This window comes from Mugil cephalus, chromosome 9, assembly GCF_022458985.1.
Source record: "Mugil cephalus isolate CIBA_MC_2020 chromosome 9, CIBA_Mcephalus_1.1, whole genome shotgun sequence".
Classification (NCBI taxonomy): Eukaryota; Metazoa; Chordata; class Actinopteri; order Mugiliformes; family Mugilidae; genus Mugil; species Mugil cephalus.
The window spans coordinates 26137740-26259635 of record NC_061778.1 but is presented as its reverse complement, the minus strand read 5'-3'; the positions used below and the strand labels follow the sequence as shown (position 1 = coordinate 26259635).

At 41.5% G+C, this 121896-nt stretch overlaps 4 protein-coding genes across 6 annotated transcripts; 2 read left to right on the top strand and 2 right to left on the bottom strand.

Annotated features, from left to right (window-relative positions):
- Window positions 1-1241: 1241 nt before the first annotated feature.
- Window positions 1242-46948, bottom strand: hip1 (huntingtin interacting protein 1). 3 transcript variants are annotated; one of them, XM_047593618.1, is made up of 32 exons: window positions 46633-46948; window positions 25679-25742; window positions 24367-24509; window positions 24156-24212; window positions 22215-22295; window positions 20212-20288; window positions 19654-19715; window positions 18402-18542; window positions 17407-17464; window positions 17160-17235; window positions 16586-16729; window positions 16108-16205; window positions 15685-15757; window positions 15387-15570; window positions 14979-15067; window positions 14334-14450; window positions 14009-14110; window positions 12257-12259; window positions 11682-11876; window positions 11387-11534; window positions 11215-11301; window positions 10678-10785; window positions 8935-9071; window positions 7876-7986; window positions 7659-7717; window positions 6589-6682; window positions 6204-6304; window positions 5643-5748; window positions 5356-5479; window positions 4733-4794; window positions 3823-3940; window positions 1242-3729 (listed from the first exon to the last, which is right to left on the bottom strand). In XM_047593618.1, the coding sequence occupies exons 1-32, from the start codon at window positions 46747-46749 to the stop codon at window positions 3719-3721; spliced, it is 3147 nt and encodes a 1048-aa protein (XP_047449574.1). In that variant the 5' UTR covers window positions 46750-46948; the 3' UTR covers window positions 1242-3718. The 3 variants fall into 3 exon arrangements, with proteins under 3 accessions (XP_047449574.1, XP_047449576.1, XP_047449575.1); XM_047593620.1 differs by lacking the exon at window positions 46633-46948 and adding an exon at window positions 38964-39450; XM_047593619.1 differs by lacking the exon at window positions 12257-12259.
- A 2736-nt stretch (window positions 46949-49684) lies between these two features.
- bcl7bb (BAF chromatin remodeling complex subunit BCL7B b) lies at window positions 49685-52221 on the top strand. Its single transcript, XM_047594179.1, has 6 exons — window positions 49685-49852; window positions 50320-50395; window positions 50480-50567; window positions 50672-50830; window positions 51379-51482; window positions 51603-52221. Exons 1-6 carry the CDS (start codon window positions 49740-49742, stop codon window positions 51672-51674), a joined length of 612 nt encoding a protein of 203 aa, XP_047450135.1. The 5' UTR covers window positions 49685-49739; the 3' UTR covers window positions 51675-52221.
- Window positions 52222-52629: 408 nt separating this feature from the next.
- Window positions 52630-68657, top strand: baz1b (bromodomain adjacent to zinc finger domain, 1B). Its single transcript, XM_047594010.1, has 20 exons — window positions 52630-53422; window positions 54990-55106; window positions 55927-56071; window positions 56304-56496; window positions 56624-56745; window positions 56874-57071; window positions 57148-58645; window positions 58857-59018; window positions 59257-59395; window positions 59762-59919; window positions 60104-60218; window positions 60327-60425; window positions 60604-60781; window positions 60986-61171; window positions 61268-61415; window positions 62026-62173; window positions 62382-62497; window positions 64144-64283; window positions 64430-64536; window positions 65838-68657. The coding sequence occupies exons 1-20, from the start codon at window positions 53304-53306 to the stop codon at window positions 66496-66498; spliced, it is 4749 nt and encodes a 1582-aa protein (XP_047449966.1). The 5' UTR covers window positions 52630-53303; the 3' UTR covers window positions 66499-68657.
- Window positions 68658-88195: 19538 nt separating this feature from the next.
- On the bottom strand, window positions 88196-90935 carry fzd9b (frizzled class receptor 9b). The gene has a single exon (XM_047595016.1). It carries the CDS (start codon window positions 90481-90483, stop codon window positions 88726-88728), a length of 1758 nt encoding a protein of 585 aa, XP_047450972.1. The 5' UTR covers window positions 90484-90935; the 3' UTR covers window positions 88196-88725.
- Window positions 90936-121896: the final 30961 nt, after the last annotated feature.

Sequence of the window (121896 nt, the reverse complement as noted above, 5' to 3'; positions counted from 1 at the left end):
AGGGAGAATAATACTTTGCAGTGGAAAAACAGTAAACAAACAGCGGGACGGACAGAGACTTTACTGTGCTTTGGTGCTTTTCAGAATTATGATTTATAATTATTTATTTACTACCTCTACTTGTTACGTTTAACACTGTTGTGCAGAGCAGTTGTGTTTGGCTGGTGCATGGACTTAATTAACAGCCTGTGCTGTTCTTCTGATTGGTCTGCTGACCACCAACCAGGGAGCTCCTACTCTTTGTCAAGTCCCAATGTCCTGTGTTATACAAAAAGAATTAATGTTTAAGGGTTAAGCTATAGTATTTGGGGGAGCTGTGGGATAGTTAGAGAAACAGCTTGGGACCGAAAAGTCACAGACAGAAGTGTCAGTTCACTGATCTAAGTGTACACACTACTGTGTGAACAAATGGAGGGTCAAATTGGAAGACGGATCAATAGATTAAATAGATACATACTTTATCCGTGGGACATCGGGTTTCCAGTAGCTTTATCGCATAGGAACAGATATAAAGATATTTAAGTTACATAATGGAATAAAGGAATATATAAAGAAATATATAATGCTGAATAAAAAATATGAAATGACCACAGTCCCGGTGGCTCCTCAGTTCCTCAGTTAGGCGCCATGAAAAGATGTGGAGAACAGGCCTGTGAGGAGGAAGCCCACCCACATGTTGCCGTCTGCAGGTGTAATCCATTTGAAATAAACCACCTACGTTTTATAACTCTGACATTTAGTTTTGTCTTTCCGTTGTGGCCACCATGCCAGGTTATAATAAACAACGAACACTTCACACAACACACGAAACCTTATTTTAATATAACTAGCTTTTAAAACCAAACATTAGTAGTCATAGTCTTTTCCAGTCAGTTTGGCTTCTGATCTTGAACAAAACAAAACAAACAAAAAAAAAAAAAAACAGTATATAACCCAGTCATGTCATATTTAATAATGCTTCAGTCAGTTCACTTTATTACTTTAACATTTTGCTGTTAATAAACACATGTAGTGTTACATAAATAAGACCTTTACTTGTTATAGAATATTTTTACATCTCTATATTTATACTTTTACTTAAGTAAAAGATCAGCAGGCTTCTGCCATCACTGCTGGCTGAATGATCTGAAAATAACTTTTGCTCATCACAGCCTCCTCACTTCCCTCATCATATTTCATGGTCTCTGGAGTCCTTTTGAATGTCAGGAAAGAATATCAAAAACCACAGTCACGCCTTCGTGTGTATTAATGAGTTGAAATATTTATTTTAAAAACTGAAAAAATAAAATCAAACCCACCAACATAGTTTTAGTATATCATACAAAGACATATTTCAATGTTGCTATGTGAGTATTTGTTTCTCTCCAACTACAACATGAGGCAGTTTGAAAGGCTGGCTGAGCTGGTACAACTACAGACACGAACCCGAAAGAGACAGAGACAGAGAGAAGAGACAAAGGAAGGTTAATAAAGAGGATCTGGGCAAAAACCAAAACCAAGCATCACCCAAGGTGCGTTCAAGTCACCTTTCAAGACACTTGGTATACCCCTCATTTCATCCTTCTTTTATAGTATTTTTTTGTTTGTTTTATATTGAAATTTCTAATGACATCACTTTGCCCAGATTGTGTGTTAAGTGACAGCACACAGCTAAAATCAGCATTAAATAACAAGACCTGAAGACAACAGCACTGCAAATAATACTTGCTGCTTGCTTTAACTGAGATGGGGCAGCAGATAGATGGTGTCAAAAAAAAGTGTATTTAACAACTTCCTTTTTCCCCAAATAACCCTCTGGATATGGAAGAATTATTGGCAAATACTATTTAACTAGCGTCTGTTAAATACCCAGTGTTGCAACTTTTCTTTAGAGATACACAGCTGAAGCGGAGCGCCAAAACCGGGTACGTTAAGACAAAGAGAAAGAAAGCCACGGTTGTTGGGTTGAAAATATCTCATGGTTTCCACAAAGGCATGGTCAGTCCACTGGCAACAAGCTGAATGTCAGTTCATCAGTCTCAGCAGGAAATTCTGTTAAATAATAATCAAAAGTCATCGGGAAAAAAGTAACAATGACTCCCATGAGTCACGTGTGGTGTTTGTGTGCACCATTTTGTATCCTTAATTCAATTAAACTGAATCATTACTTGGAGAGATGCAGAAGCTTTGAGATTAAAGGAACGTGATTATTTAACAACAGACGGCTTGTCGTTTACATATATACACAGCTACTTGGTCTCGAGGAAGCTATTGAAAACACTGTGCGGCTCACACTTCAGAGTCCACAGCAGTTCAGGTAACGCAGGCTGTTGGTTATTGAAAGATTCAGAAAATGACAGTCAACCGTCGGTCCTGTGTGTGTTTGAAGAGGCAGGATCTAAATCACTGAACACTCCCGCTCTGAGTTCTCCTTCAAGTCGGACTTCAAATATTCAGACTTTTATGGATTTTTTGTGACTGAGCGGGCGGCCCTGCACTGCTGCTGGCAGAAACTCTATGAGTCCAGGGACAGGCAGTTTAGTTTGTGAGTGGATTTCAGCCCCACAGGTTTGTAGTTCTGCTCAACCACTGTCATATCAAAACCAATCAGTAAAAGAGTCTTGGATTCAGGACTAACTTTGCCTTTCAGATCCGTGTTGTGGCTTTTTCTGTATATAAAAACTGCTTCCTGTTACCTGCTTCCCCAGTTGAAGAAGAATTAAAAGAGGAAATGACAAATATTAAGACCATTCTGTTAGTGTTTTGAGGAGCACTTCACTACTCATCAAACTTCCCCACGATGCGCCGCTACCTCCGGCCTCCGGTGACGTAGCGTGAGGTAGACGGCAGTCTCAAAGCTCACAGGGAGAAGACTGTTTTGTGTGCTACTTTACTGCTCTGCAACTACTTCACGAGCTCCCGTGAAAGCATCGGTTAAGATAAAGAGAAAAGCAAAAAAGGGGTTCGCACAGGTTAACAGTCAAGGTCGTTACAATGGTGAGGAGGTGAAAGGCAGAAAGTCCAGTGAGCCAGCCAGTAAAGCGGCGTGGACTTAATAAGGTGATAACTCACAGTGAGAAAAGAAGAGGACGAGACTAAGGAAAAGTTGGAGGAAGAGGAGGAGGAGAGCGGCTCCCACAGCTTCATAAGCTCATGAAAACAAAAAACAAAACACGTGCTTTGACAGGAGAGCATGCATGCCATCTAAGTTACACAGAGACATGAACTCTGGGCAGCGACAAGTCACTGGTCTCCACTGTTACTGCTGAGAGCTTGGCCCGTGTGCAGAGCATCCCAGGATGTCTCAGGTAGAACTTCTTGTGCTCTGCTGTGACTCATTGAGGAATTGCCGCAATTAAAAACCATGAAAAGCAAAGACAATAAATACTGCTGTGCTGCACTGACACAATCCTGGAGGAGAAAGCAAGGAGGGGGGGCATGAAGCTCCGATAATTACATTACATCCCTGTGTTCCTCCCTCCGATGGCCACCACCACTGAGCCCTTGGTGATACCCTTTATGGAAGCTTCTGGATAGGGTTGGAGAAGCATGTTTAGAAAAGAAGCACCTTTTCATTTGGCTTAGGTAACATACAAACAAAAAGTGAAAAAAAAGAAAAAAGAAAAGAAAAAAGAAAACAAGGGAGCAATAGACTGAAAAGTGTGTCTATAAATAGAAAGAGGCAGACAGAAGCCAGTCTTCAGGTGGAGGACGAGGGGTTTGACAGCAGTGGCAGGTCTCATCCTGTGCCTGTGGAGGAGGAGGCAGATTTGAGCAACTTTTCCTGAGGTGTACAGTATTTTAGGATGAATTCAATGACATATGGGTTTTGTTCGTCCTCACCCTCCTCTTCCTGGCCCCAGCCCTCTGCCACACCAGCCAGCTCATAGTGCTTCTTCCTCAGCTCGCCGAGACGTTCTCGCTCCTTCTGCAGACGGGTCTCCAGCTCTAGAACAAGGACCTGGGGAAACAGACAGATTCAGAGGACTCACACATACTGATCATATTCCTGCCGCAATTTATTCCCCCTTGGAAATCACAAGAAACTTAAATTATAAACAGACTTCACACTATGTTCTAGCTTGAACAGTATATAGTACTTATGTATGAAGTGCTATACAATATATAATTATAATTAATTTTTGTGGGTGCCAAAAGATGCCACTTTTATATACCACTGATTATCCTTTTCACATAAACAACACATAATGTCTGGCAGGCTTTGAGAGTAAAGGTAAATATACTGTAACTTAATTAATTTCCCTTGTGTTTTTGGATGTGTCCTAAAACCCAGTTAAAAACCATTATTTACACATTTAGGTTTGCTTTTGACTAAAAATACACTGAACGGTCTATAAATAGGAGCCCTCTGAGTAATTACAACAATGAGCCGTGTGTGTGAGAGAAGGTCAAGGCGTTCCTGTGTTTTTCTTCCAGCGTGGTTGAAGCAGAGCGTTCATACGAGTTCATATGAGTTCATATGAGGATGATAAACAATGTACCTTCAGAGGAGTTTAACCCATCAACACATCACCATTCAGTCCTAAAATTAAATCTTGGAAAAAACAAACAACAACAACAAAAAACAAAAACCCACACACATGGGAGAGACTATTTTTTTCAAGTTCAATGAAAGGCCCCCTGTTACAGCCTTAAATATTCATGAATGAATTTTACAGGCTTGACTTAAAAGGCTCATTCACGCGGCTTGTTTTTGAACTCATATTTTTGGTCAGTTCTTTCGGCTGCTTACCTGTGCGTCCATCTCTTGTCGTTTGATCTGGGTGAGAGTCATGCTGGAGAAGTCCATTGTATCTGGAAACACAGCCAAAGGACAAAACAGTTAGGGCCTGAAGGCTTCACTTGAGTGCACAAAAGCAAGTGGCTCTCCACGCCAGCAGTTGGCAGTATTCTGTATTTACCAAGACTTGCTGGGGGGACGGCCCTACACTTCTACCAGCTAACCACTGGCTTGGAGTGTCACAGCCCTTAATGCAATTATATTTTTCATAAGAATTTATATATTTAGAATTATATATAATTTTTTATATTTTTCACCCCTCTTGGGGTAATTCTTCTCTGCTTTTGTCCCATCCATTCGTCCACACAGTAGTGTGTACACTCAGAGCAGTAGGCTGCCATCTGGGGAGCCACTGGGTAGCAGTTTCAGGCTTAGGCGCTTGCTCAAGGTGCCTCAGACATGGACACAGGGCAACGTGAACCTGTGAACCTGTGAACCTTTGGTCCCAAGTTGTTTCTGTAACCACGATGCCGGGGCTAACAGAACATCTAGGAAAGATGCCCTCCAACTCTTTCATTGAGTAAATTTCGAGTATCATTTTTAATAACAATTAGGTGTCGTTGTCGTGCCCTCACCTTTCTCTTCAATCTGTGATTTCCCAGACTTGGTGGAGGCCACAACAGCAGCAGTGGCCTGTGTGACCCCACGGGACGCGTTCTGCAGACGGTGCAGGTTGGCACTGTCTTTGTCTGCTTTTACCTGGATGACACAAAATGTGAGAAATACATATGTTATTCAAACTGTATTATTTGAGGAAACACCAGAGATATCAGTCAGAAGAACCTGACCTTTCTCTTGTATAGAACTCTAGGACACACGTGTCTCTTCTGGTGAGAATTTAAGCAGTGCATTCCTTGCTCACCTTGGAAGCAGCCACTAGCTGTGCAGTGCTGGCAGCTATTTCATGTGAACACACCATCAGCTCCTCAAACTTTCCTTTGCCCTGCACCACCAGGTCTGCAGCATCCCTGGAACAACACAACCAAACGCAAAATACTTTTCAAAAAGTTTTCATCCATGAAAAATAATCCTTTCATGCCTTTAATTCATCTTTACTTAACAATGCTTCCATCTCCACCCCAAGTATAATATACCCCCATGTTATAATAAAAATAAATAAATAAGACAAAACTAAATAAATAAGAACAAATACAAAACTATAACTCTGCTGTTGTTGGGACAATGCAGAGGTTCTCAGCCTTTGTTGTTTTCTTATTTAGCTCATGACATGTCTTCTAGCATATAGAAAAAGATTTGGACATGTTTTTTGTACTTTTTCATTGTTGGGGGATCACTTTGATGGAGATTTACTGTACACCCCTAAGGAGTTATTGTCTTGTTTGTTCTTTCTTTATTTCCTAGTAAATTTACACCTTTTCATGCACAGTTACTTGCACTCCACTTTTATACTCGGGAGACTTACACCATGACTGTGGCGCCCCATCCCACTGCTTTAGAGGCAGAGATCAGGCCCTCAGTCCAGCGGGAGTTCTTGACATAAAATTCCTTCATTGAGGCTGCCCCCTGTTGGACAAAAGGGTATATGTTGAAAATAAATGTGAATAATTATAGTCTTATAGCACAAGGTTTATTTAGGATTCATTACCAAAGAACCTGGCAATTATTAATCTATAATATGTTAAATTATAGTGAAAAACTAATACTACAGTCTGGAAAAGTGTGATGCTGAAATCAGAGAAACCACCCTGATGATCTAATAACTCCTCAGACTGTCAGCATGCCATTAATGTCTCCGATTTCTTCCTCTCTTCCTTGTTAACTTAAACTGCTCAAGTATTAAAACTCACCCTGCCGCTCTCCACAATGTCCCTTTGCAGATTTTTGGAAGACAGGACAAGCTCCTTGATGGCCTGCATCAGCTCTGTGCAGGAGGCCAAGATCCTACAGGGGGCGACAGAGCAGAGGACACCAACACTGACACAGTGGAGCTGATGTAGCCGTAGCATTTCTAATCGATAGGAAGCACAGCATCACATTTATAGCCATGTGCAAAAAAATCTCGGAAGCCGCTTGCTCTAGTCAAGTCTGTTGAACTGTTGTCAACTTCTGAGGTGTGATGTCCCAGTTAACGCATGACTGAAGCAATGACCTAAATCCTCACTGTTTTAGTAGCTGCAGTAGTTGTTGTTGTTTTTTTTTTCATAATTGCCTTCCACAGCAGTGACTGTATTTTTAACATTAATAATTTAATCCCTGGGTGAGGACGTATAATTAGCACACAGCAGATACAGAAACTGCTGCAGAAACTAACTTCAGGTTTGAATTCATGAAAAAAGACCTGTGCAGACTTCACAGACTAATTCTTCACACATCACTCCTCAGTGTGAGACCGTCTAAAAGCTCCTCTTCCTTTTCTAGCTCACGACCTTTGGTTGTTTCACAAATAACTGAAGGTTCAGTTTGCTGCACCTGCTGTGCTTTACGGATGACTTCGTTCCTCAATCTATGCACTTTGGCTTCTCTTTCGTGGAAGAGGTGGTTTTAATATTTCTAAGATTTGGACACAGATACTTCCAGTTACGGTTTCTTCTTCAATGTAATTACAATTTACCGCCAATGAGAAGAGAGAAACCAAGACAAAGCCACAGAAAGTTTGTTTGTGGGTCAGCTGTATTTCTATTTTGGGAAAATGGGCTGTTCTTGTAAGTGTAATGAGGGTGATCTTGCTTTGGGAGATCTGGTTCAAATTTTTCCTTTTTTAAAACCATTTAGATTTTATGTATTCAGTTGTCTGTTGTACTCCGTGTTTAGACTTTCCAACTCAGACTGTCACTGCTGTTTCTGAGCCCATTATCAAAAAAGTGATTCCAGGCTGATTCCTCTGTGGCAAACAAATGTGGCCGTGACATGTTTTTACCTCTCGTTGACCTCCATCTTGATTCCTGTATCAACTGCTCGAGACTTGTTGAGCATTTCCTGTTGGGGTACACAGAGGAACAGAGGAGAAAATAGACACTTTGAAGTTAATACTGCTGTAAAGCGAAACAGAGGGCAATGTTTCACACACACGCACACACACACATAAACAGACGTCTGCTGCTTGAGCCTAAACACACACACAGACGCTTATGGACCTCTATCCTGGCAGCTGCTGATTCCACTGCAGCGGAAGTGGCAGCCATTTCCTGCTCCACAAGATCTCCCAGCTCCCCTTGCTGTAGCTCCAAACCCCGAGGACGCAGTTTCTGAAACAAGGAACGAGCAAGACTGACTCAGTGACAGCATTTACATGGACAGTGGTATTCCACTAAAAAGAGTAAATATAGCCCATGTAATGACCTCAATCAGAAGAGGCTGGGCTAATAAGGAATTTTTAATCGGATTGAGGGGGATTACATATTAAGTTACTATATTACTATATTACTAGACCCTACATGTTTCCTTCTGCTTGATGTATCTATCTATGACAGAAGTTTGTTTATCTTGTTTCTCCTGCTCTTCTTTTCTCTCTATCTCCTCTGTTTCTAACCGGCTGGCCTTCAGCAGATGTTTCCCTCCATATGAGCTGGGTTCTGCTCAAGGTTTCTTCCTGTTAAAAGGGAGTTTTTCCTTGCCACCGTCGCCCTCAGGCTGCTCTGGAGGTTGCAGGCTGGTTTTTGTGAAGCGTCTTGAGACGATTTGTATTGTTATTGGCGCTATATAAATAAAACTGAATTGAATTGAATTGATTGAATATTAGCACCTTATATTTAAAACTATTGCTTCTCTTCAGTTGGAACGAATACAATAATTTTGCACATAAAGGGTAAACATCAAGTGATATGCAGATAAAAAGTACAAAGATAAATGATGACATGATGCAGCCTTTGTCAATAGTGTTGAGTGTGTAAATCTTCAAATCAAAAAAGTTCTATTCCTCTTTATGTTTTGGGAATGTAAACACTTATTGGGACATTTGATTTCCAATTAAATTAGATACTAATCTCAAATCAGAATTATTTCAAGCAGGTTGATCAGGTAAACACAGCCAGAGGCGGACAGAAGTTGAATACTAGCAGAGATGAATCAGCCAGTTCACCGCAACTATTAAGAATTTCCTACATGAACTCCGGTCACAGTGTGTCTCACTTCATCTCTCAGCAGCATGATTCACAGTGTCAGAGTACCACGACGAGTGTGTATAAAGTATGGACCTCTGCAGTAGCCAGGATGGCCTCCAGAGCTGCCTTCAACTTGCTGTTGTCCGCTGCGCTCAGACTGTCCTCCTGCTTCATCTGTCCCAGCAGAGCCAGAGCTTCAGCCCCACAAGCCTTCACACTCTCCGACAGGGCTGGGAGAAACAAGGAGGAGGGATGAAATGGGCTTTAATTTCACAAATAACCCCCCCAAAAAGCCCTGATATACATACTGATACACTGGACGAATGGGTTTTTATTCAGCTCTGCTCCATTATAAGAGTTATCGTCTGTTTTCTATGAAAATATAACATGCAACCCTGATGTGCAACAGTGCCACTTGTGGCTGCAGCTGCAGTTTTAATTAAACCAGCATCCTCTGCAGCAAAGAGTCAACTAGTTAACTGCAGCAGCTGTCGGCCTGTTTCTCAGATGCAGGTCAGTACACAGAGTCTCAAATGCTGTACTCAGATATGTCAGATATGTATAGAAAAAAACAACAACACTGGGCGGGTCTTGCAGCTACGCACTGCAGCTCGACCCACTTTCATTCCTACATGTTTGTTTTTAGTCAGTAAAACAGGACCGCTGGCCAGAGCTCCATTATATTTGGGCATGTTTAGACTTGCCATCCCCAAAGAGAGCTAAAAAACATTACTTATGTATGAAGTCAGCAATTTTGTTCTATCCGTGCATGTTTTGGCTGCTTTCAAAACACGACTAAAGAGCTATTTCTGGGAGTAATGTGAACTCTGTGGCAGAAATCTAAGATATTCAGACGGTACTATAACAGAATCACCAGCTGCAGTGGAAGAAGTAGTGAAAGAACCAATAACGCAATGTACTCCACTTCCTCCTGCATGAGACATGAAAAAATCCAGTCCTGCTATAAAATGTGGTTAAAATATCCCAGTCAATGAAAAATCCTGGTTTGGTTCCTTTGACTTATACTGTTATTATAAGTCATCAGTGATTATTATTACTGGTGCAAACAGCAAGTTACTATCGTAGCTGGTGTAGATGGAGCTAGTTTGCACTACTTTATATATAGTTTTATATTCACTAGAGTTGTGAGAGGTTGTGACATGATTAATGATGAAGAAAGAAGAAAAGTTCTGATGCACAAATCTGTTTCTGTTTTTGGGCTTTTGCTCTCACCTGATAATTGGTGGAATATTGAAATGCGTAAATGTTTATTAAGATTAAACCGTGCAAAGTTCAGAGGGAAGAAATTAATTGTATCTTTTTTTTTTTTAACAAAAAAAACGTAAACCAGATTACTTGCCGTTTTCCGGACGCCAGATGCCAAAGTGCTCACAACTACTGATTTAATCTTGGGGTTGTATTTTAAAAGATTGCTACATTATCCATTGTGTAAATAATTCATTTTCAAATTAAGTAGAGATTTTAGATAAATGAAATGTGTCCAGTGTTTCCTTCACAAATGTTAAGGGTGTTCACACTAGAAAAGTACAAATACCTCAAAGTATTAAATACAGTGTTTGAGTAAATGTACTTACTGTTACTTTCCGTGACTGCTCATCAGATTATTTTATTATACGACAATTCCATTACAGACAGTCATAACAGATTAAATTTTCACCGGCCGACCTCACTGAACACATGAAAAACATCAGGATTCCCAGACATGTCCAAACGTGTCCACATCTGAGCTGACTGACTCAGCCACAGATAAATATCGTGACAGGCGTTGAGACAACACTCTGTTCATCTCTCGCTTTCTCTGGACCACAAACTCACCATCAGCTTGCTCCACAGGCACCATGTGAGAGGTGGCACTACCCTGAACGATGGTGTCTCCCACCAGGTGGCCACACTGGGTCACCACTCGAACCAGCTCAGACACGCCTGCACAAACAGTTTAAATAATCTGAATGAAGCTAAACAAGAAGATGTGTTCAGGAACAGCTGAGCTGATAAAAGCAACATTTCATTCCACATTATGTATAATTATCAGGCTATAAATTAAATGGAGAAAAAACACACCACTTTTAATCACAGATCGCAGAAATATCCACCTATCACAGGGCCTGACCAATTAAAATCTTTAAATACTACGTGAACAAAGGGTGAACAAATGCATATTCAGGATAATGTCAGTTGGAAGCAAAAAAAAAATCTGTGGATAGTGGAAAACTTCCTTCCACACTGAAAAAGAGTGAAATTTAAATGTTTAAGTTAAATGTAATGTTTTATTTTGTTCATATAATTCTGTCTCAACAAAAAGAGAACAGAAGTTTGCCATTTGGATGCAGGTGTTTTGTTTTGCCATCTCACCCGTGCTGTCACTCAAGAAGGCCTCTCTGGCAGAATGTAATCGGTCCATACAGTCTAAAGAGGCTTGGCATCTGGAGGCAAGGTAGTCTGCACGGATGGGTAAATATATAAGAGCGAGCAGAGAAACATTAATGCACTACTGTGTTTCGCGGTATCGAGATCAGTGTCTGACCTGCGGAGCTGGTGCAGCTGATGTGAGCCGGGTCATCAATCTGAGCCAGAGAGTCCTGGATGATCTTCTCTGCCTCCTCCACTGCTCCATGCAAACTGGACCAACGAGCCGCCACCAGCTGGCTCTCCAGTGCCTGCTCCCTGCTCTCCTGTTGACCAAAACACACACACACACACATGCTTAAACTCATCGTACACACCTGTGTTAGAAATATGAATATTCATTGGACACATGCGGTTCACTCCTGTTTGTTTGGTTGATTTCCTGCAGCTCATTAAGAGAGACTGTTGTTCACCTTCTCATTGAGCTGATTCTGCAGGGTTTCTGCCGTCTTCACCCCACTCTCCCGCTCAGTGGCCAGTGAGCTCTGGACTCGCTGCAGCTCCTCCCCCTGGACCACCAGCTCTGCCTCCACCTTCGTCAAAGACTGCACCAGCTCGGCTTTCTCAGACTCCAAGGTAGCCAGCTGGGTGCTGAGCACCTCGCTTGACTACATCAGGGAAATAAAAGAAGGAGGGATTTAAAAAACACAAAACAACAACAACAATAAAAAACGAACGCTGACAATGGAAGGAAATGATTCTGAGGACATGGTTAGGATAATACATAGCTGTCAGGACATGTCATGATGTGGTGTGATTCGAGTGCTCTGACCTCACAATAAAAAACTCTTTATCTTCAGCCGCTGTTTATAACAATATAGACTCAGTTTGTGGAGATCCGCACAGACTCTAAGGGACTGAGGTTACAACCAAGGGAGCATTGGGAAGTAGTGGTTGTGCAACTGGCAATGCTTACAATGAACATTTCTATCGATAATGACGTAGATAATGAGATGTAGGTATAAAAAGAAACAGCTGAAAGACTTACAGCCTGGATGCCAGCAGGTCCCAGAGAGAAGAAGAAATAAACAAGAAGCAGAATTGATTAAGAGAGCAATGGAAACACAGGACAAGAGCGACAGAAAACGGGTAGGTTGTGTCAGAAAATGACTATGGAGGTTATGGAGGAGGACAGAGTGACAGAGCTGAGAAATGCTAGCTACAAAAATAGAAGTTCGGGAGTGGGAGGCCGAGAAACAAGTGAGAGGCAGAGGGAACAGCATATGCACAGAAAAACATTGGACACTGGGAGTCACAGTCTCTCAGTGGAGTCATCAGGGATCGTGAGGGTTAACAGTACAAATGATCTGCTAGTTAGACTGATTCAGTTATCCTTTAAATATTCCTGCACATCAGTTTGTTAGCACTGGCATGAATAAAACTCCTCCTGCAATAAAATGCTGGTGTAAAGAAGGCAGAATGAAAGAGGCCAAACATCAGAACATGGTCAGGTGTTAGGAAGAGAATCCACTGCTTTGCTTATTTAGTTTTAATTTTAGTATTTTCTTTCAAATAAAAGTCTGTTATAAACATCAGCTCCACTTGACTCAGTTGTCCAGCAATAGCAAAACCAAACTGTGAGAGGAGTGAGAAAGCAGTCTTGCTTCGGTTTTAACAACGCTCTTCAAATAAACGCATTAGCCTATAAATGAGCCTCTGAACTGCTCGCTGTCAGAGACTAAAACAGGAGCTGACATCATAATGAAACAGAGAAACATTTTGAACGGGACAAGTATTTTGTGAGAGTTTTTAAGTAGCCTGAAGGTTGCAGAGAGGGACATTTAGTTTGAATATGGTGGAAAATTTGGACTTTTGAGCACGTAGTCATTTACTTGGTACTCCACTAATAATCTGAATAAAAATGCTTCATGTAACCAACCCAGTCTGAGCAGAGCCATCTAAACGAGCTTTAAACCAGACTGAGAGGGATGGTGAAAACCTTTGATAATCCATTCAAATCAAATATTAGCATCTAATATCCACGTAAGCGCTCGATCTAACCATTTCCCTCTGTCTGGAATAAATCCATTCTTTGTGCAGATTTTTACCCCACATGTGACACAAATCAGCTGATGTGACAGGTTTCCAGAAAATGGACGTAGCAAATCAACAAGTTCTTCAGCCTTGAAGTCAGCCATGGTTATGTTTTCTATAGAATGAATTCAGTGTTGTCAATTCACTAGGAAAAACTACTTCTTTCTGGGAGATTCAACGCTCCACAGCAGACAGAACCACTTTGCTTGATGTTCTGGGGCATCTAAATACATACATGTATCCTATCAGATCATTTGATTTAAAATTAAAGACAGGATTCAGTCCTGTTTCAAATACTGACAGCAAGCAGGTAGAGGTTTGTCTGATCCAGGATGTAGATGATTTTTACTTTCTGAATATATTATTATGTAAAAGACTTCAGATTTCTGAACCTTCACCTTTTGGCCTCCTCCTGCTAAAGTCTGGTGTAAGTGAGATTGTTCAATAATTGATGACTGGAATGAGTGTGTGTGACGCTAGCAGCCCATTATTAGCTCATATCTAGACTGTACTCCATTAAGATCACAGGTCTGTTAGTCATGGCCACAAAAATTCATGTCATTAATCTTCTCTGTCTTGTAGCAGCTGGTACTTTTTTTAAAATAGGCATTTTAAATTAGTTCTGAAACTCATCGCAGACACTTAAGTGTCTAGTTGGCAAATTTGAGATAATCTTTGCATGTGAGGAGTGTGAAAGGAGAATGACCTGCTGTGATGATGCCATGGTGATTTTCAGGGAGTCCAGCTCAGTCCGGCTGGACACCAGCTCTCTCTGTAGCTCCTGAAGCTGCTCTAGCTGATCCCTCTCCTAGGAATGACAAGTCAAAATCTTACTTTAGACAGCTCAAAGAAACAAAAAAAATATGCACTTTCTCTAAGCAGTTTGTTTTTGGTTGGTTCACTTTATCGCCAGCGGACTAGGTCACAAAAATGCAATGTTAAACCATTTTTCTTTTCATTTCCAAGAAACTGCTGGACCCCGAGTTTCTGTGCGTGTTCTGCTGTTGTTGGAAGATGTCCCTCATCCTTACCTGTCTGTCTGCGACCTCCTGAGCAGCCTTCACCTTCTCTTGCATCTCTTTCCTCACTGCGTCCACTTCATCCTGCGCGGCCCGAGCTACTGTCATCTGTCGGGTCACTTCTGCATTCTGTAAAAGACATGGGGCACAGAACAGTTGGGACAGAGCTCTGGTCCTCAGCTTGCGGGAAATAAAAGGGACAGTAGGAGGACAGCAGGTGATCTAACTTAAAAGTTCCAGGTTTTGAACACTGATCAGCCAGAACTGACAGGAGAAGTAAATAACATTGATCAACTTGTGACAATTTAATGTTCTGCTGGGAAACTTTTGGACGTGGCATTCATGTGGATGTTACTTAGACGTGTACCTCCCAGCTAGACCAGACCAGACACCCCCACCCCATAGACACAGACATCCCCAGGATGGAGCTTGACACAGGTACACACACAGAAATGTTTTAGAATCAACTCAACAAACATGAGGAACAGCACAATGTGTTGACCTGGCCTCCACATTCACTAGGTCCCAAACTGATCAAGTATCTGTGGGATGTACTGGAACCAGTCTGATCCACAGAGGCCTGTTATGCCTGATCAGTGTAGTTGTAACAAGAACACAGAGCAGAGGATCAGGAACATGAAGAAGAGTCTATCTCACCTTCCTCAGCAGGTCGGCATGACTCTGAACCAGCTCTGTGTACTTCTCCTTCAGTTTGGTGTAGCGCTGCTCATTGGCCTGAGCTTTTTCTGGTTAAAGACACAGAGGTTACATCAAGTTTACAGAACATTACAAAAACATGAGGAAATAGCTCCTACAGTAAAGGCATCACTTGATAAAATATATATATATATATATATATATTTTTTTTTAAGTGACAACTGTTATCTTTTTCCTTCCCTATTACTAATTTTGTGAAAGTAATTTTAAATCTTCAACTTGTTGTTTAACCTTATTTACAAGAATGAAAGATCAAAAAGGTGAGAAAAAGGTCAAAGATGTTCAAATGAAGTGTTTATAAGTGAGACACAGCCTCTATTTTATGTCATCAGCTGAATCAAGTCTCACTCTCAATCTCCGTCAGGCTCCGCTGCTCCTTCTCCGTGTCCTCTCTGACCCTCCTTAGGTCGTCCAGCTCCGCCTTCAGGAACTCGCTCTCGCCTACAGCCTGCAGCCTCAGGTGGCTCTGCTCAGCGAGCTCCGCCTCCAGCTCACTGACACGCCCCCTCAGTGCCTGACACAACCGACCACTCTGATGGTGAACGAAGAAAAAAACAATTTCAATGGGGAAAAAAGCAAGAGAGAGATGCAGATAAAGAGTTCTTATAAGTTTCTCAAACAAAGGGAATATCGGTGGTCTCTCTACCTCTAGCCTGAAAGACTCCAGCTCTTCTTTGAGCGCCTGGATCTCCCTCGTCAGCTGCTCGATCAGACGGTCTCTGATGAATGCAGATAAAATGATCCCTCATTAATCCAATACATAAATACACTGTTATGTAAATATATACATTTTAACTAGTTGTTTTCAGGCCATGGCAGGGGAAATGCATTCATTAAAAAAATGCATAAAAAGAATGTGATGTGACGTGAGCCCCATATGTTCACACAACCACATATCTAAAGCTGTGACGCCAGATCAGACAACCACCTGACAGAAACGATGTGCACTGGGTGGACTGATGCAAACAAGTGGTCGAGTATAGGACGGCTAAATATTCGGAACGTCTGACGCTGTGAGTTGTTAGTAAGAGAAGGAGGAAGTACAGGTTCACTGAGTGAGGACACTTACTTGTCATCTTTGCGCATGCCGTTCTGGCTGTTGAAGTTGAAGGGGTCGATAGCGGCCGAGGTGCCAAACAGGTCATCGAACTTGGTCTCCACGGCAGCCTTAAAGGGAAAAGTCCACATATCAAATGAAAACTTCTATCTGGATTCAATTTTCTTATTAAAGCTTTTAACGCTTTTCTCATTGAATTTTGGGTCCAAAACACCATTTATTAGATCTACCTCTTTAACTCGTGTGTTCAACAGCCAGGTACGTGAAAGAGAATACAATTAACATGATGTACCAGCATAAACATAAACCAGATGTTTAGAGTAGGGTTACTCAAAGAAATATCAGGTTCATTAGTGACGAGGTTACAACATCCTTCTTAAACGTTTGACTGCTGATTAAAGAAACACGAGCCAAGGAGCCAGCTAGCTCCAAAACAGACTGCCTGTGTTTAAGAAGGTACCAGTCAGAGATGTTTGTCTTGTGTAGTTACCGGCAGCGCGGGGATGTCTGTGTCCACCAGATCGTCTGTTTCCACCACGTGCTCTGACTCGGGGGATGACGACTCGGCGGGGATCACGACCACGGGGCTGATGTGCTCTGACAGAGCTGACGCACGCAGGAAGTTTGGAGGGTTCTGCAAGAAGTTAATCAGCAACTCATTTTCAAACTGCCTGGATGGTTATTGTCAATTTTCCTGCATCTGCATGAAGGTGTTTCAGTGATTTGCCTCCAGGATTTTGATGTTGGCAGCAACTTGTCGGAGTAAGGTTTAGAATGTAGGGTATGATGATCTTAACTGTAAAAATGGATTATGAATATTGACATTTGTTCCTTATAATATGATATTATATACTATATACACACGCACATACACACTGCTACTGCCAATCAGCTGAGTAACAGAAAATAAATGAGCAACTATCTGAACATCAGATTTAAATATGATTTAAGCCAAGATATCGTGGCTTAAACACCAAAAACCTGAAAGAAGCGTCACTGGCCATGGTGGGGCTGAGATGTGGTTAAACTGTGTGTAATGTGGAGACAGAGAGGGCCGTCCTCACCTCAGGCAACTGTGGGATCTGAATCAGCCTCTTGAAATACTGCAAGTTACTTGAGCGATAGAAGAGACTCTTTAGCCTGAAACCGAGAAAGAGACATGAAGAACAGACAGAGAATGAGAATGACAGACGGAGAAGAAAGGTTTGAAAATTCATTCAGCACGGTACAGGGAGCTCAGTCCTCTGGGTCACAGCCAGTCAGAGAGAAACTGTGACTGACTGGTTTTCTGCATGTGTGTGAAGCACATACTTTTTAAACTGTTCCTGGAAGCGATCTCTGTGGCCCTGGAGAGTGTCAGCTGGAAGGCCTGCAAACGCACAAAAAGACACATCAGGCCTTGGAAGGTGGTCAGGAATTATGCACATGCAGTGTGTTGTGTATACAAACAGCATTAACACACGTCTGAATGCACACACATTTGAAGGGATTTGATGAATGCATCAAAGCCTGCATGTGACAGCTTCCACATCCTTAAAACATCTGCTCTGAAACATTCTGAAGCTGCAGGGTTGAATGAATTTATTCAACAAAGCTTTGAAAGGTTTCACAAGCCAGAAGAAATCTTTGGACTCTGGGAAGAGCGTGTCATCTTTCAATCTTTGAAGACGATTTCAGCGATTTTAAATAGTATGCGCGTACTGCAGTGCATTAAGAATCAAACATACGGCTAGAAATTCAAAACCTCAATACGACGATGTTTGGGAGACCAAGATAGTATATACACTAATATATACCGTATAATAGTCTTTTCTCCAATTTAATAAGGAATTCCCCAAGTAGTTCAGACGTACGGTCTTTGATTTCTGATTTGAGCCATTGTTATGTTCATGTTTCTGTCACAGCTGTGCTAAAGTAATAAAACAGACAGCTGGAAAAGTTTCAGGTCCTGTAATAGAGTTATTGATCCAATCCACATTTAAATGAACATAGTAATAAACATTTCATCATTAAGTAAAATCCATTAAATCTTTCAGTCATTTTTTAATGTAAAATGCCAAATCTTAGTTTGTTCCAGCTTCTCAAATACAATATTAACTGCTTGTTTCACGTTGAAGCCCAAGCACTCAAATAAGGTTTAAATTCAAGTTGATTTAAATCTGAAAAACCTCAACTGATGACCAGTGATTTAATCAATGAACAGTGTAACTAGTAGCTGCACATGAACATCAAAACATGGGTGGAAGTGAGTCCACATATCATTGATCCCGTATTTGTGCAACTTGATCAGCAGGTGTTTGACTCACAGGAGTGCAGCTTAAACAGCAGCTTGACGGTGTAGTCATACAGATGGCTGCAGTCCAGGATGACTTGGATGAGGGGAGCCAGGCGACACTGACCGGCCGCCGTCACCGACACCGACCGAGACATGTCCAGAGAGCTGAACACTGCGGGGAGACACACACACACACACTTGATCAATTACTGTAGTCCTAATAACGATACGTATACGCACAGAGTTGTGTGATCTCATTGCGTTACGTGTGCACTGGAGATGATTAACGCAAACACAGAGACACAGTCACATACAGAGAGTCTCATCAATCATGAATTTTTCATGAGTCAATCAACTTGCGCTGCCGCACTCACTATTCATTTCACTGCCTCGACCACATTTAACTAATACATGCCTGAAAGCAACATATGGCTCACTCCTGATTAAAAAAAAAAAAAAGCAGGGAAAAGGTTTTAAGTGGAGCGGAGAGGGAGCAGCAACCTGAACACTGACAGGATTGTTTGACTGATTCTCTGACTCCATCATTACACGCCTGGTTCATTTCCCTGCCGCCCTGCTCACACCATCCCTAAAAGTCTGAGTCTCTTTGCAGTGTAGAGGTGTGGTTTCCTGCCCAGCTACAACACACACACACACCCCCACACACACAACTCAGACCTCTTTAGGTCCAGATGACGTGATGCTTTTAAAATACCCCAGACCAGACGAGGAAACTGACAAGAGCTTCGATATTTGGATGTCTCTGACTCTAATCTGAGGTGTGTCATGGAAAGTCTCAAAGTCAAGAGAGGAAAAGTGGAAGAGATTTTTGGTTTGCTTAATATTTCTAGAAAGGGGAGGAGGAGGAGATAATATAATCACCAGGACGTAGGAAGAAAGGCATGATAAATAGATAGGAGAATGTAATTTCCTCCTGATCATTCAGGAATGGAGGTGCACAGCTTTTCCAGCATTTCTCCTCGGCTGCTGGTCACAGCCCAGACGTCTATTTTTAGCCCGAGCTATACTTTAATACATATTAACCCAGGATGACTCACCCAGACAACAACAACAGGGCCAGAGTACAGTATGTAACAGCTAAGAGCGTCATGGCTGGCTGAGTCAAACGAGGAGGAGCTCTGGTGACACGGCTGATAACATCAGTTCACATCTGTGTCTCAAACCACTATGTGTAGAACAGTCAGAATGCGTCTTCCTGTCGGACAAAGTGTGAACTTCGATAAGCACAACTGGTAGCACAGAATCAGAGAGGAATAACTTACCACCCAGGAAAAGGTTCAGCTCACACTCCAGGTAGTCAAACATCTCCACGGTCAGCTGGAAGCTAGAAGACACAGAGAGAGAAAGAGATGACGAAATTACAGTCTTTCACACTCATTTATCTGGCACAGAATGCCAAAAGATTTTTCAGTTCAATCTGGACAATCTCATGTCACACCAGCCTTCCTTCCCTTGTTCTTGATCCATGTCTTTACTTTGAAACACTGCATTAATCTTTGCTTTTTTTTAAATTCTTTTGATTTGCCTCCTGAAGTGTCTCTGTTACTTTATTATATGTGAAATTCTACAAACTTGACTTTGTCATGCTTTAGGAAGCCAAATAAACTCATGTCCATAAAAAGAACGTAGAGCACAAATAAATTTGGATTTAAAACAGACTATGGCTATGAACTGCACAATTTGGCATATTCATGTCCAACTGTCAGGTCACGATGAGGTTTTATTTCACACATTTGTCCACACAGGCAAGAGGTAACGCTGAAACTCATCAATAGGATGATGTTAACAACATTACCAGCAGCCCAAGCATCAGCACTCACAAGTTGTTGACGTCATTCTCTCCTGCCTCGTCCAGCTGTCTGTTTGACATTTGAAGGTTGCCGGGGAAACGAGGGTTCTGAAAGAGACGACAAAGGATTTAGGTTGAAACTACAGTTAACTTTAAACTAAAGTTAAAGCATCCTGAAGTCCATCTGAGACAGAATTGTGACTATTTACTGGCAACTGGCCATTAACCTACTTGTTAATGTCATCTATAAATAGCGATGTAGCATCAAAGCATATTGCACTACTTCATTTACTATTTTTGTGATAATAATAACAGTAATACTAATACTTAGTATGCTCTTGAGCTTTTTATTGACAATGGTTGCACCCACATAACACTGTGAGAACAGAGAGAGAGAAACAAAGCCTTAGCTACAGAGCACCAGACAGGGACTACGGTCTCATATTACATTATCACATCACTGTCATCTAACTGGGGACCAGAATGGTTAATGGATGTGCAGCAGCTACATGCAAATTACCTTCCACACATACGTATATTACTGTAATAATAGCATGTGATGTTTTATGCTCATTTTGAAGCTTTAAGTAAATGCCTAAATTATCTAGGCTTTAATAGTTTTACATTCATTCATTTGTGTTATAAATAATTATTCTGCATATGTTATCTATATCTTTTTTTATTATTATTATTTTCTGGGGCTTTTTGGCCTTTAATGGACAGGAAAGGACTGTAGCCTGAACACATGGGGAGGGTACTCTACCCACTGAGCTAAACACCACCCCAATGTCATCTATATCTATGTACCTTTACCTATTCCTGTATCAGTAAATGTACATGAGCTGGTACTAATTTCATTTTTTGTGCCTGCTAAAGAATCCTGTCTTAAAATGAAAAAAAGCTCATGGATGTAAGGATGTTCTCATTTGTACATTAATCTTCATTCATTTAAGTTGTGTTTAAAAAGTTTTCGCTTAAATGTCCCATTTATAATTAATCTGACAGCTCAGAAGTTAGTTGATTTAATGTGCTGCACTATTAATGTGCACTGTTCCAGAGTGACACTGTGCTTTATACAGTATATAAAGATTATGCAAGGGTCTTGTTCTGTCTCTACCATTCTCCCATTCCACAGCTATGGAGAAAACCGTGACACTCAGGCCCCCAAAACCAAAACAATTCTCTAAAGGTTTGCTACTATAGACTGTATAAAAATGAAACAGCTTTTCAAAAGTGAAGCCAAAGCAAGTAGAGCTCCCCCTGATGTCTGGCTGCAGTATACGTCATAAGCTCCACCTCCTCCATGTTAGTGGATGGGACCTAGGCCAAACTAAAACACTGAAATACACATTTATTTATTTATTTTGTGGAAAGGATAGTCAGTTGAAGCTCTTTTAGTCTGGCCAGCTGCATGCAGTCAAAAGACAACTGTGGTTCTGTATCAAGCAGACAGTGCACTGGATGCCTGTTATGCTAATTTACATAATACTTGAGCAAGGGGTCATACTGAGTTCACAGCAGGAGAAAATGAAAAGGAGAAGACAAAGAATGATCAAATGTAACATCAAATCAAAAGAGGGTTACCTACGCAATAACTCAATAAGTTTGATCTGAAACACATCTTATTGTAGATTAGCCTGCATGCTGCTGTATATTACAATAGATCTAGCAAAAACTGGCAACAGAGAAGGGAAGTCAAATGTCATGTTACTCCTCCTACTCCTTTGGTTCTCAAGCCGTGTCTTGGTCAACTGTCCTCTCAACCTTGGGCAAGATCTACCTTCCGGTCTTCAGCAGAGGAACAACTAACCACATTTTCCTGTGATAACACCAGAGCTGCCTGTTGGTCCCTCCGCTCAGCTGCCTCATAAAAAGGCTACATTACAGATTCTTGAGAGCCCATTAGAGTGAAAGCTGGAATTTTCTATAAAGACCCCCGCAGAGACACGCCAGCACTAAAAAGAGAGTCTGACACGAAGATAATGAGTGATGAGGGAGACTGGAGCTGTGGTTTTATAGGCCAGGCCAACTCACTTTGATGTGAAACTCCATTTTAGTGATGAGCAGTTTGAGGTAGATGCTGCACAGCTTCCCATAGCCTTCACTCAGGTGACCCTGTGGGAGAAACATCAAGAGAAAATAGGAGCAATCAAAGTCGGAACATAATGTCTTTTCTTACTGCAGGACTAGAGAGTCACGGAGGAACCAAATTCTTTCTTATTTTAAGTGAATTATCCATACTAAGTAAATAAGAAGAGGATAGTGGAGGTCTTTGTCACTGTCAGCTCCTGACTTGCTACTAAAAAAAACACCATAAACTTCCCTCACCTAAACCCTGGTGAGGGAAATTTGGCCTGGCATAGCTCTGTTCAGAATTCATCATGCTTGTTTGGCCGTTGACTTGCTTTGTTTACAATAAAATGGCTGCCGTCTGAGAAGTGAGATGTTTAGATTCCACTGGCTGGTTTAAAATTACTTTAAAGGAAATGCTCCGATTGGTCATGGGACTATCTTATGGCATTTCTTTCTTTCTCACATAATGCTCATATTCTGATAATAATTGTGTGTCTATGCCAGGCTACCATGAACCAGTTGAATCTAAAAGTACAGTTCACCTCAGTCTTTTTCCTGGGCTACATAGAGAGAAGAAAATGAAATATTTGCAGCTTTCTGACCAACTGCTTCACACTTCCTCTTTCTTCAAGCCTGGGACACAGTGCTAATGACAGGAAAGAGAGAGCGCAACCTTGGTCACAGCAAACTAAACTTCCCACATTCTACCTAATGACATCAGCAAAAACTGAGTATGACAAGGAATATCAAGGCCTCCTCCCAATTCAGTGTTTCTTCACTGGAGAGTGACTCATCAGAGCTTGTGGCTAAAAGTTTACTACATAAACCTCCTGAATTTCATCAGAAGGCTGAGACCGATGCAAATCTCACCAACAAAAAAACACCTCTCATCTACACACAGCCTCAGCAGGTCACTGTCACTCTACTCTGATGGCAGTAGGCCGATGGCAAACAATCATGTAATCTGTTGCGACAATGACAACAAGGAGGACAGTTGGTGGATGTACACTGAGACTGATGCACAAAATCACAGCTCCTTTAATTACTTTCCTCCTTTATTTGATGGGTCAGATTGTGAGGCTACATTTGGGAATTAAGAATCACTTTACAGGTAGAAAACATTTCATGGAGTTCAGTTTAAAGATTCATTGTTTTCTGTTGACATTACTAGAAAAGCAGTCTATTCAAGCACTGTAGATGAGGTTATTTTTCTTGAAATAACTGAGCAGAACACCAGTAAGTACGGCTTCACAGCTCAGTGTAGTCAGTTCAATTTGAAAATTCCTCGACAAGGCTTACATCTAGCTCTACGCTGCACTTCTGGACACACTTCCATCTTTTTTTTCCCTCGGCTGTCATAACCTACTTGGACGTGATTAAAGGGAGCAGAGTAATAAAATATTTCCTGTCCACTTTGGTAATAAAAGTTGTGATCCCGCGAGCCATTTTAGGCACAGCCCACTCGCAAGTGCTGGATTTGTTACAGACGAAAGTACTGCGCAAGAAAAACATGTGATTATTACCTACCACAACTATCTAACAACCACTTCATAACCGATGAAGATACAAACTATTATACTAAGATTTTTTTTTTAGAACATCAATCTGTATTTATCTTGGTGGCAGATACATATGGCCTCGCTACACATGAAATTGGTTGTGCTACTTAAAGACAGACACGTTCAATACCTTTATCTATACTTTTTCCTTTTTAGAAATGATTCTGTTTAAAATCCTGATGAAAATGATTTTCACTTCTAATTAATTTTTTAACAAAGCAAACAAAAAACTGCCTAGTCATCAGTGGAGGAGATTAAATGAGACATAAATTGCTTAGACGTGTGCCTGCATGCTGGGATATGAGGCATGACATAATGTGATAATCTCTGTGCCCTTCCTTACCCACATCCTGCTCATATCAGTTAAATCAGCCTTGTTTCTCATGGAGTCCTTTATCACCTGCGGAGACAATGCCAGAAACAGAGAAAAGAGATCACGCAGAGGCAAAGCTTTTAGAAAATCATCACGCATAGGAAATTATACGTGCACACAGGTAAACTGAAGAGGAAAAAGAGCGACAAGGCTGCTGCTCTGAGTGGAGACGGTTACGTACGTTTGGGTGTCCGTCTCGCAGTAGCTTGTGGAAGACATGGCAGAACTTCCAGCAGAGCACCGCATTGCTGGAGAGAGGGAGCCGGTTGACCGCTGCCCAGAAGGTGTGGGCGCCTTTCTCATGATGGGTCCCCAAGATGCAAGGTGACAGGGAAAGTCAAGGATCACTGGGTTACAGCACAGGGCATTTCTGTTCTACTGTTTGTCTGGTCGCTGACTGATGGTGCTCCTGTTCTTTTGTCTTTCTCTCCCTTTCTTTTTTACCCTTTGTAGGCTCAGTCTGGTTATATTATTTTTTTTACTAGGGCAGTCAGAGTAAATGATTAGAACGCCACCATTTCGACACATTCTGTTATCAGGACCCCCCGACTGACCTGTAGTTTCGGGAAATCAGGAAGGGATGAATGAAGTTACAGAGGGACTATGTCGAGCCTCAAATACTCCTTGCTGACCCAACATGCAGCTGCTACAGAAAGCCCTCTTTCTCCTTGCCAAAGGCACACCATGCTGGATAGTCCGCCGCACAGATGCAACACATCCTCCGAGATAATAATATCTTTGATAGGGTTAGGGTTCTCTCCAATACATGTGTCACTGTTTTGTGTTGTTTCACTAATAAAACATTCTGACTAATAAATTAGGTAGTACGCATATTTGTCCCTTCCAATGTACTGGAAAATTTAAAAAAAATATATCAGGTATATTTAGACCACACTGGAATAAGACCAGATTAAAAAATATGGTCAGTCATGCAAATTAAATCAGTTTCAAAGAACGCTACAGGAAATCTTTTCTGCCTCAAGCCATTCGCCTGTTTGCCCAATTCCTCATCCGTATGTATTTTTTTTGTTCTCAGATATTTCAATTCACTCATTTTATAATTCTATATATAAATATTGTGTATATAGTATATGGTGTTTTTTCAGTCTTGCATGTCTTTAATTTCCTTGACAGCCCTAAATCTTCACTAATTTTGAAAAAAAATCTGTTTTCAGACTGATCTGTTGCGTGTCTACACATAAATAATTACAGCTTAATTATGTGGAAAAGCCAAACTGCAGATTTTGTTGTTATGTTCTTTTAAGTGTGTTTGGAAGAAAAGTCCTCAAAGCTTTTGTGTTAATTTCACTCATGATTAAGTCAGGTCTGCAGCAGGACCACGTGCAGGAGATGATGAGGGATACACTAAGTTTGCAGTAGTGTGACTCTCCAGTCAAGGAAGAATGATTCTGCACACACATGGAAATTAACACATTTGTCTCTCTCTCTCTCTCTCTCTCTCTCTCTCTCTCTCTGAGACAATATAAGGATATTCCTGGCATGCTTCTCTTTGACAGCGACCTCCTGTGTGTTGATGGCCTTATTGATGCTGACAGCCTGTGAAGAGAAGGAGGGGAAGGGCAAAGGAGGAAACAATGAACTCAAATCAGCCGACAGCTTTTTAGTCACAGCTTACAAAAGTAGAAAAGACATCAAGTGTCAAGCGTTTCATTTTAAAAAGTGGCATCTTTCCACCTTTCCGATTTTTTTTTTATTTTCCAGCCACCTGGGGAATGAGAAACAGCAAAGTTTTTAGAAAAAAGGGTGAATGACCTATTTTCTTCAGAGTTAGTATTCAAGGGAGCAGCTGAGAGGCCTGTGCTGCTCTCTGCTTCTGAGGAGCAACACATCCTCACAGGCAAACGGCTGCCTCATGAAACAACACATCTGCCGTCACATTCACATCTCTCTTTACATGTCTGGACTGCAGACCGAGGTGGCTCTTAAATTACAGAGAAGTGAGGGAGCATTTATGTTCATCTAAGAGGGTGGGGGGGTGAAGTGATTTCTCTTCTAATGATCCCACCATGAAAAAAATCTTGTTTTTGGTCGACAGACATGAGCCGTGTCCAAGCCCGAAGCCAGCATTTACATTTCCAATGAGCTACCCTTGGGTAAACTGAATTAACATTAGGACGATAAGCATATATACTTAATGAGATGGCACTGACAAATGCACACATGTGGATGAGCAGGGGAGTCTGCTGTGAAACGTACTGAGGAATGTTGGCCAGGCTGAAACTGAACCCCCTCCAACTCCAGATCAAATTAAAGCTTCATCCAGCCCGTAGAACCGAAAAAAATGAGAGAAGTGTACTCAAGTTCTACTTGCAAACAGCTTAGTAGGATTCACAATGAAAAACAGTTCGGCATTAATTAAGAGTGTTAGACAGCCACTGCACTCGTATTTGTTGTAAACAGACTGAAATGTAACCACCAGTATGTTAACTGCTACAGATTTGGCAGTTTTGACAATAATTCTTCTCCGTAGGAAATAGTGACAACTGTCAGGTTTCTTACTTGACATGTCTAAAAAAATGTGTATATCATAAAACAAGCAGAGCCTAAAGCCACGCTAACAGCTTGTAGCAACTCATGATCTTGTGTACACAAAAAAAACTTGGGTGTTTATAACTGGTAACATCGACATGATTTGTGTCACTTCTAAGTGACGGTTAGCATCTGGGAGCCACAGAAGCTTACAATTCAGCAAGCTTACGGTAGAGGCTAAAATAAACGAAAAGATGAAGCAGTGGAAATGTGGAAACAGACATAAAATAATAATACATTCTAACAAGCAGATTTCTTTAGATTTATTTACTTACTTAAAATTAGCATGTCAGCATGCTACCATTTGCTAATTAGCACTAAACTCAAGCCGTGGCTAATGGGAATGTCAATAATTTTGCAGGTATTTGGTCATAAACCAGAGTATTCTACACACTGAAAGTAAGAGATAAAGTTAAATGAATATTCCATGACACTCGTATAGCCAAAAACCTTGTACTACTTGTGAGATGCACTTTCCTTATGTCCTCTCGAGTTAATGTTACACAGTCAAACACGGAAAGCTTTAAGACAAAACAAATATGAATACGAGCCCACAAAGTGTTCTAAGTTGAACTGTATGTTTCTGGGTTGCACTGAGAGTTTAAGCCGTTTCAGATGGTTTTAAAAACAAGGTGACCTGGAGCAGCATCTGGCCCACGTATCACATTGCACACAAGAGGAAAATCCAACCGTGAAAATCATACATCTAAACCACAGACTCAAACAGAGCCTAATATAGTCCAACATGTATCCTGTCACAATTGTTTGCATGTTATCATGAACTGCTAGTGTAGCTGCTGGGGTCAGCAGAGGACGGGAGGCCTGTTTCATAATCTCACTTCCCACAGATGTCCTGCTCCTCCTCTTCCAGTATTTGAGCCGTCAGGACTGGAAGTCGACCGTGTGGAATCAGTGGAGGAGGAGCTGGTCAGGAGGAGGAGTGGTGAAGGGAATGAGGGAGAGAGGAGGAACGGTCTGGGATGTGGTTAGTCTCTTTAGAATGAGAAAAGTGAACATACCACACTGCAACCAGGTGACGTAGCTTGTTTTGAACATTAAACGTCCAGAAAATAAATTCAGAATTTTGTTTCTTTCCAACCATGATCTACTAAAATGCACAGTGTACAATGAAAAATGTAAGAGTAAGTAAATGTATAAACTGGAGAAAGAATCTGGTTCATAATTCAGCTCCGGTTTGGCAAAACTAAAGTAGACAATGGACTGCATCCTCATAATCAGGTCCAACAAGTAGGCAAACAAACGTGTTGTGTTCGCAACAATTTAATTAATGAGTGACATTCAAGTTAAGTCACAGGATTCAGAGAGAGTGTGAGGACAAGGAGAATTCAGGACCTGGCTGGCATTTTGCACCAATCAGACACAACACTATGACCACAGACAGGAGAAGTAAATAACATTGACCATTGACATTGTGACAATTCAGTGTTCTGCTGGGAAACTTCTGGACCTGGTATTCATGTGGATGTTACTTACTGTTGTTCCATTTGTACTCGGATGTTGGAATTTCCGAGTTCTGAAATGGAATTTTGAAGTGGAACGCCCCCCTCTTAGCTGGATATCCTGCTTGGAAAGTTAAAGAATCCTCACTATGCCCGAGTTGACATGTATATGTTGAAATGTTATTATTGTGTAATTTAAGTTTTTCATGTGTTATATGGGAACTACAAGCCCACGTCATGCGAACAATGGCTAAAAACAATAGCCTGGTAAAACCCAAACAGTGTGAAATATCATTGTGGCAAACTGTGATTAATAGTGTATTTTTTACTACAATTATGTGGATTTCATCTCTGCAAATAATTATAGTAAAAAACTCATGCGTTCAAGTAATCTGTTCAATTTGCAATTTTCGTAACTTAAAGAGCCTAAATTTAGTTTAACATTATAGTAAAAATATCAGTTTATATCAAGATTTTTTTAAAAACCTTTATTTCTCTTTGCACTCTAAAACTGTAAATATGGAACACACCAAGTTTCCACCAAGTTACATCTGGACAAGCACTTCATGGACACGCCATCTTGTGCTGTTGTTCTGTAACTGGAACGTTTACTACCTGAGTGTGAGGTCATTCCCACTCAGATTTCCAAGGTAAAATGAATGCAGCATTAGACATGTAGCACCCATCTAGACTAGACCAGATACCCCCACCTCATAGCAATGACACTCCTTGATGCAGGATGCAGCCTGACACAGACACGCACACAAAAACGGTTTAACAACAACTCAAAAAACATGACAAACAGCACAAGGTGTTGACCTTGCCTACTGACTTTGATCTGATCAAGTATCTGTGGGATGATCCACAGAGGCCCCTCCCCCAGCACCATCACCCCCATGGGTTTTCGGTCTTCACAAGATGCCCTGTTCCGTGAGTGGAGCCAGCGACCCACCACACCTCACGTTTTCATTTACTTAATACTACCCTCTGTTCTACCTCCACCAGTTAAAATGAAATGTTGGATTAAACACAATACTTGTTGTTTACCATATATCAGAGAGAATCTGGCCAACTAGGGAATGGACCGTCCAAGCTATCCCGCTATGCTGATTGGTTCTGACCTCCTGCTGTGTTTCATTACGCCATGTAACCAATATTCACCCATAGAGAAGTGGCAATAACAGAGAATACAACTGGATTAAAGGTTATGCCACAGTGGTCGGCCTATGGCCCCAGCACAGGATCAGGAAAACAGGATCAGGAAAACATGGAAATCAGGAAAATTTCACCGTGTTTTTCCTGGGAACAAAAATGGAGAAAGTCATGGGAGAAGATTAGAAGGAAGAATTGGATGTCAACTGAGTTCTTCCTAGTCATACCATCATTAATGTGTTCCTTGATCTCAAAAACCCCCAACACCACTTTTCAAATTATTTAAATTTGAAGATAACCAAGCCTTATGCTAGCCTTATGCTAGCTAGTTATCTAGAGTAAAGGCTTAGAAAAATAGCAGGTACCGTCATACATACTGTGAAACCCATGTGTGTATGTAATTTATGTCCATGAAGATAGACAAATTTAATTGACACGTAACTGTCTCTGTTACTACTAAGTTATTTTGGCTAATGTTTAATTATCTACTAGTTTAATCATCGCTATTTATGAGTATTTATCATTTTTTAAAGTTATAAAGTTCAAACTTTTAACAGTGATGGATGAACACAGCAGACTGAGGGGAAGGTAAACACAACTCCACGACTGATGAGGTGATTGGGCTACAAAGCATTTTACAGCTCATTTAAGATATTTAAAGTAAGTAGACACTGGGATAAGTGAGTTAAGTGAAGGCCTTTTACATATCAACAGATGTTGGTAATGACATTTATAGGCCCGTTAATGGTGAATATGAGCGATTTATTTCAACATAGCACATCCGCCCCAGTGTTACACTGTAGAATCTTCCCTCCAATGTATCTAACATGGCGCCCATGATTTAAGTTGGCCAGACTCCCTCTAATATACGACTCTGTTTGACTTCATTTTTGAGGAGCAGTTCCGCCTCCCATATTTATACAGTCTTTAGGTCACAATTGTTTGGGAGTCACAATGGAGACCTATTAAGTCAATATAAGGAAAGTGGTCATAATGTAATGCTTTAACAGTGTACGTATCTGATTCTGTATTTTACAGTCCTGCCAGTGACAAAAAGCTGCTACGTCACCAATATGGATTATGTTCATTAAACTTGAGCAATGCAATTACCAGTCCAACACCTGTTCTGTTGCAGGTGTTGACCTCAAACTGGAGTTGTATGTGTGCAAGTAGTGTAAAGGTCAAGCTGTGTGGTTTATTCAGTTGTGTTCAGGCTCTGCAGAGGAGGACAGCACTAAGACTGTGGTCCTCAGTTTGAGACCACAAGCGAAAGGTCACAGAGTTAAATTTGGGCATATTCTGTTCAGTAGTTACCCTTCTTGTTTAGTAATGGGTTTCTCAACAGATATCACAAACTCAAACATAGTTTCATTACTGAGCATACTTTTTGATATAACTATGGGGATTTCATGCAACTGTTAAACTCAGTTTAAAAATTCCTCAACAGTCACAGTGTCACAGATTCTTATTGTAAATACACTTCTTACAGTACGTAGTGCTAGATTTGGTTGGGCAGCTACTGCTTATCTGAAGTCAGGTCACTATGGCAACAGGTTAAGCTAATAAAAAAAAGAACCTAGGTATTCTACAGTTCCCTTTCCCTTGCTACGTTTTATAAGTTCTCAGGAGGGAAGTGTTCTCGGGCCAGACAACATTTTGACTCTTTTTTTTTTTGGTTGAGTTTCCCCAAGAACAAAAAAATATTTTCTTTTTTAGATCAGCATGTGTTTGTTTTCCCCCATACAAACGCTGCATATTTTAGAGATAGTTCCTGTAATGGTGAGGTTATTTTGTCATTGCTGGTATTGCCGTTGGTGTAGGCAAGATGCAGTTATTTATATAGCACCTGAGTTTAACAAACTAGCACCATTCCCACCACTATTAAATGGTGAAGTTACAAATATCCAATTCAGGGCATAGGTTAGCCAAAATATTTTATTTAAGCTGGGGCCACATCTGGCTTGCATTAGTAAATTAGGGAAGTGACTTTTTTGTCATTTCCTGTCACTATTTCTAGTCGTTAATGTGCAGTGAAGATGACACACAGGCCTTTTAGCTGTAACATCATCTGGTGTCAAATGTTAATGTCACCTTTGGGCCACAAGATCAATGTTGTCATTTAGGTTGCTTCAGTTCACTTTCCTTCCTTTTTTTCTTTCCGTCACTCACACAAACAAAAATCAAGGGATGATTGAGAAAACGCCAGTGCAACTGGTTCCCACATGAGGATGACCCAATTAGCCCACAGTGAGACTTTGTACTTTGTGTTGCGGTTGAATGAGAGTGCCAGCTGCCTAGGACTCCTGGCACTGGCTGAGGTGTCGTGCTGGCATCAGTAAATCAATGGCCTGTTAACAGACCGGTAGATGAAGTCAAACGATGAGAAATTAAATCAGAGGTGAGAAGCGAATGATTATGAGGATAAAGAGCAAAGATTAGCCTAGAGAGAGGACTCCGGTAAAGATTAGTTAAAACAGGCAGGTCTTACATCACTGTGACCACGGGGGGCTAACCTCAACTATCTTATGTCTTAACTATCTATCCTTTGCCCTTGCCCTTTCAATCGCTTTAATAAGGGTTCAATCAATTACTCATCAAAATAAAAAACCCCTTTGCTTCTTGGTATCTACAGAAACATCTTCTTTTCAAAAGCTTTGCTCTCGGACAAAGTGTTATTGATACAGTGTTGAAAGCACGTTAAGTTGGGCCTGGCAAGCCCCAATCAGCCTTTCTGTAGAAAGCACAGCATTGATATGCTGATAGTAGCCTGGCTGTGTCCACTGAAGGGCCAGCGCACACAGAGAAAGAGAGGAAGCATCTTCTGCCTGCTAAATCAAACAGCCTTCACTCATTGACTCACTTCCACATCCTCTGCCTCGCTCCTGGGCAACTTCTCGGACCGATTCATAAGAGCATGTGACTAACACAAGCTTGGAAAATTCAATTTTTCACGTCAGTCCTGGAGACATGTATTATCGTCACTTCGTGATGCTAGGAGAAAAAAGACAGAGCTCTTGGATATTTTTGTCTCTTTAACGTCCAGATTAGTGATGAGACCAGCCGTAGTCAGTAGCATTCAATCATGGGAAAATGACAGTGGTAAACCTCAACAGGGCCAAATGAAAAGGGACAAGAACATTATTAAACACTTGTTCTCCCTGGATTTTAATTCTCATGGCTGAGGAGAAGGTGTCCTCACATAACCCTGATGATGGGGTGGAGTGGAGTGATTAATCTTAGTTACAGTACTATGATTATCTGGCTCCAGTCATTGAGGTGTAGCAAGAGGAGGACAGAGACGAGAGCACCCATACACACTGCTGTGCTTTTAGCTTCACGCATGTATCTACTGTAATTATCTTTTAGTAAGCCTAAACCTTTGGCCTCAAGACCTTCATTGCGACTACGTTGTCCATCTTAGTGCTTGTAATGACATCTAGTGTATACATTAGATACATTAGAGCTCTGTATCTGTTGGGATTATAGGCTTGTGGAGTTACAGATTAATGATTAATTTGTTGCTTTTTTTGTCTTTATGTGACTCTCTGATGATGGCAGACACCACCCAAGGTACTAAAGAATTTGTCTATGAAAGTCAGAAACGTTAATGCTAACATAGGTTAAGATGAAGCTATGTCAGTGAGCCCATGTCCTTAACAAGACCCCTTAAAAAGATGTCCAGTGATTACTGAAACTTTTACTAATCCAGATCTATTAAAGCATAGCAGTCAAGAGACATGCATTAAAAAAACAGATCAAATAACACCCAAATTAATGAGTAATGAAGATACACAAGTGCTGTTAGCTTCATTTGAACAAACAACTACTACTACTAAACTGGGAAAGTCCTTATTTAAATCTATATGGTGTACTTTTTCTATGTGTGTCCTTTCTCATTATAAACCCTGCATTTTTTATCATGACAGAATCTACTCTGACTATACACCAAAGTTTTTGCAAGGTTTTCTAATGTTGTCCCTCAGAATTGCGGTGTGGGTGTGGAGATCTTGCCTTTCTTATCAGAACTCATCAAACTCAACAGGGCTCGGTAACACAGAGCATTTCTCTATTTAACAGTCGTGTCTGACTCCATCTCTCAATAAATAACTCCAATTCCACACTCCCCGAGCGGCGGAGAGGACTTGAAACCACTTTTTACACTTTCTACTTGAGTAAAAAAAGAATGATGGTTCAGATGCATCATAGAGGCGAGTGCTGCTGCTGCTGCTGCTGAGACACGCCGAGCTACTGTAAATAGGTAAACAGTGAAGGGAAGGAGGGACGAATGTGAATGTGTATGACTGTGGCAGCACTGTAACGCTGAGGTACGGCGGGGGAGGAATGGTCATTGTGGCTGGCACTCCGGGGGCGGAGGTGTTGGAGAAATAGGGGGGAACGGGCGCTCAGTCAGGCTTCCTGTCTTGGCACACCCTGTACTGCCCATTTCCTGCCTGCCGAAAAATACCCAGCTCCACCTCCCCCTTCAGCTAAAAACCTTGCTCAGTCAAGCCAGACAGGCAGCGGCCGAGACCAAACACTCTCCCGAGTTTGCTCACTTTCCTGCCAGACTCTTCCAGGTGTCTTTGTGTGAATACACACAGCCCTCTGCACTGAGAAGCGGGAATATTGATAATTAAAGGGATTCTCTGTGACACAAGTGGAAACAGATAAACTAATGAAATAAGTCTGGACCACCCACCAGACTACTTAACATAAAGACAACTTGTGACATGTGCCTATTTACACATCCAGCTCACAGAGTAACATTTATTAGCATTTATGTGTGGTCTCCTGATACATGTTCACAAGGTGCATGTTAACTATCTGTTCTCTGGTACAAGCCTGGAGTCAACCACCTCATACAGTTATAGTAGGACAACTTCAGCCTGGACGCTCAGCTCTGAATTCATTATGCCTGAAGATCTGCCAGTCCAATCAAAGTTTAATTTTACAACAAAGATGGCTACCATCAGAGAAGCCATAGAGACATTTGTCGTTCAGCATAAGTCACCTGACCGCTCTGATTACCGGACTATCCAATGGGGCCCCATAATGAAATCCAAATGTTGTGTTACCAGACAAACATTCAACTATGCCAAAAAAGTTTGGAGTGAGAAAGAAAACATTTGTTTAATAAGAGCTTTCTAACAAACAGAGGAACGTCTGAAATAACTACCTCTAGAAACAATGCTTATAAAGAGGTGAAAGAGAGAACCAAAACAGTGAAGTTGAGAGCTGGAGAATAAAAACTAAAAGAGCTAAAAAAATTAAAGGAAAATTCAAATTGGGTGAAAATTGTCTCTCAGGGGTTTTGCCATTAAATGGGCATTCATACATAGTAATCCAATCCAACTTGTAATATCAAAATATAGATTTAAAGTTAATGTCAGTGTTTCTTGTGTACTTTGTAATTGGGAAAAGGACTAAAAATATGCACCTATTGAAAATAATAACATGTCCCTCATGGTTCAGTGTGCATGACTATAAATTAACATGCTGAAACTGAAAGCTAACTTAACCATGGTACATTTTAAACAAACAAACACACACACACCCTCCCTGGTCACTGATTACAAAAGCTTTAAATGGCACTTTTGACAAATGCATTGAAAAATCTGATAATAAGTGGAAAAGGGTTCTGGGCCCAAACATTTTTCCAAGCGCAGCTCCACCCAATTCAGAAGGTCACTGCTGCGAACAGAGCCTTCTGTGTTGCTTGTTTAAGGACCGTTTTACGTGTTGCATCTGACACGAACATCCGCTCTCATGCAACAGTCACTCCACGTCTTTTAAAAAGCAGCCTGGCTTGTAGCAAGGAGAGGAAAGTGGTGGAAAGATTTTGGTAGAGTGATATTTGTATGTATACGCAGGGAAAATTCAAGAATGTTATACAGGCCTTATAGGAGGCACTCGGAGTTGACATTTTGCCCGCACAATTATCAGACTTGTGTAATGAATATGAATTTCAGTATATAAGTCTATAATTAGTTGACGGTGAAACCACACATTAGCCTAATCACAATGGTCTGAAAGGCCTTCAGTCACGTACAAACCTCTCAGACCGTAACTGGAAGCTTGTTTTCCACAGAATGCACAGAGCATCTTCTGTCCCAATAAGAGAGCGTTTGGTGATGCAGATAAGCCCAGTGGGATGAAGCTGTCTCTTAAGAGCCCATTAAAAAAGCATAAAAACATGGCGCTTCAGGATGTCAGCAGTGTGCGACCTCAGAGCTCTGGGCTTCTGTTACTGAGGGCAGAGGTGGAGGGCAGCAGCTGGCAGAAGACACACACACTGACATATGCTGAAGGCCGGGCTCCAGGATAATTAAACTATCATGTCTACACCCTCATGGCAGGTTTATGAGCCTCTCCTAACAGGATGGCTTTCTGCAGCTTTGTGTGAAGGAGCCCTAGCTCTGAAGCTCAACTTCCTGAACGGCCGGTGATGTCATGAAGACGCGCCATAAAAGAAACATCTGTGTGCAGCTCAGCCCACTTGCTCACAACTCCCCAATTCTGAAAGCACTGGTACATCACAGAGTTTGTCTGTGTGTGAGGGTGTGTTCTCCAAAAGGACTTGATGATGGCTTATGAAGCAATCCAACACCAATTAAACAGTAAATCTCCTGTAGCAAATAGACTGTTGTCAGTGTTGCTTATGCACTAAAGTCTGTTCGACTGGCAACTGCCTGCTCAGTTTGTTAAATTTGTGACAGAAATCGTTTGATGTGTGTCTCCATGGGGACATGGAGTTAAATTTGTGACAGAAATCGTTTGATGTGTGTCTCCATGGGGACATTCCTGTAGTTATGTGACAAAAATGGGAATGTTATTATAGGATGAAACTATTCACACTCAGGCACAGATGGTGGCATCTGAGAAAAAACACATCTGCTCCTTACTCATCCATGTCTAATTTACAATGGGAAAGGTGTACTGTATGAATTTAATTTAAATTTTACAAATAAGTTTGTATTTTAATGTTTGATCACAATCAACCTTTTATATCTTTGTATCATGAATTGAGTGTTTTTATTCCCAAATTGTTTTGTCAGTCATATTTCCTGAAAGGATTTAGGAATGTCGAAGCCTGGAAGCAAGACCTAATTCCACCCCCACAATTTATTAGTAGTGGAAAGTTGGTCTGGAGTCGCTCTCATGAAAACTGATTATGCTCCAGTAAAAATCTGCCAGACAGACAGAAGAGTAACAGCAATGAAGCCATCCAGGTCATTTAAGTGGTGATGAGTTGAATTTGTTTACAACATAATTGCTCTCACTGGTAAGACCTGAAAATTGTGTATAGGAGAATTTTTTCCTTTTCAAATCAGCAGGGCTGTGATGACTACTTGAGTATGTGATATCATGATACAGGGGTTACAATTCAAAATACTGAGATATATTGCAATTGTTCAAATCTAATTTTAGGAAGAAACAGGCATAGCATTAAGATCATACGAGCATATTCATATTTAAAATCGAACAATACTGTAACATCCAAAATCCCTTTTTGTATCATCTTAATGTTTTTGAAAATTCACAAAGTAACATAAAATATATATATTGCAATACTATGTCATATGTTTTTTTGCATATGTTTTTAATAGACCACCATGCAAAAATGGTAACACGTTTTGCCACAACAGAAATATCTAAAACCATCATTCCATCTTCAAAATTGTTGACAAATGATTAATTATTTTAGCTTTGGTCAATTTGCCTATTTAACATTTAAATCCCTATGTGTTTATAAAGCTTGTTTTGGTTAAATGGATTTTGTTGACAAAAGAATTTCAGTTGAAGCAACTGCATGACAAAATGTGATGTAGTGGGTTAAAGGTGCCCTTGGTTTGGTTCTGTATACAGATTGCGGCTGTCTGTCTGAAATACCACTTAGATATCTACATCCGAGTTTAGGTCCCAGCTCCAATAACCATGAATAACTGGAAATTAATCAGGACAGATCATCCCTCAACTTCTTTCACATCTGCATGAATGCCTCCTTCCTGAGGCATTTATAGACACCACAGAGCAAATGAGATGCTTCACGCTACAGTAGCAAAACATAATTATCATGTAAACGTTTCAACATCATGTATTGCTACACAATGATTGCATTCCTTGGTAAGTATACATCTCTACTTGGCATCACTAAATCCACTGCACTGAGGAAAACACAGAGTACAGAGATTGATACCACTGCATGCCAAAGAAGCCAAAACATAGACGGGACAAAAATGCATGTGGAACAGCCTTGATCTGTTACCCACAATATCCAATAGGTTCTCACCAACATCTATGGTTTGTCTGAAAAGTGCAAATGAATGGAGATCTACTAGAAAAGATTTCCACTGCTACACCTACGCCGTGTCTGCTCTATGTGCCCCAACTGACTTCATGTGGGCAGTTTGTTTTTGTTGTTTTTTTTTTCACAGCTAAGAGAGTGCTTTTCCTCTTCCAGTTATAAAAAGACTGTCTGTGGTGCGTCTTTATCAATGTGTACCATTTCATTTATTGATCCCTCAAGTATTTCCTCCACAAATTTCCTCTGGCTGAGGATTACTTAAAGAAAAGAGGACTCTGGGCTTTCATCGAACACCCTCCCCCACACCTATACAAGGCTTGAAAGTACACCCATCCATCCATGCTGGCAGTAAAAGGCTGGTGTTGTTGATCTGGTTTGCGTGCACCTGCTCCAGCACCCATAGCCTGGCTGTTAGCCTCCTCTATGGCATCATTCACAGTAACCCAGAGACACAGGAAGATAAGTGCCCTTAATTAGACAAAATTGTTCAAACGTGGATATCAAATCATCCCTTTTAAAATTCACACCAACACAGGGTTATATGCACAAAGACTAACCAAGCTTAAGGTTTGCCTCCGACAAACTTTAGTGCCTCTGTAATTGACATTAGTGCCTCTGTAATTGACATTCAGGGCACATTTGCCGAACGTTTTCCACTAACCTGTGGCTGTAAATCAACAGACCTTGAAAAGGACCACTTGTGTGATTATACACATTTAATTTTTTTTTAATGAACTTCCTGTATGCAGTGTAGGATGATCTTATTTGGTCGAGTCGATTAGGAAAGCATGGTAACATGGAGAGTGGGACCTCATACTACTGGGCTTCTGTTGCATTCTGCATCTGAAGTTGTAGAATGAATGCAACATCCCCAGTCATATTTAAATTGCAGATTGGTTTACTAGACAATCACGCTGAAGATTAGCAGAAAATAAGTTTGTTCGTTTTGAACACCTCGACCAAATGCGGCAGTTGAAGCACTGGTCGGCCCCCTTCAAGGACCCGTGCCTCATCTCGGAAACCGCTGGAATAACCACTGGAATGACTGGCTGCCTTTAAGACCGTCATGCCTTCTTCTCCACAACAAAACCCAAACTTCCCACGGCCACGTTGAGCTGCATAATCTCCACACAACAAGCCCCTGCTTGCACAGAGCCTAACTTGCAGTATAGTCGACGTGATGTGTGCAGCAGGAGTTCTTGGATACCACCCCCACCTCTATTAAAATAACAACAATGAAAAAAAAAAGAAAAACACGCAGACCCACGGCGATCTTTCCCCTGTTTAGATAAAGAATTTTTCTGAACTTACAATTTTACTCAGATCCATGATCGTCCCCCTAAAAGCGGCGAGCGAGGATCCCTCGGAGCCGAAGAGGAAGACCCGTTGGCTTTATCCTAACGCCGAGTAATTAGTAACGGGGAAGAGATTGAGGCAACAAATGCATTTGGGAGGAGAAGGAGGGGAGGTGGAGCGGGCCCTTAGCTCAACATGTGTCCCGATTTGGTATTAAAACGATCCTCTATCTTTTCTTCCTTCCTTCCGCGTCCCTTCTGCTTTCTGTCCGAGCCCTACGTGCTCCCCGATCGGCGAGGACTTCCAGCATCCGACTCCCCGACAAGCCGGAGCAGTGTGGAGGGAACAACACGGAGACAGCCGCTGGTCTCAGCCGCTCATGTCACGTTAAAAGCAGCCCTGCTGCTAGTGCGGATCAGCCCACCGCTGGTAGTGGGCTACCTTTAGTTTGCAAATAGCCCGCTCTCTTGTTAGACAATGGTAGCATGGAGCCCGCAGAGTGGGATGGCTCAAACCCGGTGGTTCCCAAGCTGGGGTCCGGGGACCTCCGAGGGGTCCCCCAAAAGAGGGGTGGGGGTGATAAACAGCTCCCACTGTTGATCCATTCAATACTTAGTCTGTGTTTATAAAGGATCACCTGACCTTAACAATAAACAAGGCCCCAAATTACCTTCGTCCTCTGAGGATGTGCTGCACAATAACAACTACATGAAACGCAACAAATGTCTCCGGTAGAAAACACACATAACACAATCATGTACAGTGTCTAGTATTTCTATGTGTTTGTATGGCAGTAATGCCAGTTTCAGAATCATTTTTACATTTTATTCTGAATGCAGTGATGTGGGTGCCCTAAAAAGAGAAACTTTCAGAGATGAGAAAAGCTCAGCTTCTACTGTGAGAGCAATTCTGGGTACCTAACGCCCCCATCTGGTTTCTCTGAGACTGTCACATCTGCTGTGTTAGTTATAGACATTGAGTCAGTGATTCTTGATCTATTATGCGTCCAAGTTATGTTGGAATATTGGAAAAATCATCTCCCTACATTATCTATAAACCTTTATGGACACAAGGGACCAATCGCAGCTGGCACTGGATGGGAGGGGGTACACCATGGAAAGGTTGCCAGTCTATCACATTAGTTTGCAACTGGGAAAAGTCATATGAACATACTCTCAGGTCATAAGTACAACTCAGAAAATTGCAAAAAACATGGCAGATGTAAGCAGTCCTAACAAAACATTCCAAATGCTACACTTTCGTCACACTTTTAGCAATTAAGATACAGAGACGGCCTAAAGCCACTGAAGAACAATAAGCCCACAAGATCAATTCACAGGGCATCAGCTGACTGAGTGAGGCCAAGCCAGCCCTGATAATCAATATGCTACTCATCAGACAATCTGGGCTGTGCATTATACCTCCAGGCTGCTCAACAGTCCCTCTCCAAACAATGCCGGCTTTTTTTCACCAATGAGTCTCTTCACTTCCTGGTACGACGTGGGCCCTTCACTGAAGGCAGAGCATTTCTCACATACAGCGGTCCCACTCTGTCTCTGTCTTGCTCTCCACTCTGAAAGTCTCCTCTCATTTTTCATGAAGCCTAACCGCCTGGGATAAAGGATATGTGTGAGCTTAACTTAGGTGTATAAATTAGGGAAAAAGTTCTTTAGTTGTCAGAATAAACAAATATGTGAACTAAAAAGTGACTGCAATATAATACAGGCTGCTGTCAGCATCTATCATGCGCCATTGTCTCTCCAAAGTCCCAAATTAGCTTTCTCACAGTTAAGTAGTAATGGCATAAAGCACCTTCATTGTTTTCATGGAGGACAAGGAGTGGAAATCTGTGACTTATCCTGCACATTTAGTCCAAGGGAGGGTGGCAAAATATACTCTAACTACCTACTGAAAAATGTAATTTCATGGTTCACTCAAAAACAACTGAGGAAGTGTCAAGGCTCTTCTAAAAGTTCAAATGCTATATCTTAAGAAATGGTTTTCTAAAGTCAAAGTATGACGTGACAAAAGTTAGGAGTAGTAAGTATTTATGTGGAGCTGCAAAATCATAACCACAACCTGTGTTGAGTAAATAGGCTAGAAGGGGTCAAAGTCCACTGAAGTGAACGTCTCTTCCTGTCACTGACTCCAGAAGTATGTCCTGTGTGTTTACGACAACAATTTCATGCCTCCCACTCGAAAAATCCCAACAGAGATAGATACAAGGATGTTATTACATTCAGTGACGGAGGGAATTGTCTTCATGTCAACCCACAGGGTAAACCAGTCACAATCATGCTCGGTTGCTTGTAAAAGATCCCCCTCAATCTAATTTATGGTTCCTTCCTTCCTCTGTTCTGACTGAGGAGGTTACATAAGGCATTTTATTCTGACTGAATCTTTCATTCTGATTAGAAGTGGAGAAAATGCAGTAATCTGTAGAGGCAATAGGGGTAAGAATAATACACTTTAAGAGTCTGCTGCCTTATTGTGATTAACATGACTATTTCATCCTTAAGTAAGTTTCACTCCAACATGTTTTTGAATAGAGGGTTGGCATGACTAATTATTCTGCTTTTTCAGCAAATAAAAAACTGAGAAAGATTTAAAGTTTGATTTATTCCTTAAATAAATTGCATTAAGTAATATTAAACAGCAGGAAGCTGATCAGTGCAAATGACTATCAGTTTGATTATTTTAAGACCTCGCACAAGCTATAAACTGATCAGGCATAACATTATGACCACCTTCCTATCCATTGTGATCTCCTAACACAGCTTTGACTCACTCATCAGAGAATGGACATGGGTCTTCTGAGGGTGTCCTGTGGTGTCTGGAAACACAATGTTGTCTGGGTCCTATAAGTTGAGGGGAGGGTCCTCTGTGGATCATCCCACAGACACTGTGATCCAGTGAATTTGGAGGCCAGGTCAACAATTTGCACTGTTCTTCATGTTTTTTTTTTTTTTTAGTTGTACCTAAAGCCTAAAAGGTTTTTGTGTGTGTGTCTGTGTCAGGCTGCATCCTGCTGGGGATGGCTGTCAAGGAGTCAAGGGGTGTCATTGTAATGGGGTGGGGGTGCCTGGTCTGGTCTAGGTGGGTGGTACATGTCTGAGTAACATCCACATGAATGCCACATCCAAATGTTTCCTAGATGAACACTGTATTGTCACAAGATGGTCGATGTTATTATTTCTCCTGTCAGTGATCATAATGTGATGCCTGATCAGTGTATGTAACATACTCATTCTTCAATATTTATTTCATCGGGCTTAGTCGGCACTGAATGTTTTAATCACATAGCTGACACATGTATTGCATTCATTTAAAAGATCAGTCATGATGAAGTGGGATAATTTGCATACCACATGTTTACATAAGTGATGCAGGTTGCAGATTGACTCTTGACCTCTGCGGCGAGTGAAACAAAAAGCGACGCTTCATCTCTGTCTTACTCCCTTTCCGCTTTACTGTGCGATGAAACTCAGAGGAGAACTCCAAATCTGTAAATCAGAACCATTGTTGGTGTCGCCAGGAACTCATCGGTGCACTTTGTTCCACTTACTAACCTGCCACTCATGTCCAGTCCCATTGTTCCACACACAGTCAGTGAAATGAGGCCACAAACCACCACCTGCTGTTTCTGCTGCCTCAGTGCTTTTAATGGTCTCGCTTTCATGCCCACATGCTTGTCTGCGTGCGTACGTCATGTACGCGGATGTCCCTCTGTAACTTCCCTGTATTTTGAAAAGCAGGATGTGAAGGAAGGCAAAGTGGACTCAAGACAATGAGCGACGGAGAGCAGGAGAACCAGGCAAAGAGGAAGACATAAAATGGGGGAGAAGGAAAGGGTGCTTTAAGAAAAAATAATGTTTGTCCACATCCGCCCTGCCGAGTCTTGCTTGTGCCTGGGGGCATGGATCTGCTCCTCCCCTGAATTCCACAGCTGCCACAGAGGGTGAGAGGGCTGGGGGATGACGGGGGTGCCCATTGGTTCAGGATCATACATACTGTTTACCAGTGACTCCCAACCAGGTATACACACACTTCTACAGTTATCATGAGGTAAATGAGAAGATTATAGAGTACAACAGCTGGAGGTTCCAGAAATTGCATTTTCTCAAATGTCCACGTGAGGCTGGCTCCAAAAGCGTGTAAATACCCACAGAGGTCCATGTTAAAATGTCTTAGCTTTACAGCAAAAGTAATCATGTTTACAGCCTGTAACAAAGAGCAACTTTGATCTCAACTGCTAACAACTAATTTAACTGTAGGGCTTGAATTTTAATATAACGCACCCATTTGTAGTATACAGAGGAAGTTGTGTATAATTAAGCTAGCCCATCACAGGTTACTAGCTATCGGCCTCAGCACCACTTATGCTCCACTTCTCTCCCCTTTTTTGTAACAACCACGAGTTAGAATGAGTCAGGCAATGCCAAGATGGTGACAGCCCAAGCCACAACACCGAGCTTCAAAAACACTCTTCAGGAAACCTATGGGTGACATCATGGTTCGTCATTCTTTACATACGCTGATCAGCCACATCATTAAAACCATCGACAGGAGAAGTAAATAACATTGACCATCTTGTGACGCTACAGTGTTATGCTGGGAAACATTTGGGCCTGGCATTCATTCGTGTGGGTGTTTCTTAGACATGTAGCACCCATTTAGACCAGACCAGACACCTCCAGCCCATAGCAATGACACTCCTTGATGGCAACAGCCATCTCCAGCAGGATGTAGCCTGACACAGACACACACACAAAAACGCAACTCAAAAAACATGAAGCACAAGGTGTTGTCCTGGCCTCCAAATTCACTTGATCGCAAACTGATCAAGTCCAATCTCAACCCATAGGACCCAAAGGCCCCCACTAACAGCACTGTGTTGCCAGACGCCACAGGACTTCCTCAGAAGGCCCATGTTGATGAGTTGTGCCTAGACAATATTAGGATGATGGTCTTAATTGTCGATATGTCCAGCTGCTGCTGATACAAATGGTAGTCCCACAAATTTGACCAAAACACAATAATGACAGCACAATTAGACAGAAAAGATCAGGAATCATGGCTGCACACAGCCGAGCCAACATCCAACACACATGTCCCTAAATGCAAACGGGAGTGCCCTCAGTGTGGAGACTAGCAGGCTAATTTTAAGGCCTTAATTACGTAACACACAATGTGGTGTCACTCAGTGGCTCAAACTGCATATCCCAGCTGAGGAACTGGTGCCCCAAAAGTTTTCCACAAGCACCAATTATGGTCCCTATCGGTACAGAGATTACTACCTACACCAGCTTTCAAATGAGAAAGACTTGTGGACTCTGACAGTTCAGAGAACAGGAGCTGACAGAAACGGGCATGGCTGATGGCCTGAAGATAACGACTGTGAAAAGCAGAGCTTTCAGTACTAGCTTGTTATTTACGTCTTATGGCTATTGAGAATATAATTTTACATAAATCCAAAACATGCAATGACGCTTGAGGAGAATACGGCAAAGATTGAAAATCTGCCCCTTTAACTCTAAATTAAAGAGTCAGCTGCTATTATGAGGCTAAACATGTCATTAAAAAGCAAGCGCTGTGCACTATCTGGTCTGCCCTGGTTCAGGCTTTTTATAACCCAACGCAGACGCGATGACAGAGAGGATTTTGAACGAACTGTGGTTGTTTACCCAACTCGGCAGAGAGATAGGCTCAGAATGTGCTTTTTACACAACTCTGGTCTGAAAGTCAACATATTCATAAGCAAACACCAGTGTTTAGTATACCCTGAAGTTACACTAGTGAACTTCTCTATTGTAAATGATTATGGTGAAGTTCTACATCTGATATAATGATCAACAGAAAACCGTGTTTGAGTGAGTACACTATTTTAGAAAACAACCATCAAGTAACCAGTAATGAAAATAATATATAGCTGCCACTGTACAGCCAGACTTTCTTGGCAGTTCATTAGGTACACTTGCATTCTGATACAACAGTGCTGCACTAAAGGTTGTGGCATTCAGCATTTGTATAAAATAAAAGAGAGAACTATTGATTCACCTGTGTTTTCATTTCAGAGGCCGTAGTTCATAGTATTACTAGTGTTGTGTTGTACCGATGCATGTTCCTAGCATTTTTGTCAACTATATTATAGTCAGTGGACTAGGCTAAATAAAAAGCTACAACTATATTTAGCTTGATTACAGGAAATCTAAAATTCTAAGAAAGACAGGTACATATGTGGGTAGGCAACAGGTTTTCCATAGAGGATGTGAAAGCCACCACCCAGCAGATTTAGGCAGCTTTAGAGCACAACAGATCAGATGAGATTATCGCTCGCTGATCCCCTGTAAAGCAGACAGCAGCTTCATTGATTCCTGCACCTCCCACAAGAGCTCTGGATCAAAAATCAACCACATATCATATTCAGCGATTTCATCTTCAAAATAAACACATTTATAGGGGAGAAAGTGCCACAGCTGGCATGACCAACAAAACAGATGAGTGTGTCTTGCTGCAGGCTAATCGCGTTGGAAGTCACTAATAAGAGATCATACATGCTCCATCTTGCCTGAATGTTTTTTTCTTAATGACAGAGGCAAGCTGGTCAACGGCAAAGCTCTTAGCTTAAATGATCTTAAATGATAGCGGAAATCTTTTATAAGGTAGGCACATAACACCAGAGCGAGACAAAAAAAAAATCCACCACTTCTTTTTACTTTCAGCATGTGCTATCTTGACACACTTCCCTAGGGTGTGATCTCAGACGACTGGCAGCGACCTAGTGACCAGGCTTTGCTTGGAACACATAAAGCCATGCATCCGTCTCTCTCCCCCCTCTCTGTCTTCTAATCCATACCATTACTGTCCTGGGTGGAGTGGAGGCATGCAGGGTCAGTAGGGTGGGGGCAAACTGAATGCGACCATCCAGACACAGAGTTGTACACAGTGCATATTCAGGCTATGTTGAGCGTGCCTTCACTATGGATGTGAGAAACGTGTAGCACTACTACCATGGCAGTTTGGTTGCCTGGATTTATCTGACCTACTTTCTCTCCCCTTCCCTCCCCTGTGCCTGGTCTGGGAAGAGAGGAGAGGGGAGGGGAGGGGAGGGGGAAGACCACCAGGCAGGAAGCAGCAGGCTCCACAGCAGCCTACATACATATGCTCACTGGGTTAATGCAAATAAAGACCTAATATTAAAACTGAACAAGCATTCGGTCTCTATCTCCTTAATTTAATGTAGGATTCTTATCAATTCATCATCATCATCACTTGACCGTAGGCCTTGTCCCACATGATGCAGTTCCATGGAGCTGGAGCTCCTGTCTGATTTGTACAGCAGATAGGCTAAACAGCACCATTATCTGGACTCAAAGGCCACTGACCCACAGCTGAACAGCTCTATTGTTGTTCACTGGACTCATTTGTATCTGCTGATCACACGCAGACATCTCTCGGTAAGCCATAATAATGCGCATCCATGTAAAAACTCAGTATGAGCCACATACAAACAACACAGTGTCTGTTACTTAGCTGTAGTTTTATGAGCTGACAGAAGAAAACAGCCTGACATGACTATCAATCCACCCACCAGCACATAAAGCGGCTCTCAGCCAAGGACCTCCACCCCACGCTTCCAGGAGAATAATGTTATTCCATGAATCTGAACCCCTGCACTCCGTACCTGCCCTCTCTCAAAGTTTTCCCTCTCCAGCTCCAGGCTGTTGGCCCCTCCAGTCCTCCGGATCACTTTGGGGATAGCGTTAGGGACTTGCTGCATGGAGCTTTTCACTCGATCCATTGTCGTCTGTGACAGAAAAAAAACACACCAGCGAAAAAAAATATCCCTTTCCGCCGATGAGGCGGCGACAGGCAGTAGAAAAAACTAAGCATAAAAGCTGCACTAACTATGGCGGGCAGCCGTCCATGCTGCGCTGGACTAGTCGCCCCGTTCACTGGAGCGTTCGGCCTCTCTGTGTCCGGGCCAGTCAATGACAGGAGTGAACGGCCTCAGAGCACCAGAGGAAAGCCAGCACACAGCAACAGGACGCTTCCTCTTTCCCCTTCCAAATTAAAACCAACATAACGTGAGGGGAAAACATTAAAAAAAGAAAGAAAGAAAGAAAGAAAGAAAGAAAGAAAGAAAGAAAGAAAGAAAGAAAGAAAGAAAAGGGCGTGTGTAGCCCCTTACTTTGTCCCAGAAACCCTAATAATAAGAATTGAAAAAAACGTTTTTTTTGTTTGTTTGTTTTTTGGTCTGTTTTGTTTTCTAAAAAAAAGGTTTGTCCATCGGTGTTGCCTGCTAAGAGTCTGCAGGGTCTGTTCAGTCCAAAAGGAGAGACAAAGGATAGAATGATGTTGTCTCTTTTCAGCTAAATAGCAGATATCACTATTAACTTTTTGACTCTTCGCCTTTTGTCAAATTTCCCATTACTGTTCATCTATTTTTTTTTATTAAAATCTTAAATAATATTAATAATTTGCTTAGGAATATTTGTGAATGCAATCCACTTCATTTGATAGTTACAACCATGTATTTCTTTAGAATATCTTTTCTTCTGGTTTCTTCTTTGGTAAGGGTAGTATTCTGTTTATATATATATATATATGTATATATATGTTCATTTTGTCAATGTGCATTTTTATTGCTATAAATGTTATCACCATAGCTGATTCCTCATGTGTGAACATGTGTTTCATTATTGTGTTTCTGATTCTATGTGTACAATATATGACGATATACCAATATTATTAGATTTTTTCTCAGTCATAAAAACATGCACTATAAGAGATCTCCCCTAAAATTATGAATCTATGTTTTATTCACAATAACTGTAAAATAATTTTATAATTTTTAAGTTTAAGTTTGAAGTTTTCTGTATTAATTTTTTTTATACAGTATTTTCTATGTTAAGTTCTTAGTCGGCCCTGTGTAACTTCACTGTCAATCCTGTGGACATTTACAGAACTGTGTTTATCCACAAACAATTCTCCACCATTGCTGCACAAAACCCTCCCACCACTGTGTACAGCCTTTACACACAGTGTCCTCACAGGAAGCTGCTGTTGTGTGTAAAATGTCATGACACCTTTCTGCTGCATGCTGATATATGTTGCTGTTATTTGGATATTTTCTCTGGCAACTATCTCTGACTCCTCCCACCGTCATCATCCACTGGCTGAAGCTCTAGCAGAGTCCCCACAGACTTCCCCACAGTAATATGTCGAGATTGTGTCTCTGTAGTGTGGTGCTTTTTTATTATACAATTGTGCAAATATGTCTTAGAAGTCTTATCATATTACTGTCAAACTAGACCTATATGTAGGCCTACATGTACATCTTTACAGGAAATGTCCCTTGAGCTTTGATGGATCATTTTGGGGAACGTTGAGCACAATATTAACCATCAGTCTTACTCAACTGATTAAGAAATGTAAAAGCACCATGTGAAGTAAAATAATAATAATAATAAAAAAAGACTGACCACAGTCAGTGGAATGTCTCACACAGAAACAATCCCAGTTACTTCTTTGTTTCACATCCTTCACTCCAAACACATCTTGACAATAGACTACCATTAATAGAAAACCACATCAATGAACCACACAGTCCACTTGGATCAGATTTAGTTGAATGGCACGTAGGTGTTTAAAGACAGCATTTCCTGCAAGCAAAGAAGTAAAAAAAGGTATTGTTTACCAGCAATGATCCCTATCACATCAATATATCTAAATTGCAACACAGTTCCAACTATTACTCATAGTCTCTGATGCCTGTTTGGGAACCTGTTTGCTCTGATTGGCTCAACGCTGCACTCTGTTGGTCAAACGTGGGAATACGAATATAGATTTAGCCAAGCTTTTGTCAAGAAAATGTTATTTTTTGTTGTTGTTGTTTTAGAAGATTAGCTTGGCGTTTTTATTCTGGCACTTACAAATAATAGAAATGGTCCAAAGGTAAAACCACAATGTAAAAATACAGCATCAAAAGTCATACATTAAAAATTTCCATTAGGTATAGATGCATTAATGAATACATGTACTTAATATGCTCCTTCTTAAAAACTTGCAACTGATTCAGACATTTTCAACAACATAAAGTTAAAATTGAATGTGTCTGTGAAGATTCTTGATGTGGTATACCTAAAATTAAAAAAAAAAATAAAAAAATAAAAATATATATAAAACAGAATAACTGGTCTTTTGAGTTTTCTAATTTGGGAAATTAACAAACTGGTCAAGAAAGTCGCTATTGATTTATTTTCTAGTCTGCTCTTCATTTGTGAAATATTTTAATTCTCTGGTGCATAAACAATAATTTAAGTAAATCCGTTTGAGTGATCATTAATAGGGACACAAACAAAAAATGTTGCAGGATTTGTCGGATTTATTTTTTTGCAAAGCACTACAACCCTGAGCAAAACGTTAATCTGGAAATAACTCCCAGCTACACCTCACAAAGGAAGATTTTGTCTATCTTAAAATACACAATTGTTGATAAGGTGGCATAAAATGTCAAATTATAAGTAAAATTGTGTTTCAGAATTTAATATTTGAATGTAATATTTGAGTAAACGATGCGCTAAATAAAAACTTTAAATCATTCCTGATGAATGAATAAATAAATAAAGATAAATCAGGAGTGTCCACCGTATCAGTGTTGAACATACTGAGGAGGATGAAGCCAAAAAAGGAGAGAGGGAAAAAAAACGGTGACTCTGAAATCTCGCGAGATCGCCACTGTAACGGAGGACTGGGGCTTGGTCTTGAAGTTTTCAGATGCATCTGTAGATGAATCATAACACCATCAAGATGTCGGGACGATCAGGCCGCGCTGAGACCCGAAGTCGGGCTAAAGATGACATTAAAAAGGTGCTGGCCGCCATCGAGAAAGTGCGCAAATGGTATGTAAGCTGTCCGGGACACAATATGGTGGGAAATGTATTAGTCGACCGCAGTCTGATTATCTGCTGCGTCGCTCAACAAACTTCAGTCGGAAAAGTTACATGATTGACAAGGCTGTTGACCAATCGGCGCCCTAGTTTGACAGGAGGGGCGGGGCAAGTCGAGTTTTTCCGCCGAGTGCTGTCAATATGGCTCCAGCCTCACATGCGGATGGCGGGCTGTAATTTACACGATTGTCCTGTTAGTCACATTACAATGAAATGACTAAAACCCTTCGGACGGACTCTCGTGTTTTTTACGTGCTCCTGTAGTGTATGCTATGGCTGTAAAGGGGTATTTGATTAGCTGTCATCTGTGCTATGGAAAGAGAGGACATGCATTTATGTCATGTTACAGATTATTGCGAGATTATGAGACATAGGCTGGGTTTTTCTCCGAAAATAATCTACTAATTTGATCCCCCCAGGGAGAAGAAATGGGTAACAGTTGGAGACACATCCTTACGCATATTCAAGTGGGTGCCAGTAACAGAAACTAAGCAGGTGTGGGCCTTGTTTTTTTCATGTACGTTTGCTGTAATCTCCATCCCACGCTCATGAATTTGACAATCCATTTTGTGTTATTAGATATATCGCACCAAATCCACAGGTGGAGATGTTAGAGGGTTGAAAGATGTGGTCCTGGAAAACACAAACTCTTTATTGGATTTCACCGGTGAGTTTTGTGGTTTTAAAATATACATAAATAAATGTTGATGCCTGTGTGTCAAAAGAGAAGAGAAACAGTGACGTGATTTAACAAACAGTCCTCTGCCTCAGATGAAAACAGCAACCAGAGCTTTCTGTCGGACGTATACCAGCCTAAAATGGACAACAGCAGCAGCACCTCCAGCTCGCAGCAAGTCAGCCCTCCACATACCTCCAGCCTCCGGACTGAAGACTCCCAGCCGCCAATGCTTGGCCAGGAGAGTGTAGATGGTATGAGGATGGCTTTCTGAACTGCACTCACAGATTTATGTGACAGTGTCCTATCTTTATTTAATTATTTGTATTTGATAAGTAATAACAATGATAAATAAGTGTCGTAGCTGCATTGATAAGGACTTTCATTCAGTTGTCAAAACATTAGGTACATTGGTTAAGTGTATTCTAACAGTCCTGTATTAATTCCTCTTTCCTCTTTCAAGTTTATGTTGTTTTGCAGGATGTAGTTTGTGGTGCTGTTAAAATGGACTGAATTAAAGACAAAGGGATTTCTGTTATTTAGCCTAGCTCACTGACAGGGTTGCCAAATAAATAGAAACGTGTCAGTATAACTTACAATACAATACAGTATTACTTACAGTACAATTCCATAGTTCTACAAACCACAGCCTCCACAATAAAAACACAGTTGAATCTACAACTCTCTGTTATTACTAATGCTGAATCCCATAACCTTCATTTAGTGCAGGACTGTTCTGTTAGAATATATTCAATGTCACTAGTGTACCAATGAACTGGGTGTAACTCCATGTCTAATGCAGAGCCAGTTCATTCAGGACAGGAGGCGGCAGATGAGCCACCTACTCTCATCAAGGAGGACCTTCTGTCATCAGGATCTGTTAGGCGGAGCACTCCAGACACACAGGTTTACTTTAAAAATATGGGTTGCGGAAGACTGCACACATTCTCTCTAACAATTTGTTTGGGTCTGTTGCAAGAATATAATGTCAAACATTATCCTAATTTGGTCCTTTTTGTTCTTCAGGAAGAACTGGATGAATCAGGAGCACCTCCTTTAAAGAAGATCTGCACAGGAGAAAATGCTGTTCTGAGATAGCTTATTTAAAATTAATTTGTTAAAATGCACACGATACCTGTCCTCAGCTGTTGTAAAATTAGCTAAGCTTTCAATATTTTTTGGTTCTGATTACATGTGTATGCAGATATTATTCATTACATTTCAGCTAATGACAAAAAAAAAGTATTTACTGCAGTTTTAAAGCTCTTTCAAAACTTTGAGATCCCTGAGAAGAACGGAGAGGATTTCCCTACCGTTGTTATGTGCTGTAAATGGCTATATTTCTGGAATCTGTTTCTGACTTACTCTTTATGCAGTTGGACTTTTGCATGTCTCCATAGGATATTGCTTTGTTTTGCGTTGTTTGAAAGTTTACTCGACATTTTTAACAGGTGTTACATGTGTAGCTTGACGCGGACTGATGTTTAGTTGTGCCAATGTGAATGAAAAACCTTTCTGGAACAAGTTTTCTTTTGGCTCATCACATGCAAGATTTTTTTAAAGCTATATAATATAATTTGCCCTTGTTTATAACTGAAACATATTTGTAAACCATAATAAATGCTACTTTTCATTTCAAATCATTGATACTGTTAGGCGATAATTTATTCATCATTGCCTAAACCTATTGTTTATTCAGGCCTGTCTAAAATGGATCCCAGACAATGGGTTTAAAATTTGATCATTATTAGCATATTATTGTTGTCCTTATTATTAGCATATTGGTTTAAATATATGTAAATATACACACACACACGATACAACAATATAAATCGATTTGTATTTATGAGTTAAATAGCCTGTACATTGTACATTTTTGTTACTAGCTCCTTCGAGCGTCTGGTTGATATTCTAAGCGGGCGTGGTTTCGTTGTTAGTGACGATAGACAAGCGGTTTTAGCCAATGTGAGGCTTTAAATACACATCGGCGAGGCCGCTTCACAGAGCCAGCCAATCATCGTAAAGTAAGGGCGGGACCTTCACGCGACGCGGCTTGCTGCCGGGGAAACGGAGTTCTGAGGGTGTACGGAATTTTGCCGGTGGACTAGAAACTCCCGCCATTTCGACCAGAAATTAACCTCTTGAGTGATACAAGTTACTTTCTCCTAACACACGCTAACGCCGTTACCTGATAACGAGAAGTTTTGACGGCAGTCGCGCACAGCAGATGCAGCTTAAACGGGAACCGGCCTAATTTGCGAAGACTTGGTCGGAACTGTTCAGCGCGCCAGACCTCCTGCTGAATTGAGCTTGTTGCCGCGAGTTTAATTTCGGTGTGGATTGCATCCTTTCGTGCTCATCCAAAGGAGCTAAAAGTTCACCAACTATCCCGGGAGAGAAGTCAGGCAAGCGAGTTTTACACACCGGAGCATCCCTAAAACGGGCATGAAAGCGCTTTTAGAGGAGTGAAGAATGGTGCGATGAGGCCGGCGGAAAGAAGCGCTCTATTATTGTTTTGCAACGAGATAGCGACCCAGCCTGCTAGCTAGTCTGCTCCACGTTGAGTGCCGGGCCTGCCGGCGGTAGCCTAAGACGTGCTATCAATCGGCGTTGATATTTCGCTCACTTGGATAGATGCTAAGGACATACCATTGTGTATTACTGCACTAGTCGGACACTAGAACATCTAATTGTACCTCGGGCACGTGTGCCATCTCCGATTTTGAAATGGCACCGCTTCTGGGCCGGAAACCATACCCACTGGCTAAGCCGCTAGCCGAGCCACCAGGCCCGGGAGAGGAGGTCTACATCATCGAGCACACCAAGGAGGCCTTCAGGAACAAAGAGTATCCTTTAACATGATGGTGATGCTCAGTCTCGACTTATCGAGCCAGCCGGTAGGATTGATACCCGCCTTTGTCTACCTGTCTCGCTAAGCTGAAATTCCTATAGCAGCATGGCCACAGACACGGTGTGAAGCAGCAGGCTGGATCACTGAATTTGACGTTACCTGACATTTCTCCCCCATTAACTGTTTGTACACAGTTTATACTGGATGACAAGCTCGCTAGCTAGCATTCACACAAGCTTTGTTAGGCAACTCGCTGCGGCTATTAATTGGTTGTTTAACGAGACTGGCGAAATCCTAAGCCTTTAAGTGACATATCTGCTTTGTTTAATGTGAAGAAATCCTAAAACGTTTTCACTTTCATCTTTAACGGCCGCGCTGTCAGCTACCAATGCTAACAGTGCTAGCAGCTAGCACATTGCTAACGTTACGGTCCCATTATGTGCCAATGGCTCGCTGCATCTGTGGACTTAGCTAACACGTACCGACTTAGCTGTCGCTAGCTTTGTATTTTGAAGTTTGTCAAGGAAGTGAGTTGACCGATTTAACACAGTAGTTTTTGATAACGGGCATACTTCTTCCGTGAAAGTCAGATAACTTTAACCAACTGGTTTAGAAGGTGTTTATGTGAACTCTTATGCAAGGTCCGTTGCTGTCAACAAGGTTATGAAGCCAGTTGTGTCAGTTCAATGTGACACACGTAACTAGAGATAGAAAAAAGTCTTAAGATGCTGTCATGTCTCTAACGTTACCGTACTTGACATAGATTTTGACTGATAGAGCCACGACACATACTAGTGTTTGTGTCTGTGTATAACACTGGTAACTGCTTAAAGGAAGCTAGAAGTGCCATCTCAAAGTTTAAACATTAGGGTGACCAAGCCTTTTCAGTTGGTGCAACCGGGCTCTGGAATAAGCTCCCACTCTTCAAATCTAAATTTAAAACGTACCTATTTCGAATGGCTTTTAATAGCTGGTAGTGTGGTGACACTGATTTTATTGTTACTCTTTTGTGTATCGTTTTTATATTTTTTCTTTTACTCATGTACTTCTTTACGGGTGTGTTTTTAATTATTTGATCTCTTGTGAAGCACTTTGGTTCACTGGAGGTTGTTGTGAAATGCTATATAATACATTTCCAAAGTACATTTACATTTAAAGGAAGTGTGTATTGTAACACTGAGAATTTTACTGGGAACACATTTTCTTTTTACTGTTTAAACAATCATCAGAGGTTGGGATTTGACAGAGGACGCTCAATTACATCTTTGAGTCTCATTGACTGATCGTACAAGTGTGTTTTCTTTTTAGACTTTGAGGCGATCTATTCCTCATTTCCCTTGCAGTCACTATGCTTATCCAGTCCCCAGACCCTTTTCCAGACGTTGTTATTATCCTGTTACGTTTTGTTTTGAAATGTCTGCGCATGTTCTTTGGCCTCTCATTACACAGTGACACTAATTTATTGACAATGACTGAAGCACTTCTCACTTTTATTATTATTACAGCAAAATGTGACATGTTGACATGTGAACGCTTTAATTTCCTTGACAAAGTTTGTACAGAGAATATGAGGCACGCTTACAGAGGTATAGTGAACGCATCTGGACATGCAAGAGCACTGGAAGCAGCCAGCTTACTCACAAAGAAGCATGGGAGGAGGAACAAGAAGTCACTGAACTGTTAGTATTACATCCAGAGCTTTGTATGTGCATGTTAAAGAAACATTGAAATAAGAACCATTAGTCAGCTCTGATTGTTACAGTCCACGGTGTATGCATTTCTGTAGTTGATTGCATTAATATGTTCAGTAAAACTTTGCTTTGGACACTTTTCTGAAGATATTAATCACTGCTAATTATTTAGATGCACAGAAACATCGGACAGCCACTGTAACAAAAGTTTAGCAGTGTCTTCAATAAGAGCCATACTCTCAGTGAAGGTCACAAGGCTTACTGCTTTGCTATGATTGGATAGATCTGGTGCTCCTCCTCTCATTCTATTTAGAGGGTGTGTGATTGAGTCATCCTTGAAACTGCAATGACCTGATGAGTTCCTTATATCCTGATCTGTTAAAGGAAAAGCAGCTAGTGGAAAAAAATATAAGAGGTTAAATGATTTCGTTCAGTCCACTAACCACAAACCTGTACAAATAGTATGTATCCTTTGTTTGTGTGTGCTTGTAGCGAAATGAAGATAGACAAAATTGTATATGTGGCCCAAGTAGATGTCAGATCAAAGACTGGTGAGAGCGGTGCTCAGCTGCCCAGAGCTCAAGTCACTCAGGATCATGATCTGTATTTAAGTTCTGTCTAAATATATCGGCCAAGAGATTTTACTCCCCCTGCTGGCCACGCATGGCTCTTTGTTGTTCTTTAAGGCTGCATTCCACAACAGAAATCCAAACACTGTGCATTTATTTTCATCAATGTAAATTACAATATACATTACTGTCGTTTGATTAACCTATTTGAACTAGTTGCTGATCTCTTCCGTGTACAGACTTCAGGAGGAGTATCCCCAGTGGTTTGAGAAGCCTGTCCTTGAGATGGTCCACCACAACACAGTGTCCTTAGACAAACTGGTTGAAATGGCCTGGGTCGAAATCCTCACGAAGTATGCTGTGGGCGAAGAATGTGACTTCCTGGTCAGTTTTACCTCATAAATTCATAAGCTTGTCTGTTATCTGCCCTGCCTCAATTATGGCATCTCCAGTATTTTTACTCCACTGGGTTACTCATTACCGCTATAAATATTAAATGGTTTTGTGTTTTCAACAGACAGAATTCTACTGTAAAGTCTGTTTAATGTCAAATCGAAATGATTAGTATCTCAAGTGGTAGTAGTCTATATTGACTCGCATGACTGTTTCACTTCAGGTGCGGAAAGACAAAAGTTTACGAGTGAAGGTGGTAAAGATCCATCCTTTAGAAAACCCAGAAGCCGAGTCAGGGGAGAAGAAGCTTGAAGGTGCTTGTGACTCTCCATCGAGTGACAAGGAGAATGCAAGTCAGGAAAACCAGAGGAAGGAGCCTCCTCCCCGAGAGGAGGAGAACAGGAGGGAGAGTCTGAGTGAGTATCAATCAGTTTACATATCAGGTTTAGCATTGCACTGTATTTTTTGGGGGGGGGGTACTCATGCCACTGTATTATAGTTCAAAACTCTTACGCTCTCAAATAAATTTTTGCTTGCTCTCAGGTGACCGAGCACGACGCTCTCCAAGGAAACTTCCCACTGCCATGAAAGAAGAGAAGAAGAAATGGGTAATGCCCAAATTCCTTCCTCATAAGTACGACGTGAAGCTCATCAATGAAGATAAGGTATGTCATATCCTCACCAGTTCTGTATGTCCAGAACCAATATCTCATAGTTGTATGCGTGCTTCTGTTGAGGTCTACTCAGACATTTATATAAAAATTACCCATATCCTCTATGCCATCTTCTATAGGTGATCAGTGATGTCCCAGTAGACAGCCTATATAGGACAGAGCGTCCTCCAACCAAGGAGATCATGCGCTACTTCATCAGGCACTATGCTCTAAGGTTGGGCATGGGAGAAAGTGCTCCCTGGGTGGTTGAAGATGAACTGGTGAAAAAGTTCAACTTGCCTAGCAAATTCAGCGACTTTCTTCTAGATCCACAAAAGGTAATTCACTTACTGTGTTTTTATTTGTAAATTTACAAATGTTGTTTGTTCTTGGCTCATACTTTTGTGTTTAAAGTTTTTGGCAGAGAATCCCTCCACGAAGCGCAAGAGCTTGACATCTCCAGAAGGTAAACTTAGCAAGAAGCTAAAGACTGCTAACACTCCAGGAGAAGACTCTGGACATGAGAAGGGAGAGAAGAAGAGTAAAAAGAAGAAAGATTCTTTAGGCATGCCCCTTAGTCCCACCATTTGGGGTCACATGCAGAAAATGAACGGGTCTCCACTCAAGGTAAAGAATTTAGGAACTCCCAAGAAAGAAGGAAAAAGCTCTGCTCCCTCTACTCCAAAATCTGGCAAAAAGTCAGGCGACAAGAAAGAGGGAAAGAAAACTGGAAAAGGCGGTGATAAGAAGCTGAATGTTCTCAAAGCCTCTAAAAACAGTAAAGCTGGTGCAAAAACACCAAAGATGAAGCAGATGACTCTGCTGCATCTGGCTAAGAGCACCCCTACAGGAAGCCCAAAGAAGAGAGCCCGTAGTACTGGCATGGGCCCGCCTAAATTGGGGAAGCCACTCCACCCAATGGCTCTCCACCTCCTTCGTTATTACAAAGAAAACAAGGGCAAAGAGGATAAAAAGAACTCCCTTTCCTCCCTCATCTCTAAAGCTGCAAAGACTCTGTCCCACGATGACCGTGGCCGTCTACCGGAGGAGCTCAGGGAGCTAGTACAGAAACGCTGGGAGCTTCTGGAGCAGAAGAAGCGTTGGGCAGCTATGAGTGAAGAGGAAAGGAAGGAAGAAATGAAGAAGAAGCGTGAGGAGCTCAAAGAGAAACTGAGGGAAAAGGCCAAGGAGAGACGCGAGAAGGAGATGCTCGTCCGCCGCGAACAATCTCGCAGATACGAAGACCAAGAAATCGAAGGTGGCAAGACCCTGCCCACATTCAAGCTGGTGGACATGCCTGAGGGGTTGCCCAACACCCTGTTTGGCAGTGTGGCCATGGTTGTGGACTTCCTTCATTGCTATGCTGGGCTGCTCATGCCAGATGACCAGTATCCCATCACAGCAGTGGCTCTGATGGATGCTCTGGCTGGGGAGCGTTCCGGTTTCCTCTACCTGAACCGTGTATTGGTGGTGTTGCTCCAGACACTGCTGCAAGATGAACTAGCTGAAGGCTACAGCGAACTTGACATGCCTTTATCCGAGATCCCCCTCACCATGCACTCTGTGTCTGAGCTGGCGCGGTTGTGCCTGAGGCCGTGTGACGCTCATGGTGAAGATAGCGGCCAGGGCTCAGAGGACTCAGGGGCTCTGGGTGGCTTTGATGATGTAGTGACTAGTGAGTTCCTGGACAGGCTTGAGACAATCGAGGTGTTTGAGCTGAGTCCTGAGGACAAAGTCAACCTGTTGGTGGCACTGTGCCACCGCATCCTCATGACGTACTCGGTGGAAGACCACGTTGATGCGATGCAGCAGCGGTCAGCTGAACTGTGGAAAGAGCGTTTGGCAATGCTCAAAGAGGTCAATGACCGCAAAAAGGCTGAGAAGCAGAAGCGAAAGGAGATGGAGAGCAAAGGTAGGTGGTTCATCAGAAACTATGGCACCAGTAAGAAACTAAAATGTTGAATGATTAAAACTTTATTTACCTTAATGTTCCGATAAATTATTAAGCCGTTAATCAGTCTTTCAGTAATATCCCTATTTTGCGAGTACAAATATAAGCATATACCGCTATATTCATTTTTGTTTTTTTGTTTGTTGTTGTGTGTTTTTTCATGTGGTCAAAGGTGAGAAAAACAAAGAGGCGCGTGTTAAAAAGGAGAGTAAGAAGGAAGTAAAGGTGGAACCAGAACCGGAACCTGAGGACATGATCAGCTCAGTGAAGAGCCGCCGACTGATGGCTATGCAGGCCAAGAAAGAGAAGGAGGAGTTGGACAGGCAGAACAAAGGTACTATTTGTTGCAGGGAGTAGAGCATTTCAAAATGTGCTTGTTTGAAATTTGTGTGTTGAAAAAAGTGGTGACTTAACAAGTTAAATTGTAGGTGTATTGTTTAACGCAAAATGTTCTTTTCTTGGTATTTATGTACTCCTAAATTGACCTCTTAGTGGGATTCGGAACAAAGCCAAAAGGATTATTACTATCGTATTGTTTCAGTACACTTCATGATTTTGTTATTCCTCTGTAGAGCGCATGGAGAAGGAGGCTGAAGAGGAACGCATGCGTAGACAGAGGGCTGCAGCAGAGAGGGCCTTTCAGGATGGAATAACCAAAGCCAGACTCGTGATGCGCAGGGCCCCGCTGGGCACAGACAGAAATCACAACAGGTTGGTGATGTTCAAAATAAAACGTTATGTCCATTCAGATGGGACATAAGCAGATTGTCTTATCACAGCTGCATTTCAAGGCCTGGGACATGTAGGACAGGAAGTGAACAAGTCATTGTCATTGTCAGCATGTTGAGGGCTGGGGAATGAGACGGGTGTAGAGACCTGACCTGAGTCAGAGCATCTTAAATAGCAGGGTCTCACAGCTAAAGACTTTAAAGATCTGCTTCTAACTTGGTGCCTGAAACTACAGGGCACATTCAAAGGTCTCAGAGTTCTGAGGTCTGGAGCTCTGTCTTTTTTTTTAATGGCCAATTGTAAGTTGTTGTATTAATTTGGAAAATAATGTTGGATGTTTTTCTTCAGATACTGGCTTTTCTCTGACGTGGTTCCTGGTCTGTACATTGAGAAAGGCTGGGTGCATGAAGGCATTGACTACAACTTCACTCCTCCACCAGAAGACAAACCAGCTGAGCCTGAAGTGGAAGAAGAGGAGGACGGTGAGGTAGTCACTGATTCACAAGGTACAGTAATAGTTCTAAGGTAACCTATTTGTAACTACTCCTCACAATATCTGCATCTGAGCACTTCTCTAATTTCAGGTCTGTCTGTTTTAGTTGGCTTGTTTTTACATATAAATGGCATTTATGTTTTTATTTATTATTATTATTATTATTATTATTATTATTGTTGTTGTTGTTGTTGCAGGAGCTGAAAAGGATGATGGAAGCATAGATGGTGCTGTTAGTGAAGGAGCCCAGCAGGGAGCAGCACCAGATGTTTGTATAGAAACTACTGTTCCCAAACAGGGTCAGAACCTCTGGTACGAGCCTCTTCTGTTTCTCTTCTGTTGGGCTCTATTTGAATCATTTGATCCTATAATTTTCACTTGATCTTCTCTGCATTCTAACTTTCCTGCCTCTGTGTCAAGGTTCATATGTGACAACCCAGCTGAACTAGAAGAACTAGTGGAAAGTCTTCATCCTCAGGGCGTCAGAGAGAGCGAACTGAAGGCAAAGATACAGAGCAGGTGAGCAGATTCTTATTAGCTTAACAGCTCAGCTCTCACCATATGATGGATTCATTTTACGAAGCACAGTATAAAGGTTTGTTTCTGGTTTCCTTAAAATTGGACCTTGCATTTGAATCGATAGCAGAAAAGAATGCAGTTGGGTATAGACACTAAATGTGTCCCTCAACTGTTTCAGGTACCAGGACATTGTCCACTCCATCCATTTGACTCGTAAGAGCAAACTGGGCCTCAGGACATGTGACGGCTATGCAGAACTGCTCAAATATCTGCGCAGTGACATCCAGGAAGTAGCTTCTCGTCTGCAGAAGGGAGGCCTGGGATACCTGGATGACAACATAGACATTGAAGATCAGGTCAGTAGTTTGCTGGCTACAAACAGTATTTGTTACTGATTTTAAGTAAAGACTGGGAAATGTCTCATTTTATATGTTTTGTCACCATATAAAATATTAATCCTTACCAGGCTGTAGGCATGAAGCTCATGCCTCAACAGGAGATGGTGTTCTGATTATACAAAATAATCTTCATTCAACTTCTACTTTATCAATTCTTCACAGTTGAAAGACATGGAAAACTTGAAAGACTTTGGCGAGTGCATCATCACAATCCAGGCCTGTGTAATCAAAAAGTTCTTACAGGGCTTCATGGCCCCTAAACAAAAGAAGAGGAAAAAGCAAGCAAGCGAAGAAAGCAGTAAAGCAGAAGAGGTGGATGATGAGAAGAGACTAGCAGAAGAGGCCAGGGTAAGAAAGCAGAGCTATTGAATTTTTATTATTATCATGTTAGCCACCCACTTGTAATCTGTTAACCTTTGTTCCACACTGAACTTTTCCCTTCAGGTAGCGACAGCAGTGGAGAAGTGGAAGACTGCAATCCGAGAGGCCCAGACCTTTTCCCGTATGCATGTGCTGCTGGGAATGCTGGACGCTTGCATAAAGTGGGACATGTCTGCTGAGAACGCACGATGCAAAGTGTGTCGCAGGAAAGGTGAGGAAGGTTTGCTACTGCTCTCTCCCTCTTCTGTTTTGTCAGTTAGGATATATGTAAATCTGCATCACAGCCTGTTTGCAGATGTTAAGTGCATAGGAGTTTTTCGCCGTTTAAAACAAACAAAACCACCCCAGAGACCGCAACAGAACAACACACAAAAGCCAGTAACTGTGATAAAAGTACAGTTTGACATAGTTCTTCTCTACTCCTGGATTATTATGTTGTCAGGTGCCTGTAATGTTGGTGGATAGTCGGTCCTGTTTGACTGAAGCAAAGCTCCGCTACCCAAATGGTTTTCTGCTCCCTGTCTAGTCCTCAGACAGAAGCCATTGGTGCTGAAGCTGCTGGAGTCTAGGCCCAGATGCAGACAGAGCAGCAGGGTCAGAGCAGCTCAGACTAGTAGTGTCAGGCAGGTCTACATACAGAGCCAACAGCTGCGCAGGGCAACAGGTGAACCTGTAGTAATAAGACTGTAAAAACATGGTTGCCTGCACAACAACAAGATAATGATTTGTTGAGATGGTCAGTAAATGGAAATCAGGAGAGAAAGAAAATATGTAGGAAAAGTCTTTAACTCAGTCTTATGGTTCACACTGGTGTCTTCCAGGTGATGATGAGAAACTTATCCTCTGTGATGAGTGTAACAAGGCCTTCCACTTGTTCTGCCTGCGACCCGCCCTGTACCGCATTCCTGCTGGAGAGTGGCTGTGCCCTGCCTGCCAGCCCACTGTAGCCAGACGTGGATCCCGTTCAAGGTATCTGAACACCCTGTTCTCCATATTCCATAGAGTTAACGACTCTGTAGCATTAACATGAACATTCTCTCACAGAAATAAACATTTCATATCCGTATGCACACTTAATAATACTGACAAACTTCCTTCCTGTAGGCAAAGAGCACAACAGCTGCTTTATCAGTATCACTGAAACCAGTTTTGTTAAGGTTCTTGAATGTTATTGTAGGAACTATAACCAAGACACAGATGAAGAAGAGGATGAGGAGGACTCTGAGGAGGAGGACTCAGAAGAAGATGAAGAGGATGAGGAAGAGAATGATTACAAAGCCATGGGACACAGCTGTGAGTATTGGCAAGAGAAATTGATGTTTAGGTTTTTATGTTTCCATCCAATGACAAAGTTTTACTCATGAGCAATGGATGATTGCAATGATTGGCCGGTCTATCCAGATTATCGCTTGTTATGTTTACATGAACACTAGTATTAAAGTAATAATCAGAAAAACAGCCCAACCACAATTAAAAAAATAAATAAAAATAAAATAAAATCTGATGTAACCACCTCCGTCACAACAGACTCACTCTACCAGAAGGATCAAGATTAAGAGGGTTGTGTAAACCTCTGATAATCCTTTAAGTAGGTAAACATTAACACCAAACAATGTAAACACTTGATCCTATGTGTTTGGAATGAATACATTGTTTTTGCACGTTTGCCCCACGTGGTGAAAGGCTTGGGGAAACGTGATGGGTTTTTGGGAGTGATAGAAACATACCTTAGCAAAGCAACAAGTTGAAGCGGAGATGTTTCTGCCCTGTGTAGTTCCCTGGCTGGACTTTAGTAATGCTGGATACACACAGCTGTATTTTACTGTATATATTACGATATATGAATACAGAATTTTGATATTTACAATAGGAACAATACAATCTCCTGGACTAATGGCTGATACTAGGCACTGGACACCCACAAAATTGCGCAGTATCCTCAGTACATCTTCTAAGTTAGCTTAGTAAATTATGGACAACAGAACAACAGAACAGTTTCATGTTAACCATACATGGTGGTGTCATATCATATGTTAAAAAATAAATCAGCACTGTTATAAAACACAGTGAAAATATATTACATTTTAGCTGCTGTTTGAGCTCACAAGGGAAAGTCCAAACTACATAGCAATGGGCAAACACAGTTATGCTATCCATCCTATTATTGTTATTATCATTATTACATCATAATATCATTACCATCATACGTACAGCAGCATAACTCTTGGGAAATAGCAGGTCGTATTAACAGTAGAATATATTCATTTATTAGTAGTTTATCTATGGGTACACCTCTTTTCAGGAGGGGCTACCTGAAATCAATCCACCCCCATTCGCATCTCTCTCTCCATCTTTGTAAATGGTTAGTTGAAGTCTCTAATCAGGGGGATTTCAGTCATGTTGAAGAAAAACTTTCCTTGTTAACACAATTCAGATTTTGAATAAGCATTGACACAAAACAAAATCCCACATCCAATTATACATGCGTGTTCTGAAAAGACCCGAGTTTGGATTTGAAAGGGATGGCTGGGAATGGGAGGAATGCTGCTGGAGGAATTTCAGTCGTTTGTCTCCATTGTCTGTGTGTTATCATGTAGCACAGTTCAGGTCTGGACCTTCCTTTGAAGCTTTCAGTGTCTCACTCTGGCTTCACTCGGAGTATGTGGCAGGATGATCCCCTCTGTCAGTTCAGGCTTTCATGTCAAGGATAAAGATTAAGAAGTGTAGCGCATCAGTGCTGAACAGTTCAGGAGAGGATGGTGGTGCACCTAAGAGCTAATTATTTTTCTGGCTTCCTGTTTGAGGTTCTAACAGTACTGTTCAATCCTTGGTAGCCCGGGATTGATTTCACCCACCTTAACATCTCAGCAATGTAACAGTTAAGCAGATTCTAATATGTTTTTATTGTCGTCCTTATCACTTTTATTTTTGCTCTGCAGTGAGACCAAGGAAGAAAAATAAGCAGTCTTCATCTCGGCAGAAAAGCTCAAAAAGTAAACCTAAGAAGCTGACATCTTCTAGTAGTCAGAACAGCAAGCAGAGGACCGGCCCCAGCAGCCCCGCAGACATCGATGAACTGGTAAGACATCTCCAACTCTTCAAGAAAGAAACGATTCACAATGAAAATGTAAAGGCAGGAGTTTTGATATTTCAGAAAACTACAGATATTTCAAAGTACTTTTCACAGCCAGAGCTTTAATTATTGCCTGTGTGTGGGATCTGCAGGTGCGACAGAGTTCCCAAACAGGAGTGCGCAAGCAGGTGCTGGAGCTGGAGAGGTGTGAAGAAATCCTCAAGAAACTGATGAAATTCCGCTACAGCTGGCCTTTCAGGTGAGCAAAGAACTTGATCTGTGCGTTTGGGGAAAAATCATTACTGGAGTTTATGTCTCAGAGGTCTCACAAGCAGACATAAACGTTTAAGGAGTGTACACACTAGAGGTTGTACCGACTAGTTGGTGTCAATAGCAATACCGCAGATAACACAGGCGAGGAGTCATTCCAGCAAACTAGCAGCGTTTCATCAAGTGTGTGGAAATACTTAACTAAAGATGGAACCCATTCTACTGCAGAATATGTAAGTCAGTCCTGAAAAATAACAAATGTACGATTACGATGTTCACTCATCCACCAACACCAGTAGAGGAATGGAATGGTCCAAATCCTCTCAACGGTAGTCCGTTAACAACTTCACCTGTGGTAACGGATAGAAGAAGGCTGCAAATCAAAATTTTGATGGGGAATTTTAATAGCTGAAGTTATTATCTATATACAGAAAAGCCTTCTGCACCATGTGAGAGATGGAAGTTATAAGCAAGAGACATATATTAGAGGCGTCAGACTGATGGTGTTTAAAATATTGGTGTGGGCTATGGCCAACAGTAGCTTCGGTTGCCTTGCAGAAAAGCCTCCGTACAACATAGATTTCAGTGTTGCAAAGCATTACTGTCTACTGTGTTTAATGTGTGACGTCATTGACTAGTCGACGTTGACTCAACTTTCACCACCTATTAGTCAACTTTAAAAAAGTCGTTCAACCTAGTACACAGAGGAACATTTAACCCATTGAATGAAAATGTAATCCAGTGTAGTGATAAAACAGTTGGGGACCATGTTGAGCTAATCTCATCTTTGAGGCTGAGATTAATTATTGCCTGTGGGATGGGAGCGACTGCTCCGGTAGATAAGTCATCCCAGTTTACTGCAGGGAAACAGCATCCTTGATTAAATCGGCCATGCTGTTAGCAGACTTGGTGCGTCAGGTGAACCCAGATAGAGTGGCAGTTGACATTATTTTCTTTTCACATAGAGAGCAATGACAACAAGAAGCGCTTCCCCTGCCCATACACTTGTTCTGCTCAAATTTGGGCTGAAAGAAGTTTGCCTAGAGAGTTACTCAGGCAAGTTATACCATAGAACATCTCCTAGTGACCTACAAAGCGAAGGGCCGTGAGCAAATATAGGTGGATGGGACTTTTAATGTAGTTTTTATCAGCTGTAAGTCGACTGTAATGACTGAAGCTATTCTACACCACATTCGTGATTAGGGGGGAAAAAAATAATGTAAAATGTTAACTCTCACAAGTTTCTCCATCAGGTTAATCACTATGCTAACGTTCTGTGATGTCTCTCAGGGAGCCTGTTTCTCCGGAGGAGGCTGAGGACTACCTGGACATTATCTCCCAGCCGATGGATTTCCAGACGATGCTTGGAAAATTTAGCCAGGGTTCATACCGCCACACTCAGGATTTCCTGGAAGACATTAAACTGGTCTTCTCCAACGCAGAGGAGTACAACCAGCAGGGCAGCACCGTGCTCTCCTGCATGGTCAAGACAGAGCAGATATTCACTGAGCTGCTCCAGAAGCTGCTGCCTGGCCACAGCTACCTCCGCCGGCGCTCACGCAAGCGTGTCAGCCAGGCCCCTGCAACGTCTGAGGAAGAAGAAGAAGAAGAAGAGGAGGAGGAGGATGAAGAAGAAGAAGAAGAAGATGACGACGAAGAAGAGGTGCCAAAGAAGAAGATGCAGAATGGCAAATCAAACAGGAAGGCAACAAGAAATGGCAGGCGGCAGAAGAATGAGGAGAGCGACAGTGAAGAGGAGGAAAATGACGGCAGGAGGAAAAGTAAGCGGACCTCTGCCACATCAGGCAAGAAGGATTACAGGGAGCAGGATAGTGATGGCGAGCGGGATACACGGAGAACTCGTCAGCGAGGCGGGCGGGGCGACGCCGACAGCAGTGACGAGGACCGCTCCAGCCAGCAGCGACATTCCAAGAGACTGAAGCGCTCATAAAATCCAGGGTGCTGCTTTGACGTTCGGTCATCTCTATTCGCTTTAAAAGTTGGTGTCCTGCTCCTCTGAAATTCAAAAACCCTTCTCCTCCTCCCACAGCCAGCGGGACTCCATCCTCAGAATATTTTTTTTGTGTTAGTGAATTTCTGTTCACATTTTGGAAAACTGCAGAAGAAAACTGATTTATATTTGTAACATGTTTATATCAGTAATGTTTTTTTGTTTTTGTTTTTTCAACAAAGAAAAATGAGACATTTGAGATAATGGAGCTCTTAAGACTCTTTGATTTAAATTTCAGTTCCATCTTGACAACCTCACAAGTGTAATTGGGCTTAAATGTCAGCTGAACTGCTTTGTCTTTGCTCTGTCCAAACACCAGTTCAGTGTAATCAGAGGTCTCTCCTCACTCTTGACACACAAAGTTGAGCCATCACTTTACTGGCATGTTTCAGGATGAGTAAATCTAGCTGTCAGATGTTTGTCCCACACATCTCTGTTGCAAGTCATCGTGTTTTCACTGAGATGGAAAGATGATGATGTCCACATCCCCTGTAGGTAGGAAGTCTTTGGTCACCTTAGAACTGGTGGCTGTCACCTGTAAAAGTCTATAGATAAACATGATAGCATTTTACTAGTTGTAGTATTTTTGTCCCAGCCCAGGTACAAATGTTTTGTCAAACTGGGTTGAGCCTGGAGATTAGACTTTGTAGTGTCATCACTTAAGAAAGAAAAAACAACTTTCATCTCAGCTCTTGGTGCCAAGATGTGTTCAGGGACCTGACTTGGAATCTCACTCTTGGTTTGAGCTGACCAGCCTTTCCTCCTCTGTAGTGCCCTGCCACTTTAAAGAACCGGTACCTCAAGAAACATCTGTCAGTTTGCACTCCTTCTGTGTAAAGTGTACCTATTATGCCAGCAGCTGCAGGACCATAGTTTATTGAAATTATGTGCATAAACATTTGTAAACAGTGTTTAAAACTACAAATGTGTTTGTTAAGAAAACGGGCATTTTTGAATATTTGATATTTTTTGCACATTTTTATTTGGTAATGTAAATGATAACTTGTTGAACACATCCAGCAGATTTAACCAGGGCTTTGCCAGTCAACATGTCAGAGCTGTTTTACTTTTCATAGTTGCAGCAGAAATGGTGACTTGTACATTTTTTTAACAAACGAACAGTTGCCCAGGCAAATGAAATCAGTCATGTGGGTTAAAAGCAGCCTGGGTTCCCACCTGGGTTCAGTCACCAGATGGCGCTCTACTCCTGCACTATAAAGACTCTTTTCACTGCTTTTTCCAAGTGATTCAGCCTCAGCACGGCTAGCTGGACTGTTGTAACCCCCCCCCCCCCCCCCACCTTTTTTTTTTTTTTTGCGTTGTGCGCTCACTGCTCATCAAAGAATTAGAGTGCTTCGTAATGCTGGTATAATTTGGCTCTTCAGTTAAGTTTTTTTTTTTAATAGTAACTTCTACACACTGGGCAGGGATTGAGACATCCTCTACACAAAAATCCGAATGTGCAGAAGTTCCTGTGTAGTTCCTTTGGTGAGGTTGCCAGCAGTGTGTGTGTATATATTAATATATATGTATACTGATAAGGCAGTGGTTGGTTCACCTTCTTCTGTCTGTACTGTGCTGTGCTATTCGCCTGTGTTTCACTAGTGTTATAATCATCCAGACTTTACTGATTTCATTTGACCACTGTTTAATTATCCTGCCTATTCTTCTTTCCTTTATTAGTTTTCATTCAAATTCGGCGTCGTTCCTGACATAATTCCCAAATCACAGTTTGACATTTTAGTCAACAATTAAATGGCGACTGCCCTTATCAAAATGAGGTCTGACTGTAAATGCTTTCTTTATTCTTGGAGGAACTGCAAAATTCTTTTACACTTCTTTTTTTATATATATATTTATAGTCTCTTATGCTGGGTTTGGGCAGGTTCGGAGGATTCACATGTAAAGAATTTCCAATAAAGGCTATGGACGAAGACGGTAGTTCTCCCTGTTTTATTTGTGTTGAGCTGACAAGTGTCCCCCAGGTCAGACTGACAGACATCACTGCCATCTGTAAACCGTGTGACTAGACGATGAACAGGGAGGGAAATGACGTGACAGCCCAGTTCTGTCTACTTTTTAATAAAATATCAAACTTACTCTGTGTTGTTGGCTCCTTTCTCAGAACATCTGAATCCCTGCATAGACGCCAATTTATCTGTTAAAATGCAGAATTAAAGGCCAAAAACTGACATAATGGAGAATATATACCTTCATAAGTCAGAGAAAGATGAGCAACTTGGACTGAACGTGTCCCACTGAGGAAGGTTTTTGGGTTCAGATCACACAACCTGGACACTGGGCTTATTTATCCAACTGTAAGGTGCAACTTATCATTGACCCTTTTTCAAAAAGAAACTTGGCGCACAAGTTAGTAGCAACATTTCTGGATAATTTGATTAGACTGAGAAGAGTTAAAGAACACATTGTGTAGTCTGATGTAGTTCCAAAGGGTTGACTCCTGTGTTCAGGTAATAAGCAGCTTTAACGATCCTAAGGTTACACAACCATAATGAGCCCTACGTCTGTGATGAATGTGTCAGAGGAGACTCCAAGGAGGACAGAGGGGCCTTGTGAAATATCTAGTAGTGAGGCGGTGACAGCCTGTGAGCCATCTGTAATTTGGCAACAGGTGTAGAGGCTAAGATGGATCAGAGTAAAGGTCAGAGATGTGAAAAGTCATTGGAAACGTAGCACTTGATTAGTGACAGTTCAAGCATGACAGCAGCTGCATTCAACTATAATAAACCTAGAATTATCTTTCACTTACATGTGTTTCATTGATCTCTACAACAGTTTAATTACATATGTTAAAAAGGTTGAAATCTGAAATAAGGAAATCGATATAATGAGTAATAAGTCTTAAGGTGTTGGAAGGAAGTCCTCCTTGGTTTCATTGTTAATTTTCACCCTTTTCAGATGCCGACTCAGAGTCCTTGACAACCCCTATAGACCAAAATGAAGTGCTGGTGATTTGAATGAACTCCTGATGCACTCTGAAAAGTAGATCACTTGGCTCACAGGAGTATGAGTGTCTTCAACATTCAAGAAATTGTTGTTAACTTGAATACAGTGATGATAAATTCACTTTATAGAAGTTTAGTGGGTCGATCAGTTTCTTTCTAAGTTAGTCCAACATGTGAAGTACTTGCTATGCCACGCAGGGGAACGTGCATCACTCAACAAACTTTTACTCCCTGTTGTGGTCAAAGCAGTCACCGATTGTTTATTGAAAGGATTAACACATAGCAGGAGTAAAAAGGTCCAAATACAAATACATAATTGAGAGTGTCTTATTTACAGCCATATATCAATGCCTCATGTTAACCTTCCACTTGTCCCATGTGCCCACAGACTGAAATACTGGATCTCAATAATGAATGGATGGTCCTGAAAGTCGGTGGAGAAGTTGCTGCCTTCAAATATTCAAGTGTTAACCGTGTTCATGAAACCCAATCTTGTGGTGTCCACATCGATCTTTGGTCTTTTTGTGACCTGAGCTGGATGGCAAGTTAATGATATTGTTATTAAATCGTATCAAGACGCTTTGTAAGAGGTAAATGTCGATATTACCGTTTCATATTCATCCATCATCAGTGGCTTCTCGACAAAGACATATGCTGCCTTCAAATCATGGTTTACTGTGGTCAAGAAAAACACTTCTGACTTGTTGCCACTGAATACATGAGTGCTGGAGTACAGTACTTGTTATAGTAATTAGCAGACATTGAATTTTCAGGAGTCCTTTACTGTGGAAGAGTCAGATCAGTCTGGACCCGAGCAGCAGCCGCTATGTCGGACAGACAAACATTGACATGTTGTGATCATATCTCATTTCTTTGTATCCTTGCTGTGTGCCGAGTTGCATGGGTCCTCATACTTGTAAATAATTCATGGTGTGTGTTTTTAACTTGTAGTAACATATGGGTGTGGCTTGACAGGACAAATTGTTGAGCAGCAGAGGGTCAGTTCGGGACACATGCCACTGATTTAACTTGTCCGGATGCATTAACCTCTCCTTAATTACCATTTGGCTGCCCGTTGTGTCCGCTGCTATAATCACACATTTGACTTTACAAACGCACAAACAGCAGCAGCAGGTGATCATGCTCTCCAGCAAGCAAACACTGGTCAAGCGCAGACTAATCTTTGAACCCTGTGCAAACTGATGGCAGTGGTGTGCGACAGATCCATCCACACAGCATGTGGATGTGTGCGAGCCGAGAGGAGCAACCAACCGGCAAATATTTACCTCAGGTCCAAGTCAGTGCAGAGGGCACTTGGCAAGGAGCGAGCAAGTGTGTTTCTCGCCCTCATTCCAGCCGACGTGAAGTGAAACTGCGACCGTAACTGCAGCCGCTTTACAAGACAGCTGAGTCTCTGGATGGTGTCAATGTTTGGTTCCACTGTTCATCAACGTGATAATCCTAGATAAAAATAACTGTGAGAATGAGTGTTTTAAGCACTCTTGTGATAATTTGATTTACTTCCTTTTTGTCATTTTTTACATTATTTGCCTAGTGGCCGCATTACAGGTGGGAAATAAGTAAAAAGGGATTTAACATAAAAAGAACAGTCAGTTTTCACCTTTATCTCATTATCCTCCTAAAATATTAAAAAATAAAGTTTTACTTTGTGTGTGCTGAGGGGTGTCAGTACACAGGGACCCATGCTGGGTGTGATCAGGCAGGAAACAACTTGGTTTAAGTCAGTTTCTTTAAAATAAATGGAGAAATGCAGCTACTGTGCTTCAATGTAGCGCATGAAGGGCCAATTAAAGGTTTGTTGAGTTCTGAAGGGCCCTGACCCAGTAAGTCACCACAAGCTGTAGCACACGAAGTCAACAGTTAGCCTTTTTCTGGTGTCGGGTCATCTGTGAGTGACCATTAACGCTAGACGGACCACTGTCATCGACTTTTTTTTTTTTTTTTGTTGAGAGATTAGTCTGATTGGCTGTTCAGCTTTGAAAACCAACGCAGAAGAAGAGAAGGGGGAAAGGTGAAATTAAACGAAACTACAAAGTTGAAAGAGCTCACAGAGAGTTTACATCTTTAACTAATCTGTACATTCAAAGCAGAAATATGCTCACAGACACAGGTGTCCGTCTCACATCTGTAAGAAGTTGGCGCATCACGTCAAGAAACCTGGCACTAAAAAAATCACAGTACAGAAAAAGTGGAGTCATCAAGCACTGAGGAGGGCCTCTCATTTCTTGAAAGTAGAAAAAGAAGAGAAACATGTTGGGTCTGCCAACTCCTGAGGAGACATCAAGAGCGAGGAGTTTCACCTGCTGACATACGAGCTGATAGCCTGGAAGTTAGCGCGACATTTCCTGTTCATAGGAGCTGGTATGGAGCCAATTAATTGGGAAATGATTATGCTCTGGCATATATCTGCCAGGCCGATCGAATCTTTTGGGCGCGCTTCATGCAATGATTAACAGAAGAGTAACTGCAGTGTAGTTACGTACATCAGCTGAGCACTGAGGCGTTGAATTTGATTGGATCTGGTTGTGTATATATGTGTGTGTGTGTGTGTGTGTGTGTGTGTGTGGGCAGAAAGAAAAAAGGCCTTAAAAAAATATTTTAACAGGAAGAAACTTTGAGCAAAACCAAGCTCATATGGAGGAACTCATCTGCCGGGTAGAAACAGAAAAAGGAGAGAGGGACACATAGCTGTTTACATGCTATAGAGTAGTAGCACACGGATGCATTAGGAGTAATATATAAGAAATTAGAGGATAGCATCTCAGGGCCAGAATAAAGAGAGTATAGGACAGGAGCTCCGTGCAAGAAAGAAGAGAGTAGAGGACATGTTCTCAGTGCAGCATCCCCCAGCTCTACTTCCCTTTTCTTTAAGTTGAAACCCGCCCCATAATGAAATCTAAGTGGTGTGTTACTGGCTCATATTCCAATAAGAATGGAATCAGGGTAATCAGGCTAAGGAGCTGCAATAGTTTCAGGTTTATTTTAGGGTATAAAATGCTCTTGTATTTATATAGAGCTTTTCTACCTACTGATACGCAAAGCGCTTCACAGTCACATGAAACATCTAGTGTCTTGTTTAAGGACACTTTGGAATTAGCACGTTTTGGGGATATGAACCACTAACCCTCAGGCCATTTTGGATGCTTCCATGTATGGTTGGTTTGAGTGGTCAAAACAGCCTGAACTGAAAACTGAAGTAGTCTGAAAAACCTAAATAAGTCTTCAGAGTGTGTAAATATGACTGACACCACGGGAGGTTGTATTTATTTTTAAACATACAGCTCTTTTAGTGTTTCTGTTTCCTTTCCGTTTTGTCACCCATCTCCACCCTTAATAGGTATCACATTTAGACTCCAGAGAGAATCTTTCTAAACATCCGTCTACATTTTGAACACGTCTTCAGCCTGAGATGATGTTATACCAAGGCCTACTTGCTGCATTTTTGACATCCCATCCCACTGGCGCCGTCACACAAAATGACACCGCGAGTCAAGCTCTCCTGCTGGAGTAGTCGCTGCTGCGGCAAATGAAGGTGGTTCTGAGCTGTAAGCGTAAACTCGATTTGTGTCATATCATGGCACATTTCAGAATAAGCTCAGTCAATAGTCTATCACGCTGGCAGCTGCAGGAATCCACACAGAGAAAATGAGGACAAGGTGGCGGTTTGGGGGTTTGGGTGGGGGAAACAGAAAAATCCTGACAGGCTTCCACTACAGAAAGAAGTGAAATAACAAAATCATCCACAGAGCATAGAGGTGTCTCAAAAATTGAGTCTAAAAACCAACTCATATGACCGCTGCAGCGACATGCCCTAAATATCTCTCTCCCTTCTGCTTTAAGTGCAAGTACAAATGATTATTAATGCATTATTCACAAAACAGAGTCTTCTCCCCCCAATTTTCTCCACTGATGTTCGTCCTCTCCTTTTGATGATATAACCAAAGTAAGCGAGGAGAAAAGCAAGGGAGCGCAGAAACGGAGGAGTTCAGAGGATGGCTTTTCTCTTGGGAACACAGAGCTCTCATCCCATAGGGAATCCTACACTCGGCTGAACAGTTTGAATGTTCCTGTAGACCGAGCTCCAAACAGCAGCATTTACATATCACTCACATCCTCTCTGCAGTGACTGCAACCAGACACATTAGTGCCAAGACACACACTTGGCCTGCTTACAGTGCTCATATCCTGCGGCTGATTTTTCATCAGTAAATGCTATGTATTTCTGCACACGTTTCTTTCTTCTGTTTTTTTTTTTTTTAATATATATATATATTTTTTTAATTTAAGATTTGCATAAAGGCACTAATCTGAAAAATGTTAAAGGCAATTTGAAGAACGACTGGAGAGTAAAGCCTCAGAATCACCCAGAGAGTTCTTTGAACTCGGGGATCCAGATATGGCAGCCGCAACAATTGGATGAACGCGCTACGGGGAAGATGAAAGGCAGTCAAACTTGTAGACGTAATAAGTGGGCTGAGGTCTTTCATGATTCATACTGGGGCTTCTTCTTACTGTTCAGTCGAGCTACTGATCCCAAACGAATAGATTCATATTCTGTATGAGGTTGGATTCTTTGTAAAGCTTATTAATGCAAAACCAATTAAGTTCCTATTCTGAGGCACATGGACTGGTTTAAAAAAAAAAGAAAGAAAAAAAAGAAGCTCTAATTATGAGAAAAATCTCCCACAGCACATGCACATGACATTGAGAAACACTTGAAACTACTGTGTTTTTACATATAAATTACCTTTACAGTTGCCTTTGGTTCTATGAATTTCCTTCCTTTGGCAGACATGAAGAAGAAGAAAATATATTGCAAGCAATCAAAAATCGCTCAGCAAGCTAACGGCCAGGTAACTTAATATTGGAAAGGCTTAATGAAAGGATGAGCCCATTAGAAATATCAACAGACATTCTCAGACACTGCATTATACAACTAAACCACAATATCATAATTTACCATCCACCTTCCCCATTTCTGAAAATGTTACCATAGATTAACAAATGTCAGCTCATTAACTTGGGCCTTACGAAAAATTTCCACCTACGACGTCATGAATGCCCCAAGAAGCTCATATGGTCTCTTCAGTTGGTGAGCACGAAAAGAAGAGAAGTGACTGGTGGACTGTAGCCTGTAGGCATGCATCTCTGGGGAAACAACGGTTTTTAGGAAGCATTTACAAGAGAGATGATTGGTACCACTCTTACATATGTGCATTTCGTATTCAGCTACAGTCAGGGAACTGTTAGCTTAGCCTAGTTTAGTTTAGGTTAGCTTAGCTAACTACTGGAAACGGGTGGAAACAGTTAAACTGCTTCTTTTTTAATGCACCTGTCTAAAGACGGGACAAACTGAACAAATTACATGTAACATGTTAGAGGTGGTGGTCTGAGGATTTACGTAGTCTCAGACAGAGATGGACTTTTCTGTTTTCATGCTTTTACCTTTTTGCACTAGGCTGGCCTTTATTTGTTAAACAGTTTTCAAAAAAACATTTTAACTACCAATTTTCTCCAACAGTGAGGTTTCTATTTTTTTTTTTTTTCTGATTTTTTCTGGACTGGGGCTTAATATTTCATGCACAGACATAAGATCGGTGTCACTATTCTAGCCTAACTCTTGGAAGGAAAGCAAATGAGTTGCTTTTGAATTAAAATATATTCTCATTTCATTATGTAATGTTTTTTAAAAGCTGAGCTGTATTTCCTACTTGTGAGATGGTTAACATTTTCATCTTATAATATCGGGGAAGAAACCTGGACGTATTTCCTGCCACACCAGAGGTGTATTATCTCCCTTTTCTCTTCAGATCATATCCATCTAAAGTTACGTGACGGCCTTGCTGCTGTCACAGCTAATGTTTCTCTGGAGTGTGCATATGCCTTGTAAGAGCGATGTCAGCAATAAATAGATTAAAGTGTGTAATGGCCCAATAACCACCCCTCCACTTCTCCACCATGCACGGGTGATTCACTTAAAAAAATGTCTGCAGCTGTTGGGGCTGACTTAAGTTCAGATTTTTTGGTTTAGTAGAAAACAAGAGGTGGTTGTGTACAAGGAAACAGCGTCAGTGTGTTTGCATGCAGCATCAAACTCAGAACAGAAACTAAAACAGAAAAAGGCATTGTGTATTAAAATGTATGTAAATGTAAAGTGCAAAAGTGGGCAAGAATACAAACCTGTGTTTGTGTGTGTGTGTGTGTGTGTGTGTGTGTGCGTGCCAAGTTGTGTAAGTGTGCTTGTGTCTCATAGGAAGCAGTCGCAGTGCTGCTGACGGCTCCATAAAGGAGTCTTTGAATGGCTTGGCTCTGGTAAATTTGTAGCAGATGTGAGGGAAAGAATATCCACCCAGGTTGAGTGGCCCTTCACTGTGAAGGCGACAGGAGTCCAATCCAGGGGAGGCAGACGGACGGCAAGCAGGAGCCAAGACAGAGAGACACACACGCACGTTGGGTGAACTCCAATCAGCCAGAAGGGAACTTTGCACGGCACCAAGCAGGAGACAATTTTTCTTTGTACCGCTCTGGCTTTTAAACCGAAAATAATTCTCGCTCTTATTCCCCGCAGAAAAAAGAACCCTTAAGTTCCCTGTGTTGCTCTCAGCAGGTTTTCCATTCAAAAGTCTAGGCCAGGTGTGTGCCTCAGGGATGGCATCCACAAACTGGATCAATCCTCCTCACGTCCCTCTGGACCCAGGGAGTCTGGAGCGCTCAGAGGCCAGGCTTTATGCCACCTTTCCTGGCTCTGACTGACGCCAGTGGAGGGGTAGGGAGAGACTGGCGCCTCACCACCAATTAAGATCCTCTCGCGCTGAGAGCACGGCCAGGTAACACATGATAGGCCTTTCTGGCAAAGAGCTTGTCAAACAGTCAGGTGGGGTGACACTCATTAGCTTGCCCAGGCGCTGGACATCTGTCAGTGATATGACCTGAGGCATGTGGGGTTTTCTTTGAGAGCCACCAGTGGGTCACAGCAATAAAAAGATTATGTGTGAGTGGATCCTCTAAAACTAATTGTGTTGTTTTACAGTAAAACTTTCTCAGCACTGTAAAACCACAACTTGGCTAAATTTCTTTAAGTGTTGCCGTCTAAGTTCAAAGGATAACCGAGCCTATCTGGAAGGCAACAGCGACAACAGATCATTATAGAATCTAGAAAGTAAGTTCTATTCAAATCTCAATAAAGAAACCTGCCTTTGCATTTTTGGAACTTATACTGGACGAATGTGAAAAAGTACCCTGCGCTGCGTCAGCAAAACAAGGCCCCCCGGCTTTAATTAAAAGTCTGGAACATTTATCACATGGGGGCACTGAAGCTCGTTCGCACAGTTTCCGCCTCCTACAGGCAATTACAGCTGATAGATGGATGGTTGGGGTTTATTACCTGCGTTTGCTATAAACAAGGTGTACGTACAATGAGCTTTTTTTAGTTTCAGGCGTCAGCTCATAAATGAGGCCCCAGCACATTGTATCCAGAGGCGATTGGTAAACACAACATAAGCTTAGTCTCACCCATAAACTGCTGCCTCGACTGCGACCACAGTGCATAAGCTGCAGCAGCGTCAGGATTTATATCAATGAAAACTACTTGAATCCAAAAGCCCTATGATGAAGACAGCTCCTCAGTGCAGAAACGTGCAAATGGATGGATGGATGTTGGGAATTACCCCCTGGATATCCTTTTCCCTGCTGCTGTGAGCCAGTTGACAGAGGCGATCTTGCATGCAAGGGTGCCTCAAAGACCAGACTCTGAGAGCAAGCAGATTTCTCTGTAAGCAATACACCCTTCTCTCTGTGTGTGGGGGCAATGGGCACTTTGTCTGTAACTCAGGCTGTTCCATCTGGCTGCAACTGAAAACAAACAGCAATACACGACATTTCTCACCCCGGGCACCTCCTGAGCAGATATATGACTCGGTATCTCCTGTCTGACTCTTTTCTTTGACTTGTCTCTGCATTTGCACGTCTGTTTTGTTCTTTTTTCTGACACATGCCTGCCTTTTATTCTGTCGTTTTGCCATTCTCTCCTCATTCCACACTCAGCTGAACCTCGGGGGATTGATGAAGCTGGGGTGGTTGGCCGGCGGGCATCGCTTTCACTTTTAATTAAAACTTCACACCCAAATAAATGTAGCCGAGTATCACACCCACTCATATCGCCCTATGAAAAGAGCCCGCCGGGGCCAGATGTTTGCCTTAGCAAGGATAAATATCTAAGTGGCAGCTTTCTCTGTAAGGGAATCTGCTCCCTCTGTCGTTTTGTCGGATTAGCTGGGGTAAGGAAAACATGAGGATCGTGTTCCGTGCGTTTCCCACTCGCTGGCTGTTCAGCATAAACACCATGAGTTCTTTGGCCTCCCTCACATCCGCCTCCTCAGCTCCTCCACCGCCACTCTCCTCAGCCCCTGGGGTTCCAGCACAGGGTTTGTTTTAGTAGCATAGCCCCAGAAGAGTGTTTGGTTGTGTTGTGTGTCACACTGGGTGAGTGTTTGATTATGTTGAGTGTTACACGGTGCGGGTGTGCATGAGCAGAAAGGCGAGGGACGCTAATCCCTCTCTGCTTTGTCCTCTGCTGCACTGCTACACAGCTTTAGTCTTTGCAGGACACTTCGCGCTGAATTCATGAAACCGCCGCTCCGAGAGGACCTCTGAGGGTCTCACAGTCGTGCACACACACACATAAATAAAGAATGACAAATTCCTACTTGGACGTGCACAAGGAAAGAAAAAAACAAAACACAAGGAGGTATCAAGAACACCTCAAAGTAATCAGACTGTTCACGGTGGATTGGTTTGCATTTAGAGGCCATGCTTACACCATGCAGTAAACTTCTTCATGAATGATAATCCCATACTTTTGTTGTTACCAATACGGTCCAAGAAAAGGCACAAAAACCAACAAATCTTCCTGATGAGTTTTGTCTGTGCATCCAACGTCTGATTGCTACCCGCTTATTCCTCAATTCATTATGATGAATATGAGCACTGTAGCTTGAACCAGTTTTGCTTTCTTGCAGCTGTAAATACCACCACATGTGTATGAATCAACAATTGAAATTAGTACCTGACAAGTGCACAATTGACTATAGTTTAACATTTGAAAAGCTGTTCTAAGAAATAACTAAAGAAAACTAAGAAACGTAAGAAACATTAAAATACACAATGACCAGTTATGTTATTAGTAGGAGTATGGGGCTGAGAGATGCAGCCAAGCTAGAGATGGGAGTATTATGGAAAGTATTGAGAGATGGACTATTGGTCCCGGTCTTTTCTTGGCATTTGTTAGTTGTAAGGAAAACCAGATAATTACTAGTTTTATTCTTTCATTCAAGATAATGTATCACTATGGATGATAAAATATGCGGTGTTTTGAAGGGGGGACTTTTTAGGAAATTAATAATGCACACTTTTCTTATGAGTCAGCCTTGTTTTGTCCTGTTTGGCTCTGTTTTGGAAACCGGGCTGTAGTATGAAGCACCTGGCCCAGTTGGGTTCTGGTTTGGGGCTACAGGCAGGCCCCACTAATAGGCACTTGTGCCCCCCTTCACATCCTCCTTGTACCATGTTCCACTTAATGAGGCTCTACTCTGGCCTGTAAACAAGCCCAGATGCAACCCCAAAACACACACAGGAAATGTCTCATGACCATAACAACACAAGGATCCTGCCAGCTCATGCCTGATGGGGTGTGAACAGGAAGGCTGATCCGTGCAGGTTTTCTCCCTCTCTGCTCCACAAGCACTTATTTCCCTTAAGGAAAGGGCTGCATGTGGTACTGCTGCTCTAGCTCTTGCTCTGCATGCCAAATCCTCACCGGCCGCCAAGATCATCACAGACCGTTGCCTCACTCCTTTTCCACAGCCTACGGTTACAGTATGTACACAAACCACCGTTTATTCAGCACTGTGTTGGACCTGGCACGTCAGCTTTGACACGCCACAATAGAAACAATGTCTGCCTCTACACAAAGAGTATCTCTCATACAACAAGGTTTTTATTTTACTTGTAGGGGGGCTGAAACCTTGACAAAAGCCCCACTGTTAGCGTGAGTGTGGCCCCAGCTGGTTCCCTTTACTACACGGACTGGCTAATGTACAGTGATCAGCCTGAGTCAACAGTGTTGGCCGGAAAAAGGGCTTAATTGATGATTGGAAAGTTTTTTGGCTAAATGCATTTGACCTGCCCCAGTATGTCCTGCTGAATTTTCTGTCTCATTCAGTGCATAGAATACAAATAGACCTGGACAACTTCAGCAGATACCGTCATACTGTGCAGAACATACAAGGTTAATTAGCATGTTCATACTGAGAGACTGGAGGGGGAAAAAAAGAAAAAGAAAAACAAGCTGAAAAACTCCCATGCACACACACAGGGACTAAATACAAACAAGCGTCATCCTAATTAGTCAATAAAGTCTGGTGGAGTAAAATCACTACTGCCTGACTCACTCATGCTAATTACAAAGGAATAGTTAGTGAAATATGTTAGTGGTATTACCTTTCCAGTAGTTAAATGACAACACTGATGCCACTTATTTTTGGGTTTTAGTTTAGCTTAGCATAAACAGTGGAAACAGCTTACCTCACTCTTTTTCAAGATGATAAAAATCATGTATCACCAACTAGAATGGGGCATAAACACAGGAAGCAACCAGCATGAAGTGGAGACATGAGAAAATGGAATGCTAATGAAATTCAGAAAGCTGTAGAGATGTTAGGTGAAAACACGTGGAGCAATGCGAAGTGTGCAGGTACAAAGGTGAACTAATGTCAGTTTTGAAGCAACTAGATTGAGGCAACATAAAGTAATAATATGCAGATGATTAGCTCATCTATGCACAAAGATCAGAATCACAGTGGAACATAGGCTGGCCTACATTTCTTAAAAAGTTTAAGATGCAATGAAATCAAGTTTGGTATAAAAGTTTTATATATACTATTCTTTGGTGTACACAGTGCCTGTGTCTAAGACAGACAATAACACACAAACGTTGTTGTATTGTATATTAAATGTTTTTTTTTTTTTGTGTGTGTGTTGTTTTTTTGTTGTTATTTTTTAGAGTTCATTGTTTCCCAGAGAATAATTTTAAAATATTGATGAGGGGCCTAGACTAATTTCAATTCTCAAGTTTTCTTCTAACATTTATGCAGTGGCTGCGCTATTCATTGAAGCAGTGCAATCAATGAAGTCTGTTTTTAGGGGGGTGGGGAGTAGGAGTGATCAACCTAGCACACTGAAACACTCAAATACACTGAAATGTTTGGAAAGAGCTAGGACTTCTATAACATCACTTTGTGACACTTCTGGTGGATTAAAGATATAAAAAGCTAAACTAAGCTAAGCTAATTCTAACAAGCTTTATATTTAGTACATGGTTATAAGAGATTTATCAATCTCTCACTCTAGAGCTAGAACGTAATGGGTACGGTTAGTGGCTCTCTTTGTTTGCAAATGTTGAATGATTAAATCGTGCATCTGAGAACTTCATGAATCAAAACAATCAATATGAAACCCTACCAAGTTAAAGAAAAAAAAAGGGTGGGGGGGTGCAGACGAGAACAAACTTCAAAACTCCAAATCAAAGAGTGTGAAATGCAACGGAGAATAGCAGATCCTCACTGAGCCCAGGGCTGGGGAGGGAGGGGGGATCAGTGTGTGGGGGGAGGAGGGATGTGCCTCCTTTCTGAGAACACAGAGCCGAGGGGTGAGCCTTTGATGGCGGAGCGTGACATGAGCACATTTACGATGGGGGTGCAGCAGCAGTGTGACACCAAACGCACTTGCCAGACACCCGGGCTCTGGATCTGAGAGGTTCGGATCCATTTCAGTACCTGCCGACAGATACTTGGCGTCAACATTGTGCCTTACTTCAACCGTCCTGCTTTGACTGACCCGTGGGAGCTCTTCCAATTGTTTTGAAAAGCTAAATTCAAGGGTTTAAAAGATGTTAAGTTTTCATCTCCCAGCAAAGGGGAACAGATTTGGATGCTGCATGTGATCATTTAGTTATACAGTGAATGGCAGACCACAGGGGTTTAAAGATGTTCAGGAGGGCCAGAACAGGTTTCATGGCCGAGCTTAGACTCCCACATCCTGTCCATTTCCACTCCCTCCCTTTAAAGTTTTCTAAAAGCAGTCCTTGCATGGGTTTGTGTTCTTTGTTGATGCTGTTTTCACATTTTTTTCCCGTCCTTTGTAACTCCTGCTCTCGCGCTTTTTCTCTGGGGAGAGACTCTTTGGTACAAGAGATTAGAGCGGGTGCTGCCTAGCAACTGAATAAAAATGGCAGCTACAAAAGGGGCGCTCTCACTCTCCAACGTCTGACCTACATAATCCCAAGCCTCTGATCGTGCAACATAACAACATGATGAAAGGCCTGCTGTGATTTAACCCTCAAACAAATACTTGCCATCGCTGACCCCCAAGCTCAAAGAGCGATCGTGCTTTCTGCAGAACACCAAAGGGTGACTTCTGAAATCTTGACGGTGCCTAATTAGAAAGGAAGAAGAGGCCATGAACGCTATTGGAAATGAGATGAATGTATTTGAGGAGATGGCAGCAGAGTGGCAAAGGAGATTAACAGTGATCACAGCAATGCTGTTGGCTTCAGAGAGCGAGAGCGAGTGGTGGAACCTCCCTCTGTTCACTGATTCATCTCTCCTTCAGCCACAGGCAGACAGAGCACAGGAATGAGTACAGAGGGATGAGAAAGCTTTCCTTCTCTGTCTTCTGCTTATTGATCAAAGAACACAGAAAAAACAAAAGATATAGAAAAAAGATGGAAACTTTTTCTTGAAACTTTCACTTCCTGCACAGAGCCTATAATAAAAAAGAAATGTTCTGCTTTCACTCCTCCTCATTTTAATTAACTTTGACCTGTCTACACCTTTGTACAGTGGCATTTCAGAAAACACAACATTTCACAGAACACAATGACATTACAGAAAGCACAACGACATTACAGAAAACACAACATTTCACAGAACACAATGACATTACAGAAAGCACAACGACATTACAGAAAACACAACATTTCACAAAACACGGCATTACAAAAAACACAACGACGTTACAGGCCTTACAGCATTTCACAAAACAAGACATTACAGAAAACACAACTACATATTAGGGTAGGGACAATACTCCTTGTCTCTGACTGGACAGAACCCATGCTAAATTATAAGATGATGTGATTGGCTGGCTGCATCACTGCCAGGCTTTATGAATAGTCAGCTATGCAGAAGTGTAGGAAAATCTTACAATGCAATCCAGAAATATCACAATCAATACCCTTGGAACAAAAACACAGTAGCAAGTGAGCGACACAGCACCTCATAACAAACAGGTGATGACAAAATTACACATAATGACAAAATTGTAGCTGAGAAATGCCATCACACAAACAATGCCAATCTGACATATATATTAACACATCAATAGCACTACCAAATGGCAGTGTTCAAGATCTCACTAGATCAAATACTCAAGATCTAAACTGTAATATGTCAACAACAAAAACACAATGCACAGCTCATGTCATGAACGGCGCACACCTAATACACAAAGTCACCATACATAATAAACCACAGCCAAACAGCCATTTCAGCTCCACAGACAGGTAGTATTCAAACAATATGTAAACAACATTATCAATTCCATTTAGATTAAAAAGAAATTACTTGCCAAGCACCTTTTTGACGAGCTCCCAGTTAACCAAGTTCTCTGCTTAAACCACTCCTGGTTGAATGACCTAATTTTATCTTTTCCCTCTTGAGAAATGATTAAATCTTCCAGTCGATGTGTTCCCAAACCTTTTATCTCCAACTTATGCTAAGTTGTTCCTAAATTGCACACTAGCCAGGCAGTCAATGCCATCCATCATGCCATACATGAGTGAAACGTAAATTAGCTACCAGTTAGCCAGCTAGCAAACCTGAGCAGTCCCTGCCCCCTGCTTCATATCAGCCAATAAGAAGTGCTCTGGGGCCCTGAACTTCAGGCCCCACTTCTCAAACTGAAGTGTGCACTGTACACGCACATTCACCAGCCTACTACACTACAGGCCAGGGCCATCTCAGCTGTGCTCCACTGAGCGGAAACAGAGACGCAGCATCAGGCAAAAAGGATCTACAGAAGAAATTGCGTTCATCAAATGTGAACATTTCATTGGGGGCAAAGTTTATTACTTATTCAGTTATACATAACTGACATAGATAAATGCAGAAAAAAGCTGATAATCCTCGTATGCACAGCAGCGCGGGGCTCTAATGCTAAGACACCACTGAAAACAACTATTTAGTGAATTCAAGAAAGACTAATTTTATTTTTAGAAAAACATGTATTTTTTCAGGAAATAGTTTTTAGATTAAAACTGTTAAAATGCACTTCCAATAAAGTGAGTATCGGCAAAGTCGGTTGTATGCCGGTTGCCGGTTGAAATGTTTTCTGAAGTGTCATTGTGTTTTCTGTAATGCCGGTCCACCCTACCTTTGACATCTTTGACATACAATACTTCATTGGCCCAGAGTAACTTACAATAAATGTGTCCAGTTGTTGCAGGAACAAAATTTAGATATCCTGAAAGACTGCAGGAGGGACCCTTTAATAAACAATGTTAAAATGACAGATTAGTGGCGTCAAGATGATGGCTGGCTTGTTTCCATCCTCTGGTTAAAAAGAGAAGGTCTTATTCTTTCCTTTAAAGTTATCAAAAGTGAGATCATGTCAGCCATTGGACACTGAAATCATATCATAGAAGAGATGATGAATTTTGTTTCAAACAAAATTGTGAAAACTGACCCACGGTGGTTTTTGAAAAAGCAGAGTGAAACAGATGGCGTCCACTGTCTGTGAGTCACAGCTTAAGTGTTGTTTAAGCGTCTGTTGATGTTGTTGGATATCGCCGTGGTGAACTGGTGTACAAACACATATGATTGGTTCATGCAGCTCAACTTTCTTCCACTGAAAATGACTTGCCTGTTGCTTTCCTACAACTAGTGTGAATGCAGCATTGATGGACATGGATGAAATGGATTTGTTGTTACACAGAAACACTTTAATTTGAGCAGTGATGAAATAGATAACGCCACATGCTACAATCATGTAATATGGTGCAGAAGAATTATTACTACTATTATCATTATTATTATTATTACTATTATTACTAACTATTTCAACAGTAAGTGTTACTGTAAAAGTGTGGTGATCTTTAAATGTTTCTTCTCTACATTTCAGAGAGCGTGACTGGAGTACCTTTGGCAGATGTTTAATTTATATTTAAATTAAATCCAATGTTCATGTTTCATCCTTGTTCTATGAAAATGAAGGAATTAAATCTGTGAAGTGAGATCAAAAGTTTACCAAATGTCCTTCAACTCCACATCAAGTACATTCTTGACATACATCCACAGAGTTTATTGTTGAGACTTAATATCACTGTTACATCATAGAGGTCTAAAAGATGGATATCAGACAAAATCGAAGGTAATTTGAGAAAGAAAGTTTTATAACTGTATCTAAAGTTACTACTGGACGTGTTGATCATATGATTCTATGATTCTGAATAGTGAAAACACCTTAAAGCATCCTGTTTCTGCAATTCCAAGGCACTTAGCAGCCCTCTGTCCTCCAAATCTGACTGAGCTCCTGGTCCATCTGCTTTCATTTCACTGACTTGATAAATGCTACAGAAACATTTCAGCTGCTCCGTCTCCTCAGTCACTTGACACTGCATCTTCATTTGAACAAAAAGTCACTGTAAAACCAAATCCCCAAACTTGTCTTACGTGTTTTGAGAAAACTCTCTCAGAGCTCATCATAACGATGTGAGTCAGCATGCGACTGCAACTGTGTGTAGTGGGATTTTGTGTGTGTTTGTGTCTTGCCCTAACAGGCGAGACGGTAGTGGCGCGCTGGTTTGCGAGGAGTGGGGAGCTGTGTGAACTCTGGTGCTCCCTGCCTGCCGCATTTTCATGGAAAGCATCTCTTTGGGGGCCTGCGGGTTTTCAATGCACTCATTTACACATCAAAACAGCACAGGAAAGGGATAGTGCTCAAGGGGGGTGAGGGGACTGCAGAAGGAGGGAGGGCAGGGTAATGAAGGATGCTTTATTTTCTCTTTTTTACCCTCAGGGGTGGGCAGGGGTTTAAGTCTATGAGGGAGGTGCATTGATGCCATAATGATCGCTTTTAATCAGACCCATGACCAGATGGAGGGATTTCTCCTCCGCAGACAAAAACATGGTGTCAGCACCTGAAGCGGGATAACTGCAGAGGTGTTGTTATGCCTTTTTACCAAAAACAAATTGTGCAAATCCTGCTTAAATAGACCTGTTCCACCTTGCCTTAGAATCAATAAATAGGCTCGCAGTCAACACAGTGAAAAATCCCTGAGAAACCTGCAAAGAAAAGTGTTGCCTTTTCTGGGAGTAGTCTCACTTCTGGCCCAGACAAACTTGCTGCTTGGTGCGACTGACTCTGACACTATTTAACCTCCTGAGCCAGAGGAGAGAAAAACAGCGCGCAGGCACAGCCAAACTAAATCTTTCGAGCGAGACTCCTGAAATTGGACATTACTAGAGATGGGGTGGGGTCTTGTTCAAAACAGGCTTGTCGCTGATTGGCTGGTGTTGCTCCAGCGCTGCAGACCTCAGGTGTGTGTGTGTGTAAGTGAGTGAGGGGAAGGTGTTCCCGGCAGCCACATCTCTGGCGCCAAAAGAACCACAGCTCAAACAAACTCTGTTTTTGGAATGAACCTTTCTTTCTTGCTTCTATCTGAAGCACTGTGCTGTGTGTGATTCCTTTCCTCTGCAAAAGCTAAAAATAGCTGCCAGTGACCTGGAAATGCAGCAATAGATTTGATATTTGTGAAGAAAAGTCCTGTCGCTGCTATAGCAACTCATTTCTGTCCCTTTGACCTTTGTGGTCGTATTCAGCAATACACAGAGAAATAAAAAAAATACACCAAGAGGTAGAGAAAATGAAAAAATAAACGCAGAGAAGGAAAGCTGTTTCAGCAAAACACTGGTGCAAAAGACAAATTTGCCCTGTGTGTGTTTAACCCTCTGCTGCTAGCTCCTTCCTATCTAATCAGTGCAGGTGGGACCCGCTGGTTTGTGTCTCACACAGCAAGTGTTTGGCCTCTCTGGATCATGTCACTGGAGTGTAAACTGGGGAGGAAGCACGAGCCCCCCGTTCCGGCGCTCATGAACTGGAACATGTGGTTGAAACACCACCAGCCGAGGCACTGGCTGCGAGTGCGCTCCAAGCAAAACAGCCCTTTTTAATAGTTAAATGTGATCCACACAGTGTCAGAGTCCAGAACTCACTGTGCTCAGTCTGCCAAGCCATGGACAACGTCTGCAATGGCTGAGTAATGAAAACAAAAAAGGGGAGGATGTTGGTAGTTAACCCACATCTTTCTCTGGAGAACAAAGAAATAAGTAATTCAAGTTAACCCAGGCGTTGCACTGGAAATGTGGTTAATTTACAACATAGACACAGTGCATTTTTGATTCAAACTAGTAAATGAGCACTAATGCATGCATGGAGCACGCTGCACTACACGAATCATGCTTTAACTCTGCTGTAATGAAAATGATGGAAAAATGAAACACAACTTTTAACCTCTGGAGATGTCAGCGAGCACACGCCTGGTTCACCCCGCTGACGTTCCAGTAATGTAATGAAAACAAGCTCCTGGTCATCACAATTTTTTCCAAACCATCACTCCCACGTGCTGCTGCTGCTGCTGCTGCTGCTGCTGGTGGCAGTGACACAGCACACAATCACACACAGACATAATAAACAATCTGCTGTCAAACACTGGGTTTTGAAATGACTTGCTGTGTGTGGCTGGCACCTAAACTGTTAAACTCCTGTCATGTAAAAGCTATTTATTTTCACTGTTTTATGGACCAGCTGAGGACATGGTGGCTCGTGTGCGTTATAAAATTGATTTTATTACTCAAAAGTCAGTGAGAACCAACTGAGAGAATTTATTTAATGAAAATAATGTTATGCATACTTTTTCTCTGAACCAACCATTATTTATACCTCATAGCACTTTTGAAAAGGTACAACTCTTGTGTAGAGGAATTGCATATATTCATAACAGAAACACAGCTCCCAAAAGCCACACGCATTTTCAAAGTTAATAATCATCTACTCAATGGGCAACTATAGTTTTGAGTGCCTGCGCTAAACTTAGATCTGTCAGTGAAACCATGCAATAAGGCTGAAATCCACCTCAGATTTGTCCTCTCACATCAAAGTGCTGAGTGTTTGCATGAGGATCAAATGGAGCAGCGAGAGGGCAACAACAGCGAATTCTGTGCAAGGATTAAGACAGCATTAATTAAATATATTCCTCCGCAAACTGCTCCTGCATTTTTAAGCCGATGATGCAAACATTAATACTTGCCACGGTTTGTCACTCTATTCATCAGTGATTCTCTTTGAGGATTACTGTTGGGGACGCCCCTGGGACGCAGCATGCACTTGGAAGACAGCACATGTGGCGGGGGCCCGGCTTTACAGAACATCACCAGAAACAAAACCCAAATGATTTGTTACTATTAAATTTAAGACTGGTGAAACTGCAGCTCACTATAGAACACTGTGAGATACATATCCAAATAACAACAGCAAGATCAGGTTGAACATGAATTCCACAAATTTATTGTCCTCCAAACGGCCAGAACCAAAACTCTTATAAAAGGCACTTAATTTTCCCTTGGCCTTTAATAAATGTATCTAAACAACAAATCCTGTAAGAGCCAAGGTGAACTTTAAATTAAATATATTTACAATAAATAAAACATTTATACAGATTTATACAGTCATTCATGCCACTCTCAAGGAGGAAAACAGAGTGATATTTACCATATTCCTTCCCATTAACAGTCCTTTTTTTTTTTTTTGTTGCTTTGCAACACTGGGCATGTCTACTGCACAGAACATTACGAATAGGAACATATGGGTAACAATACTGAACATTTCCCTTTATGCACTGAATACTGTTTATAGATAGATTCTCTTAGTGAAGCCTGTACCTGTGTGTCCCTTGGCAGCAGCAAAGAAGTAACTGACAGTTCAATTCGACATCTTCTTATAAAGTCTTTTAGCAGCTCCTTACACAGGGCATGTGTGTGTGTGTGTTGATGTGTGTGCGCGTTCCCTCTCAGACATGTGTGGGGTTGTCTGAGTGCAGGTCAGTCTTGGCCATGTGCAGAACCACAGCAGGAGATTTGTAGTGACAGTGTGTGCTGCCGCAGCTGACGCCACTGCAGGGTTTCCTACTACTAGTCCTGTCCGCCAGCTTCCTGCTGCACAGGCCCTGCCAGGTCTGCAGGGTCTTAGAGCTCCACACCCACACGCCGCTGGTGATGCCAACCACCAGCGACATAAAGATCTTCAGCATGAACACAGCCACCGTGGGTACGGACGCCTGCAGTGAGCAGTCACTGCTGTGGCCGTTAAAAGAACCGCACTTCATCTGCAGCCCCCTCAGCTTCCAGTAGTCCATGTTGAGCCTCTCGTAGAAGTAGCAGACGATGACGCAGGTGGCTGGCACCGTGTAGAGGATGGAATAGATGCCGATTTTCACCATGAGCTTCTCCAGCTTCTCTGTGTTGGTGCCCTCCGTCTTCATCACCTTGCGGATGTGGAAGAGAGCCACAAAGCCTGTGAGGATGAAGGAGGTGCCGATAATCAGGTAGCAGGACAGAGGGATGAGGACGAACCCGGTGAGTGCCCCCGAGTCCATGCTCCCAACATAGCACAGACCCGTCAGCTCATCTCCAGCCACCTTCCTCATTGTCAGGATGATGATAGTCTTGAGAGCGGGGATTCCCCAAGCAGCCATGTGGAAGTAGTTGCTGTGGGCTTCAATAGCCTCGTGGCCCCACTTCTTCCCTGCAGCCAGGAACCAGGTGAGGGTGAGGATGACCCACCAGATAGAAGAGGCCATGCCAAAGTAGTAGAGGATGAGGAAGACAATGGTACAACCTGTGGACTCCAGTCCCTCCTGAATGATGTACAGCTCACCGTTCTCGCGGTCGCAGGCGATGTTCTCAGCCCCAGCCACTGAGCGGATGATGAAGGCCACGGAGTAGACATTGTAGCACATGGAGAGGAAAATTATGGGGCGCTCGGGGTACTGGAAGCGGTGAGGCTCCAGGAGGAAGGTGAGGACCGTGAAGGCAGTGGAGACGAAGCACAGGATGGACCAGACAGTCATCCAAATGAAGGCAAAGTCCTTGTCCTGTCTAGACCAGAAGACGTCCACAGCAGGGGAGCAGCGTGGAGCACAGGACTGGCTCTTCTCCACAAACTGGAACTTGTCAGGGTTCTCGCAGGAGCCCACGCTGCCTGGAGCATGGCCGCCGCTGGCGCCCGGTGGCCTGGGGCGAGGGGGCACCGGAAGCATACCTTCGCCTTTCTTTCCCTCAGTCCTGGTTTCATTCTCAGGGGCCTCCATGCACAGAGCATTAGGGTCATTTCTGGTGGGCAACTTGGAGCAGTCCAGTGAGTCTGGCCAGGTGTAGCTGAAGGTCTTCATGATGGGAGCACACCTCTCTCTAGCCTGCTCACACATGGGTCTGCAGGCTGGGATGGAGGTCGACACTTTGTCCGTGCACATGGGGGCGTAGAGGGAGCAGAGGAAGAAGCGGAGGTGCACGTCGCAGCCGTATGCCACAAGCGGGGCAAACTCCTGAAGCTTGATGGCAGCCTCTTTCTGGTCGTCGTGGTCCATGAAGTTTGGCATCCGGGTCAGGTTGTAGCCGATCCCCTCGCACATGGGGATCGAGATAGGCTCGCACTTGGCCGGTCTGCCTCGCTCCAGGTCGTAGGAGCCGATCTCAAAGCTGGAGCCAGAAATCACCAGCAGACACCACAGAAAGATCACCACCTTCAGCGGACAACCGTCCATGCTCATTATTGTGGACAAAAAACGGAGCTCCTTAGCCTTTCAGTAGCGACCATGAAAAATAAAATGAAATAAGAAAACACACGGGGCTGAATACAGACAGACCGCCGTTATTTCCCCATGTCGAATCGGAGCGAAATTAAGCCCGGACCCCGTTACAGCCCGTGTGAGAAAATCACTCCAGAAAAAGGAAACTGTTCAATTATTTGCCCGTGATTTAAAACGATCACTCCTACGGACGGTCGGAGATAAAGATCCAACACCAAAAACGTGACAGTCGGAAACTTCAAAAAAAAAAAAGAAAAAAAAAGATGAACAATCAATCACCAAGAGCTGAGTATAAATCCTCAAAGCGCCAAACTCTGATGTAAAAGCGGCTGTTTGCGGCGTTTGCTGCGGCTGATTTGTCGGATCTTCGTCCTCCGCTTTCAGGCTCGACACTGAAGTTTGAGAGCCGCTCAGTGGGACTTGAGTCAGGGGAGAGACGGGGAGAGACGGGGAGGAGGAGGCGGGGGGAGGGCCGGAGCTCCGTGACGCTCACATTTCAACCCGAGCACCACACAAGGAAAATGATCAGACAGATGCTGGAGGATGGTCAAATACCTCTGACATCTCTGCCCGGAATAGTAGGCCTACTCTCAGGCGTCTTACTTAAATAAAAGCAGCAATGAGGCAACGTAAACACTCTTTGACAGGTAAAAACCAAGCAGCCATAACAGAAACTAATTAAAAATGGTCAGGAAAATATATTGTTAGAATCAATAATGCCCCTTTAAGACGCTTTGCTTGGTACAGTAATCACGGAAACAATGTTAGACATAATTAAAAGTCCCACAGAAAAAAAATAAATATGCAGAAAATACACAGATTGAATGCTCTTTTTACGTTTCCTTTAGTTATTTAGTTAGTATTTCCTCAGTAAAATCATAAATTCCACAATGCCAATAGTCTTTTACAAGTAGAATAAAATTTCTTCAATCATACAAGAAATTAAGTAAACAATACAAATGTTTTAGCATTTAAGTTTTAAAATGCTCTTTCAGATGCCTTACTTACACAAAGGCAGTGATGAAGCAATGTTAAATACTCTTCTTCAAGTAAAAGTCCTGTAGTCATAAAGAAACTGTTAAACATTCCCTTTTCAGGTGAAGTCCCACAGTCATGAAAGAAATTATGCAAAAAGACAAAGGTTTTATTAGTAAAATGATGCCAATAATGTCACTGAAAGCAGCAATGAATAATGTTAATACTCCTTTTCAGGAAAAAGCTGTGCATTTATGAAATAAAGGTTTTATTGGTAAAAAGAATTTCAATAATCAAAAATTCTGCTTTGGTGGTGGAAGATAGCATTTACTATTCTCATAAACTGTTGCACAGTACTATATTTCTTAGTTGAATTCACACAGTAACACATTTTTGATGCAACACACTTAACTTCCATAGAAACACACACTATAGAATAGTAAAGCAACTGAAAGTCACAAAGGTTTATTTAAATAACATTTTGAATGCAGGGCTTGCAGTCAGTGATCCTATATTCAGAATGTCCACTAAACACATCTTTAAGTAAATTACGTTGAAATACAACGTGTGAATGCAGTAGCGTTGAGTTATAGCAGAGCTATATCTAAATAAAGAGGGACCATAGGGCCTTAACTTACTCACCGTCCTCATCCAGTGTTCCCCAACTTGTTGGTTAATTAAAAGCTAAATGTGTTTAATAATCAAAACTTTTTAAGAAGAAGAATAACTGAAAACCTGATAGTAATACTAGAGAAAGGACCTCGGAGGAAAGGGTGCATGTAGGTTGTAAGCAATCACCAGAGAATGTGGAGCTTTTTGTTATATTGCCCCCATATTCCTATTTGTCCTATTGGTATCGTGAAAAATATCGAACTATGCTCAGCTACATCAGCAGCAACATTGTTAAAACAAAATACACATTATACGAAAGAAGAGCCCGTATCCTGGTCAGTGTTGCCATTCAGTTATTATTACTTACACTTATCTAAACAGAATTTTATGTTGGTTTATGTTGTTAAGTGTTATTTTGCAAAGTAACTAGTAACCTCAGATGGTTGATATACTGTAACAGAGTAGATAGCAGGTACTTGTAGAACTCTATTGAACAGAAATAGAGACTTGTATGGCATATTGTGGAATTGTAATCTGCAATGTAGCCACAGCTGTCAAATCATTTTATTCATTTGTAAATAAAAGTGTAGAGAAATACAAAATGGAAAAAGTCCTGAGGAAGTTAGGTGTACAATATTTTAGTCCACATTATGCTCGACTGGTGGGTGGCAGTGTCAGGATCAAACCCCACAGTCAGGCCTCAACATAATGAGTCATCATAATAACATCCATCCAGTGGAGCTGAAAATTATTATTATACTTTATTAAGTAATTATGAGAACGACACAACGATTAAAAATGTGAGGCAGCAACGTTCCCCTCTGTTTCCCTAATAAGAAATCTGCCACTAATGCTCAGAGTCAAATGCTGAGGAGTTTATTTTTCTCCTGTGTGGTTGAGGAAAATAACCCACTCTGGTAAAATGATAGTCCCAGCGGTGTTTCACTGTTGCTGACTCCAAATTACTCTGTCACCATTTCAGCTAATGTTTTCATGCAATATAATGTGAAACTTTATTTAGCCCTGCAGGTCAGTTCCCCAAAAAACAAAGCAGCCCTGCAGCTGGTGGGGATTTCACTGAAAAGATACTTCAAAAGGGTCAAGTAATTGACTAGTTGAAGGTTGGTCACCCTTACACATGTATGTTCACATTCATGAACAAGTACATAGTGTACAGCATAAGGATAACATGCAGCAAACTAATTCAACTGTGATTGTGCAGCAAAGGTTATTGTTTCCATCTAGTGGCTGAATGGGAAGAGCCTGCAGCTCCACAGCTGTTGCGCTGAGCATTTGATCTTTTCTCAAACAGGGGTGGAACTCAAGGATTTTGGCCTCTCGCCCTGCAGGACTGAATTGGTTGTCAACTGCATACTGTCTCTATTAGCCCCCGTGTTAAAAGTTTGTCTGCTGAAGGAAGTTTTGCATTTGTCTGACTGGCCTGTGAATTACTTGCATATGGAACTGAAGTCTTGAAAATGTGCTTATTTGCTCTGTTACATGAGAAGATTGCTCCTGTATCTGCCTTTAAACAGCAACAACAGTCAGTAGCTTAGCCTAGCATATAGACCGAAAACTACAGGAAATTAGTCAAAGATAAAAATCAACAACTAGCATGTTGAAAGACTCTTAATTAACAAGTTTCATATGCTTAAACTTTATAAAGTCTGATGTTAAGTTGAAAGTTTTTTCAGTGGGAGCATATCTCTGCAGGCTCCTGAGCATTCCACATGTCAGTACTGTGTGAATAAGGCCTCTTAATTTGTGTTTTTGGATCTAGTTTGAACTCCTAAAAGTTATAATATTTTATATTATTTTTATTTGACTAAGGCTTTAGGTCACCTACTTGTTTGCTCCCACCTGCTATCAAGGCATCAGCTCACTCCCATCTCCTACTGTCTGAGATCTTCTGGCCAGGAAACATACAGTTGCTACTTCAACCCACAAGGTGAAAGCATATCAAACTGAACGGATGCAGTGTGTAGGGCGATAGAAAAGTGTTTTGCTTTCGAATGTTTGGATTTTATTTATACGACAATATGTGCGCTTGGAAAATGATGCAGTGCAGAATTCGTTCACTTTGATTTGAGTACCTAATGAACTGGCAAATGAGTGTATATGGATAAAACTCAACAGGGTTTGAGCCATGATCTTACATCTATTAGACTGACCATATATAGCTATTTAGTGGTAGTAGGAAACAGAGAATCGCGTTGACGGGTTCCCCCATTTGTCCTTGTCACATCAAATGAGTACACAGCTGGGGAACATGTTTTCAGGCTTCCATTATGTACTGGCTATAGCATGGGAACATGGTGCTGCTACAAAGTATTTTCAACCCTCAGAATCTTCTACATTTCTGAATAAAAATGGTTCAAAACTTCAGCAGATTTTAATCGTTTAGTCGTTAGAGTAGACAAAGAGAACCCAACAAGACAAAAGAAACTGAAATATTATACTTTTTTTTCAGGAAAAATAGCCAATAACAAAAGCAAATACATGCACCTCTAGAATTACAAGGTAATTTCTGTTCTGAAAGTCCCCAGTCAGTTAATCTAATATACAAGCATTTCATATAAATGCAATGAGACTCAAGTGTTGTTCAGTGCACCGCCCGGTTTAAAAAAATTAAGGGATTTGTCTCAGTCTGATCTTCACAACACGTTTGTGTAAATGTATGATGGCATCGACGAAGGAGCTATCAGAAGAACTCGGAAAAAGAGAAAGTTATATCTCATTAAGCTGGAAAAAGTTACAAACCCACCTTTAAAGAGTTTGAAATCCACAAATCCACAGTCAGACAGATTGAGAACAAACAGAGGAGATTTAAGACAACTGTTGGTTGGTCGACCAACAAAGATCACCCTATAAGCACGATACAGAGTAGTCTGCGAGGCCATTAAGCAGGGTAACTTCTAAGGAACTAGAAGTTACCCTGCTGAGACCTCTCTCACATTACCTTATGCCGATGTTCATGAATCCATCATCTGGAAAACACTGACCAACAGTTCATCAGAAATGAAGTGGTTTTGTTCTGAGGAATGGGCTAAAATTCCTCCAAGCAAGCTATACGATGAATCAGAAGTTGCTGGAGATATTCTGTTGAAGTTATTACTGCACAAGGGGGTCACACAAATTATTCATTTTCTTGAATAAACAAACACAAATGCATAATATTTTGGTTTCATTTGCTCGATGGAGTGTTAATTGTCTGGTGACAGGAGTGTGTGCTGATGTTTTGGGTAATTTTAATGCAAAAATATGTAATTTTTATTGAAAATTCTGAGGGGTGCAAATACTCAAAGAAAGTAATGTAAGTATTACTCAAACTACTATAAAACTAGTGCTTGCACCTGGTTAACTTTGCTTAGTTAGCATAACTCTGCCTAAATGTTTTTATATATATTAGAAGAAGGAAGGCAAGTTTCTTCAGAGATGCTCTTGATTTTTTAAGACCAAACAATGTTTCTAGACAGCTCTGAAGTGTAAAAAGCGGAAAGTTAAACTGACAAAAAAAAAACAAAAAAAAACAAAACAACAACAAACAAACATATAAATAGTTTAAAAACTTTAAAAACTGCTTCCTCCAGTTCCAGACTTCTGCTAAACTAAGCTAAGCTAACCAGCTACTGGCTATATCTTACAATTTACCAAAATATGTGGGAGTGACATCAACTCTCTATCAGCAAGAAAGATTTCTCTAAACAGTGAAGAAGATAACTGTATCCCCAAATATTTTCGTCTCCAATTGTCCAATGAGGTGTGAAAATACTACAGCTTAAATACTGCATTTTTTATTATCAGACCTATTTAACCCATGCTTTATGACAGGAGATTTCCTCTTGCACTTTTGACATGACAAATTGAGCTAGTGAAGGCAGTATGAAGGCAGCTTAATCAGATCTGGCTTCAGGTAGAGAAAAAAAGCCCCCACCTTCAAATTAAGCGTGATCGAGAGTGGGGGAGGAAATACATTCCAGACTCGGAGATGATATCTTATTTTACGTCAGCACTGGGGCTTTTGGTGAATCAAACAGAAATGCTTTGACTGAAACTCCATTACTACTCAGCGGCCTCTCCACCAACGTTTTTTAAGTTCGCACTTCAAAGACAAAGGGTCATTGGAGAGGGCCAGCTGGAGAAGCCAGAGCGTGCCCTTAGAAGGCCTCAGATTATTATCAGAAAGTTATTTCTCTCCAATGTAAGCATCACATATCAGGAGTCATTAGTATCCAAGTCACAAAAGCTTGAAGCAGTCTGAATTAGAGTTAACTGACTCAATCTGTAACAGTCAGGACTGAATTTGTTTTATATTAAGCTACTATCTAACGAAATAGTTTTGGTATTTAACTGGACTTTCTGTCCAGGTAAATACCATTTGCATGTGGAGAAATATACAGTAAAGCTACATGTAGACAGTTAGCTTAGTACTCAGAAAACACAGGGAAAACACCACTGTAGCTCCAGATATTTTTTTTTATATTGTTTTTACACTTATTTGTACGGATGAAACAAACAAGATATGGATGGTGAGTTTTACAGTGTACACACGAAACCGTTAGTTGTTTACCATTTACCTGAATGCAGCAACAGCGGTTGTCGCTGATGCATTCAGGTATTCGACCAAACACCGTATACCTTTTCGGAAAGCACCTACCTTTATGAAGTTCCCCTAGAAAGTCAAAAAAAATGTACACAAGTTCTCCAAACTATGTGAGGCCTTATGAGACTCCATGGGTCCAGAAGTGGTCTGCATTACTGAAATCTATCAACCCCTGCATGCATGTGTTGATTTCTCCACATAACAAGCGAGCCAGTCAAAAAATGTTGCATAGTTCCACAGCCAATCCACAGACCTGAGCTTGAAAGCACACTTGTTAACATCATATCTTAGGACATTATTAGTTATAGCTTAGTGGACAAATCTAACCTTATGTTGAATGTTGTAACTTAATAATCACAAAGTTTCTATGGAGCATCTCGTCTAACTTTTGGCAGACTTCAAATAAAATAAGACTGAAATAGCACTTACTGGGATGACTTTCAAATTAACAATGGAATATATTGAGTTCGGGTAACTATAAATTCTCTCCTGTGTTCCTGGGGCGACATCCATAACAGAATAAATGGCACTGTGCTGCTGATTAGTTTAGGAGCCACAAGGTCTAACCGCTGCTGCTGTGTGTCCTGGGCACTACAATAGGATACCATTGTGCTTTCTTAGTGTGTTTTTATTTCACCTAATTGTGTTTTCCTTTTTGACCTGAATAGAGAATGGGGAAAGACTATGTCTTTTTCTGTTTCTGTTTGCAGAATTTTGAGTTGGACATTTTCTGGCTTGCTGCTAATTTGTTTTAAGAAGGTCATTGCTGTTTACTTTGCTATTTGGTGGAGGAAATGGATATAGGCTATTTATCCCCCCCTTGCCAGTGCTCTCCTGCTTATAATACTGCCGTATGTCAGGTCTCTGTGTGTCTTTGTAATAGCTAGCCTCCACAAAGAACCCCCCCATCTTTTATTTCACGCATTCATCAGGCAAATCGGTTGAGTATGGGCCTTGTAATTACTACTTCTTACTTATTGGTTATCATATATCAGGCACAAAGCTATAAACATCCCATGGAGAACAATGGGAGAGCCTTGCCACAGCCCGGCATGACATTACCATCCCAGAGACACAGGCTGTCTGAGATTGTTATGGGTGTAATAAGAGACACCTCACACATAAAGCAATACATCTGGAGCGGTGTATTGCCTTTGACAGGGAGTATAATGGTGGATTGTTAAGGCTCGGATCATGTAATTATCTCTTTGTTCATATTGTGTCGTGATAATCTGTAATTTGTGCAGCACTAGGCGAGTTAACAGACACGCAAGACAAGGAAAAGAGTTTTTCTATTCACAGCTGCCGGGTTATGATGTCTGTTTAAGCAACGCCATTCACTTCTTTCCAGATCCTCAGTTTAAAATGGTTATTTGCTGTAACGAGAAGACAGTGTGCACAAGACGTCTCAGATTTGCTGTTACGCAATTTTATGTACTGCTATTAGGTGACTTAGAGAATGGGCCTGATTCATCACCTCGGTCCATCTGTGTTCCTCATCCTCCACTGTTTTGAAATGAGATAATGTGCTTTACAGGTAGCATGAATGGTGCTGCTGCCATATTCTCAAAATGTTAGCAGTACTGGAATTAAACAAGAGGATAATTTAGATGTTTCACAGTTGGAAGCTTTCAACTCTTTTGAAATGTATTTGTGGATTAAATGCAGCCAAGATGTGGCTACTTGTATATTAATTCTTTGGTGCTAAATATGTTTATCAGCTATAACATTATGTTCACCTGGCCGCAGTTGTTGGAAAAATCAATAAAACTGATTATCAAGGGTATAAAGCAGCAAGTAAACATTTCGAAGGAGGAAATATGGGTAATTGTAAGGATTTGAGTGACTTTCACTAGGGCCAAATTGTGATGGTTAGACAACTAGGTCAGAGTGTCTCCCAAACTGCAGCTCTTGTGGGGTGTTGCTGGTCTGCAGTGGTCAGTATCCATCAAAAGTAGCCCAAGGAAGGAGCCGTATGAACCGATGACAGGGTCACTGGCAGTATTTGATGTACGTAGTGAGCAAATACTGGCCCATGTGGTCCAAACCAACAAACAAGTTCAAATTGCTGAAAAGGTTTGTCCAGGTTCTGATAAAACGGTGTCAGAATACACGGTGCATCGTAGTCTGTTGCTATGGGGTTGCTTAGCAGCAGACAGGTCAGGGTGCCCTCTGTGACTCCTGTCACACACACTTCAAATGCATACATGAATATTAGACCTGGACCACAGAGCAGTGGAAGCAGGTGCATCACATTTTATTTCAAATCACTCAATGTCTGGGTGATTGTGTGTCGTTTAGCTGGGAAACTTGTGGTATCAGGATGCAAGGAAAAACTCCATCGCTATGTGGCATGGGGGTGCACTTGGTCTGCAACAATGTCCAGGTGGTGGTAGCTCTCAAAGTAACATCCAAATAAATCTCAGGAACATGACATTGTAACATTAGTGTTATTTACTTCGCTGGTATGTGGTTTTATGTGAATGTGGCTGATTGGTGTACATACAAAGCATTAGGTGATATACTGTATATTTGTCATCAATATTTTTCTTAAAATATCACTTTAGAGCAACATGTGTTGTTTCTTTTTTCGGGAAAATGTCCTGAGTCAACCCACAGTATATACTTTATAATATAAACACATTATAGGCACGCTGCACACTCATGACTATTTCCTGCATCTGTTTTCAACTTAACATCCATCCCACACTGTCAGTATTTATAAAACAAGCGTTCAACACATACGTGTGGAATTCATGTAAACCAAACATTGATCATGGAAAAGCTAGGCTACTGGCTGAATTGAGACATTTTCTGTCTTAGCTACCAGCTGGCTGCGTGCAGCATTTTAGCAGCGACTCTTTTTCAAGGACAGTGGCTGCTAAAAAGAGTTTGGACAAGTTGCCAGACGAAGGTTCATATAAATAGGATATATTTTCTGCTGTCCCTTGTTTAGAGTAAGAGGGGCCTTCCCTGAAGTACATGAGCAGTTCACATCATTATGACTCCACCCACGTTATGAGTAGTATGTGAATGGCTTGCCAGGCTGAAAGGTTGGGTTCAGACATGAGATTAACACTGGTTAAGTTTAGGTAGAAGCCTTGACATGTTTAAGTTTGGGTATTATGTTGAAGTGGTTACGCTTCAAATTGAGATAACCGTTCTCTCTAGCTTGACCTGTGACTGATTATTTATTTAAGTCCGAGGTCTAATTTTCCAGAATTTTAAACCTTGTCCCTCCTACAATGCACAACAAATGTCTTCAGATTCTCTTCCTCTTTAACAGTCACCTCAGAGTCACCTGTCTGCACAGCTGCCACTCATTCCCCTGGTTAGCCACCTTCACACGGGGTCATGTTTACTGTGTTCACAAGAACAGTCCATATGAACGGCCCCCTCCTGCATATTCACTGTCTCATAACTGGAAATTCTTGGCAAAGTCAGAGTTCATGAGTTGTGACCTGTTTTCAGAAAAGATAAATGGTAATTTGATATATTTGTACACAGGTTCCTTCATAGATTTATAGTACATAGAAAAAAGGCCAACAGCCTCATCTTTCCATTAGCCTTTACATTTCCTACTTTGAGTAACCCGTGTTGAAAGCTTGTAACCTTAACGGCTTCTAGACTCAAGCAGATGCCTAGCAGCTTTGTTCTCGTGACTTACAGTCCGTGTTACCACGTGACCGGCAAGCATTTTCTGAGCACATCTTCCCATGTCGTAACCACAAACTCACAAGATCATATGCAGCATATGACATGGGAAGTAGTAAGTTGGGAAAACACCACTGCTGGACAACACTGTCAAGAAGTCACAGAGGCTAAATGTTTAGGGAGACAATGATTCAGTAACTTAATGCAGAAAATGCAAAAGCATTGGGAAGATCAATATTTTCCTCAAATTATGAGGAAAACCCAGAACCCACCATAACTGAAAATTTAAGGATACATATCATGACTTGAGAAATGCTTTTTTTTGGAGGACATGAATACCACAAGGGTTTGAAACGGACTTTGTCAAAGTTTTGCTTAGACATTAGTTGCCTGGTTTTAAAATTACCCTCAAACTACCTAACCTGCCTCTGTTGCTGCATCCACAGCAGTTGCTGCAGTGACTGTCAATGAATCCACAGGGAAACATACATTTGGAGATGAAAAAAGACAAAAGATCTGTAACTGTGTTTAATCTTATGTAATGGAACCAGCAGTCCCAGTCTGAAATATTTCTGCAACTAGCCTTCAAAGTGGTGATGCTAGAATTTGATGAAATGCCCCAGATGTAGTATATGACATAAAAAAAACGTCTTGATTACATGTGCAACAGTGCAGCAAAATCTACATTTAACTGCTTCTTAATTCCGTCTCTCCATTAAAGATTTGTATAGATTAACATAAGGAAACTAATGAAGTGTAACATCCATATGGAAGCAAACATAACAAACGGGACAAATGTGATCCAAGAAGATGGCGTTTTACAGAGCAATCAGGAAAATAAGTCTATAAGACAATAATAATAATAAAAAGAAATTCCTTTGAAATAATGGTTAGACAGTTGGTAGAGAAAAGTGGGCCTTGCTCTGAACTCTGAACTTTCTCACTGCAACCCAAGTTCAAAATGGCCCCTGTGGGAAAGGCATCTATTGAGTTTCAATTCTGCAGCTGAATCATCAACAAAAAAAAGGACAAATCCAAAAATAGATTCAAATGCAAAAACACATCTCTGCAACAGCTCTGATGATGAAAACATATTGAAACAACGTCCTAATTGGGAGAAAACACAAGATTCTGTGAAGAACTCTCACTATGGTTCAGCTACAGGATGTTTATCCATACTTGAGAGATCATGAGAGTTTTCTCTGTGAATATGTTCTGAATGTGAAGAGTCAGCAAGAGTGATTCTTTTAAGTGATATTCTAAAATAAATGTTGGTTTGAAAGGGATTTGTGAAAACATCAACAGTCTCCTGAACATTTGCATTAGCTGAGAAAAATAAAAAAGGCCAGAATAAAGAGAGTTCAAGACAGATGGATTATAGTCTTCACTGTGTCAAACACATGAAATAAACCGATGGTGTATTTATGTACGTCTACATGCAGTATGTGTGTGTTTGCACAGGAAAGTTAGCGCTGTGTGGCTCACTTTGCAAACAGTTAAATGTCTTGGCTTTGTTTTTAAAGGCTGAAGTTTCTGGGCACACACACGTCCACTCTCCTGTCCTTGGGGAGCAATGCAGTTGGAAGCAGTACTAGTGCACGGTCATACAGTCGTAGAGGAGAGGGGTGGGGGGTGTTTTTAATGGCTGAGCCTTTGCACAGAGGGAAAGTCAGGTCAGAGGATTTAGACATATTTCAAGATAAAGGTTTTAGGGGAGGTGAGCCCAAACAATGATATTATGTTATTTAAATTGTTCAAATTTCTGCGGGAGGACAGGAGGAGGGACGGTGCCTGTTTGCCAAGGTTGTATAACTGGAGAAGATGTTATATTATTCCTTCCTTGAGTCTGAATAGTCCAAAAGCATCCTGTGCTGCTAAGAGCTAGGAATGATTGTATTTCACTATGGGTCGGAGTGCAGCTAGTGACCGACTTTAGGCTGACAGCCAGACCGGCATGGAAAGACTAAAAATGGACTGAGGGGTGGTGGAGTGAGCAAGGTTAAAGGAACAAGTAGCATATCTGACTTGAAATAACACCCGCAGTTGCTGTTTATTTTGACAAGGCCTGTCAATCAGCTTTACCAATTGCACTTAAAGAGTGCAAAATAAAACACGTATTTCTTACATGAAATTTTAGGAAATATTATATTAAAACGAGAACGGTTATTAGGTCTTTTACTTCTTTATTTTGATAGGGGGTTTATTTGGAGACGGGGGCAAAGGGTGCGGTTGCAGTGATTATTTACCTCACCCAGATAGATATGTTGACCAAAATTATTATTTTTACAATTTATTATCAAGGATAATGATACATATTTTATTTTGTTTCGATCTCAAGCACACAGACTCAACTTCATCTTATTTGTGTCCTTATTCTTCTCCTCACCCATTCAATAATTTACTTACATACACCGTACTACACATCTTTTCATCTTCTTCTCCAACGTCATCCTAGAGACTTCAGACAAATCAGAGGGGCCAGATGGTTGATAAGAAGCAGGAAGCAGATTCTCAGACACAAATGAAGGTGCTGTGGGGAATGGGGGCTGTTAAAATGATGATCTGACCTGCAACAATTCAATGGGTGTGTGTTGGTGCAAGCACAGGGTAAAGCAAAGAAATCAAGGCGGATGGAGAAAAGGAAAAAAGAAAAACGCCAAAAGAGACATCTGGGGTGAGACTGAGGATAAATATGGTTATGTTATTATTTACCTTTTGGAGTGAGTCAGACTTGCCGTGTCCCTGTTTCAACTACCTGCTGGATATAGCTAGATATTTACTACACAAACACAGGAATGCGAGTGGACAAGCTGAGTAAATTCAGTTAAGAATTCTTGCACATTACCCAAGGAAAATTAAAACGTTGCATTATTGTTTTTTAGGAAATCACATAAAAGAGACTGAAAAGAGTAAGACTAGTATTGTAGTTACAGAATCTTCTATTGTTAGCTGGTTGTGATACATATTAGCAGAACTTGTGCACCAGTGTGGAAAAGCCTCCAAAGTGCTCAGGTTCAAGTCCCGGCCCCCAGCCAGGACCTCACATTTCTCCCTCCTCTCTTTCCCTTCTCCTATGCCTCCTCTGTACTGTCGGAAAACTAATAAAATACTGAAGGAGGGTGGATTGCTCACTCTTCTTTGAAAAAAAATGAAGCGAGAGGATTATTCCTCACAGCTGTGCAGTCCTAAGACCATATCTAAGGAGCCGCCACCGTAGAGGTCAGCTCTGTCGCGGCCTCACACTACCCTTTAAATCAATCACACGTCAAGGCTGTGAATAGCGGACCAATAAGCTCAATTAACACCAAAATACTCTGAATCCGTGCCCTTCTGCTGCCCGTCACCACCTCCCGGGAGAGGCCTCTCAGATCTCAGGACATGTGAAGACACCGACACTCATGACCCACCATAGCTCCGGCCCAGCCGCGGTCCGTAGCCACATACGGCCCCTATCAAGCTATAGCCACATAACTTGAGCCTGCACTCATACACAAACAGCTTGGTGCCTATTTATACATCCCATCCTGGCAACGCACATGGGAAAACAAGACCCCTGCACTATCAGTGTATCCAGTGTTGTCTGCCGCTCAATGTTCTGTCCCTGACTGATGTCGGAAAGGACAGAGACATAAGATAGCTGCTTAGGATAGCTGAAAGATGGCTGCCTTAGATAGCTGGAGATACCAAAACAACTTGATTATGCATTTGGCAAGAAGGAGCAGTTGTTGATATTCCAGACGCTGCATTTCCTGCCAGCATTCCTGCGCCTGTAATTGTCTTTAGTGTCGTGTTATCAAATCATTATCAGCATGAGTTAGCTACAATAAAACAGCAGGGTGGTATGATTTAACTCTGCCCACAGCGTCTTGTGCTCTGCTGTCAAATAAAAAGACCTGAACGATCCTTCAACCGGTAGTCTTTATTTGGATTCTGATTCAGCAGATACCTCGATCAAAAAAAGACTTCAGCACATAACTAGACGGTGCAACGTGATAAACATGTGACAGACGACACATCAGAAACTCTGCACAATAATAATGATAATGATAGAGGGATAGGGAGCGTTAAATGTTTATTTAATCAGCCAACATGTTTGCCTCACCTTTACACAATAAAGGTGATTTAAAGATTTTGCCATCATCAAGGTTTGCATCAGATGGCAAAAACTACAATCTAGTAATAATGGGAAAGTGTTATTTTGTTTAACATCAGTAAATGGAAAATGTGTCGAGCATGGATGTTCACTCTTCACCTTGAGAATAGTAATCTGATCAAACCATAGAGTTGCAGTAGAGTGCCTTGATTTAGAGATTATATGCAATATTTATGAGATGATCTATTACAGTTAAAAATATGCTCCATCAAAGGGTGATTGGTAAGTTTATGTCCTAAGGCGCTGACAAACTTCACACACACCTAGCACATTTATTTCCCACATAGTCCCTTTCTACATGCTTAGACCAGGACTCGTGGAGCATACGGATCACTTTGGTGTCTTGTGGTTCTCATGGGTAAGGAGTAAATGATGTCAATTTTGGTAGACAACTTGTTCTATTGTTGGAACACAGCATAAAAAAGGGAAGCTTGCTCTCGGTTTATTACCCGTGAATAGAGAGAGGCTGATGCTGCTCATTTTCTCAAACGGCGTTGGGAGTGCATTTTTAAATCACCCCAAATAGCACAAAAGTTATTAAGTTCAGGCTTTCTGAGCAATCACTCAGAGGACTGAGCCGCACATGCTCCTAAAACAGCACAAAGATCAAAAACATGACTAAACAGCAAATACTGATGAGAACTATGAAATACTGTAAGTAACACGTTAAAGCGTCCCAAAAGAGTTGAGACATTTATCCAACTTAAGAACATCAATTGGATGCAAGAAAAGCTAAAATATTTATTTTAAATTATATTGTATTGCTATTAGTAATTTTGACTCTTGATATGGTTGACACCAAATAGCCCAAACAAACACTTTTTATCAGTGCACAGTGCTTGTGATTTAACCCAGGTCCATAGCTCAGCAGGGAGCCTCTCTTCTTATCCTGATCACCGTCTTATTATCTGTGTTCTTCTTCCTCCAGCGTGGCACCAGGAAGTTTGGTTGTTCAGAGCGCTTCAGCAGAGATCACACAACATGAGGTTTAATGTTAAATAGGTAAAATAGGTCACATCTATCAATCACATTTAATCTAGTTAATTGTCTTTAATGATGTTAACCTGCGCCTCACGTTTCCCAGGGACCCTGTGGTGTGTGTGTGGAAGGGTGTTGGGAAATACAACATGTGCAGGTCAGAGATTCGTAATATATGTTTTAACACATGTTGACTCATTCCGTTTCCCAGCCAAGTGTGCAGATACGTTCAGGGGGTGAGGAGAGATTTTGGGGGTCCATTATAATTATGATGATGAAGCACAAATCTGCTCTCAGTCGCCCACCATTTGCCAAAGGCCCAAGCAGTTCAGTCACAAGCTGTCAACCGAGCTCCAGCTGAAGGGAGAGCAAGAGGGAGACACTGTGCAATGATGATGATGAAGCACAAATACCGCTCGCCATTTGTCACGTTTTCATGTGTTTGACCATTTCAATTACATGCTGTCAGCTGGGTGGAGAGAGAGAGAGAGAGAGAGAGAGAGAGAGAGAGAGATGGCAGTAGATGGAGTGCATGCCTGAGAGAGTGTAAGTGACACATGTTACAGAGAGTGAGTGAGGGAGGACACATGGTGGGCCGACAGAGGGAGAGAAGGAAGGAAAGAAAGCTAAGGCATACTTGCATGTGAGAGAAAGCAGTGGAGGGGGTTGGGGTTATATAGAGTGGTTGGAGGACACAGGGATATCAACTATCTTTGACCCCACCCCACTCCACCCCCACCCCATCTGCCCACCCTGTAAGCCTCAGCACTGGCTCGTCAAACAAGTCCTATTTATAACCTGTGGATGGATGAGGGAATCAGGTGGACCCAGTCCACATCAGAGGGGTGTATGTATGCGATGTATTAGTGTTGAGAGCTGTACTGTGTGTGTGTGTGTGTGCGTGTGTTTGGAGGGGTGTTGGCATTTGTGCATTTGCCGCAATGTGCACGGGAATGTGCCCCAAGTCTCACTGAGCTGCTGTGCTAATGCGTTTTGCTGTTTTTTTCCCTCCTTCTTGCTTTCTTTTTTGTTTGCTGGAGGACTATCCTTCCTCTATTTGTTCCTATCAGTTTGTTTTCTTTTTCCTTATCTGCATCATGGGACGGAAAAAGATAAAGAGTGAATATGCAGTACTGGCTGCACGACCATTTAAGATTTTCAAAATAAAAACTTGGTTTGACTTCCTTTTTTTTTCTTCAGTTATATTTATTGCAGACAACATAATTTAACATATTCTATATTCAGTGTCAAAATGTTTTGACTGGATTCAATCATTTTGTTTGCACGTTATCAAAAAATGATGTTGTGGGTATCTACACATTTATGAATCTGAATTGCACTCACAAACTAGTCCACCATCATAATACACAGACTTCAATGCAACAGGCTCTGTAGAAGAAGATCTGCATAGTATATGTAGTTATGAAGTGCCCATTCTGCTAAAGATAACAGCACTTAATACTTGTAGGTAGTTATAGTAGACAATAATGAAAACACAGCACATTAATACTATGTTGAATCCCTGCCAATGGATTTCTCTAAATCCTGCACAGTCTTTTATTTTTGGTTGTGGAATCTAACCACGCTGCTTTGTTTTATAAAACTACAAAGAATTGTTATTGATGAGGTTTAATTCAAATTCATATGGCTAGATATCTTTAAAAAGCCAAACCAATAAATTAACACAAATGCCATGCTCTACAATGTGATCAGAATAAATATCATAAATGAAATCTTCAACAAATAGTTGTGGCAATGATTTGACAGGTTCTCATTCTTTTTTATTGATTCAAGAAATATTTTTGCATATCACAATTAAGACATAATATGTGCGAGTGAAGATTACTAGACGTCATTTTGAGAAATGAAAACTACTTTCCCATTTAAGTCTTGGTAAGTTGATTTATCAGTGATACACACTGCTGTTTGCTATTTGCTATTTTTGGGCATGTACATACAGAACATAAAGGCCTGTCATGTAAATACCTGATGAGTGAAAAGTAGATATTTAATACAGCATAATTGTTGACAGTGTGCTGGAACTGATTTTGATTTAAACATTTTCCAAATTTGATCTCATCCCTGGCAGTTTCTGGCTGGAATCACCCATGTAGTGTGCCACGAGGCAACAGCAGACAAGCTGTAAGGTTAAACCTGCGCTAACACTAGACAGCTAATAGGCTCATCCATCATGGAGGAAATGAGACAGGCTCTCCCCTGCTCTCTCTCTCTGTCTCTCTCCACTCTGCTCTGCCTTGCTCAGGCAGCTCCTGAGCCCAGACATACTCTTACACACTTACGGGCAAAATTACCGCTAAGTTCTCCACCAGGGTATCCTTTCTTTATTATTCTTAGCGAACAAGGGGGCCCTTCATAGTCAACGTAATTTATCCAGTGTCTCATTTCGAAATAATAAAAAAAACATAGTCCAAAAATGAATTGAATGGAGTGAGAAGGTCGTTGTGGTTTCAAGCCTCTAAGCCACAGGCCTTCCTGAGCGGCCTGAGTGTGGAACCGAGGCCAGAGGGTCATGAGGAGGCCCATTCAGTGCTGGCTGTGTTTGACACGGGCAAAAACACAGATCCGTCAGTACGACCATTTATAAAAACCTTGCATTCCTGCACTTTGTTCCCTTCTCAATAATTTGCTGGCTCGTAGTTTCCGAATTTTTCAGTTGTATGACACTAAAAACATGTTGAGGATCTTATTTTCTTAACATAGCATTGCAGTAAAGGTAGCAGGAAGAAATAAGCAACATATTCTGAGGATGACATGTAGACGCTGCCGAAGGCACTGCAGCTGAGGCCAAAAGTTTTCAATTATATGTTAATTAAATTATGCTGAATGAACACAGCTCAGTACTTTGGGAGCCAAGACTAAAAAAAGCAGGCAGGGGCTCCAGATTCTAGGGCATTTTGTCATAAATTTTCACCACTGAAGTACAGTATCACTTATGTCAGATCCTCCATCATTTGTCTGTTCTCTGTGTCCAAGAAATGCCCTGAAAATCTGGTGCTAGAACCAAAAGTTGTGTCAATGCCAAAGTTAACAAATTAAGCGTTAAAACCCTAAAGGTATTACTTCATAGAAATTGTTGCCACTTAATAAACTAATAATTTCATCTACTAGTGCAGCTTTCAGCTTGGCACATAATAAAACTGTCTTGTGAAGAGGGAGGTGAGCAGACAGCAGCAAATTCTTGTCCCCATTCCTTTAGGTAGTTAATCTGGCCATGGTGGGAGCTGTCGATAACTCAGAACCATGAAAGCAATGAAAGGGCTATGCCACACCAAGCTGACCCTTGGCTGAAGTTGCACTGTCAATTCTCTTCTGTAGGCATAGTTTTTGGCACTAGTTGTACCCCTGTTGGTGTTATCTTTGTATGGCAATGCATGCCAAACAAAAGATCACTTATAATGAACCAATGCACAAGAAGAGAAAATGAAGTGACGAAAGTAAGCCAGACAGGAAGGCATTTTCTTCCTGTCCTGAATATTTCACTACACAAATATTTTCACAATGACCTCTGGAATTAATAAACTTTAGACCAACTGATCACTATTTAGGAGAAAGCAGCTCTGCACGAGGACTTGTCGCCCTTGTTGCTCTGTGTTTTTCACTCAATGTCAAATGTCAAACGGCCTGGGTCACCGACCTGGCAATCAACCCGGGATTTTATCGGCTTGGCTTGACGCATGTATCTGCCCGTTACATTCTGATTTTGTCACTCGACGGCCTGACAGACTGTATCACTGTAGAAGCTTCAGCAAAAACAAATGGAATTAGTCCTACATCATGTTTGGGAAACAGCACCGATCAGACAATGCATGTGCGACAGTTTGTATAGCGATATCCCACACTTTTTTACGATCATGGCGGTATTCTGCACCCGAGGAAAACAGGAGATTCGGCGGCAGATATCAGGAACTGTGAAAAACTAATTATTGCTATAACTGGACAACTTAAGTGATAAAAGTTAGTGTGTATGTTAACAGACTGGTGTTTAACTGTGGTGGAGTTGTCATTTATATTTTAGTTTTTATTTTCTGTTTCCCGTGTGTGCTACCATGGAACAGTAGGCTAACCGATTAGCATAATGTTTGCTTACTGGTACAGTGTTACTACGTCTTTGTGTCAGAATCTCTGTTAACATATTGTAACATATTCAGTTCCATATTGCTCATGGTTTGAGCTTTAATCAGTGAACTGTATGGACACATGCATAATGAATATTTTTATTGGTTTATTGATGTAATTGATATTTCATGGTTTGCATATGCCCGGATTCAATTTTGGCCCTCCGCTGGGAACAGACTAGGCACCACTGTTATAAACCATCATCTTTTTGTAACTGTTGGAGGTATATTTATATACAGTCTATAGTCCAGACACAGGAGAATCGAGCAATGTCACAGTTGTAGAGCAGTACTAGATGAACAGAGCTTCACTATAGTCTCATATTGCCCATGCAAATCTCCAACGTACATACAGATAGACAGATATGGAAACAAACACTCTCTCTCACACACACCTTTTGATGGTAAAAGACGGCTTTGATTAGCTCCCACAAGTCTGTGTGTTTTCCCAAAAGCAGGGAAATCATAAAAAGTGCAGGTTCCTAAATTACTGTCACTCAAAGACTTTCTTTCTCCTTCTCTCTCTCTCTCTCTCTCCCTGTCTCCATTCACCTCTCCTCCCGCCAGCCACGCAGTCTCCGACCCTTTCCTGCTTCCACCAGCAGCAATGGGGGCTTTCTCTTGTTTCCTGGTGCTGGCGCTGCTGGATAAACACACAGCCTCCCCCTCATATAAAGGCTCAATTCTTCTCCATCATGTTTTAAATATGGATACAAAGAGAAACTTGTATGATAATTTTTGGCATATGGTGGTGGGGGTCAGCGGGCGGGGTGTGTGTGTTTAGCAGGGATAGGGGGGCAGCCGAGACAAAGTTCTGCCTTGTTCTGATAGTTGTCTAAGATTTCGAGGTTTTTGTTTTATGCAAGATCAGACCGATGCCGTCTGACAGACTGAGTGAGTGACTGAGCTGCAGTTTGTGTTTAAGCGTGCCTGCGAATGTGAGGCTGGCCCGCTCACGTCATTTGCTGATATGATAAGTGTTGGCAGGGTATGCTGTGGCATAATGTAGCCCTGTTATGAAATTTGGGTGGCACGTGGAAACATCAAGTAGCCAGAGAACAAACACAGACTTAATTGCAAAACTCAACTGAGGCCAGTGGCAGGCTGTCTGGACCGGGCTTGTCTATCATCTTTGGTTTTGTGATGAAGTAATGGAAATAAAGAGAGAATCTGGCTTGTTGGTAGGAACACGTCAGATATGACACAGATACCCTGGATGATACTGATGGCCTGTTGCTAGCCTGTAGATCACCTTACTGCGCCCAGTGCCAATAGTTTTGCAGCGAGGCAAGCACAGGCCTCTGAGGAGTGATGCTACCCTCCATGGATACTTCAGAGACTACAACTATCATATAGCAAAAAAGTTGCAGTTTAAAAAATATAGAAGTTGTTGGTGTTTTGAAAAGATGTTTAGTATCAATTTCAAATTTAAGTCTTCTCACTTATGATTGCTTTACTGATAATGTCGATAGATCAGCCATTTAACCCACATAGTAACAGATTCCAAACTTGTTGTTGTGACCAATATATAACTAGCATTATTTTATCCGTGTTTACTAGGATTAAAAAACATATAAAGAACACTGACTGGCCATGGTAGTAGCATTAGTAGCAGAAGTGGTGAATGTCTGTGTCATATATGTCTGCATAGGTGTAGCACAGTGGGTCTAGATATGGGTCCAGTATTTCACCTCTGTGTATGTTTTCATGAACATATTGTGGAAGTGACAATAAATGTGACTTGAATCTTGAATCGATTTGAAAGTAATTAATTATAAAGATTTTAAGCTGCAGTTTTATTTAATAATAACAAAAATGGCTGTCTAAACGTATCTCTTCATAAAGCTTTAATGAAGTATTTATAGGCCATTAATAAAGACATTTTCTTACAGCTTATAAAACTTTATCTAGTGAACAGAACAGGTGAGCGTGGCCAGCCCCTACGCTGTCGCTCAACCGAGCGTTAAAGACTCTCACCTCCTAAAATATCCACACATGGCAATTAAGTTGTATAAGTCTTGTTCAAGGAGACAATTAGGTGAACAGATTTTGCCAACGACCTGCAAATGCAACATTGGTATATTGTTTTTTCTTTTGCTTTCACAAAAATTTCAACACACAATATGTCACTATGTTATAATGTTGGAGGACTGGCTGAACATCTGTGATGGCCCTCAACCAAATGCTGATCTTTGACTGAACAAGTTCCTTAAAAGGCTCACATGTATCAATTCCTAAATTTGGGAAAGGCAATGTGGATTGAAAGTCAGAATGTTTTTATGGAGATTAGTTGCTCATATGTAGCTTTCATTACAGATTATTTTGTCAGTCTACTATTTTTAGGGTGAGGAATGTATTTTTCTGGTCCACTCAAGCCAACATCAATGGAAAGTCCTACTGTTAATCAAAGCATCTATTGCTCAGCTGACAGATCCACCTGAGAAAAATCCACCAGTAGATAAATACTCTGAGATATGATTGGGTCATTTCGTTGGACTCTATTTGTGCACCGTATGTGCAAGGTGCACATAGTTTTTAATGCTTATCGACAGTGAGAATCAAGACAAGAAAAGGCAATGACCAAAACCATCAGATACGGGTTGGCTCCAGGATTCTTTCTAATGTGATTCTGGTGATAAAACAGGATCATCTGGCATTTCAGAAGGACAAGGAGAACAACAGTGAGGGAATGGTTGAGCTTCCAGAAAAAAAGGTGAAAAAGATGAGAGATAAAAGGAAAGTAGTGCATTGTTAAGAGTTTACAACGACTGTTGTATGTTAGGGACTTTGATTAAAAAATAAATAAAAAAAGGATTACTGAAAGCACTGCAGGTTATAATACAAATGAATATCTGTTCAGGTTGATCCATTATGGCCTGGTTCATTTTGCACCGTTGTGATGGATACCTGCAGTATGATGATTGGCAGCCCTGTGCAGAGGTAATAAAGCAGTTTATTCTCCTATCCGTCAGAGCATAGAGCTCACATTCACCGGCCGCCAACGGACACAACCTACCTACCCCGGTTAGCTGAAAAGGACATATAAAAAATCCTGTTTCTTTTGTAATCAACCCAAAAACCTATTGGCTATTTTAATCCCATCTCACCTCACCTCCGTCTCTCCGAAATGAACTTCAGAAATCTGGAAAAACACCACATTTACATTTGGCCAAACCCTTTCCATTTTGACTTGTTCCAGTGTTTGTGTTTTTGTGGAATAAGTTCACATCAAATGGTGTATAATTACTCATGCCTGGCCGGTGGGGGATGATTGGCCGTCACAGCTAGGATTGGATGATGAACTAGATTTCCAACCAGATAAAATGACACAAAACCTTTATTCAGTTGGCTTTCTGCACATTTTTTGAGTCTGTACAGTTTTTGAATAATGTATTATAGTCCACCTACTGCCAGCAACCTTGCATTACATATCTTTCGTACTTGTGGCATCAGTGACTTGTGACCTATTGGTGCCACAAGTATAAAAGATACGTGAAGTACGACACCGAGAAGCAATGCTGTGAGCTTTTGGGGCAAACATGTCCCAGAGTGCCCAAATACCAGAGGTGTCTTTATCCAACCCTTTTTCTGTTCATTTGCTTGTAATTATATCAGTGTGCAGAGAAATGAGAACTTGGTTCACCCCATGCCCTCATCCAACTCTGAGATGAGACGCAGTGGATGATGTGAGATAAAGCGCCCCCATGCCAAACTGTACGCTCGAAAACTGATCTCAGAGATAATAAAGATCTAAAACACCGACATTCGGGTTTCAAGCTGGTAACTCTGACTCATAACAACCTCCTCAGTGCAGCGGGCATGAAAGAAAAAGTCTTGAATGAATCTGACATGTGGAGGAGTGAGAGCTATGGTTGGTGAAAAAGCAGGAAGAAAACAAACAAGGCTTTTAATGTTTTCAGTGAAACTTGTCAGGAATTTCATGTTGTCTGTTTGGTACAGAAAGCTGTGTACACAAGTCTATACGTGTCTCTGACTTTTTATTTACTAGTCTGAGTTGGATTTTCTGTTTTTCTATTTTTATTTCTCTTTTTTTGCCTATGTGCTTTTATGGTTACAAAAGTGTTACCTTACAGACATAAATGAAAATGTTGGGGTAGGCCTTATTTGCGATCATGTTTATTCATTCTAAAATAAGCCGCCTGGCTGCTGGCTGCAGGATTACATCATATTTTGCATAAATATATGAGACTAGCATGTGAGACTAGCATTAACATTTTGATCTTATTACCCATCTTATTACCCAAAATATTGAACCAGTACATTAATAATTTCAAGCATAATATACAGTAGCCACCCAGTTCAGTAACTCTACGGATCCACTGGATCCTGAAAAAATTTCAAACCTTGTAAAGAAATTCATGTGTACCATCAACATCATCACTGAGATTTAATTTTGCCATACAATTCATTTTTCATGTGCAAATAAAATATACACATCATAAAATTAGTGACACATTAGTTTCAAGGCTAATAGTGGTTTAGGGTTAGGGTTAGGGTTAGGGTGAGGTGCAAGGATGCTCAAATCTATATGATCTATTATACATGGTATATATATATATGTATAACATGAATAATCAGATTATAATAAATGATTAAATATGCATCCCATGCTTGTAAACTTTCCTGCCCCCCTCCTCATCGGTCTCCTCGGGTTGAAACTTCCCAGATTTTTCCTGCTGACATGATTCATTTCGGCAATCCAGAGGTGGACAGGCATGTAAAGTTCACATAAACTTTACATGCATCTAGGAGCACATAAAAAGCTTCTGATTACATAAATCATAAGGTTATTATCAGCTCTACGGAGAACAGGGGAGCAGAATAACTGTCTGGAAGTAGTAGGAAGTAGTAAGGGTCTGGCATGAACAGAGCTGACATATCATAGCGGTTCTACTTCCCCTAGGCAACGCTCCATTCCTTATATTTTTTTTTGTCATCTTGTTTGTTGAAATCAGTTTGACATGGTTTTGTTGACAGATTAGACTGGTACATGTTTGCTTGGTGCAGGAGGAAGTTGAGGGACAAGATTTGCTTTCACGTTATATATTCTTCTGGTATCTTATGTTTAAGACACATGAATATAACAGATGAGTTTGGATCTTCTAGACCAGGGGTGTCAAACTCATACTAGTTCGGAGGCCACATTCAGCCCAATTTGATCTCAGGTGGGGACGGACCGGTAAGATAACAGTATAACAACCTATAAGTGACGGCAGCTCCAGATTTGTTCCATTTGCTTTAGGGGAAGGGACAGCAAGTAAATTACAAACATTGCAGATTTGTTGAATTTCAAACTGCAAGGGATACATTCATACAGTGGTAATTACCCACTAAGAAGTTGGAGGTGTGCAGCTCCTCAACAGCTCACTGTTGTCATAAGAAATCTAAATGCAATGACAGCATGAAGGCCTGTGGTGAGGTACACACATGACCGTGTACAAAGATGGACAAAACCTCCTCAAGAGCATTTTGAAGCTCAATGTTGGCAATACCTGACTGCCAATGACTGCCTGCAATTCCAAACTGAGCAAAAAGGTGGCGCATGAATGGAACCTGAGATAGCACCCACCTGTGAACCGCACCCTAAATTATACCAATTATTGTAGTGAAATTGTTTATTTCTGTTGTTACGTTGGTCATTTTGACATGTGGTTATGAGGAGAATGATTCGCTTTTGGATCCTACATTAAGTGCCCACAAGATGTACCTTTTTGGTATTATATTATATTATATTATATTATATTATATTATATTATATTATATTATATTATATTATATTATATTATATTATATTATATTATATTATGGTGCATATCAGTGTGGTGATGTGATATTGGGAGTGCTGTGACTGTGCTGGACATCTATCAGCCAGAGCTTAGACTGTCAGCATTCAATAATATATTTTACTGTGTTCTTGATCCTACAAAGCTTCAGTCAGTGCAGCGAACTCGACTGGATGGGGGATGAGCTGAAATATTGATTGCACTCACTTCTACGCATAAATCCTGTTAACAAGAATGCTTCATCTATCCCAGCTGTTGGATGGAGAACCTTGCGTCTTCAGGGTTGAGAAAAACATTAATATTGCATGCGGATTTCTGATAGATAGCCATGTATTCTGAATGCAACATTTTTCACACTGCGGAGGAGGAACTGCGGTCATAAAAGGCTGAGTAAGTGCATATAAGGTAATGAAACTTTTCAGCTTCACTTGAATTCAGGTTCACTCCCCTTTGGATCTACAGCTGTTCCTCTCCAGGTTAAGCACATGTGAGTTATGGTGCATATTCTTCAAGGGGAGAGTTTTAGCTTGCTTGGGTGTCATCGTTCTGGTTTGCTGATTTATAGCACGTGTCGCAACTGTTTCCCCGACCCGATAAAGTCCTGTCCCATGGCTGCAGGGTTTTTGGCCAATCAGGTGATTGGAGCGGTTCAGGTCACGCTGGGTGACGCGGTTCCATGGGGAGGCATACTGATGTCTCATAAAGCTCCACCGTGTCTGGGAGCAGAGAGGCCCTGGTCCATAGGGGGGACTCAATCTGTCATGGCCCATCAGTGAAGCCTTAAAGCACAACGATGGCTGTTTTCCTAACAGCTCACCGGAGTGGAGTTTGTTAGTGAGTAGTGAGCTGCTACTACTGTCTGGAGTCTACACAGCACATACACTAGATAAAGAGACAGAACAATATGCCTGTCTGATGAAGGTCGATGTGACTGTACAACTGTTAGTGTACAACCGAACTAATGTCACATTAACAAGACTGCAGTTGATATAGATCATATATCACACTACATTTTATGTTTAATGCATAAAATAAAATAAAATATAAATAATATCAGTTGTGTCAGATCCATGAAATCCCATGGAGTCTTTTCTTATGCTCATTCATTCATAAACAAACATTAGTTTACTGTGTAGTAGCTCCCCAACTATTTTCATGACATAACATGACTTAACATGACATATTTTCTTGATCAGAAGTTCCAGCATTGAAAGGCTTTTTATAGATTATTTTAAATTCTATAAGTTGTTGTCATTGTCAGACAATGTGCAACAGCCCAGTACAGAAGACATGCAGGGGCTCAGACTGCCACCGCTTTTTGCTGGAGACGGCATCGCAGCAGGACGATACGAGCCTCCAGGAACTGACAGGTAGTGTTTGTACTCCAGCTGCTCTTCTGTGCCAATTTAAACCAAGTCACTGTGCTGCAGGCTTGACAGGGCCAACAGAAACAAGAGAGCTGTGAGCTGAGTAAGTGATCCTGTTGACTAAAGCTGTATTTATCTATCACATACGTTTAGCTTTTTATTTTCATTTTAATCATATAAATGTATTTCATATTTCTCTGTGAATCACTTCAGACTATCTGCAAAAAATACACAAACTTAAACTTCCCAGTCACAGTCAGGTCATTGTTCAGTTGTGTGTACATTGTACAAGTGCATGTTTGCCCACTGTCAGGTGAACGGAAACACATTTTCAGCAGGTGTGATAAGAGAGTTATGCTAACACACATGAACAGCCTATAAAATGTGACTTCCCTCTGGGTTTTACTGATAAACACAGACACTCGGATAGCACGTTAACCTGTGTTTCTCAGTGAATTTTTATTACAGTTAATATTTACTGGATATTATATGTATTTTCATATTGTAATAGTAGCTTTTGTGTTGTGGAAAAGAAGATGCATAGACAGACGGTAGACACAAGATAGTATTGTGAGTCTGTAAAGCAAATATAGTACATTTAAAAAACTTGATGCTATTTTCTTTAACTTCTGCTGACCAGCTAGCGCACTCACTGATCTGCCAGAACATTATGACCACTGACTTGAGAAGCAAATGATCTACGACCATCTTGTGACAATTAAGTGTTCTTCTTTTTTTGTTTATTTTTGTTACACCAGTTTGTGTTGTCATGCACTCATTCTATAAGCACACTATACAACACTCATGTTGCTAAAAGGCCAGCAAGGGGTGCTCCTAAAACACACTGGGTGTCACAGACGCCCAACAATAGCTCAAGAAAATGGCTCATCATGCCGAGTAACAGGCTGGGTTTTCGACTACTTATCTCAAGTGTCCCCTTTAAAGAGGTTATCTCACAGACTTCAGTCCTGGCTTATTTAGGAACCGGTAGTTTCTGACGGCCAGAAAGAAGACCAGAAACCCCAGCAGTTTGTGGATAACTATGGTCTGATCCTCTGCAAGCAGGGCACAGTGAATGGTGGTGATAACCTCATTGAGAAGTTTGAGGTGTGCAGCTTTTCATTTAACAGCCCGCTGTGTCTGTTCCTTCTCGTTCCATTAATCCCTGAAATGTTTCAGACTAATCCACTGTCAAAAGATTCTAAAAATGACCATTGTCTTATCTTTCAGTGCTAAGTGCAAGTGATTGCCACTTTAAATGTCAGACATGGCCTCCAACCTTTTGGCCAACATCATTTCACTTGAACTGTCACTAATACAGTTTCACCATGAAGCAACACTCCAGATCAAGTGACACCTACTCGTTAATGGCTTTTACTGATTTCAACTGAGTCTTCAGCAACTTCACTCTGTGCTCCCTCTTAAACTGATACTTAAAGTCACTCAGAAAACAAAACCATATTCCATACACAGTAACAGTTACGTCAACTGCCCGTTCAGTGTCTTTCATTTTTCCAGGTATTTCTCTTATTTTTCAAGTAGCTAGTGCAAATGATGTTTCTTTTCTGTTTATTTCTATTAAAATTCCAAGAAAATTCACTGGGGTTCGAGCTTCTGATGATGGTTCTGACTTGTGTGCGTCTCACTGGGGAGGTTGTATGTGACAGGCGGTTTGGACTGGAGCTGAAACTGCACATTGTGTGCCACATACAGGTCATTTCAAGTGAAGCCACTGATGATTTTAATTTCACAAGTGATTCTCTTTGGGGTTGTTTTGGTTGTTTTTCATCAATTTCATACGGTGATATTGTTTCAGTACATAGACAACAATGGTACTCTCATCATGGTTCTGGCATGTTCACTCCCCTATTCTGGCGTTTTCCCTCCCTCATGTGTCTTGTCTCTTGGAAATCCAAATCCAACCATCTTCTGCTCTATAATTAGACTGCACACCTGAAGCCTCCATCTATCAAGACCAGCAGTATATCCAGCCTGGTCTCTGGTCCACTCCTCACCATAACTCACTGATCACAGATGTCTGAGAATTATTTTTTTTCTTGTTTTCATTCTCAACTTTTTGCAACATGTAGCACTCTATGTTCTCCCGATGTATACTTGCCAATTGTAAACTACCATCTCTCCAGCTCACTCTCTCAGCGTCGCTTCACCTACTCACGGCCAGCCAGCTTAACCTGCTAACTACCTGCATTCACCTTAGCATGCCTGCCACAACCAAATGTCCCAAAGATTAAATAAATATTACTTTTCATCACAAAAATATTTGGATGCATGTCCTGCATTTGGGTCCTTGGAATGAGCGCTGAATACATCTCATCTCATCTCATCTCATCTCATCTCATCTCATCTCATCTCATCTCATCTCATCTTCTACCGCTTAATCCTCACTAGGTTCGCGGGGGTTTCTGGACCCTATCCCAGCTGTCATTGGGCGAGGGGCGGGGTACACCCTGGACAGGTCGCCAGCCTATCACAGGGCTAACACAGAGACAAACAACCATTCACACTCACACCTAGGGTCAATTTAGAGTCACCAATCAGCCTAACGAGCATATGTTTGGAGGTGGGAGGAAGCCGGAGTACCTGGAGAAAACCCATTTGGACACAGGGAGAACATGCAAACTCCACCCAGAAAGGCCTGAGCTTCTTGCTGGGAGGCATCAGTGCTAACCCCTCTGAATACAGTTAAATGGTAATTGTTGGTGCAGCCTTGTTATTGTCCTCTAAAGTGAAAGATGAATCTTGTTTTTTCGCAAAGGAAAAATCATGTTAGATTAGTGCTGTTATTATATACAATAATAAAAATACATTACCAAACTAAATCCAATTTTGTATTTGATCTTTTGGGGGGAGTTTTACACCATTAAAGTACAACTGATACTGAGCTGATAGAATCTTTATCTGCACCTGACCCACCCACTCAGCTTAGTCCACTACGTTTTTAATGTCCCGTGGAACACCAGTTCGACTCACAGAGTTCTTCCCACATCACAAAGGCCACTTTGTACATCCATGACCCAGCCAGTGGAAATGTCACACTAAGGGCTGTTTGCAGCTTGTGCGCCCTTGCTGGTGTGAGGGACACAGCCTCTTACACACAGATGCCAGTAAAGGATGGCTGGGCCTCACTAATGCATGCTAATGCATTCAAAGCAGAACATGTGTATTTCTTACACTGTGCATCCATAATGTTTGAAACATTTAACCTTTATGTCTTGATATCAGTGCAAAAGCGAAACGAGTTAAATCTGTCAGCAGGAATTGTCACCGGTCCCGTGATGAGACCTCTGCAGCAGGACATGTGTGCAGCGCCCTCACGAAGTGTATTTGCAGGGGATTACAGCGATGATCTGTGATAAAGTGCTCAACTGTTTTCCACACGCTGCTCTCATGGTCACAGGGGCATTAGAGATGGATAGAGACACAGAGAGCAGGAGAATGAGGGAGGCGGACAGAAATAGTACACGAGCTCGATGGAGACGTAGACAAAGAGTTACTGAGAGGAAGGAACAGGGGAAGACAGAAGGCCGGGCAGAGGGAGAAATGAGCAGCGGCAGAAGCGACAGACTGCAAGTATGAGATGGCAGAGAGGGAGAGTGAGAGTAAGAGCGGGACAAAGAGCATATTGTCAGTGCTGGGCGCTAATCGTCTCCTCTTAGGCTGCCAGAGACAACAGGTGAGAGCAGTTTGACTCCCTACAGGCTCCACAAAGCTTTCATGGCTGTGTGTGTGTGCAAGGGCCAGGGGACCACGGGAGAACTCTGCCAATGCCAACTCAAACGGCAAATGAGGAGCGAGGGCCACACCATCAAAGGGTTCTTTTCAGACATGCCAGGGCCTTGGCTGTATGTGTGTGTGTGTGTGTGTGTGTGTGTGTGTGTGTGTGTGTGTGTGTGTGTGTGTGAGTATGTGTGGCTGTATAAGCGCGTACTGCATTTGCAACATGTGCAATATTCACACATCTTCCAAGAAATGCTCCATCCCCTCACACCAGCCATACTAATGGTATACTGTATGTGTTCAAAGCAGCAGCACAGGGGACATCACACTGAATGAATAAAGGAGGGTCTTTGATGTTTTCAAGAGTGGTCCTGCTTATTATGTGTTAACAATCTAGCAAAGCATGTGACCCACAGCAGCTGTTTGAAAAAAATCTCACCTACAGGAGTGACTGCGGAATACGAAGCAGCAGAGATTACGAGAGAAATGTGAGGAGAGCAGCTGAAAGTGAGATGATTTTTTTATTTTTTTTTTTAGTATTTTATTTTCAAGTTTTAAAGAAAAACTTAATAACAGAAACAAACAAACAAACAATAAATATTACAAAAATAATAACCAGGCTGAGACATGTAAGAAAAACAAATTGTGCAAGTCTGTTTCCAAAGAGAGGGGAAGTGATATGACTTTTAAAGCAAATTAAATTTGTTTGTCTTTGTCTCACCTTAGTTTTAAGAACTGTTTATATTGTAATAATCCATGAAATTTCCACTTTCATGTGACTCAGAGAAAACCCCATTTTATGCCACATTTTATTTTTGTACTTCTGCTCAGCTCCACTAATGTGGAAACTGAAACAGAGTGCACCTGTAAGTTTGCTAACAATCTATCAGTACTAAGCTATGGGAAGTGTGATAAGTCAAAGACTTGTTGACAGTAAGGGCATTCATTTTACTGTCTGACTATAAAATACATACTACAAATAAATATGTTGAACCAGGCGTTTATTTATAGCTTGGATGAAGTTCTGTTCTTGCAATTACTTAAGCTAACCAAAAAAACAAACTGTTCTTTAACTTTAATTTCAGCAAGATGATTGAATAAATGACCTACGTGCCTCGAGTTGAGCCACATATGGTGATTTCAGGCGTGCACACACTTTTCTCAGGACACCCTTGACTCTCTTTGTTAACTTTTCTAGCCCTGCTAGGTCCTTGTTAAAACACAGTTTTGTTGTGAAATCAGGTCATTTACACCGCAGCAGCATCCAACCGAGTAGAGGTCTAATTAGGATGGAGAATTATAAAACAAAGCTCAAACAAAGGCAACAGGCCTTGTTTGAGTTTTCTTGAAGACG

What these genes read in the sequence shown, in the direction of transcription:
- hip1 (XM_047593618.1), bottom strand. Translation starts at nt 46,749, where the DNA reads ATGGATCGAGTGAAAAGCTCCATGCAGCAAGTCCCTAACGCTATCCCC. An exon ending in CAGACATCCCCGCGCTGCCG is followed by an intron (nt 16,206 to 16,585) that starts GTAACTACACAA and finishes TTTCCCTTTAAG; the next exon opens with GCTGCCGTGGAGACCAAGTT. An exon ending in TGGGGCGCCACAGTCATGGT is followed by an intron (nt 5,749 to 6,203) that starts GTAAGTCTCCCG and finishes GTGTTGTTCCAG; the next exon opens with GGATGCTGCAGACCTGGTGG.
- bcl7bb (XM_047594179.1), top strand. Translation starts at nt 49,740, where the DNA reads ATGAATCATAACACCATCAAGATGTCGGGACGATCAGGCCGCGCTGAG. An exon ending in ATCGAGAAAGTGCGCAAATG is followed by an intron (nt 49,853 to 50,319) that starts GTATGTAAGCTG and finishes TGATCCCCCCAG; the next exon opens with GGAGAAGAAATGGGTAACAG. An exon ending in CTCTTTATTGGATTTCACCG is followed by an intron (nt 50,568 to 50,671) that starts GTGAGTTTTGTG and finishes CCTCTGCCTCAG; the next exon opens with ATGAAAACAGCAACCAGAGC.
- baz1b (XM_047594010.1), top strand. Translation starts at nt 53,304, where the DNA reads ATGGCACCGCTTCTGGGCCGGAAACCATACCCACTGGCTAAGCCGCTA. An exon ending in GAACAGGAGGGAGAGTCTGA is followed by an intron (nt 56,497 to 56,623) that starts GTGAGTATCAAT and finishes GCTTGCTCTCAG; the next exon opens with GTGACCGAGCACGACGCTCT. An exon ending in GTTGGACAGGCAGAACAAAG is followed by an intron (nt 59,019 to 59,256) that starts GTACTATTTGTT and finishes ATTCCTCTGTAG; the next exon opens with AGCGCATGGAGAAGGAGGCT.
- fzd9b (XM_047595016.1), bottom strand. Translation starts at nt 90,483, where the DNA reads ATGAGCATGGACGGTTGTCCGCTGAAGGTGGTGATCTTTCTGTGGTGT.